Genomic DNA, 144,179 nt, shown 5'->3' with positions numbered 1-144,179 from the left:
AAATGACAATCTATGAAGAGCAAGGAAAGCCATTTTTTCCAGAATCATCAATTTCCATTAAATTAGCTAAATACTTTATTGCAGTTAATTATTTTGCTAATTAATGACCAGTTAATGCCTACCTTGTATCCACCACTGGTGAGGCCTGCGTTTCTCTTCGCCAGCACACATTTCATCCGCAGAAAGAAAGAGCGCTCCACTTCATATTCTTAAGGAGAAAAAACATTTTCAGACTGGGTGATTATAAATAAGACTTTACTAAGAAACTCTGATAGGAGGGAGAAAAAAAAAAAAAATAGGCTGTCACTGTTTGTCTGCGTAATTGAAAACGGAGCCTATGACGCACAGGTTTATTTTAAACATGAATGCATTTTAATATTCATCTGCATCGATAATAGAATAAATGCATTGTCTGTGTTATGGAAAAAATAGATAGATGGAAAAATATAAAGCGAATTGACTGTTTCGAAATGCGTCCTGCAGATGTGGCATCTCTATCCGATGCGCATCGGTGCAGACTATATGCATCTCATCCGTGTGATATTGACACATCCGTTGCATTTATAATAAACCATATGCCTATTCTAGACAGTAACCTGTTATTTAATTGCAAATAGGCGACAGAAAATAAAAGCTGTGGACAGGAAATATATTTTACCTTGGACGAAATGTGAGTGATAGGGCTGATGTGGCGTGAGGACAGCTGTCATCTCGTCATGGTCGGCAGGGTGGACATATTCATAAATACTGTTCCCAGTCAACTCTACCTGTTGAGAATAACTCAGGTAATTAACAGCTTAGGACTGCCCGGTGGGCTTTGTATTCTTATTTGCAAAAAACATAACACGATGTCTCAGTTTAGCCTTAAAGTGGAGACTGCAAGAATAACAGAACGCATCTGTACAAGCGGACCTGAGACAGTCCCAGATGGACTGATGCGGTCTCTGAAATGTACATGATCTTCCCGTCTGGAGCCACAACAAAGATGAATCCGTCCAACGTCTGCAAAGAAACGACACACCGCAGTTACCTCTCAAAATGCTTCACAGTGTCGGGCCATGCATAGGCCATATCTGCGCGTACACACCTCTAATACTTGATCGTGCTGGCAGTAATTATCATAATAATATACCTGCAGCAAATGAGATCCCAGCTCTCGTCCAACATTGTCCAAAGACCTCGTTCGACTTGCATGACCCCAAGCCTCACCCAAACCTGCACAGAGTGAAATAATGCTGTTTGGTTGCTGTGTGGCATTAGAATGAAACGGAGAAGATGTTGGGGTTTTTTTTTATATTAATGACGGAAAATATAATGCATGTAGTTAGTTCTTGTGTAATTATTATTATTATTATTATTATTATTATTATTACAGTTAGCCTACTGAAAAAGGCAGGACTCTCTGTCTGTATGGCTGTCTCTCTCTCCCTTTCTCTCTCTCTCTCACTCTTTCATACACACACACACACACACACACACACACACACACCCTCGAGCCAGAGGCGTGCCTCTTTTAAAAAAAAAGGGCCTATTTAGTGTTAAAGCATTTGCAGCGTCCTTTACTGTCTGTCACATGTTGTGCAGGCTGCAGACATGAACCTCAACAATCTGCTGGTGTTTACAAGCTGCACAGGCACAAAGTGTGCCTCTTAGAACAACTGCAGTACAGACTGCCAGTCTGGAGGGATGGCATAACTTAACTAGCAGGATTGTATTTTAATTCATTAGGATTCTCCAGGAAATTGTATTTATTATTGTTGCTGCTGTTGCAAAAATGCGTAATTTTTAAATGCAACCACAATTATGCCCATCTTTTGATTTTTTTTTTTTTTTTTTTTTTGCTCCAATAAATCCCTCAGTGCGGGCCACTATCTTCAGTGTAAGTGGAACAAAGCAAGTAGCCAGCGCTGCTCATTGAAATTCATTCAGTTTCATCAGAAATCTCATGGAGCTCGGGTATCATCAATAAATTAGGTGTTCGTCTCCCCTGCTGCACGTGAAAATGAAAATAGTTCTCCGCTGTCGGACATGCACCTTAATATCAACCCTACAGATGAGAGGATGCACAAAAATCCTTCTTCACCTGAAGGATGCATAATATTAAAAATTCAACTAAGACAGTTTTTCCTGTATGTGTTCATCATTTAGTCTGACTTGCACACTTTTATGTTACATGTTATCACAGCTAAATCTGCTCCATTCACTGCATAGCAGCAACAACGTGGCCATAGGATGTGATTTCATGGCACATCATTAATAGCATTTTCCCTGCACTGGAGAGGCTGTGTGCGACTGTGTGCGCCTCCTGCTTACATGGCTCTAGGTGATTAGAAGCTGTGCAGGACCCTTTTTGTAATTGGTACGTCTTGTTCTCAGTCACGCAGTCAAAGAAACCTGCGGAGACCTGTATAAAAGATGGTGGCACATCGGCTCCTTTAGACACACTGAATTAAAAACGATCATAATCCATTTGTAAAGACTCCCTGTAGGTGGATGGAAATGGCTGTAATGCTCCTATAATATTTCTGTGTGGCTTAAAGTGAGTCTGTGAGTCCTTCGCGCGGGTATATTCTCTTAAATATATATTCTCTAACTCTTAAATTTCATTTAATATTTTTTTAATCTTCCATAACATCAGTACAGTACCTTGAATAGGACAAAAGGGATTTCTTACATTATTAATAATTATAGTATTTTATTCGCACTAATCAGCAGAGTAAAAAATATTTTGTTCTAGCAGGTTAATATTGTCTTTTGTAATAGTGATTTTTAAATTATCTATCCATCTTTTTAATCCCTCGTAGAGCCCCCTTTTTCCCCTCTAATTTTATATTCATGTGGTTTAAAAAATAAAGTTTGTCTTCTTTTCCTTAGACTTTCTGACCTCAACGCCGCGCAGATGCGTTGATAAAATAAGGGCAGCATTAGTTGATGAGTTAATAATGAAAAAATAAATGAATATCAGTGTATCTGAACTAAAGTGAGGCCCACAGCTTGCAGGAGAAACGTGTCAGCAGAGTTAAAGCGGTGCGTTTAAGTGCGCTAATCGCTCACCCTGAGGGAAAACGATTCTCATCTTCAGGTAACTTGTTGTCAGTCTTATTATGGAGGCTTTGTCCAGCTGCGAGGTGATGGCCGACGGCAAAGGCAACATTTTGGCCAGTTCATAAAATTCACTGTTCTCCTTTTCCCGTCTAGTCCTTGCGGCCGTTTTGGATTTCTCCTTCATGTCGGCGCCTTTTCACTGTATCCTTCCTGCTCTGAGACGGCGGTGATTCACATCAGCACTTCCACTGATTCCTCTCCGCTTGGCCTCCTTTTCATTGCAGGTTATCAACTAAAAGAAGTTGCAGTTGTAATATTAACAGCTGAATCCAAAAAAAAAAAAAAAAAAAAAAAAAAAAGAGGTGTGGATATCCCTGGTACTCCTGATGGCGGTGAGTGATACTTCAGCTGGTTGTCATTAAACCTCCACGGTGCTGCTGCAGGATTTCATCCATGACCTGCAAAACACACAGAGAGAAAAAAAATGACATAAGTCTCAAATTCATTGCATTTAGCTTTACACTAAACGTGACGAAACTGTCCTTTTGTGTTTTGTTATTTTGATGTTTGCCTGATGCAGGCCTGCGCGCAGACACGCTCTGGAAAAACATGCTGCACGTGAATTTACACATTAATCACGAGTGTGATTTACTGAGGAAGAAACACAGCAGGATACTCATCATATAGAAAAAGCAGCAACCATGGCTATAATATATATTTTTTCAAAACCCCAAAATTGAATAGTAAAATCACAACATAACAACACTAATTACAGCAGCAAAAACATCCACTGATAATATAATAAATATAATATTATGTAATATAATATATTTGTAGATCAAACATGCTTTTAGGTGGATTCATTTTCTTTTTTTCTTTTATAAAACAAGCTCACCCTGTTGGCCAAAAGCATTCTCAAAATGTGGTGAAGGGCTCACTGCAAACACATCCATCTGAAGTCATTTTAGCCTCTCAGCCTTTAATGGGTTATTTATCCTAAAACAAGTACAGCCTCCGCCGAGGAGTTGAAATAATTCAGCGTTTTGCATTTCGATCGAATCAGGCTTCACGTTGCTGCTGAACGCTGCAGCTGAATCGAGGAAATGTCATTTGACCCAACACAAGCGCTGAAACGTGCGCAGCAGCACTGGCAAAAAACAGCTGTGACATAATCTTACCTCGCCGGGCGATTTTTATCACTTGTTTTTAAGAAAATTGAAAAATATATACATCCAGTACAAGTTGACAGACTTTTTCAGACAGATAGTTTTGCCGTATTCCTACCCGCGCTGAGATTCACTGTATTTCCCTAAATCTGAATCGATCCTGTGGCCTTACTGGCAGCCTGCTGGGAATTTCACCTGTCCTGATCCGGGTTCACCAGTCGTCCCAGTTAAGTTTGGTCTCAGCTCCTCCTGGATTTCCACCTGGAAAGGCGAACGGGCCGTGCGCTGCATACACCTCTCCAAATTATAAGGACGCGCAACGAGTGGCATTCGTGCCCAACAAGCCTCCTCTCCTCAACTATCTCAATGTCCCTCTCCGGAGCCGCTCGGGACCCGCCCACCGTGCGTCCGCCTCGCTCTGATTGGATGGAAGCGTCGAAAGTCGCTGCGTGATTGGACAGTTAGCGTGGGCGTCAACTTGGTACGGCAAGGTATGCGCGGCACTTGGCCATGCCCGAAGTGAGCTTAGATGTGATCTTGTTGTGTTTTTGTCATTAGCGTGGAGATCACGGATCAAGCTGAAATAAATGAATAAATCCGCATTAAATAGCACAGCAAGGGAATGTTCATGCAGGAGATGGGTTAAAGAAAAGCTGCGAAGACCTTCAGCTGGTGATTACTTTAAGGGAAATACACAGGATAACATTTAATTCCACGAAAAAAGAAAACATTGATTTATTTCCATAAATAAATCACACGATCGCAGAACAATTTTCATCAGTTCACTCACATTTCGTATCATGTAGTTTTCTTTTCACACGGCATCGACCTGCATTAAAAATAATAAGTGTTGGTTCACTCAGTGGAACTGCTCTTATTCCCTCGGAAAAATACTGAATACATCCAGAAATCTTGCAATCATGACAAAAATATTTTTCATTATTATCTGGCTAAAATACAACTCCTCAAATATTCAACAGACGATGTGGTGAGATATGGTTAACAGGTGCAGGTTTGCTGATGTTGATTTAAAAAAAATAAAAAGCAACCGAGGATTAAATAAATAAAAGTGTGTCACTGTTTTGGAAAATAAAAAAAATCTGTTCAAGCTCTACTCATACTGCTGCTGTTAAATCCTCCCCTTCGTCTTTTCAGCACGATGATATATGGGATCTCTTGAATTTTATTTTACTGAACTGTACTGACCAAAACACGGACCCGCTCACCTGCGTCAGTGGATGCAGTGGATTTCTCTTGTTTTCTGGTGCATTTACCCCCTCTGGATTCAGAACCTTTGTGGTTCAGAATTTCTCCGCATTAGAGGGGGTTTATGGTTGTTTTTCTTAAGCATAGAGAAACTGTTGGAACAGAAGGGGGTCTACATCCCCGCGTGGAGCGTGTAGAGGCTTTGTATTTATTCCTAAACTTTAAATTTGAAGTAGAAATCTTAAGGTTGAATTTGTCTTTTTCGCACATGGAAACCACTGAATTCGATTATATTTATACCCTTTCACCAATTGTGCCCTCTCACCAAGATTTTTTAATTTTTTTTCCCCTTTTTTAAAAAAAATATTTTTCTTAAGCCCAAATGCAAAACAGTTTACCCCCGCCTGAGAGAGCAATGCGCCGCGCCCGGAGCTCACGCAATAGTTTGGTGTCCGTCAAACACGTTTATCTGAGGATTAATTTCCGTGGTGTGAATCAGATGAGAGCGCCGCGGCGCATGTAGTTTTTTAATTAGATACCGGGCGCTCAGATGGAGGAGGAGGGGGGTGCTGGTTAGATCAGCGGGCGCGGTGACGGGGGCGCGGACGCATGACGGTGAGCTCATTACGCACATAATTAGCCCTTAAATTGATGCTGCATCCTGCCATAATTGGAGATTCTCCTGCTGCCTGGGAACAGATATCTCCATGTCTCCTTCCGTTTGTGAGTGTATGTGTGTTTGGGTGTGTGTGGACGTGTATTACTCCCGTTGTGGGGACATATCTGTTTACACAGTCACATTGTGGGGACTCGCTGTACTTGTGGGGACAAAATGCAGGTCCCAGTCATGTAAATAATTCAATTTAAGGGTGAAGACTTGGGTTAAGGTTCGGGTTAGTCAAGTGCTGGTTAGGGTTATGTTCTGGTAAATGAATGTAAGTCAATGTAATGTCCTCTGAAGTGATGGAAACATGACTCTGTGTGTGAGAGAGAGGGAGGGAAAAAGAGAGAGATAACTATTTCTATCTAAGTGTCCTCTACTGGGCTCAAAATTAGTCCTGCAAGGCTCTACCTTTCTATTATTTTCTCATTTCTGACAGATAAAAACAACAAATTGGCAATTAGAGGACAGCCCCAGATGCTGACTGGTCTCAGGTTCTCCCTTTAAAGTAAACAACACGTTACTGCATCCACCACATCTGATGCTTCGAAAAGAGCCATTCCTTATCAAGCGTTTGAAGGAACACAAGCTCAGATATTTGAGATTTTTCTCTCCCTTATCACTGGATCCCATTTCCTTCCGATTTTTTGCAGGAGCCACCCGTAGGTCAGAGGTCACCATGGTCTGGTCACTTCACAGGACCTTCTCCATGCAAATAATTTGACCTCCATTCTTGATTTTTCTTTAAAAACAATCAATCTGGTCACATTCGGTGCTCTAAACCTCTATTTCTCATGTGTATGCAAACAAAACATTCAAATAAATCAACCAGTAATCTTTAATGGAGGTTCAGCACCTACAGATCAGGCTTAAGGCAGCGTCCTATCAGCTTCCCCTCTGCGGTGACTGACAGGGATTGGGAAGTTCTCTGAGGGCAGGAGCTCTGAGCTTCTGGTAGGAGATTTACCCTGCCCGGACATCCTGTTAATGCCCCACCACAGGCTGTCACAACAGGGGAGCTCGCTTTGCTGTCCTTGCAAACTCTCCCTCCCCGCCACCGGAGTCTCACCCGTCTTTCCATTTTTATTGTGTTTTCACAAATCACGCTTCTCTGTGGGAAGCCAGGCCTGAAACTCTCCCCAGCATGAAAAAAAAGCGATGGGAGGTGGCAGGTTAGTGAAGGTTATTGAGGGAAAGGTGGGAAGGAGGTCAGAGGATCTACAGTCAATAGTGCTCAATGAGGAACACGGTGCATCATGTCCTCTAATGAGCTCTCATAATGACACTCTGGCTGGACGAGTTTCTGTTTCATGATCTGGTTCCCGGTGCCCTCGAACACTTAAAGGCCTTTAGAAAAAGGATTTTTAGTGACATGTAGTAAAGCAGATAGATTTAGTATTGAGTGCTTGAAACTCATCTTTCAAGAATTATAATTTCGGTGTTGATATGAATTTGCATTGGGGAGGTAAAAGATTCTGGTGTGTTCTGCTAGTTGCAGCTAATGTAGCCTCGGACTGCTAGCCTCAGACACAGATGAGATGATGAGCAGATTTTTTTAATTTTCAAACTCGTAGTCTTCAGACCCCACTGACTCAGGTGACATCACTTGAGGCAATTTATCAGACTTTGCGCGGCTCCCTCTGGAGCCACAAACTGGTTTATACAAGTTTCTTCTCTCCCACAAATGCAGTAGTACTCCCCAACACCCATAAGAAGCCTTTAAAAGATCCCATTTAAAGCCTTCAAATTCTACACCAACACGATGGAAGTACTGAGAATCGATCTGAAAGCGGGTCACCAAAAAGCATTCACGAGTTAAATCAAACCTGGAAGACAAACAATAAGCTAACATGGCCATTGTGAAAAGAATATTTAGTCATTTTTGCATCAAATGTTTGACTGCTGTTCGGTAAGATAAACTTTTGATTGATCTCACACTGGGGAAATTCACTTGTTACAGCAGCTCAAGAGTTAAAAGCGAAGGAAAAAGTGGCTGACTGATAAATAAAAATGACAAAAAAAGACAAAAACCTATTTCAAATAAAAGCGATGTAAGTCTGTCACTTATGCCCATATGAGCCTGTTGGATGATTGCACTCATAACTGTGGTAAACACAAATTCATGCATAATACACTGACTGCCAGGTTTTCCTGCAGCACCTAAACGTGTCAACAAGAATGGTCCCTGCTCCAAAGTACACGACAAAAACACACAAAAATATCATCATGCTAGTTATCTTGCAGTATTGAAAACATTGCATTTATAGAAAGTTGAAAACAAATCAAAAGCATAAGGTGTCAGCAATGTAAAAACATGCAAAATTAAACCGATTCTGCAGGTTTTAAAATTTGACATTTGAGTATTGACCATGCTGCGTCATGTCTTCCATGTGCAGCAGTTTAATTTGTCTGTGGTCTCTGTATTTCTAACCTCTCCTCCACTTCCTCTTTCTCTCATATTTCCTCCTTCATACACTCAAGATAATTTCATCCCGGACTAATACACTGCCACACAGAGTCAAATAACCTGATTAGATGTCAGATCGTATATGCTGCAAGTGAGAATGGCGCCTATAGGTGGAGGAGAAGACACACACGAGACTGAAAATTCAGGAGATATTGCCGAAATGGGAACAAGATGTTAAAAAGATGAAGGAGAGATGAAAGCTGTCGATTCTAAATGTGTTAGCAAAAGATTTCACAGAACGAGTGAAAAAGCAATGAGACGGAGGCACCATGTCGGGTTCCACTCTGCGCTCCGAGATTGAAACGGCTGGGCATATGTAAACAGGCTGCATGTTTGACCAAGATTTGCCAGTTGTGTTTTCTGTAAGCTATTACTGACTCTTTGTGTGCTGCTTTCCCTAAAAGACGGAAATATTATTTAGTGCTCCCCGCCTCCTTTAGCTGTTGGTTTTGAATCGGCCATTTTATTTGGAGAGTGATGGTTGGACATTTTATATTGTGTTCTTTTTCTCCCATTAACAGTGACTCTTTCCCATCAATTCTTGCTGTGTCTCTTTCTGCCAGGCCCTTCACTGAGCCCATCTGCTGTGTGCGAGCGTTAATTAACCACACTGCCATTTCCTCTGTGTGCGCTGCGTTTGAAGGTGCTTAGAGTACACGAGTCAGCCCCGCAAGTTCATCAAAATGCTAATTTGGCCCAAATTAAAGTTGTGATTAACATTACACAGTTTCCTGTGCAGACAAATTGATCCTTCCACGAGCTCTCCCTCTCTCTCTCCCTCTCTCTCTGGGTGATGAGTGTCTGGGGAGAGAGACTTTCCTCTTGGGTGTTCTTGCCATCATTGCCAAAGTGGGAGAAACGCAGATGAAGCAAACGGTGTGTGAGGAAGATTTGTGTCTAAATGCTAACAGTTTTCTTCTATAGCATGCATAAAAGTCACATTCCATTCAATTCCATTATCTTCTCCCGCCGCCTTTCGACACTTCACGTGCACATTAATCCATATTTGTTTGTGTGCATGCACTCTACCTGTGGGTATGCTCCTGCGTTGTCTCAGACTGTGTACATATGTGAGGAACCAATAAGCTGTAGCGCTGATGCCGTGACACAGTCCTGACTGTATTTACCCTGCTCTCCAGCTGCCTCTGCACCTCCCAGACACTGATAGGCATGTGGAAACAAGGCCCCCGAGAGGTTAGGGGAAAAAAATCCCATTAAAATTATAGAATTATTTACGCAAATCAAATTGTTTTCTCCTTTAATTTTGTAACCGCTCCTGTTTGGTTTCTTGATCACCCTGCGTGTGACTTTTATCGCCTTGAGTTTTGCACATTGTCACATCTCTGCTGTCCGGAAGCTGTAAAATGTTAAGCACAAAATATATTTGTAGTGCTGAAAGACAGATTAGGAGCCTCTCTCATAGGTTAGCTGTGCTAATTCGTGAGAGAAAATCAGCAAGCCGCACCCTCCCAGTACAATAGAGGTGGTGCCATATGTTTTCCTTTTTTTCTGAAACAACAGCAGCTTGACATTCCCGATGGGTAAATGAGAGTGGAACGCTTATTTAGGTACATACTGTAGTCTCTCGCTCTCTCTCACTCACTCACACACACACACACACACACACACACGGATAAACTTCTCGTGGTAATGAAAGCCCATGGCGTTCATCACTCTGTCTTAAGCAGTGGTTATTGAGGCATTAAATATGTCTACACAGGGCTCAGTGAAAGGCTGCCAGATCAGTGTTCTCCTCTGAGGGGGGCTCTGTTTGCATACAGACAGGTTGGGGGATTGGGAACGTGCACCGAATGGAGCCTGGGAGTAGTAACTGGGTGCCCACCACTGTGGTGTTAGCACCATTATGGGATGTCACTGTGGGAGAACTGCGGCTCTTCAGCTGGATTACTGAGATTCTTGCTGAAATTGAGCGGAATTGGAAATGTGGCCGACGGATTCTCTCCAGAGTGATGCGTGCACAATGCTGCCACACACACACACACACACACACACACACACACACACACACACACACACACACACACACACACATATGAGCACACACGCACTCGTGTTTCCATCACTTTTGGGGACATTACCCAGACTTGCATTCATTTCCTGCACCATAAACACTGCTTGTCTAACCCTAACCCTTACACCATCCTCAGTCCAAGTCCTCACCCTAAAATCTAGTGATTTACATTATGGGGACTTGGTTTTGTCCTCATAATGAAGGCAAAGTCCCCACAATGTGAGTCTGTCTCTACAACAGGAGAAACACACACACACACACACACACACACACACACACACACACACACACACACACACACACACACACACACACACACACACACACAGCCTTCCATGTTCACACAAATGCAAATGTGCATTTATGGAAACATTTGGCCACAACAGGAAGTCTGATGATGTTGATGGTTGTATGAACGAAGCGTACACACACCGCTGCAGGAGGATTTGTGCAAATGTCAGTTTAACAACTTGTGAAATTTCCCATCCTGATTGTAATGTCTTGTTTTGGCTTGACGACAAATGCAAAACACCACCAGTGCATACCTCCGCAGCCTCTACTGTCTTTGGCACGTGTTTGCATAGCAGAAAATGTGGTGGTTTATTGTGTTTTTTTAAGCCCTGCCTGCAAACCAAATGTCCCATCAGGAACAATACAGATTTGACTTGTATTAAAATGAACTGAAATAAATCTACAATGTTAGAAGAAGCACTGACTGTAATTGTGAATCATCGTCAAACCAGCAGCTATTGTAAAGGGATTTTTGAAGCCTTGAATTGTAGAACTGTTATTTTTGTCCATCAGGATGTTCATGGGAGCATTATTTTTCTATGGCTGAGCAGTCCTGCAACAGCACCGGTGTGACTACATGACCCAAACATAAGAAAGGGCCTTTACTGCTCAGTAGCCTCCTTTCTAATGGGTTAGGGGTTCAGTGTGCTGAGGCCACACTCCCTTCTGAGGTCCCTTCTCCTGTGTCATAAAATAAACATGCTGGGTGCGACCCTAGGGTGAGGGTGAACATTAACACCCCAGCCGCTGGCCCGGGGGTCAGCCAGGGGTCAGCAGCCTGTGGTGGAGGGAAGGACGGAGATTATTCTTCCACGCTGACAGCCGCACCAACATGGCATCAGCGTGTAAGAAACTCACACTCCGGGTGTTATGTAAATTCTGTCTGAAGGATTAATGGCAGCGCACACACTCTTTTAGGTCAAAATGGTGTTTTCGGCCTTCTGTTTACTCGGGCAGGCGGTGGGAGTGAAGATTTAGAGGCCTTAGTTATGGGTTGTTATAGAATTTGATTTAAAGCTCAAAATGACTTTTCCTTTTAAAAGTTCGTCCTTAAAGTTCAGCTGCATTTTTTACTTTTACAATATGAGCTTCTCACAGCGGCAGAATTCAGACTGTATAACATTGATGTTTAGCATCAAATAGCTCGTGCCAAAAGCTGCAACCACATATTTTAGAAAAACAAATAAACTTTATTCCCTCAAAGCTGCATTAACAGATGTTTTGGCCATACTGGGGGAGAGAAAACAAGCTATAAACACAACTCATATTATTACCCTTTAAGTTAAATGGCGAACATGTTAGCAAGAACTTAAGCATTTATTTGAGTATTAGAGTCACATTTCTGGCCACCTAATCAATGTGACTCCAGCATTTACTCCTCTCTTAGCTTTGTTTTGCTCTCCACCAACCACTGAGGGAAATATCTGTCTTTTTATCAGCTAAATGCTACTAACATGCTCAGCTAACTTCATCTGTCTGTCGTTTGGTGGTGAGCAGGCGCATCAGTCAGTGTTTCAAGCAAAGCTGATGAGAGCAGTGAGAGTGAAGCAAAATGGTTAAGTTTGAAGGTTGTAAAAAGACAAAACAATGAGCTGAAAGACGCTAAAATGCTCTGTAAAGCCGAGGGGAAATGCAGAGCTGGGTGATAATTTTTTCTTATGAAACGGGCCGCTGTGATCCATCGCAACTACAAAAAAATCGATCATAGGCGCTTTAAGTAACTACAGCCAGTAGTGTGCATGATTCAGCCTTGAGTACATTTGGAGGTGTTTTCATGAATTGTTTTGTAGCATGTCACAGGTCCAGAAACCAGAAGAGGCAGAGCAGAATGGCGTGTGCCTCCCCCAGCAGTGCTGCCCTGGTGCATTATTCAGCCTGGCATTCACCCTGACTGTGGGGAGCCACAGATGTTAGACATGGCTAACCAGCTATTGTAGAGAGTAGGCACGGACATCAGACCTGCCAAGACTGGTAAGCCTTTATAGTGAACTAGATATCCTCTATTGACATCAAGAAAAAAGGAGAAGGAGAGTGAAAAGAAGTGATTGACAGCCATTCAGATGGAGCTCAAACAGCAGTAAGTACTTCTTCAGGTTTGTGTTGTATTTTGCAAGACATGCTAAATCTAGAGTTTCTTGGCTGACAAAACCACTGCGAAGAATGATTTTCAGAGTGTGTTTGTCCTCATTCTACAGCCAGAAGACACCACGATTACAATCCAGGAAACACAGACAGACAGCGGATTTATAAGCAAAGTACAAGCCACAGGATTTATTTGTCCTTTTAGCCTATCCACAATGTGCTTATAAAACCTCTCCCTGCAACAATTAGGGGGGCATAGATCACATTCTTGCCTTTGCAGAGGCCAAAAAACACCATAAGGCTTTGGGACATCTCATTCTCACTGGGAACGGTCTGGAAGATGCTTTACTAGATGGATTTATATGTGGACTGCGCCACTTCCGAGTGATTGAATGTCTGTGTGCATGTGTTGAGCTGACTCTGTGTGGATCCGTCAGGGGACTCATAAGGCAGGTTTGAATTAGGCATGAGATAGGAGGAGGATGTGTGTGTGTTTGCCTGGGCGTGCATGTGTGACTCGGAGTACTTTATGGTGAAAGAGCGTGTAAATAGTGACCGGAGACAGATGTGGTCTCATCCCTGAAAGGCTGAGGATAAAAAATTATTGAACAAGACCTTAGGATCAGGGCAGAGCAGGACATTTCTCAAGATACCATACTTGCAGCATGTTGTAGTGAAAAGGAGGCAAAAACGGCACAACCACACAGTCTTCTTTCTCTATTTGATGGCATTGCTGGCTGATAATATCCAGTTGCACAAAGTGAAACTGAATCTGTGAAAACTTCACGCAATCTTTTTCATCTGTGCAGCTTGAAGCTTTACCTAAGAGGTTAGCTATAGCCCTAAACACCACAAAAACCTATAAAACATGAGCTGGAGAGTTGTGAGAGACATAAAAGCAGTTCCTTTTAATGTAATATTGATTTACAAACCGCATGTTAAAACACCTCCTGGTCATGGGTCATTACATTCAACCCCTAACGAATTACGCTGGGTGCTGAACTGGAGCCAGTGCACATGAGGCGCTGGACGTTTTCAGATCCACAGGCGCAGGTTTTGGGTGTCCTGGTGTCTAGACAGTAGCAGCCTGGGAGCGAAAGAAAGACATTAGACAGCAGTGAAGTAAAGCAGCAGTATCTTGATAGCAACTTGTGAAGAAGTGCCTTGGAAATACTTAAAATTATAACTGTGCAGTCTCATATAAAGTCATATTTCTTCTTTTTTTGAGCATTGCATTTCTGAGATACGATGACAGGCTGTGGGGAGATTATTGGATTAGCTGTCAAGACCTTGTAGCCCCTGATGTGTGTGTTCACTGATGCCATCCAAGCATTTTTTTACATGCCCATATTGATTAGTGCAATTACAATAATTAGGCAAAATTGCCGTCTGTGTTTTGACCTCACAACACAGTGTTGTGTCAACAGGGACAACAACAGGGAAAATTATACCAATTAATTGGTTTGATTCAGTTAATGTTTTGATGGTGTTAATGACAGACAGCAAAATGTTGTGAGAGACAGCTGACGCATGCTGAGGTTTACTGGCAATAATGCAACATATGGACAAAGACAGAACATATCAGACTTTGTAGAGAATAAAATGATAAAGCTCTGGACTGTCCATCATTGTCCCTGGTGTTTGCACAGTCTAACAACCTTGATCAAGACAGATTTGACATGCAGTGTCTCACATTAATGGAAAATGAGAAGACATAGAAAGAATCTGGAGGAAGAAACCACAGAGAGATTTTGAGAAACCAGAAGGTTAAAAAAAGCATTTCTAAGCAAACATTATCCTAATAAATGGTTTCTAACACACTATAATGTAGAGGTAAGCAGATGTAAGATCATTTTTAAGTGTTTATTAATGTTTAATTCTCAAAAAGTAGAACGTCTCCTGTATAGACACATTTTATATTCTTGCAGCTGTGTTTTACTAAATTGTCATTCATTATTATACACCAGCCTCCACTTATAAGTACCCACAGGAAGAGTTATAGTTCTTGCAAATTACTCAAATAAACACTTTTGTTGCTTACAAGATTATAGTTGGTTGCAAACCGTTTATTAAATGTTTATATACTGTTTATGAATGCTACGTAGAGGGGCTTTAAACGTTGCTAAGCAGGATAAAAGGTACTGAAAATGCAAGTACACTGTAATTTTTATAAAGCAATTATCTTTTTTTTTTTTTGTAAATTGTAAATTCAACTGCAGTGATACAATGTTGTTGTATTTTAAGATGAAACGGTTGCTTTTAAATTACAAGATGTTAGTTTGACACATAAACAGCAGACAGACTATCAGGTCCGATGATGGCAAATCAGTTTTCCTATATTTGCATGTATTTGTAATCAGATATGTTAAATGCCAAAAGTTTATTTTAGAAGATTTCCCAAACTAGTGGCTGTTTTTAAAATATTTTTAAATTACTAACACAGTTGATGACATTGAAGTCCTGCAGGGGGAGTTTATTTTCTATATTTAAACAGCAACAGGTGATTTCAGTAGTTTAAAAACATTTGTAAATTTGACTATTTTGGCAAATTAAAATAAATAAATAAGTATTCAGCATTTATCCACCAGAACTTTTTTCTTGGCTAAATGTGGAGAGCTTTGAACATCATTTTCACCCTGGGAAAGAAAATGAACAGAAATATAACTGAAAAGCTGACAAATAAGCAAAATCCCAAAAAATTAAAAGCCAAAATTGGAGTGGGGCTTTTGATGCTGCGTGAACCAAAGTATTCCTAAAATCCTACCTCCACCCTTGGAAGTATAAAGTAATTGCAATGGCAGGAACGTAATTGATTAAACTTTATTTGCAAAATACCACTAAGAGCGTAATTCTTTTGAAAAACAAATACCCTGAAAACCTTTCATGTGTTCAAACCCTCACCAGAGGGACGGCACATACAGCCTGTGCTCATGCATGCAAGATGCTACAGTAAATATGGCTCCCATTTGCATTTTAATTCACCTCCTGGTAAATGCTTCCACGTGAGACTCCTACTGGAAAGTTGGTCTTCATCGTCGACTATTATTATTTGTTTAGGGGCTTACACAGCGAGCGCAGCACATGTTGTTTTCCAGACATCATTCATAGCCACTAGCTAACCAACAACAGCAATAGCAACAACGACGACACTTTTTCCATATTTCATGCAAATGTTTGCAGTAACACCCCTCCATGCTTTGTTTTCCTGTGGTAAGGTAGCATTTACATTTCATCAGCTCACAAACCTTTTTTTTAAGGTCCCCCAGCATTGACTTGTCACTGGGTTGATTTACTGGACCAGTCATTTCCATGCAGGCCAGTGACTGAATCGCTCTCCCTGCTGCAGATGAATATTTACATGGCAGTTAACAGGTGGCGAGTAGTTTAATGGTGGTAATTGCTCCACGGCACGTGTAGCAGGAGAGGAGGTGCGAGACTTGTGTTGCTTGGGGCTGTCCTACTTCTGTGATGAGGCATCCCAGGGGATAGATCTGCATGCTTGTGTGTGTGTGAGCACCATATTTTATACTTTCAGTGGTGACATATATTCTATTCCAAGAAAAAACAGCGCTGTGATATTATCCAATCACGTGTTTCAGCGTTTTTCTTGACTGATGATGATGGTTAATTTTTCCACCGTTTGACACTCCCTCCAGGAAATACACAACACCTGGTCCTTCTGTCCACCTCTGAACTGTTTGAATACATGGCAACGTACAGAAAAAACATGCATTCGTCTCACACACAAACTTTGGAAACCTAACAATAAATATGCCTCTCTGGCTGCACACAACCAACAGGGAATGAGTGCACTTGAACAAACATAAAACCTTCAAATGGGCAATGCAATATCACCTTTAAAGTCTTAAATTTTAACCATAAAACTCTTCCTACTTCACATGTCCTCGTGGAGGAAATTGCATCAACTAAATAAATCTGTGTACAACATACAACATGAAAGTATTTCTTGCTTAGCGTGAATACAAAACACATCAATACTGTAAATAAATCATGCATGTAAACAAACATATCAAGCAGTGATGTAAGAATATTAATAGTGCGTTGATGTTAAAAGTTTTCAAAGAGCATAAAGACTCAAAAGAAATTAGCACCATACTCCATAATGCACCTCTAACCTCGTGGCTCTTAGCTATAGAGCTAAGTTTCTACATATTCAGATTTATTGTGCAAATTTGCTGAATAAGACACATGCTGTATAAGCAGACGTCTGTTTCAAACGTTTAATAAGATAGAGATATTCCTTTTCTAGATCGGTCACTTCACACTAGCTTCTTTTTTTCCTCTTCGGTGGAGAGAGATTAGGCTTTACTGTCAGTCTGACAGCCATGCAAATGTTAAAGCACTGGAATGTTCCACAAACGGGAGCAGATGGACCCGACAGGCCCCTCCCTTTCACTCTCAAGGAACATGACATCACCACATATGGTCGCGGTGATTGATCTGTCGTTAGAGAGTGATGGCTGGCTGAGTGGAGAGAATGGGGAAAGGATATGCGCGGAGCGGAGGCAAAGTGCTGCCGTAATGTTTTCCATGGCAAAATTCATACAGTCATAAGGATGAATGTGTCAATGGCCACAGTGTTTTTGAATTGATTGTGTGTGTGTGTGTGTGTGTGTTTGTCGTGTGTCTTGAGAAAGAGGAACCCGCAGAATATGGACGGCATACTTATTAAGTTGCATTATTTTCTCCTTTTTTAAAAAATATATAAGGTTTATCCTTCATTGTTATTTATATTCTGCTGCCATTCCAGGTTACATATGCATCTGTGTTTCTCTTCTCCTCACAGAAGACATTGTTCTCACCACCTTAATGTCACTTTGGACAACAGCGTTATAATCAACAATAAGTGTCATAAAAACAGCAGATTCCCCTCAAAGTTTGACTACATAGTGCAGAATTTAAAATAAAGAGCAGCGGCTGTCCGTACATTGATTACACTTATAGAGTTACTGATAATGATGACATATGAAATGCTGTAGTTAGTGCCATCAAGCAAGAGTCATTAGTTATTACACCCTGGTTGGTGCAGTAGCTAAGGTGATTTAACCACTGCAACTCTGTAACCAGACAGTAAAAAAGATGCAAATGCTGAATCAAAGTGAGAGAGAGGGGGAGAAAGAGATGACGTTGGAGAGAAAAGCAGTAGGATGGATATGCAGCTCCAGACACAGAACAGAAGCTGGGAGCTTGTCTTGTCCTGCTGTGTGTCTGGCAGATTGCTATGGAGCCTGTCATTGCAGCCAGCAGGGTGTCCAGCCACTACATGGCATTCAGCAGGGGAGGTGAATAAATCACTGGAACACACACAGTCCAGCTCACAATTTGCCAGACAAAGCCAAGACTGCCCTCTAGTCACACCTACACTTTGTGCGGCTAAAGAAGCAACGTTATTCTGACAGCTGAAGTAGCACTGTTTGATTGATTCTGCACAGACGTAATGCCCAGAAGCAAATAACGTTCATAATGTAACGGTTGTCAGCTTAGACAGTAGAAAGAGTAGATTGTCAATGGAGACAAAAGAGTATTTAGCACGACACTGTCCCTTCAGCATCACATTTATACAGAAAATGCTTATGCATGTGCAGGTTTGGCCCAGTTTTTCCTGAAAAGGGCTGCACTTGGGCTGTAATTTGGGGTCCTTAAGGAACAGTACAATGCGGAGGCCTTTGAATCCAAACTCTGATCCATGTCAATCCATTTTTTTTAATAAATAACGTTCAAGATTTAGCAAAGCAAATCATGCAGAGACAGGCTTGCACATACCTTAAACTCTGGGCTGAACTGTCAACTAATGTTAGGAAGTTTTCTAAGTGATGGTCATTTTTCACTGAACGTTTCTGGTTCAGCTATGAGCAAAACCCTTTGTATTTACTAAGGTTTATTAGTCGAAACCACGATCTGCACCACAACGATTTTTTAATTGTAATGAGAGGAAAAAGCATTTCTGCATTTGTCACAGGATCCATGATTTTGTGCTGCTTTCACAAAAAAAGAGTTGAGACTGTGTGCGATTAACAGTAATTTCCACAAAAATACCTGAAGATTCTCATCTCACCTGCATCCATTTCATTAGATTCCAAATTGCTAAAAGAAAATACTTTTTGAAAAAGATAAATGGACGAATAAACAAATTCAGAGCACTGTAACTATTACTGAAGTACTGCAGAGATAGGCTGCCTGAGACATCAAGATAAAACTCCTTTCAGGCACTTGCTGTTTCACAATAAACCATTAAGAGTAAAAATTAGTTTCAAACACATTTATCTCTCATGTCAGTGAGCAATAATTCCAATTCATGGCATTTCTTCAGGGCTCAGTCTCCATGTTTTCTGGAGAAACTTTGAGCTCTGCTTGCATCTTTGCGGTGTTGCAGACCTTGTATGTGATTCATCCTCCCTTCTTGCCACCACTACATTTGAGCTAAAAATGTATGACAAGGCAACGAGTGTGCACACTAGCAGCAATCTCTAAAGGGATTGTGTTAATCAAAATGTGAGTTTTGGCATTGGTAGTGTTTGACACTTTTAGCGGTGCACATCTCAGCAGATGCTCCCACACTATGTGTAAATGTGGAGTGATAAGTAAGTAACAAACAGACCTGTGATGAACAATTAAGACAGCATATCTCCACATGTTAAACCCAGTATCGCAGTGGATTATTAACTGTGAAACTGAGCCCAACTAACGCCACATCCCATTTAGATGACAGATGTTACGCGTACAAAATAAGTAGTTGGAGGGAGCTGCAGTTGTGTGGTTCCAAGTTCACATGCTTCATTTCATAGACAGACTTAGAGGGCACCGAGATGTCAGCGTCACCTCGTTTTATCTTGGAATGCAACAAGGAAAAGCATGAAAACCTGCAATTGGGCCAGAAAATAATAGCCTGTGCTCCTGGAAAGAGTGGCTCATTGGTTTGGATTGAGGAACAGCCATGATGAGGAAGAAGACAAGCATGTATTTACACGAGACACCCACGCCGGGCTCCATAATCAATCTTCCAATCTCTCAGGGTGCAGACTTAGCCAAGAGTCAGTGTGTGGGATGGAAGTCATGGTAAACAGCATGAATCTTAGCCAGCAGCCTATTTAAAACCTTTATTTATCCACACAACTGCGAATCTTTTCCTGCAGTGTCATACAAAACATAAAAGTTCTGCACATCTTGGCATTTTGGGATTCATCTTTGCCATCTGAACCACAGGCAGATGACAAGATTTCCATTTCTTTTAAAGCTGGCCCCACAGTGGAGGATAACTGGGCAGATTTTAGATTTGAGTCGTCCCTCTGACAATCACGGGGCTGAGGCTGGTGTGAGCAGATCATCTGCCCAAATGATCCTGTAGTGTCAGGGGTTTATGGACATAATCATACGGGCATTATATTTAACACTTCTGCATTAAAATGTCTAAAAATGACTTGATCCTTCCTTTGTGTTGATTTTATATGCAGCGTGTTGCTGTTGCATTTGAGTTTGTGCATTTCAGACTTTGCATCGTTTGTGCATTTGCAGCATGTTTTCTGTTCAGGTACTTGTTTTGGCTTTCTGCGGCACGTTTTTGCATTCGTAGCTGTGGTTGCTGCATTCGTTTTGGTTTTTTGCATGTGTTCGTGAAATGGCATTGTTTCAGAAGCTGCAGCATGTTTCTCCTTATAGAAAGGTTTTGGGCCATTGCCCTCGTTGGCCACTGTAATTTCATGGCCACGCACCATAACTTCTTTATGTTAACCTAGCCGGCGGCTGGCTGTAGCTTCATATTCAACGGACAGATATAAGAGTTTTATCTTAGCAAGTGGGGCAGCATGTAAGCTCGGTGCTCAGCAGTTATTGACCCATAATAATATCAGCAGGAGATGCTTCAATGAACAAAACATACATACTGACAAGAAATAAAATTCTATTACATTCTCTCTTGTCCAGTTTTCTTCCTCTTGCAGACTTGTGGAACAAGGGTGATGATGTTCTGTCATTTCATTAAATGCATGTAATTTGCCTGTGTAGGAGGTGCCACAGATTCACTGACATCGAAGGCATAGTGAGAGATATAACTGGTGGGAATAAACAGCTCATCTCCATATCTCTTAAAGACCAATGTATACATCTCTGTAAATATTACCACCAATGAAGATTAACAAGGTTTTTCATGCTACTGCCAGATGCCCATTAACTAGATGCAGTTTTCAGCGTTTTCCTCCATCGTGCATATTTCACATCTTATGAGGGAGACTGATGTTGAGAACAGCACACAACAAACTCATCACTAGGCAGAGCCCTGGAAGAAAGAGGGATTGAAGAATGGGGGAAGTGTGAGACGTAGTGAAGCTAGTGGTCATTTAAAATGACCAGTCATGAACACTTTAGGGCGAATGAGTTCTCTGGTGTAATTACCGAGCGGATCTTAGTGTGACTCACTGGAGCTTGGCTTTGCTGGTGCAATAATGGGCAACATGAGGGAAAAAGTGAGTGTTTTCCGTTGGTTTAAGTAAGATAGATGGATGAAACAGTGGAATAGGTGGATGGTGTCCCTAATAATTGCTTGTTTCTTGGTGCTCTTCATGACGTCTTATTTTCTCTCAAGCTTAATTTTTCTGCATCTCTGTTGTCGCCTCTTCCTTTTTCTGCTTTTCTCTCCACGTCTTCTTCCTCCTCCTAACCTCAGCCGCTGGCGGCTCAGCAAACCAGAGTGAGTGCATGTTTTTACATAATCTCAAAACCTATAAGCAATAGATTTGCTGGTTGATACGGGGGGTTGCATGCCAAACAGTTCCTCCCAGATTTATGAGTTGGCACAATCAGCATAATACCTGTTGCCAGTACATCCAGCGTCCAAATCCTCCAGTTCCCTTTCACAGTGGGCCAGACAGCATTGATAAATACATTTACAGTTAGCTTTGGCCTGCAGGTGATAGATAGTTGACAGTGGATTTAAATATTCTGCATGGAAGTATGTGAAAGTATGGCTGAAAGATTTGTTGCTGTGATTCTGTAATTGACAACCGCTGGTTTTTCCATTCCAGTTTAAACTGGTCATCAGTGTGGTGGCAAAGTAACCTCTGATTAGAAGATACAATACAACACAGCTGTGTACTTTGACAGGCTAATCTGCCCAAATTGGACCTAGAGCATGTTTGCATGGCAGACCAAGTAATGCAATGATTACTATAAAAGTATTGAGAGCAAAATACCTTTTTCTCATTGCCATCTTGAACAGCACTTTTTAAGGCATAATCATTTTTCAATGTCCTCCGAGGTTGAGTTCGCAATAATAAATATGCAACATCTGGTTAGCAACGACCAGTTAGACTTTCAAAATAAAGTTCTGAAACAGCCGCACTGTGGTTAAGTTCAGGCAATAAAACGATCAAAACAAGAAAACAATCATTTTTTGGCTTAAAATAATTACGGTAGCTATGTATGCATGCTCCTCACATACAGTAGTTATATACACATATTCCTTACATACGTTACATCACCCCCCCGGACACAAACCCCAGTCTCTTTGACAGAAGCCCACTGCTTAATCCATTCAACCACCCCACGTCTTTATACGACATTATTTGATGCGTTGGCAGTGAAAACAGGCTGTCTGTAGAAGCCTATCGGACGACCCTGCACGTTGAAAAATTAAAGGGATTGTGTTACTCAAATACTAAAGTTGTGCCTTTAAAAGCGCCACCAAGGGGTCTTGACCATGTGTTCGTATGGCACGAGGTGGGAGAGAGAATGTGTTGGATTCAGATTTGGATCATTTTAGATTTTTCTTTGGAAAATACCTCATACGGCTGCTTTGTGAGCGGACAAAAATACAAGTTTTGCACATTTTATTAAATAAAAAGGGAGTTTATTTACAAAGTAAGGCATATAACTGTCAAAAGATCCTGCACAGTCAGTCACATGCATCCACAGCCTGGTGTGCTAAAGCTGGAGAACAGTGTATTATTGTTACTCCAAATAAAGCATCAAAAAGTATTGTTTGCTATCCGTACTGAAACTAAATATTGACACTGGTATAAAATTTCAAATGACATCCAGCCCTACTTGGAATTCGGATGTGTTTGCTTGAGCTTAAGAAGTCATCTTGTACTTTTCTCTCTGCGCTTTGGCAGTTTTATGACCATTGCAACCATGCCTCATTTAACATGGTTTACACAAGGACGTGATTATTGCTCACTAGCTGACACAGAGGAGGCCAGCTCATGAATGTAAATAAACTAAAAGTCAGCCCACTTGCTAAAGTTTTCCAACCGTTATAAACATATCTTCTTCCATGTTTTCTGGCAAGGTTTTCTGTTTATGAGTCATTTCAACATTTTGAGATGAGTGTGAGCAATTTGATTGTTCCAAAAAAACATTTGTGCTCCGTTTTTAAGGAGAATTAGCACCATCCACTGCCTGTGTCGCATACATTTTGATGTTGCTTGTACATTGTGCTATCCTACTGGCCACTAAATTGAAAGCTGAATTACTGAATCCAGATTTTTGTCTATCTCCTTAAATTTGCTTATTGCTATATCTCTGGAATTTTATTCAAGTGAAAAATGACGATATTTTCTCAATCTGTGGAAAAAACGATTTCATACGTGTACTTCATTTTTTTTAATCAAACATCAACCCTCCTGTTCTGGTTCCAGATGGAGCGCTGCCAGCCAAGAAAGGTGTTCGCTACAAACCCAGCTGTGTAAATTGTTAATTTTGAATCAGTAAACAAAAACCTGAGTCGTCCGCTGAGGCAAATATGATAATTGTTTGCGGATTATGGAGATCTGGCTGGCAACTCGGCGGAGGCTGTGAGTAAACGGGAAGAAAGCTCAGCTCAAACAAATGCAGTTACTCAGCCAATGGAGCAGTACAAGGCTGATGGCACACACTGGCCTGATCCCTGGGGGAATATCCAGCTCGTGGGCCCAGGAGAGTCTCTGCTGGTGAGGTTGGTTCAATCATTAAGACGCCCATGAACATCTAGAAATAACTGGATTCTGTATGGACCCTTACAGCCAAAAACAATCTTAAACCATGTGGTAAAAATTGATCCATGTCAGGCAGTTTTCCCTCAGACAGGGGTAATCAAAGGCAGACTGAGAAAATTGCCATTGGAGTTTGTAGTTATTTTTATTTAGGAGAAACTCGTAAACAACATAGATATAGATATATGGAAAATGATGCTGTGTGTGCTTGACAATGAGGTTTGGCACACACAGTGTACCGTAGGTGATCTAAGCGTCTGGCATATGACTGACTGATTTTGGATCTTAATGTCCGGGACGATGTCGCTACAGAACTAAAACAGAAAATAATCTGCAAGTTATCATCCAAATGTGTATTTTGAGATCCAATAAAAGTTTGAATGAAAAAGAATAATTCATTTTATGGGACAATCGATCCCACTGTCATGCTTATGCAGTAATTGAGCTACAGCTAGCACCAGGTTAGCTTTAGCTTAGCACAAAGCCTGGAAACAGCCGGCCCTGTCTGTCCACAGGTAATAAATTCCGCCTACGAGCACCTTTGAAGCTGACTAATGCAGTACATCTAGTTTGTTTAATACATACGAAAACAAAAGTGTCAAAGGTTATGGTTTTACCAGGACTAGGAGCTGGCTTTGTTGACTGGGCACAGTTACTTCCTGGTGAAATACTCCAGCACATAGCCCCATTAAACCACAATGTGTTGGATTTTAAATGGATTAAACAAACATGATAAGACATAACGTGTTAAGTAGACTTTAGATGTGCTGCTAGGTGGGTTTTGTTATCTTTGGACAGAGTTAGGCAGCAGTTTTTCAAAGTGTTCCTGAGTCCATGTAGTAATATCCTTTATCCAACCATGTGTTGACAAAGTGGTGAACCTCACTCCATCCTCTTTCATACGCACTCATCATATACAATCACCTGTTACTGATGAACCTGCTCACCTGTGGAACACACAACAACTTTCTCAGTCTTTAGTCGCTCCTGTCCAAACTTGTTTGAATCATGTTGCTGCAGCAAATTCAGAATACGCATATATTTACAGAAATCAATGAATCTGATGAGATAAAACAATGTTTTCGATTGAAAATATGTCAGAGAGAATAAGAAAAATATCACTTTTTGATTTATTTATCAGTTCTTCCACATTTTTTTTTTGGAATCGAGGTTGTATGACAATAGTATCAGTCGTCTCATCAGTTCTTGGCAAGAAAGCTGATGCGCGTATTTCTCATACACAGGAAACACAGGAAACACAGGGAGAGAGAGGGCCGTTAACCTGCAAAGTTTGCCAGCTGGAATTGGAGTTTCAGCCTCATGGTTATGTTGTGCATCTTCAACTAAATCACTTGGACATCTGTACTTTGCTGTCTTAGCTACAGAGTGACCTGAATCCTCTATTGGATTGCACAATATTTGGTACATTTGATGTCAGTTCAGTGTTGGCTGTTCTCATCCAATTTGTTTTCCTCAAGAGCCCAACAGTTTTGTTTGACATTCATTGTGAACAGATCATAGTTGAGAGGTTAGAGGAGACTCGAGCTGGGATGGCAGCTTCCCTTTGACCTCAGGCTGCACAAAAAAGCATGCAATTACATTTAAAAATACAACGAGGAAGATGAAATGAAGTCAGAAAACAACAATGTGTTTGACTGGCTGCATAATGCAAGCTGTCATTTTAAGCATGACTGACATCTTCCAATACAGCATCTATTGACCTTTAAAGTGTGTGTCATGAGTAGCTGCTCTTAAAAGAAAAACTCTCTATCTGATCCTTCTCTTTTCAAGAATGGTGATAATTCTGTTCAGCGGTGAGACAATCTAATCTCTCCACCACTGAGACCACATATCCCAGCAAACCTTCGGATCAAAGCCTGCCAGGGACTCCTCGACATGGTGTCCCTTGATCGCCTTTTCTACCACAAAAACAAAATGCCCCCAAAGAGTGTGTGAACGGCCCACTCTGGGAAAAATAGAAAGGAGAATTTAATGTCTGGAACAACGTAAGTGGAGTTGTTCGACACTCTGGCCATTGATACGCAGCCGTTGTTGCTGTCTCCCCTCCCTGTGTGAGGCAATGGTCTTCAAGGATGGGTGGTCCGTCTGGGGCTGAAATCGGACGTGTGTGTAGGGGTGTGTGAGCTCCCTTTGTGTCAAGGGAGAGGGGCCTTTGTTCTCTTAACCAGGGAGGTGGGCCCAACAGATTAAGCCTTTAGAAGTGCAACCGACCACCATGAGGGCGCGCCACAAGGGACAATGTGTTTGCATGTTGTCGTGTATATGTGTGCGCGTTTATACATCTGTGCATATGCATTGTATGTCGTTGTACACGTGAAAAATATATGTTGTGGAATATGTGTGCAAGTGGTAAGAAAAAAGAGGAAAAGAGATCGAAAGGAGAGAAAAAGTCATTTGTGGGCATTTGTACCAATTTGCATGCGAATTAGCATGTTAGTGAGAATCTGATGCAGGTCAGCAGGTCAATAGTTCTTATCCATCTGTCCTTCTGATGGCATGCCTCCCAGGTCAGTTTGATTCCTCTGTGAGGGAGCTAATCTCACCCCAGTGCTCAGTGAGCCTCTACAGCGTCCTCTGATCTGCTCCTTCAAACCCCTCTGCTCCCCACACACACAACAAAACAGGCCTGAGCTGCAGGGAGGAGGGAGTCGCACAAACACACACAAACAGATGGATCGGTGCCTTAAGACACTGGTTTTTATCCAAATTATTCACACCAAAAGCTTCAGAATGAAATACCTAAATTGAGAGCAAATCTCTTAAATTTGGTGCAGACAATTAGGAGATTTTACTGTTTCTGAAAGAAATGTTTTGGTTTAGGCATACTTCAAGCTCCATGAGGATGATGGCTCAACATAAGGATCCTTAAAAGACTGTTATATAGTTGTCAGTGATTGTGAAGCATCCCTGTTTTTCCTGTGCGGTGCATTTCATCCTTCTGCAGACACCAAGCAGGTTACAACATATGCTTGGAATTATTTTTAAACACTGTTCGACCCATGTCTGCAGAGAGCAAAGCTTTTGGGAATCGGACAAGCGCACCATCTGTGGCGTAGTCCTCCATCAGTCCTCTATCTCATGAAACAGCCCGACCTCCTCCTCCTGCTCCTCCTCCTCCTCCTCCTGCTGTCCAATTCTTGTTCCCTCTCTCGTTCTTCAGATTTCTTCCTTCTCAGTGTTCCTCCGTCTGTCATGGCGGCTGACTGAACAAACAAACACACGAGGGTCCACGGCGAGCCAGACGGCGTGATGTGGGACTGTTTGCTTTGGTTGCTCCCGTGCGGGAGAAAGTTTTCTTAAGAGGCACACAGAGGTCTGGAGCTCAACGGAGAGACCACAAAACAAATATTTACCCTCCTGCCTCCAGCGCCCGGGCCCTTTTCTCTCTTCCTTGGGCGAGGAACACGAGGATGGACCCACTTTAGGTTCTGAGGCGAGGAAGTGACGTGGTCCGCAGATACAGAGAGGCTTGACTTTCAATGTATGGGCTGTGATTGATTTTCTAGATTATTATCTGATACACTTAAAGCTGCACATGGGATAACTGTGCGATCATGCAGCCAATCTTCCCGATTCCTTGAACCTGAAAGACCAAACAACAGGGCTATGTTACTTTTTCAACACTCTCTAACCCCCTTCACCTATGTAATGCCTCTGACAACCTCACCGGTCCTGCCATGCTCTTATTCTCCATTTATAATCCCTACTCTCTCTGTGCCTTCCTGCTCGCTCAAACACAAATCAACAGATATCACTGTCCCTCCAATGCAGCCATTAGGCTCAGCCTCTATCTGAATTTAAAGTGTCTCCCCCGTCGCTCCCCTGCCTGTAAATATGCACATGTTTGACTGTGGGGTCAGCGAGGGAGACAGGAACTGGGCAGAAATGCCTACTTCCTGGAGGAGACGGGCGCAGCGGGGGGGCTCTACCAATCATGCGTCAGCACAGAGACATTCTCGGATGCACGCCGTCACACATCAGAGATGAACAATAAAGCGGAGGGGTGAGTGAGAGGGCGCTCACAGGAAGTGGATGATTTCACTTGTTGAGGTGTGAGGCCTGTGATGGACAGATATGCAGGTGTTAATATCCTGCAGAAAGGAAATAGTTGCACGCTTTGCTGACCTCCATTGAGGCTGCTCTCAGCTTGGGCACAGAATGTCTGGTTCTCCTTCAGACTACAAGACAAAATACTGAAGCTGTGTTCACTAATTTTTGGTGGATATATGAAGAAAAATGTTTTACTCTGTGAACATTTGCCCTCACACAGAAAAGCCAGTGAAAGGCTTCTTTGTTTACAACATGGAGCACATGAGGCTCAGAAAACCAGCAAGATCACTTGTAGGACCATAGCGCCCTCTTGTGTTGTATATGTTTCAGCTTCGTTTCCAGTACCATAATAATGGATTTGAAATGGTGAGCACACTGAAGACTGAGAGACAGGTTTGGGGTGAAATTTGGGTTTGTCTTTGTAAACCAATAATGGAAGATAGCAGCATAAGTGCTGCTGGTGCCCTGGTGTACGGTAAAGTATATCTCCTAATACACAGTATATCCCTCCGTCTATACTCCATCTACATTTCATTGATCTTTGCATCGTTAACTTGTCTCACAACTTCTCATGAATTTCTCACTTCTATATGATTTTTTTAAGGTGATCAGGAACTTTATCAATGATTTTTGTGTTCATGAGATCACTGCGGGAATGCAACATGCACATTTACTCAAGTGTTGTACTCAAGAACATATCTGAGGTACTTGTAATTCACTTGATTTCTGTGTAACTTTATACTTTTACTCCACTACCTTTGTCTGACAGCTTTAGTTACTTCTCAGATTACATTTCTTCATAACCTTCCTGTCCTGAAAAGCATCTTCCAAACATGAAACCCCTCTTGGATTAGCTGGAAAATGCATCGTCACAAAGCTAAAAGCAAGCTGTTTTTCTGAGCTCATTAAAAACATTTTAGAGATACATGTTTCTCACAGGACAGCGATGCTACAAGCACATGATGATTTCATAGAATATGATGCATCGCTGTAGATTAAACTGCATTAAACAGTATGTAAAGTAGTCAAGATTGTCTCAACCTTGAACATCTGCTGCAGTGAAATGCAACATACACATTAATGTGGCAGTAAAATTAATCCAGAAACATCAGATATGAATAACACACTGAACTGGCAGGGAACATTTTACTGCACAATGACTTCTTCCGCTCTTGAATGCAGAACTTTTACTTGCATTAGAGTATTTTCACAGAGTGGTATTAGTACGTTTACTTAAGTAAAGGATCTGAATTCTTCCACCGATGCATGTGATTCAGGTTTCTCTTTGGCCATCAACCATGGAGGACCAACGCTTGTGTAACTGGGTGCTGTGTGCCATTATACTATGCTAAATGTGCAAGATATAATGAAGCAGAAATGCTTCAAGCTGTAGCAGCAGTAACAGAACAGTTAATACATGCTATTACCAGAAATAGCCGTCTCCTTGGGCACCAGGGCTTTTTTTTTCAAGTGGGATTCGTCCTTCAACTGCAGAACCTGGGTTCAAGTCTTTGCGTCGTGGAGCCCTGCTGATTCGTCCTTCAATGAGACGCTGAATCCCTTTATCCCCAGGGAGGCCGTTCTGTAATTAATCCTGACCCCCCGTCACCCTGGAGGATGGCAAAGAAGAGGAGACCTTCCTTACTGGGATCAATAAAGCACCTTAAGGTTAAATAGAATAGTAGTGTACAGTGGCTCGTAACGCTGTCCACCACTAGGTGTCAGCTCAGATTTACTGTAAAACTGCAGCTACACAGGCAGTGAGATTACACACTGCTCTGCATTCAGTGCACCAACAGCAGTTTTTATTAACATAGCACTTTTTCATCTTTCTTTCTTTGCTTCTCTTTGTCTGAAGATACTGCATGTCCACTGGTGGAAGAAGTATTCGAATCCTTTACCGAAGTACTAAGGCCGACCTGAAGTACTCTGTTACAAATAAAGGTCCTGCAGTGATGATGTTACTTAAGTAAATGCATGTAAGTGAATGCAGAAAAAATGTCCCATGCGACTGTTATAAGATGCTATTATATATTAGATCATTAGTTTATTTTTACTGATGCATCAATGTAAAAGCAAGTGGAGCTCACGTTTCGTTAACGGATTCATCTGCTGGTTAATTTCTCCATCAATCAGCTACTTGTTTGTAAAAAAAACGTCTGAAAGGGGTGAGAAATGCCACCACAATTACCCTTCTACCCTTGTTCAATTAAAATATTTAAAAAATTAGACAGAAAAAAACAGCAAATATCCAGATAAAATCAGTGACTCGCTGATTAAACGACCGATAGTTTCAGCTTTACTTGTATTCACAGCATCATGTTTTATAAGCTCTTCGTGTGCTCTGTGTGCAAAAATATGAATTTGTAAAGTAACTAAATACAGCTGCCAGATAAATGGAGTAAAATAAAAAATACAGTAGAAGTAGAAAGTGGCATGAAAAGAAAACCCTCAAGTAAATTTGTGCCTTATTACAGTACTATTTAGTTCCACCAGGTGCATGTCTCATATTACATGTTGGCTCACCAAAATGTGACTTTTTTCCCTCAATCATCATAAAGACCTTCCGAAGTGATGTGACATTAAATTAAACACACTGCAAACAGAATGACGGGATTATTATTATTATGTTTTTTCTCCGAGGGATAGCCTTAATTGTATAAATCAACATGTTTGTATTTAAATAAATGTATTTATGAGATGCAGTAGTCTAAAATTAGAAGTAACGCAGGTAGCAATCAGTGGCTGAACACTTTTGGTTTCTTCTAATCAGTAACCATTTTTATTTAATAGACAGGTAATCAGCACAGACAACAGTTATTATCAGCTGATTAGCAGCGCTGTCTATCAACCAGCAGTTTCACAGTCTCCTCTCGGCATAATTAACATGAATTAGAGAGAAAATGCTGTTGTAAAAATATTACAGAATCAGTATTATGGGTGTGAGGCAGAGAGGCAGGATGAACATGATGATACTGTGTCAAACAGACGTTCCTGTCATCATAGAAACTGACAAATGACACATGATATTGGTTATTCTGCATACTTTTCTTTTTAGCAGAACACCGCATGTCTTCAACTTCCACACATCACATTCTCATTCATAATTAAAGCAGAAACATTCCCCCGTTTATTCCTCGCTTCCTGTTGTCGGGCACAAGATGTCTGGGTGTGCTCTCGCAGACTTCCCCCATGTTCCCAGCATTCAGCGCCCGTCAGACCATTTTTAGGCAAAGGGGCCGCTAAGGAAGGGCTGTCAGCGGATATGGATGCTTCCAGAGCTCATTAAAGGGCTGTCTGCGGCATGCCAAGCTCTGGGAGACAGAGCCGGAGATAGAAAGCAACATCATAAAGGAATTCCATCCATCATGTTCCTCCATGACATTAATATCTGTCACACACCTCTGACAGTGCAATACTGCACCCCTGCAGTGAGACATCTTTCTATCATGTAGTTGCAATGCAAGCCAAGAGGGAGTGAGAGCGTGTGTGTTCATGTTAATGCGCATGTGTCCCTGTGTACTTACATTTGTTTGAAGGAGAGAGGGAGGATTTATGGATGTATTACTTCTGCCTTGTTCCTATTATAAAACATTGACTGTGATATTGCTGCAAGTGCATGTGCTTTTTCCCACCGCAACAGCCTCAGTAGTATTCTGCACAAAGGCAGCGTTTTCAACACACAAACCACTTCAGGCTGTGGAACCAAGTGTGGAATTCGGAGCACTACTGCGGGATGTTTACAATGAAATGATTCATAATGCGCAATATCAGGGTGGAGCAGTCACATTAAGGTGAAAGCGCTGCACTCAGCACATCATGGATTTAAACCTGAGTCCTTGCTCTAGGACGTGGCAACCCCTTGTCTCTGTCTTTTCCCTGAGCTGCATGTGACGTGGAAATGTCCCCAAAATGATCCAGTTAAATCTCTCATTTTCATTTTTTTCACTTGCTTGATTCCCCGAGGAGAGATTCACTTCTGCGTGACCTTCCAACTCTGCCTCTGCCTCTCAGGGGTTCTGTGTCTTGCTCAAGGACACATCAGCAGCTTGGGTGAAGGACTGTTTTGCTGTTTACTTTGCCACCCTGCAGTCAAACTGGAAAAATACGAATTATCCAAAACGTGCATCACAGTTTGGAAAATGTGCATTCTGGTTACATTTCAGCTGCAGTGACAGAAGCATCCACATCCCTCATTCAAGTAAAAGTTGTAAAACCACAGTGTGAAAATACTCAAATAAGACCTGCATTCAAAGTCTCATACTAAAAGTACATCAATATTTTCAGTAAAATATAACATAGAACGTATCAAACAAAAAACTACTCATTATGCAGAGTGTTATGCATCATTAAATGTGATATTATTGGATTATTATTGGAAGTACAAGCTCAGCTCAGTTCAAGTATTTTCATTTGCATAAGAACCACACGATGAACCTCAAAGGTGTACTTCAGTAAATGCACTTAATAACTTTCCACCGCTGCATTTTAGCAAGTAAAAACTGTCACTCTAAGGTTCACCGTGTCAAACAAACTTGATGTTCTATCACGTACTTTAAATCCTAACAATATCAGATTGTTGCATTGTGTTCATTTGGTCATTCGTACGTTAATACTGTGAAAATATGAATTCCAGCCACTTTAAATTAAATGCTTGCATAAATTTACTCCACCAGTTTCCACCACAGCGTTTCAGCATGTTATCAGCTATTGCACTTTAATATTTTAACTAAATCGTCGGCTCTTTTCCGCTCTTTTAATTTGTAAAGCACTTTGAGCTGAGTTTTGTGGATGAAAGCTGCAATCATTTGACTTTTGAATCAAACAGCAGGTCAGTAAATTAAACATTGATGGTTGGTAAACAAATTGCCTGTGATAGCTGTGCAGTTTCTTGGCAGTGGTATCTACTGTGTCTGATCCCAGCCTATTACCCTTTTACTCTTCTGGTAATAGTCCCCTGATTGAAATCAAGCACTGAGGAATATAGTTCACATTCACATTATGGGATTATTAGAGGCGTTATTCCCTCTGTGCCAAACATCAAGTCTCCATTTGAACCTTTGCTCTCTGTCTCTCTCTCTCCCTGGATCATAACCAGACTCAGCAGTTTTGACCTGAATAATCAGCCGTTAAAACTGTAAATCAAGCTGGTGTGGACGGTTTCTCAATTGCACACTGGTTAACCCTGAGCAGATCCATTTTACTGTAGCGATAGCTTTCACTGAGGCCAGAGTGTAGAACACCACGAGTTGTGATCATCACTGAGCATTCTGTAGCTTTTGCTCTTATTGTATTGATGAATTTTGCCTGCTGCAAGGAATTTTAATCCGTTTTCTGCAAATCCTTTTCAGACAAATCTGGACTGCCCGCATCTTGTTAAATAAATTGGAACGGCTGTCTGTTGCAGAGACTGAGCCTATGCATGTCTGAGCTTTTTAAGGATATATTTTCTGAAAATCGTCTGTCTCGTACTCTCCTCTCCCCCCTACATTTCCTCAGATTGCTGCAGCAGCACAGTGCTGACTGGCTCTGACAGGACTCTCCTTGGACCTCTCCTCCAGGCCATTTGTCAGCAGGCAAGCCCCGCGCAACTGAGTACAGATTGGCAGTTGACTGTAACAGCGTTCAATGTGAACGAGCATGGGCACCGAAGGGGCTGTGAATGAGAAATAATACTGAGCCGAGCTGAGTAAACATGAACCTCCGGCGCAATGAATCAGTTCAGAGCACTTCCTTGACAACAGAAGCCTGTCGGGTATAAATGAAAACACATGCATAAATATCCTCCCTGGTTAATATTTTATCAGTTATGCCCGCCCTGTATCCACCTGACACACCACAAAGTGATGAACCAGCATCCATCTGAACGGTGACCATATGTTGTTCCACATTTCTTGTTCGCTGTCTTTCAGATGCACAGCTTGTTTTCCACAAGTCTCGTCTTCCAAGGTGATTAATCATAATTTCATATACAACACAAGTGTAAAAACACCTTAACTCTCCCGAGTGTTGTTTTGTTTGCTGTTCAGCACCCTCGAAACTCCTGCAGCAAAAGGGCTTCATTAAACAGCCATTCTGCAGCAGGATGCTTAAATCACAGCTGGCATAAAAAGCATAGGTGACTAGTGTTTTTGTAGATGAGAAAGGAGATATGTGGTTCTAATTAGACCACTGGCTATCTCAACGGGCCTCCTGTCACTGCGTGCGCCCAAACCCTCTCTTTAATTACTCACAGAGAAAAGAGGATGTCAAGTGAAAATAGCAAGTAGGCTCCCTGGAAGACATGCTGGATGATTTCTGCTGTGGGGCAGCAGAGATTCAGACCACAGCAGTGGGAAGAATTCTTTGGACATGCAATCCATCACAGAGAGCTGAATGCAAAAAATAATTATGGTGGCAGCATGAAAGAGTTTTCTAAAATCCCAAATTTAATTTACTGAATTTAAGCTGCAGTTATTTTTATTCTGCTTAATTTCATATCTTTAATTTTCAGTCATGCTACCAGCATGGCTCTATACAGTGTGGGTCGGTCCACCACTTTTCCTGTGCAGACATTCATGTTTCCCTCCTGATAAATCCTTAGGATTTTGGTGATTCCCTGACTTTTCCTTTAGCGCCACCATGAGATTGACACTTGCAGTTTTGAGTGAAATGTTGCCACAGCTGTTGGATGGATTGCTATGACATTTGGTAGGCGCACAGTCATGTCCTCCTCAGGATACTCTTGCGCCACCATCAGGTCAGAAAATGAAATAGTCCATTACTTTGGTTTATGACCAAACATCTGCAAAACAAATGACTTTCCCATCAACCTCAGCTGTATTTTGTCATGTGTTGGCATGCTAACATGCTTAATTAAGATGGTAAACATTATACCTGCTTAACATCAACATGTTAACATTGTCATTATGAGGATGTTAGCATACCTACATTAGCATTTAGCTGAAAGCACCTCCGCACTACCTTTAAGTATAGCCTTACAGAGCTGCAAGCATGCCTGTATAAACAAACTAACATCAACCATGCCTCCAGACTTCATGATATTCATGAAAAGCATGTGGGCTCTGTCTTGAGCATTTTTACAGAGTTATGATTATACTCCAGTATGCATTTTTCACCACAAGTCAAAAGTAATCAAACGTCATCAGCATGTTGCACGGCTCCCTGTGGATACAGCGCTGCCATCTGCAGTGTTTGCAGCCTCTTTGGAAAGACGACGGTGGAGATCTTGCAAGCTGACAAGTGATGGCAGAAACCTTGTGCTCTGACACACCTGTAGCACAACATGATTACCCACAAACCCCAGAATTGCAAGCTAGAGCGAGAGGTACACACACTCCTCCACAGTGGGAGACGCCAGAAAGGAAGAAATCGGGAGAGGCAGATAAACTAACACAAACTTGATGTTTTTCAGGCAGAGAAACAAAACAACACCGCATTCTTGGGCTTGTTGGTGGGTCGCACACCTCCTCAGTTACCATGGTAACAGCCATCCCCGTGGAGAAGGGTTCCGGCTCAATCCCGGAGGCCACCGTTTGATTGAATGGTTGTCAGGATGTAAGACGAATGATGACGTATTAGAGCCGCGCTGACAGACACACTTCACATGGAGGCACAGTTAAGACCAATAAAGGGTTTGTGTGTGTGTGTGCTCGTGTACGCACAAGTGCAGGCGTGTGTGTAAACAGCTTGTATTAAAGAGCCGGTCACTGGGGGGTCTAGGAGGATTTTACTGCCCTGAGAAAAATATCAATGAGTCCTCACACTCAAGCTCACTCCTCATCCTGGAAATACACACATGCATATTTTATAGCGCAGATTCTCGAGGACATAATGTATGCATCAATAAAATAACCCATCACTGTATGTATGTGTATTAAATCTTTGCTGCAGTCCCAATTATCATGTGCAGCGCACACAGTAATATCTTTTAACAATGATGCGCAAAGGTTCACAAGATACACATTCTACAAATTGAAAAAGCATTGCTGTCATTTATGGTAACAACCTGAATTATTCTCCTGTTTCTTGCCAACTTCTTACATTCGCGCACTAATAAGCAATACCAATAAACGAGCAAGATATCAGTGGATGAACATTTTGTGCAAGCTGAAGATGTACCAGACACTAGGAGCTGCAGTTAAAAGGCACATTATCAAAATCTGTGCTATGTCTTCCTTGCCTTTATGCAATGTGAAGTTAATTCCCAGTGATAATTAAACCCTTACCACATTTTCATCTTCTTACCTCTGCTTTGCATAATTATCTCAGGCCACTTTCTACTGCAAGGAATTTGAACAGCCTGCTGCTGAAGACAAAGCTTTCAAAGGATTTCATGTTTATACAGAGAAAATAGACTTTTTTGTTCATTATCAGTGCCACGTCTGACCGTCTATGGACATTCATTATGGCACTTTAAACTCTCAAGCCACATAATGTGAGTAAAACCTGCAGTTTTTAAACAGAATTCAGCTTTTATTAAGTCATGATGACTCTGGCTAACATCCAGGAACACTGTCACCAACAATTACAAGCAAAACTACTCATGGGAAACAAAACAGTCCAAATCAACAGTTATCACTGCGATCTCAGATGTGGTATGTGTACCGTCAGTAAGTGGCTGGAAGCAGCAATCGAACCAGCTCGATTGCATAAGTGGTTCGCAAATGTGATGGCTAAGTTTATGACCCCGTTAACATCCTGTTTCATTAGAGGTGAGTGTGGGGTATTGAAAGGTCACAGATGTGTTGCACAGACACACAGCAGTTGTGTGCCGCGGTACTCTTAATGCATTGAGAGTGCAGGAACATTTCAGCTGCGAGACATTACAAATGGCCTTCTGCCTTCCCGCTGCCTTTAGCACTGACGCAGCCGAGATACTCCGTAATAAATATATAAATACAAAGGTGTTTGCTTTTAGTTTTACTGGGTCTCAAGAAATGCCTCTTTGAGATTCATGCCTTTGCCTTTGAATGGAATTGACAAATTATATTTAAAGTGTTGATCAGTGTTTCTATATTAACAATGAATTGCAGCACTTCTTCTATGTGAAAGATGTCGCTCATACTGAAGAATTATCACCAGACTCTGCAGCTCTTCAAAACTCTATGGAGCTTCGTAGCAACTTTCAGCTCATTGGTTTGGTTACAAGCTTTGTTTTTAGCAAAAAAAAAAAAAAAAAAAAAAAAAAGCTTTTTATACCGCGTTTGTCTTTTTCTCCTGTCATTATCGCCCCCTGCTGGTATTGCACTTGCACACATGCATGTACTTTTGACCCCTAAGCCAGTTAGCGACTTGCTGGTGAACATAGTTTCTCATTTCGCAGCTAAAGTTGGTGGAGACCAATACTGAGCTAATGTAATTGGCTTTTTTAGGAACAATGCCCCTTAATTCTGGTTAATCCACAAATTTTTCTTTAAATTTCAGTGGAACTACTTTTTAAGGAAAATTGTTCATATGAAGACACTGACTTTGTGCACATGTAGGGTCATTTGGATAAACTAACTAATGCATTTACTCCTTTTTTTCTTCATAATTAAAAGTCACCTCTAAACTATTAAGACATGCATTTGTTTAACTGCTGCATGACAATTTTGTCTGTCTGTCTTCCCCCTCAGTTACTACAATTATCACAGCTATCATGATTAATATGAAGATTGTACACTTGTGCAAATCAGTGTTGACTACTGCAGTGCACACCCATCCTCTACGTGATCTCCTCTTCCTACTGATTACTCTCTTTTATGACCATTGCATTACTTCCTGCATTGATTGGTGCTGAGTGTTACAGATGGACATTCACCATTAATGCAGATTAGTGGCACGTGAACATAATTCGGGCAGTTGCATGATGAATGTGGAGGTCATTAGGTGCATGCCTCTTTGGTGTTCTGAGACGAGTGCAGTCAGTGGGTCAGTGGAAAGCTCCCACAAATATAAATGAACAAGAAAATTCATGTGTTTGAGATGCCACCTAAAAATTGTGTTTTCTCAGAGCTCCAACTGTGTAAATGGGGCTGGTGGTCAACAGAAAGTCTGCAGTCAGCTCCTTCGCCACAGGAGGATGGAGACACCAATGATTTCCATGGAGACCGGGAAAGAGAGAGAGGGGGGCGGGGGGAGGGGGGATAGAGCGAGGTGTGTGTATGTTTGGGGGATGATAAATGAGTCTACACCATGCTGTCATTTGTACTTTGGCATCCAGTCCAAAGCACAATTTAGTGTAAAATATTACACAGGCCCCTTCAGATGACAAAGTTTAATGCTGATGTATGAATAGACAGAGACTATCCCCAGCTGCTATTGAACAGAGGGAGGTAGCTATTCTTCTCAAAGGGCAATTAATTAGCGTACACACAACCACTGCAGAGGATGGACACTGAAAGGGGGCATGTGCAACAACAAAATGCAGACAAGTCAATGTAGTGATCAGTGATGTTAGATGATTAGAAACACTGAGAGGCGGTGGGAACCGAAAGCATCTCCGTCTACATGAAAACACTTTCTTCCTTAGAGGCGTCTTACCTTTCTGACATTGACATAATTAGAGAAATTCACAGGGTGCGTTGAATTCTCTTTCACTTTAAATGTTGCACAATCTTCCGAGAACATGTTTATTATTTATTATCTATTCATTTATTTTCAAGTCACTTGCAAGAGAAATTGCTCATAATGTTTTCAGCAGGATACATTCTTCCCAGTTTGTAAAAAGCACTGCCCTTCAGCTTAATCAGAGAATGCAACGCAGAATGCAGAAAAAATTCAATGTACATTCTTATGTGAAGTATAACAAAAAAAAAGTAAGCTTTGATATTAAAGAAAATGAGTGTTTGCTGCATTTGCAGTAACTGTGACAATAATTTGCGAGTCATTTGCTATTTGTCCTGTGGGAAAAGTAATTTTTTCAAAGATGCTCTCGTCAATATTTTTATAATTGTAATGGATGAAGTTATTGCTTTTAATGTGAAAGGGGCCACTCATAGTGATAAAGACAAGACCTCCCTTTATTAGTCACAAGTCACACAGAGTTACAGGGGGAGGGGGGGACTGCACACGCCATGCATTTGTGAAATTCTTTTCTCCGCATTTAACCCATCCCCTCTGCAGCAGACCAGGAGTGGTGGGCTGCCAGCTGACAGCGGCGCCGGGGGACCCAGTTCTCTTTTCTCACCATTGGTCAGGTGGTAATCTTCTTGCATGTTTTTAATGGGTATTTTTTAAGGAGGAAACCCCAGGTGAACACGGGGAGAACATGCAAACTCCAGGCACTGAAGGCATGGTGGAGGACAAGCCCCCTGCGCCCACTGCGGGAATCGAACCCGAGACCTTCTAGCTGTGAGGCCACAGTCTTACCACCCCTCCACCGTGCCAGAGAATTATCACCTGATTCTTTTTGTACCTTTTAGGGTTAATGTTTTGAGCTTATGGTCAACAGCTTTATTGCTTTGGTTCACCCACACAGTTCTCTCATTACCTGCTCAGCACCAAACCCCAGACAGGCAAAGTTAGCCAGTGGCTGGTGAGCAGCAGCTGCTAAAGAAGCAGATCTATCCCTCACGAACTGTCTCCTTGTTGGACAGACTGGTTGGTAGTTACTCTGGGACTGTGCATGGACAGGTCATTATGAATGTAGAGAAAGTAGAACCCAGGCAGCTCTTCACAAATCTAGTTAAGTTTAACCTCTCAGACAGAATGTACCCAGGTGTCAAGATGTTCTGTTACAAATTATCCATCTTATATAAGCACTACACCCAAAAAGCCTCTAAAATAACTGCCATGCTGGTACGAACTCAGAGTGCAGGTGCTATGCACTAATTCCTATCAGCCACTTGCACCTGAATCATCCTTTCATAATTGCAAACATAGCATGACAGCTGCCTTTAAGTGCAAGAGGCAGCCAAATTTCTGTCTGGATTAGGGCATTCGCTGCAGCTGTGCAGTATCAGCTCTCACCCACTGTTCGGTAAAGGACAAGAAGGTAGCTGCTCCAGTTCATTATCATCATGGTTTCAGTTAAGCAGTCTGAAGACATGTTCAGTCTGAAAAATGTGGGATTTTGCACATTTTAGACCACATCTATCTATCTATCTATCTATCTATCTATCTATCTATCTAGACAGTAATAAAGTATGTAAAATATGGCTCTGTAGGCAGTACTTAGATAGTGGTGGTATGAGCTATATGCTAACATTAGCATGCTGACATGCTCACCATGACATTGGTGACGTGCTGATGCTATGCAGGTGTAATGTTTACCATCGTCTTAGTTTAGTGTGTTAGTGTGTTAGTTTGACACACAAAGCACAGCTGAGGCTGCTGGGAGTTTTGCAGGTTTTTGGTCATAAAGAAAAGTAATGGACAAAGAGTTTGCTTTTGCTTATAGATCCAGAAACATTATCTTTTGTGAGAATGTGGGCCTCCACCTGTTTCTGCTGGTTTGAGGATATGATCTGGTCCACCGCCCAACACATTTTCTTTGTCCTATTGAGCCTCTCAGCTCTCTTTCCAGTAAAGGAGCTGAAATGCAGCAGTCAAAAAACACATGATATCATGTTTTTCAAAAGTCTTTCAAACTTTTGTGTGTCTATATGCATCACCTTATATGTGTATGCTAAATAGGTGTGCAGGGAAATGAAGTTGGCTGTGGCTACAGTAGATTGGTGGAGCCGTACACCTTATCCTGTACACCTCATTTTCTCATTCAACCCTTCTGAACATGAGAAGGATTGTTTGCTAACATATCTTGTTCTTAAATTTCAGTTTCCTGAATGGGGAATTGTTTTCTCTGGGAGTGGTCTGCAACACATAATTCCAGTGAGCGTGACTGTTTACCTGTGTTGGTATCTATATGTCCGTATTTAAGGAGTGCGAGAGGAGAGAGGCGCGTTAAGCCGAGCAGAGGTTCATGCAACGATACTGTTCAACTGAGAGGCTGTGAGGGTGAGTCTCTTTGTTTTTGCAGAGAAACGTAACAATAGCTTCACTTCTGAACGTAATTTTTAAAGATTTCATCCAGTCTCTCATTCACCAACATACTCTAATAAAGAGGCATTTTTAAGAGTATGTTTTAAAATGAAAATGTACTTAAAATTCTGAATATTGTGCATGTACATCTCATCATTTCATGCACTGCTTGACAATTTATTTTGATACTGCACTCAATTATTTGCACTCATGAGCACAAACAACTTCCCTGCAGTTTAAAAGGTCGCTCATCATCTGCAATCATGATCAAATTGGTAATGTATGACTTTTTGTATTAAATTTCCAGTTTTTCAATACAAATATGTTTTTTCTGTATTTTTTTTTTTTTATAGAGATTTATAAGCAGCAGTCATATTCTGTGATTTTCAACCTTTTTAATTTTCTCCAATAGTTAAGTGTTGCCATTGTTGCTGGACTGCTTTTTGGTAGGTTTATTTCTGTAACTGCAATTGTCATGATCATAAGTACAGTTGTGACTATAATTAGAAATAGACACAGTCACAGTATGCAACATTTTTCTGATTACCTTTAGCAGAAAGCAACCAGCAGGTCTCCAAAATAACTGATGGAAAAGGTAAGACTTCTTACCCCACTTGCAGTATCTCGATCAGAGTGGAAAAATAAAGCTCGGTTTGCTCTGCTCTGCAGCTGCAAACCCTGGTGTCTGCAGCACAGCAAGTCTCGTTACACGCAGTTGAGAAAACTGACAGAAAGACTGTCAATTTAATATGGAGTCAAGCTCTGTAACACCTTCAGAGTTGCGTTTTTGGAGTGGCAAGGTTTTTCGTCAGGTTCTTGTAAGGTGTTAGCAAAGTAAGACTTTCAACAAAAAAAAAAAAATCTTTTTCATTTGTCACCCAGGAGCAGGTCTTTCACTCCCCCTCCTTCCATTAAGCTCAGGTTAGAGATTTCTTTCAGATTCCTGACAGTTAAAGTACAATTTAAACCATTCACTGGTCCAGTTTGTATAGAAAAATCTGACACCCATTGTTTTATGTTTCTTTACCTCTATTCAGGATGGCCCTGCTACTTTCCCACCCACATTCGTAAGTACACCATGTCTTTTGTTTTTATAGTCGCATCACATCTTTTTTAAACATTTGAAACTCATCTTGACAAAATCAAAATGAGTGCAAATTCAGAAAGATTTCAAATGTCTTGTTGCTAACATATCTTGATTGAAATGCCTTGGTCCAGAATGCTGGACAGACTGGTTTGACAGAGATGACCCCAGCGGAACTGGAGACTGGGAAACCCTCTACAATCTCCGTAAGGAGAACCCAGGAAAGATCTGCTCTAAACCAGCAGATATTGAGGCTAGGACTCTGTCTGGGCTCAGTGTGGCTGCAGCCGGGGATGTGATTTATAAGTAAGTAGGAATAATTTGAACGGGTTTATGCAATGATTCATCATGCATTCTACCGAATATCTTGCATTAATGTTGTTACTGTATGTGTTTGTGGACCTGCTGAGACCAAACATATTTCTACTGTTTACTATTACACAACGTATATGCACTTAGCAAAAAAATATATCTGAACAACTGTTAAAAGGTGAGGTGGTGGTGCAATATGCACATCAATGAAAGCATGTTAATTGGGCAGAATTATCTTCGTCACAATAATCTATGTATAATACTGAATATGTTTGTAAACAATTAGAATTTATTTTCAAGTATTCATTGCATTTCATATTAACACACTATTAAAGAAAAAGTAGATGCTAGGCTCTGTGAGGCTGTGCTGGCTTGAGCTACATGCTAAGGATAGCATGCTAACATGATCACAGTAACATGCTGGTATTAAACAGATATAATGGTTCCAATGTTCACCATATTAGTTAAGCATGTTAGCATGCTAGCATTGGCTTATTAGCACTGAACATAAAGTGCAGGTGAGGCTGATGGCAATATCACTGAAGTATTGGATGACTTCATTCATCATGTAAGGACCATGAATGCCTGTACCAAACTGCACGTCAACCCATCCAATGTTTTCAGAAATATTTCAGTCTGAACCAAAGTGATGGACTGAAATATGAAATATCAACAGACTGACATCGCTATCCCTAGAGCCGTGCCACAAGCGTAGCCAAAAGGTACTTAGTGGATGCATCCACTAGATTATTCTCACTAAGTGTCACTCTCCTTTTTCAGAAGTGACACAACTGAAGGATTCATCTGCAAAAACGAGGACCAATCCAAGAAGAAGTGTAATGATTATCGTGTTCGCTTCAGCTGCCATCCCCCTTTCTGTGGTGGAGGAGGTACTGCATGATCACATTGTACATGTGTGGTGTTAAGCTGCCAGTGCAAAGTGGATTTCCCTCCCTCTCCTTTATTGTCCCTGTGCATAAGCATTCATTTAGAATGGTGCTTTGGCTCCACAGTTCAGCCATCCCGTCTCTTGTTTATTGCTCGTTGCAGTGTGCTGGACCAAGTGGTATGACAGAGACAATCCCAGTGGAACTGGCGACTGGGAGCTTTTGAGCAACCTGAAGAAAGAAAACCCAGGAGAAATCTGTGACTACCCACTGTACATTGAGGCTGTTACCACTGACACAATTACCCCAGCCATCGACACGGGCGAGACCTTCTCTGTGTAAGTTGCCTCTTAGGGAAACATTTTTTCACTTGTAGTAATTTTATCCCACCAATCAATCAATACTTCTCAACATTAACACTTCTTTTCCAAAGTTTCCACATCATCAAGATGTACTGCCCGGAGCTACTGCTTAAAGAGTGAACGGAAACTTTGCAAATGTACATTTACATTAGATGAGATGAAATTTTAATGAGCCCCATGAGGAAACTGGGTAATAGGCACATAATGTCTGAAAGTTTTAAACCTAGATGAGCCTGACTTTATGCTTGTGCTAACAGCTTCGCCCGAGAAAACATACTGTGGTCTTCGTGTTCTGGAGAGTATGAAGCATGAATAACAATTTATTGATATCTGTTTTCCTTGAACATCTGAGACGCGTAACATTTGAAAAGAAGCCACACATGATGTTATGAAACGACAGTAACAAAATGAGAAAGGATGGGCTGATTTTATTTTTATGGCCTGGCAACAGCAGTTTCACAGATCCCATTTTCAACAATGATTTATGGTTTTAGCAATATGACCTGTTAAAAAGAAGCTTGCTTGTAATACTAATATCATATCAGTGATTAATATCAGATGATATCATACTGATTCATCAACTGCTTGCAATCTTGTTTCAGCTACAATCCAACTGAGGGATTTGTTTGCCGCAAAATAGACCAGAAGTCTGGCGTGTGCCGTGACTACAAAGTTCGCTTTGGATGCCCATGCAGTTATTAAGCCTCAACCAACGCTGAGACGGAGAGACGGCTTACAAATAGCTTACATTTCTGCCTGCTGTTGCTTTTTATATTCTAGTTTTTCCTGTGCCCGATGAAGGGCGAATAATAGTCTGTTTTTAAGCCAGAATTTTTGACCTGCAGGCAAAGCAAAGGTGTTAACAAAGGCTCTGGTCTTCTCAAGTGTCTCAGTAAATCATGCCGATGTGACGGTGAGCCAGCATGTTTGACACCGGGACCCTGACACCTATACAGCTAAATGGAATTCAGCCATAATTCATTTTATCATTTCCACCTGTGCTTTTCCTGCAGTGCCAAGATGTCTTGTGTGAAAAAAAGAAAGCTATTAGGTGCTTTATCAGTCTCGTCTTTTCTGTGATTATGAAATCATTATCTTGTACAACTACTGTAGGAAATAAATCAACAGTTAACGGCAATAAAAACATTGATAAACAGCAAGTCCCTTTTGTCATTAAGCTCCACTCATAGCTCTACCCAGCTAATTAGGACTGTACAAATGGGCTCACAGGCTTTGTGTGAGTAATGCAGACTTACAGTATGTGTTTTGAACAGATGGTGGGAAGTGATATGATATACAGACGGTAGGAGGTGCTGGATAGCAGTGCTGCTCAGCAGCAAATGTGGGAGAGCATAAGCCAGTGAATCTGAATGCACACGTGCATGCATTAACAGGCACAGTTAAGACAGCTGGCTTTGGTTTGTCTCCTTCTTTCTCCCACTCTAGTCACAGAGGCAATAGTTTGTGTTTTGCGTGCAGAATTAGTGTCCTTACAACCTCTTCTCTCTGACCTAAATCAAACCTCTGCCATGTTTACCTGAAAGTCAAACGCTCCTGATGTGAACCTACACCCACACAAACTCCCGTAAAACCCTTGAATGTACACACATCGGCACAAAGTATACACACACGCAGCAAGGCAGGGATATACAAGGTGATTCCTGCTACATCAACGCCGTCAACATTTCCTCAGGAGATAAGCACTTGTGATAGGTGCTGGAAAAAAAACTCTGTAGTGCCGTACAGAATTTAAAATGAAGGGAGAAAACTTTCCCACTGTCTACTGTGGGAAAACCTTGTGTTTCTTGGGTGCTTCCAGAACACTTGCATGTTTGCACTGCATCAATATTTCTGCCCGTACATATATTTTGATGCCATTTACTGTAGCTATGAGTATGCATGCGTGTCCTCCAGCAAGGCTGTGCTGAAGTAGGCGAAATGTGAAAAGACAGCGAAGAGGAGGGAGGAAGGGAGTCAACTGGATGCAATCTTGTGAACTTGCCCCCGCTCCACTTTTTTTTCTTTTTGATAAAACTGAAGAGGAGAAACTGCCATTGGTGGTGAAGTAAAATGAAATCTGCCCCGCTGAAGTGCAGCAGAAGTGTTGAAGCTTTGGAGCATTATGGTGCTCCATTCTCTTCCATTAATCTCCCAATATTCCATGGCTGTGGAGGCCTATTTATAGACCAGGGGATGATTAAGTAGTGAAGCACTGTGCCACTGAGGGAACCAAGCTCATTTTCTTTTTCCCATCCTCTTTCTTCCTTACTCATTCTCTACCTACTTCTCTTTCTTACCCTCCCTCCGCGCCTTTATCGTCCTGCTCATCCTCCTCTTTTTTATAAGCATATACAGTATATGACACGCCAAGCTTCTTCCACATAGTTTAGCTGTCAGTTGAATTATTTCAGACTCAAGGGGGTAAGGATAAGTCCTTCAATTCCATTTCTTTTTCTATTAGACATTTGACAAAAGGGTTTATGGAAGCGTTAATTGTTATGAGGCTACATGAGGAAGAGTGACAGCCTTAACAAGAGAGGATAAACCCCCATCCAGCATGTTTTCATCGCTAAGTCAAGCTGGATCAACACTGAAGGGTGTCCGTTAATGCAGGAGGAAAATATGCGCAGAGGGATCCCTGCTTGTACCTGCGATAGCAAGGTGTCCTTGAGTGGAAGTGGAGCACATGAGAAACAGTTTAGCTCGTTTTCATGTGTACAGACATGATTAATGGGGGAGAGGAGAGGAGGGGAGGAGAGCGGAGGAAAGGAGTGACCTCGCCGAGCTGAAGACCGGCCTCATTTCATCACCTCCAGAACAGCGAGGGCATAAATGAGATCAAACAGTTCTTTATGTTTCCACACTGACGCTGTAGCTGCAGGTCCATGTCCAGATTTCTCCCTGGGTTTTACAGAGGCTTAGGTGGCAGCCTTTTCCTGCAGGGTGGATTTTGTGCAGGGCTTACTGTCAATGCTGAGGACATTTGTAACAAGTATTTGTCTAGAGAAATGGCTCCAAAGATTTGTAATTCAGAAGACATGAGGCTTGAATATGTTGAAATGACCATTTTGTCAGTCAGAAAAGGCAGAAAGGTGCATATAATTGTGAGTGTTTTAGAATTTCATACCGAGGGTTAATGCAGCCATGTATGTCTCATGCAATGAATTTGCTTGCATGAGCAACAGAGATGCTTTTCTGTCAGTGATTCTAAGAGTATGGGTCTGAAAGTAGCTACTTTTGCTGCATTTGAACACATCTCATACGTCCTTAAACCTCTCACAGTTCTTTGCAGCGACCGAACAGCCGGTGCTTGACAAATTTGTCACACTATTTAGTATTTCTGTTTATCTGTCCAATATATTTTTGTACCACTGCAGTCTTGGCAACCCATGAAAACACTCCAGCTGTAGAAGGCACAGTCCATGTACCTTGAGTTATATTTAATAAATCCCTAACCAGGCAATTTCATAATTCTCAAATCCATGCGTCAAATGCTATTTATTCTAAAGACACAAATTTATCTCATTTATGATGCTATAAATTTCATTCATGCTGAATTATGTGTAAATGAATGCGCTCAACCTCCATCACTGCACTCTCTGGGTAGTGAAACAGCAACTTTAAATCCCTCTTACCAAAGCAATATGAGCCTGAAAAGCTATTAGAGCATGACTCTTGAGAGATGAACAAGACAAAAGCGTTATGCCTGTACCTTTCCGGAAGGTGAGAACAATACCAGGCTATTTTCACTCTGACAAGCCATATTAGTCGTGCCAGCTTTTGCCTGCCGGCAACTCCTACGTGATAGCTGTCTGGGACATTTTGTTTCCAGTCACAGTAGCTGATCCCTTGATTGAAAACATTGAATGCTGAGAGGGTGTTATCCCTGTTTGGAGTTTCTGATCCTGGATGTCTGAGGCGACTGCTTGGCCCTCTCATCCCCTGTTGCAACAGCTGATCCCTGGATCTTTGTGGAAACAGTGGATTGCATTACTGAGGTGGAAGCCTAGAACGGTCAGGGATGTGTGCCTGCTGTAACCCCTCACTGAGAAGACTTCAAATGTGTAGGTCACAGTACAAGAGCAAAGCAAGCTGAGGCCTGAATTCAGCAGTCTTTGTAGCGGTTGGACGTGCCTGAAATCTGTGTTTTCCCGCATCACTTCCTATGTGTCGGCACGGATCTCATTATTTGTTGCTGCATCATCAGGTTGACATTCTTTTGTCAATGATCAAGCCTCGACGACTTACTAATAGGTGCCAAGAGAGACCTAAAACAAAGCCCCAGATATGCACAAATCAGCTGCGTGTGGTCTTTATTTACACTTGCATGTCTGGCTTTGGAAGGCCCTTCGCTTACTCTTGGTCATGGACACCACAGATGGAGATATCTTTGCAGAAAAAAAGGTTCATTGGAGGCTTTCCCATGTCAGAATATAAAGTCTTGTGAGTTCCTCTCTTGTCCTCCAGCCTCTCTCTCTCTCTGCAGGCAAACCCCTGGCACCGACTCGTCCAATGGGGAAAGTCAGTCTTTGCAAGCATTGCCAAGATTTCCATTTGATGGCCAAAATACTATGTAGGCAGATGGATGCATCTGTCCACATTCTGTCTATTCCTCATGTTCAAACTTTCTCTCTGTGTCTTTATAAGTCTCTCTCTCTAACAGACACACACACACACACACACACACACACACACACACACACACACACACACACACACACACACACACACACACACACACACACACACACACACACACACACAGGGGGCTGTTTCCTCATCATTCACACTGAGAAATGCCCTGTAAGGACGTCCTTATCCTGCAAACCAGACTCGGCTGGATGCTCTGTAATAACAACTCCAGCCGTCCACCATCCAATCAGCCCGGCTGTCTGCTGTGTATGTATGTGCGTGTGTGTTTTTGAGGGTCTGTGTCTGTGAATATGTATGATTCCTTCCTAAGATCTGAAACCACAAAGCACAAAAAGCATTTATTTTCCAGACAAGACCAAAGACAGAAAAATCTCATAAAAAATAAAGAGGGAAAAGGAAGATATTTATTTTTTTACACTTATTTGTGTCATTATGTGATTACATTGAGAGGTTATTATTAGAAAATCTCAGCATATTACACTTCTCTTATAAATAATGCTGTTGGCATTGGCATAGCTATGCTGGGGACCACAAATAAAATGAAAAAATAAAGTTGAGTTGGTGTATAGAGAGCATACAGGCGGACAGAAGTGGATTATGCTGCAGGAGAAGTTTGAGAAGTTTCTTGGACATTTTTTACACCGAAGTGGGTCAGCTTTGCTATCCAATGCAAATGTTGTCAATCCTAACTGGCTACCCGACTTTTCAGTCCCACCTTTCAATGTGTTCAAAACTCAATCGGTAGGATTCCTTTGTAGTGGCATTGAAAGCAAGGTACACATTTTATAATAATCATTTGTAAATGCTGCATACACAGTCTGTTGGCTTTTATTCTGAACTTTTGTGCAAATGGATATGATGATGCTATCTTTGAGTAAAACTAATTTAAAATTATGGATCCAGAGAGTGAAATCGATTTAATTTAAGATACACAGTGTAAGTAAAATTTGAACGGGGGCCAATTTAAAACCCGTGGTCCATGCACCCACGTAGGTGTTTCCACTTATTCTGCCTGACTGGACCTCTTTTCAGGCTGTGTCCATGTAAAGAGTATTCGACACTCCTGCTTTGGTGGGAGAAGTTGCACCTTTATCGCTTTAAAGTTTGGTGCACTCGTGTAATTCCAGCACAGCATCACCCCTTCCTCAACATGAGCACAGCTCTAATCAGGCAGAATAAGTAGAAACATCCGAGTGGACGAACAGAGGCTTTCAGCGTGAATAGACCCCACAGCAGACGCTTTGACTTGTCAGAGCAGGAAAAGCACAGGTGGAACTAGTCACATTAACAATGGCTCACTTCCATCCAGTAAGCCGGTGAACCAGAATGCACAATGCTGGAGCCCTCGCTGGAGAAGCAGTCGTCATTCACGTTATTGATTTCACCTGTGCTTTTCCTGCTGTGTCATGTCAAAATGTCTGCTGTGGAAAATGTCTAATTTCAGATCTGGGCTACAAGTATCTAAGGGGGGCTGAGTGGTCACAATTGTCAAGGCAATCACCAACAGCAACTCTGGTGATCATGATCCACTGCAATGCAGATGCACTAACATGACCGGACTAAACTGGAATAACTAAAGAATTCACTAAGTATATAACCAATGACTCAAAACATTGCAGTATACGCAGAGAGTATGTCAGACACTCAGTTAAAATACCTCTCTGTTGACCAAAATTACTGCTGTCACTGTTGTCAAATTGTTTGCATGCCCATGTCAGGTGTGACGAATGTCCCGCCTACAAGGAACCTGATTGGACAGGCCCTCAAATAGCCTTGAATAGTACATGTCTTCCTGCTCAGCCTTTTCAAAGCATCTATAGGTAACTAACTTTATGTGATCTTGATGAGGTAATTTAGTGTTTTTACAGAAGCTTGAGTCATAAAACATTAACAGAAAACGTGATGTTGGCATTTACTGTTTGTGCTTTGCACATATCTCTATTTGAATTGAGTAGTTGTGTAAGTAATGTTAGCCATCACATGTAACTGTGTGCTAATGCAGTAGTTTGTAGTTAGTTAGAATTCTGCAATACAGTATAACCCCTGTAGTACTGTGTAATAGTGATAAAGCACTAGCATACTGCCACAGACTCAAACTGATAATTGTAATTTGGTGACCATGGCCATGAAACTGGTACAATTTCCATATTACTGAACCCTCACACCACTGACCGTATTTCCATGCCATTTTTTGAATGCATTTCCATGGTGGATAGAAGTTAGAGATGGCTGTCACAGCAAAGTCAGCCTGCAGCTTCAGAAGTAAGTCTGTCTGACTGCAACTGCTGGAGGGGGGGATTTGCGGGCATCTGTCAGCACTAACTGGAAGTGACAGTGTGCAGAGAGGTCCTAATTACTGTCTCACTTGACTAATTGTCGTCTCTGAAGAATGTATTCCCACTGAGGTCCTGGGGATCTCATTGACAGCACTGCTCAAGACATATAGGCCACTGCTGACTTCAGCATGCTGTTATGTTCAAAGGCAAAGCTGAAGCAAAGCCACAAGTGGGAACTCAAAACCGCCACGATTACAGGCTCGAGCGAGGCGACCGTGGTATTTTAGCGTTTGCAAGGACTAATGCTGTACAGGTTTTGAGTGCTAAAGGAGAGAGTGTGCTTGTTTTTAAAGGGCCCTTCTTCATCTTGCCAAAATGTTAAGACATCCTTGGCTGCAGTCATCCTGACATAATGGGCTGATGAAGTGAGACCATTGTGGGCTTTCTGGAGTCAACCATGTTAAAATAAACTTGTAGCATTCGAAATAATGCAGTAGAGATGAGCCTTTAGTACAGGGAGACTGAGCTGAATGAATGTCTTTTCTTTCAGGGTCTTACCATTCAAAGTGCATCAGCTTCTCGTTTCCATGGTTTCCTTCCCTGTGCCAATGCTATCTTTCCACCAGTCTGACTGCGAGACAGAGCGAGTGAGGGAGGGGGGAGAGAGAGAGAGAGAGAAACAGAGAGAGAGAGAATGACAGAAGGCTTTTAGCAGTGGTTATCTCTCCTTTGCATAAAGTCCCCTTTGCATTACCCGGTGCATGAATGGCGTCTGAATAAACACACCAGCCAGCTCATGTGGAAGCCTCCGTGGGTTACAAGCGAGTGGGTGTGTATAAAGTAATCTAATTTGTGGTCTCCTTCAAAAACGACACGGTTTGATCATGGATGAAAAAAGAGTACATCTCCCAAATGGTATTTTCCTATTAGTCACAACAGAGCTAAAGGAGCAGGAGTCATTTTAACATCATAATGAGACAATTTTCCATTCCCATCCCCTCCTCGTTTCTTGCCCGTTTATCTCACCCTGACTGGCTTATTAAGGGGATGTGAAAAGTTTGTTAAACTAGTGATCAAGATATCAACTAGGGATAGTTACAGGGGAGCATAACTGATTCTTTTGTCCTTAAACGCCCTGTGCTCTGGTGCAGGCATACAACGCTGTTTATGTATATATCAGAAAATTAAGTGGGAATCATTTGTGGCAGCCTCTTAATTCTGTTCTGCAAATTAAATTCTGGGTGCACACAGCGGGGGGGGGGGGGCATTTGAGGACTTATGGTGCAGTGCCTTCGTGTTGAGCCAGAGGGCGCTGTGACTTTAAGAGGAACCCAACGCGCCTGTCAGTTGACGTCTTCTCCCTGAGCTCAATAAGCATTCCTTTCATGCTGTGTGAAGCTCTGCTGACTTCCACGGAAACCCTGCATTTCTCCATAATTATGCTAATGGTCCAGATGGTGGCATGATGAGTGCCTTTCTCTTTGATATTCTCGCACTGCGGAGTGTGCAGACCCACGCAGGCTGACACGCGTTCAAAGTCGGTGTTCACACCACGGCGCTACTTGATCCCGTGTCATTACTTGGTGTTTCTTTTTAGCGAATACAAGCGCCCTCTTCTCTATTAAATGCATTTGCCTTTGTTGGCGAATGGGGATTTGACAGATCCGGTGATGTATAATAGAGTGTCACTCCCAACAAAAGAGCGGGCTGCTGCCAGAATCGTTTCCCTCATACTTGGCGCATTTGTCTAGAATTTCAATAAACTGCGGTTTCATAATGATACAGCACATCAATGGAGCACTTCAGGAACATCTCAGTGACATCAGAGGAAATAAATACACCGTAAAGTACGCCAAGGTCATCCAAAAGCCCTATTTTAAAAACTCTGTACGACCATACAGGAATATTGCAGTGACTTTGGAGTAGTTCTACACACACACACACACACACACACACACACACACACACACACACAGGCCAGCCATTCACACTTGAGTCACACAATGACGGTGTTCATTCAGGCTTTGGACTCTGGTGGCGCCGATCAAAGAGCTCCTTTCACGTCTCCGTGGGGATTAAACAGCCCTCCACCCTCTCGGGACAGCGGCGCACCACTGTGTACCTACAGCTCCAGCTGATGCACTGGCCCGTGAAGAGCTGCTCACTGGGGGCGGCCGCCGATAAGGTGCATGTAGTGTTAGATCAATAGCATGCAGGCCCACGCAAAAGCTGCAGATATCCATCTCCACGATGCAACGCGTCATAGCCTCGTTTGAGCCCGCTAATCAGATAGAAACGTGATAGGCCTGCTCGGCATCTCGAGAGATACCGCGAAATGTAAGCAGCGGTGGGACCTGTGCGCGTGCGCCACTCACACCTTTACATCTATGGCTCACACTCGAGAATAGTCTGTTGCTGGAAGGCTTTCAAGTCTAAAGTGGAGTTATTTGCATAGGTTAAATATTCGTGCCTTTCAGCAGCTCCTGTCGATATTACGGATTTGCTGTTCTGCCAATTTTAATTCCTTTCATCCCACTCCTCCCACATTTCTGGAATGATGCTGGAAATTGTCGAAAGGTTGTGGCTCGAAATCCGGTAAAAGAGGTCTAGAAAGTGAAGTTGTGAATGACAAAAAAAAATGGGTATATATATCCCACTCGTGTGTACGGGATGGAGAAAATAAAACAATGCAATGATACCCTGCAGGCGGGAGATTGTATCGCTGCCGTGCAGGTTGGCCAGTTACTGTGTGCAGTGCAGTGTGTACACAGTTATTTCTTTATGAGCCAAACGCTTAACATCAGCTAAATTATGGCTGGCTGTTTGAACTCTGAGAAAGACAGAGAGAGCAGACTCCCACTGCTTTCTGCTGCCAGCGTTGCTGTGCCTCTGTCCATGGTGCTGAGTAAAGACCCCGCGCTAACAAGCAAAAGAAAAACATGAATATATGGAGTTACACACAGCTTGCATTCGCCCCTTCTCATATGCCACTTCATTCTAAGATCGCCCCAGCTGATCTGTGGTATAATAACTTTATTTTCATGCCTGTGTGCTCTTGCTCGTCACAGATGCTCTGCCGTTGTGAGGTGATCCTATCTGGACGGACAGCAAGTAAGGCTTCACCCTGAAGTTACTGTTGCCGTGCGCGCTTTAGAGGTTGTATTTTTACCGACAATTTTTCAAATGCACGCAAGCTTGAGGGCAAGTTATGGAGGAAACGGAGAAACTACAGCCGAGGAAGGTGGGATGAAATAAAGTTTCCCACCCCTCCCTCCCCTTTATTTTCTCTCTGCCTCTCTTTCCCCTCCATCCATCTCCCGCTCTCTACATTCCTCCCCCCTTTTCATCTCTTTCTATCTGTATATCCATCTCTCTCGCTCTCCCTCTCTCGCTCTCTCTCTGTCTTTCTCTGGTGCGCGTTCACAACACTAACCTTGGCTCGACGTCAGAGCCTGTGCAGCAGTGCAGTATAATGGGAGCGCAAGCAACCCAGAGCGCCTCATAGGGGGCTGCATATCGCTGCTGTATCCTCTGCTTGGCGCTCTCTAGCCCCTCTCCAACCCTCTCCAGTACCTCACCTTATAGCCCATGCTCGGGCTCCCCCCACTCCTCACTGGATCCATACCTTTCGACATGGATGTCCCGTCGTCCCTCGACCCGGAGGATTTTTGTTTCTTGGCGCAGTGAAGGAGGAGAAGGGGAAGGAATCATGTCGGGACTGCTAATGGATTTAGGGAAAGCGCAAGTGACCATGCCGTGATCTTGCGCATCCAGGGCCGCCGTCACCCTGCCTTGCCCAACGACCGTAGAAGAATTACGGGGGAATCGAACCCGCGCACCGGGTGGATTAAACCACTGTGCATTTTTTTAAAAACAACATGAAGATTACCTCCCATCATCTGATGATAACCAGTCTCGTTTTCAGGTCCAACCTCAGGCTGATCCCGCTTCTGCTGCTGTTTCTTGGTTACTCTCGCGGGATGCCACACGTTTTAAGATTTGGTAAGAATCTGTTTGTGATACTATACCATCATGTAACGGCGTCCAAATCACGCGGACTGCCTGTATCATCGTCCACAGCGTGATGACATTCACGGGATGCAAAAGCGGGCTTATGGAGACATTTTGTCTCGCTCTTGCCTTGTTCTCCAATTAGTTGACCGAACAATTACATGAATAGTTTACAGTTGCAGCTTCATAATCTCATAATGTGCCTCAACACTTATTTCGAAGGCTTCACGCTGAGTGCATCACACCATCATTGTTGAACGCTGCTCTCCACGATCCTTGAAAGCAGTGTTACAGTAACTTTGAAAGAAAATCAACTGTAGCTGACCCGTAAAAAGAGTTCTCCTATGCAACAGTTCACGGATATGGGCAGCTGGTGAAACTCTAGAAAACAGCACCCCCAGACTCACTAGTATTCTCACATTCTTGTGTTTCCACGGCCTTTAAACACCCCAACATGTCCTCTGCAGTAAATGTTTACATGTAAACATCACCCCCGGAGTGCGGATCAATCACTGTGATCTGTCACCAGGGCCAGTCGATACGCCGCTTTTCATGTTTAATTCCACTGAACAGCTCTCCAGCGGGAATCCCCCTGCTTTTGCACATTAATGCCGTCATTAGCTTTGATAAAACTGATAGTTCCGGGTCTCGATGACTGGCTGAGTCACGTCGGAAGCCACACAAATGTCACCATCCATACACCAGCCGAACAGCATCTCTCACACTGATAGTGCTCAAGTGCAGCTCATTAGCCTAAAAAGTGATTAGCCACTTCTCTTCAAGAACCATAGAATACCGCCCGACAGGAGAATGTTATAATTAATGCTGATGATTAAAGTACTTCCTCAACAGTTGCCACTCCAGCACATTGTTGCTGATTCATAACTTTAAAACAGTGTCCCTGCTCTGAAATCACTGAAGCACAGTCTCCGGTGGATTCGTCTCTTGCTTAATTAGATCCGTCTCAGGATGGCTGTGCGCGGAGACCATCGCGGGGTGATAGGGGAGCCCCCACCCTCCCCGATAGCGTATGTCATCAAGTGTTGACAACACATCCTTACAATCCCCAGTCCCCCCGAGGGTCCTGTTTAAGAGTCAGGCCGCGTCCGCAAGAACCGCCGCTATGGCAACGGGATGTGCTGCTTGTCTTCCTGCCGCATCCTCAGCCCGATGAGCGATTTCCCGTCTCACACGTTGTCTGACAGACGCCGGGCGTCTGCTCAGTAATCCTTGGGGGGCGGCAAAGTCCCTGCATAATAGTATTTGACACGAAAGTTTCCAAGCCGCCAAATGATGAGCGCATTCCTGTGGAACACAGTCGGGGGATGATGGATAAGATATTTGGGAAGTGTTGTTACACCTCGAGGAGGATTCTGGTTGCTGATCCCGCGGTGTTGTGTAGTTATATTTGTGTGTGTTTGGTGGTGAGAGATGAGAGATTTGCCTGTACCTCGCCACCCAATATGTCGCCTATGCTGACATGCAAGGCACCAGCGGCACGACAGACATCACCAATGCGAGATGAGAGGTGATTTATGACGCTGGGGTGAAGCTGATGCTTGGGTTTGCCTGTGTTCAGGTGGCTGAGACGCGGCTGAACGGCCGGGTCGCTGTCCGTGGTCCTGAACGAGCGTCCGCACAAGCCCACCGACCCGCCTGTTCAGGACCAGGGACAGCGACCCGGCTCACCGGCAGCGCGGCCTGCGCCTGTTGCTGAACATCAGGCACAAACTAAACGCCATCTGTAAAAGCTTTAGTCTCCGGGGGGGTTTTTTGTGCAGCATTATCAGCCTGCTAGCATCCACTTCACGTCTTTCCGTTGAAACATGGCTCCTTTTCGCACAGTGTAATTAATTCTCTTTAGAAAAGATGATATGCTTATCTGTCTGCCTTTGCTCGTAAAGGAGCCGCGTTTCCAAAAGAGAAAGATGGATAGCGATAGAGCTGTGGCTGATTTTATCAAAAGGAGAAAATGTAAGTCAGTGTGTCTAAGTGTGTGTGTGTGTGTGTGTGTGTGAGAGAGAGAGAGAGAGAGAGAGAGAGAGAGAGAGAGAGAGAGAGAGAGAGAGAGAGAGAGGAGAAATACGGCATTTCCTTGAGAGACAGTGGAGCCCACTGGTCCTTTTCCCGTGCATTTCCTGTCCTGCAGGATGTGCTCGCTCAGCAGACAGTCCAGCTGCTCCTGCAGGAGGCCTGCTAAATGAGGAGGTCAGCTCCCCTGGGTCTGTCTGTTCCCTTCCTGCCCCAAGTCCTATTCTGCCCAGGCAGGCGGCTCACATTGTACAACCACTGTTCTCCTGTCAGGCTGAGACCTTTACATGTACACACACACACACACACACACACACACACACACACACACACACACACACACACCAAAGCAAAGTCAGCCCTTTGTATTCACAGCATCGACCTCGCCACGCAGAGCGACAAGTGTCAGAGGAAAAAACAAGAAGCGTTCTGGCCACCAGCTGCAGGCAAATATGCTGAGCTAATTTCCACACAGAATTGAATTATGGCGTTCAGTGTTCCTCGTTTGTAAATCTTACAGGTAATTCATTTACTTTCATACAGGGCTGGACCCCGCGCAGCCCTTACAAGGTGTAATAAAATACGCTTGAGAGAAGATTCACTTTTTATAACTAGTTCAGACTGCTAATGCTGCGAAGGCTCTCAGAAACCCAGAACAAAATGTTTTTTCAATTGGCACCTCTCTGCACCTCCACTTGTGCATTGAAGTCGAAAGCGAAAGCTGTAAAACGTCCACTTTAAACATGAAATGAAATCTAACAGGCTATCTGTGCGGTGCAAAAAATGACACTCGGTGCTGAATTTGCACGCTGGTTGGCCAACATGTTAGCATTTTCCTTACATTTCAGGAGGGCTTGTGGAAACACCTGACCTTCTTTTTAATACAGCGGCGTTTCAACAAGCTATTTTCAAAGTTCAGCTTTGTCACTTGCTAGATTTCAGTGAGGTGGAAATTCAGGGTTGCATTAAAGTCTTTATATATGTCATTATGCGCCAGCTAACTGATAAACTGGTAAAATTGAAGCTCATTTTACACTCTGCCATAGAAAATAGTGCCATATGTACACGATCTAATTTCGCTGTCCCCAAAACAAATGTTCAGTCACACAAACAATGAGTCATCACATCTGCCATTCCATAAAGGCTAATCAAGTTTTACTTAAAGACATGTGCCTAATTCGCAAAACGCCTCAGGAGGAAGTTAAACAGAAGCAAAATCAACAGTCAAATGTTTCAAAATCCTGATGACTACGCTTGGTCTGCGGCTATGAGGTTGAGAGATAACATTATCACCGCCATCTTCAAACAGCATTGGCAGGCGCAGTATGTCCCTGGGCTGTCAACTGCTGCTGAAAGCATTGTTGACTCAGAGATGCTCATTTTGTTTGTTTATTTCCTGCTTATGTTTAGATTTTCCCAGCACAGACATGTCTGGGAATATTTATGACTAAAACACAACATTGTTTTTCATTTTGGAAAGGAAATCAAGCCTTTTTTCCCCTCAGTCCTCTGGCAAAAGCCACAATCCCCGATGGTGCAAGCTATGTTTATCTAACTACTTCCACAATGCGGTGCCAGGATAAAGGTCCTTTATTGCATTTCTAATATTTAACACTCTTTTCATCCTCTCGGCTGTGTTATGGTGGCAAAATTACAAGCTTGTCAAGAACAAGAAAGGGTAGAGGGAACAAATTCAAGGGGAGTTTGGAGTTAATTGACTTTATTTGCTTTTGCTTTCCGCCAGCCTGAATTATCAGCATGCTGGAGTTTAGTTTAGGATTGCAGGAATTACGGATAACACCCTGTGCCCTGGCCCACTGCCAGCGCGTTCACAGCAAACACATTTAAATAGGCACAAAGCTGCTTAAAATATTCATGTGTCACTTGGCCCCGCTATAGCTTATAGAAATATGAAACTATCTCCTCTCTGCTGGCAAATGATTTCCATGGTTTAAAAATACCCACCGTGGGTTTCAAGAACAAAAAGGAGATCTGTCTTACATTAGCATGCAGCACCACACATGGGCTTCAAGCAGGGAGCTATCTAGATGGATTTCTTTAAACATGTTTACATTCCTCAGTCTTTGAAGGTCTTGCTGTCATGCCTCAGTTACAAAAGGCTCAATGGTGATTAATTCAGGGTACAGATTTTTTTTTTTTTTTTTTTTTTTTTTTTGCCATTTTCAAATGGGAAATGTCTGTGAGGTATGAAATTAGTTTTCTTGTTGTGCTATAACCAGCTATATTTGAAAAGATTATTTACACGAAGGAGGCTTTAGATGATTGACCTTCTTCGCAGGGTAATCAGTTCTGGCATAACTGCCTCCTCTGACATATTGTCTATTTTTGAAAATCAAATCAAATGCGTGTGAGTCCTGTATTCCTCCGCTGCCTCGCGCAAGGCGTTCATTATTCACAGCTTCTCACTCGTTGTCATTGTCACTCAAAGATTTCCCTGGGTATCAGAAGGGTTAGGGGTTATATGTGCAATTGTTCTGTGAAACTGTCCCTTGAGAAGAGCCCTGCAGCATGTCTGCCTGCCTGTCTGGCTGAGAGCTGACTGAAGGTCAGAACTGAAAACGCTCACTAGGAATCATGTTTTTTTTGCATCTTTTAACACATGTGGAGCTGTCCTTCTTACAATCCCGCCACGGGAGATGGGAGAACATTTGAAGTCACTGAGAGGTGTAAGAAAAACAAGAGTGATTGTCGGGGGGGGGGGGGGGGTCTGTGTAAAGTGTGAGCGAGAAGAAAAACAGTGAGCGTTGAGGCCAGCAGATACAGAGTAAAGATAGATTAGTTTGCCTCTGAGCAGTCCACTCTCAGCCCACTCTCAGTTGTGGTTTTTTATTACTGTTTTCTGATGGCCTCTGTGAAGAGAGACAAAAAGGACAGGAGGGTGTGCTGTGGAAATATAGCAGCAGACCAGGAGTCATGCACTGCAGCTCTGAATAAATGTCAGCAGTATCGTATTAGCAAGCTGAAAATTTGCCTGGGCTATACAGGCGTGCATGAAATAGCTTTAACAGGCAGAGAAAATAGTTAAAAAAAAAAAATCTAGGTAACACACATATCCTTCAAGGTTCCTCTGGGAACTAAAACCCCAAATCTGTTTTTATTAGGATTTCATGAATTTATCCATATTGTCTCATTACACGTTGGGCTGTCTACACATCCAGTTGACTTCGAAATGGTGGGAATCAATAAGAATCAATATGTTTGTTTTGCTGAGAGGAATAATGTGGAAAAAAAAAAAAAAAGAAAAAGAAACTGGCAGCCTAGCAAGCAACCACTGCCAAATCCCAGCTGGCCCCTCCTGTGTGTATCTATCACAGGTTTCCATCTGTGAGAATGCAAACACGTAAACTAAAAAAAAAGCAGAACAAATGTGTAGTCTGTGAAGGATGTGTGGGTTTGGATTAATAATGTATGTATGAATTCATGATGACTTTAAGCAGCCACAAGCTGCAGGGATGTGTAGGCCCGCATGCTATGGATGCAGTCATTATCACATTTTGTCTTTTTACCCCGGATCTGTCGGACGCGTTCCAAACTCAGTCAGACTGCTTCATTTGCTCTCAGTGTGATATACGTTGTGAGCTGGCTGTGCTTTAAGTAAAGAAGGAAAGAAAATAGACCTTCCACTTGCCGCAGTACGCAGTATGTGGGAGTAACATGTAAGCCCTTTAACTTCATGGGAGCTCAACTGTGGTAATTAACTATTAAGTGATTGCTTAATTGAGGGAAACAAATATGGGCTGTCAATGGCATAACATGGAAACTGGTGATAATGCTAATTGGGAGCCAGAGTAAATGTTGACTGTGTATTTTTCTCTTTGCTTAATACATAGGAGGGTCATTGATTGCCTTTTGTTCGATGCGCTATAGGGCGATTAAAGCTGTCTCTTGACGCATTCTGTAAAATGGAAGCAATTACATGTGAACTTTAAGCACACAGCCGTGTATTTGGGCGTGCGTACGCCGTAAATGAAAGCATCAACGTCCAAACTACGCCGGATTCACAAGTCAAACGATTCCAAGGAGCCGTCCTGTGTTGTATCAGGTTAGAACGTGGTGACTCACCTTCATCTCCAGCCAGCTGAAGAAAGGAGTGAGAGGAGGAGGGCGAGCGGCTGACTGAAAGAGAAAGAAAGCAGAGTTCGGGCTCCCATTGACAGCACAGCCGGTCGGATGTACGAACGTTTCTCAGTGTGAACCAAGGACACAGGGGGAAATGGGCTCTGTGGGAGGACGTATTGAGGCAGGCTTACTTAAAATCATGTTCTCTGAATCAGCGTGACACTCTATTGTCCGCGATCCACCAGGGCTATGCAAAATGTCTCCTCCTGCTAAGATGAATTTCATTTTTCTGGCCTTCTTCTCCTTTTGCTCGTAGGGATTTTTAAGTGTTTGTGTAGCTTCCTCTTGTTTCTGAATGCATTGTTGAAAGGAAAGGTGAGAGGAGAGGATAAACATGCCCAGGCAAGAAAGCGGTTCGTCTGTGCCAGCTTTAGCTCAGTAAATAGACCAGAGAACAGCATGAAAGTGAGTCTTTAGCTGAAGAATTAAAAAACGCTGTAATGCTAAACTAAATTTTTTGGCTGCAGTGGCTTCATTAGGGCTCCGTTGTCTGTCGCTCACTCTGGTAAAGACACACTTTCCCCATTTGTTTGATATGACCCACCATTCCCACCCGCATCCCCGTGCACAAAGCATCACAGCTGATTGGAACAGACTTGGATTGATTTCCCATCTTGCATCTGTTTCAAGATTTTGAGGAGGCGTAATGAAGCCAATCGCATCCGTTTCCCTTGCACAGCTCCCGGTGAGATATACCCACACCCGGCCATTGCTTTCTAAACATGACAAAAGACACCGAATTTCCTACCCAGCAGGGTGTGAATGAATACAAGAAATGCTGAAACAAACAGTCGACGGCAGATCAAAAGAAAGATTAGAATAGGACTCTTGATTTTCCACCGATTTCACCTTTATTTTCTTTCCGCATTTATCCTCAAGATCTTTTTCTTATTTATTGAGAAGAAATGAGGGTGCATATTTGAGGAACTTCATTATTCAGTAATTTCTTTTTTATCGGGGAGCCTCTGGCTGTTTCCCTCTCTAAAGTCAGGTCTCTTTCATTTCTTGCTCTCTCCGCCGCTGTGCGATTGCCTGTGTGTGTTTGCAGAACAAGCAAGACAAATTGACACACCTTTGCCGCAAAGTGTAGCATATTGACTTGTACCTGTAGCTCTGATTATCAGCTTGTGTACAGCAGTGGCTGATGGGATGCTGATGAACCCAAACCAGGAGCTGACATTTTCCTGCCCTGTGGCTGAGAGAGAGGCGGGGGGTGCAGGTGTCCGTTCAGGTCTAATGGGCCATCCATTCAGTCGTTTAATTGAGTGTCTTTTATCTGCCTCCAGTGACCTCTTTTATTCTCCATTTCTCCCTCTTCGTTTCCTTCAGCTCATCCTTTTTTTCTTTTCACGCCCCACCCCTCCTCCCCTTCTCCGTCCCTCCTTCTCCCAACTCCCCTTTTTGGTTGCCTGACAGCACACCCATCTGCCGTCTGCGTACGTCCTACAGGTTACTCTGACTTCAGACAGCACAGCCATCACCTGTTGTTTTCCAAGCACATGACGGGCTGTGAGCAAACAGCGTGGCGTCGTGGTGCACTCCCAGCATCAAATCCACATCCAGAAGCCAGAAAATAGACTTTTGTGCCCATTTTCCCTTCTCTTTTTTTCCTCCTTTCTCCATTTTTTTCCTTCTTTGTCCTTCGCTGTCCTTCTATCCTAGTCTTCTTTGTCTCCGCTTCTCTCCCGGTCCTTCCCCTCCACTTTGTTCTCTCGCACTGTCATCAAGCCTTCCTTTCCCTTTCCCCCTGGTCTCAGTGTCCTTGCACACAAAGGCACGAATATGGCATATACGTTCCACACCTTTATTTCCTTTTGTACCTTTGAATTTCAAACCAAACAATACCCTTTCAGCCTCAGATTTCCACTGAACTTCCACAATTGCGGAGTAGAACACTGCACTGTTACAGCTTACTTTATAATGCGTCTTAACATACACAGGACACGGTGCAGGCCTTTGTGCACAATACCTATTGGTTTCAAGGCTTAAAAGTAGCCCTTATATCATCTCCTCCATAGTGTCTGTAGTCTTTCCGTGAGAGAAATGGAGATGCAGTATAAATACTGTATGGATTTACTGTGATGAAAGAGTTCTTATGCTTTGCAAACCACAATGATTCTCCCAGTGGCTGTAATTAACTCTGTGTGTGTAAGTATATTCTTACCCAATCTACAGCATATATTTAGATTTTGCTTCATATATTTTCAGTATATTAAAGTCAGGGTTTACCAGCTTCGGTGTAATTTCCTATCTGAAATATGATAATCGCCTTCTGCGCAAGGATCTGTAAATTTATGAAGATTAAAAATTACTATAATCAGATTATTGAAATCCTGTAAAATGTCTCTTTTTTTTGCCCACCTCTCCATCGGCTTTCAAAAACCGGGCTGTGGCAATAAAGAGCCGCCTCCTGAATTAATTCTTGACCTTTGGCTCTGACGGGAGATAACATCTGCCCTTCGACAAGAAAGAAAGTCTAATTTTACAGCCATTTTGTTCAAAATGACAATGGGAAGAGTGTAATACAGGGCCATTTTGATGAGCAGGAGAACGGCGAGAATAAGAATGAGTGCGGCGAAGGGAGCAAGGAGGACGATAGAGTCTCACATAATTTGCTGTGACCTAATTGCATCATTATAAATTGAGGTTCCTTTTAGCTCTGCACCGAGGTTGGCAGTGTATGATACATGTTAAATGCATGTTAGGTGTTGTAATTCAAGATTGCCCTCGCCATCGCTGTCTTTTCAAATAAGAGCCGCGGATTCGCGTCTGAAATGTAAATGTTCAGAAATGGCACAGAAGTGTGAGAGTTTCTTGGCAAGCCTGCTGAGAGACAGTTGGAAATCCCACTGTTTAACTTTCAGAGAGTTAGTTTTAAGACTCCAAGATTACTGTTAGTCAAGTTCTCATCTATATTTATTTTGGTGAGCGATACAGCTTGAGGGCGAGAGTGTCTAGGGACGCTTGAGACACCCAGTCCATCCTGCCTGACACGTCTGTGCTGCAATGTCATAAATGGATAATAATGCCCTGACGGGTCTCATCACAATGGGAGAAGTGATTATAAAGCAGAGACACACATTGCACATGCATAGTCACAATGTTCTCCAGGCTGGACTCCTTCCTCTCTTAGCCTGCAGTGGATAATTAGCATCTCTCACACGTGCTTAAGCTTGATTAAAACTCAGTTTACAGTGAGCAGTGCTGTGAGGTCGCCATCTGTCACCTGCCGAGGCCACCATGAGATGTACTCTAGTCAGAGGGAGTGAGGGAGGCGGTGTGTGTGTCCGTGTGTGTGTGTGTGTGTGTGTGTGTGTGTGGCTGTTTGACAAAGGAGAGAAAAAGATGGGGCGCAGAAAGAGAAATGGCAGCGATGGGTGAGGCATGAAGCATTAGGATGCATTCTGTTCAATAACTGGCCCCCGTCACTCCCTTGCCTGTATATTACAGCCAAATCACATATTTTCTGTGTTGGCAGGAAAAGCTCCTGAGTGCAGTTTTGGGATTTGTATTATTTACTTGAACTTATAAGCTTGTGACTGCGGTTTTGGGAATTCTCATGTTTATGCTTGGAAGTCAGATAGGAGGTGTGAGCGCTCTAAGGCTCATAAAACCCACAATGTGTGAAAGCCACTGTATTTTCCCCCTAAAACACAGTGATTTCATGCCACAGCTGCAATGCACTACACATCATAACGTCCTGGTTTATATCTGTTGAATACATTTATAGGCTGTGTGCTACTGTGGCAAGCATGATAACACTTGCAGTTATATGCTAATAGGCATTGTTGCCACATTTACAGAATTTATTTGTGTAAATCCTGTTTCCATGCTAATATCGTGGATATTTCATAATACAACATGGAATATTTGTGCAGGTACATGAACTGTATAAATAGTTGACAAAGCCTCCAGGTCTGAAAAGTGAAGCCTTAAACCTGCATTCTTTCTAATGGCCAGCAGGCTGCAAACAGAGGTCTGATTGCACGTAAGCTTATGGGAAAATGGCCATGCTTCTCACTTGATTTATTACCTCATTAAAGAGTTTCCTAATGAGTTTATCGTCTTAATCACTAGTGTCAAGTCTTCTTTAATACAGCATGATGATTATTTTGTAAATTATGGTCCCCTTCAGAGTAAAACAGACAATAAAGCAGGGTATGCTTTAGGAGAAGTCACTACCATGGGAGTCCTCAGATTCTCCATCAGATCCAATCAGGATAGAGGCAAAGCAATGCACATCCTCCCCAACTCCAAATATGGTCACTTCTTGCGCCAAAAAAAAAAAAAAAAGATGGCGGCGGCCATAATGCCAAGCAAAGGTAGACAGGAGGTTTGCACTTGGGCAGGTGGATACGAGGCATTCACAAATCTACCAGACTCTCAGCTTTGGTATCTGTCAGATGCAGCAGGAAGAAAAAGGATTTCCAAAGTGGCCCACAGTGAAACATAAAGCCAATTAAAAAGTGTTTGCTTGCTAAGAGTGAAAATATTTATTGAAGCTTGACTGCTTCTTCAGGCGGCGCTCAATAAGGCATTGCCACCTCTCTGCATGTTATTTTACAGCCTCCGTCTTCTGCGCGTCTGATTTGTGTGCATCTGAAGCTCTAAAAAACATTTTTCACTCTTTGCAAGCAAGGAGCATACAGGTTTCTTTATGTTGTAACTCTACGCTCGGTTGATAGTCACATAAAGCACGTGATTTGCACTCACAAATAAGAATGATGATGATTTGGTGCAATATTTGTTTTATTCTCAGTTTCCACTGACTGAAACTTTCATACACAAAGAAATGTGTGATTTTTTTGAAAAACTATTTATTGCACTCGACGGCTTTTACTTGCAAAGCAGCTTCCTCTCAGTGTTGAAAACAATTAACAATGACCTTTCGTCTGTTAATCATGTCTCAAATGTCTTTTTATGGGATTAATTATTCAACTGTTGTCTTTCCTAAAACAATTAATCAATCCATTTAAAAAAAATTGCCAGGTGAAGTGACAATAAATAAACATTTTTTCATTGTTCCAGCCAACAGTGAGCCAATGAACAGTGATCATTGTTGCATAAGTTGCAGCCCTAAATAGAATCGACGTCAACTTCAAACCCGTTTTAACTGCATATGCTAACAGTTAGGACGGGAGAAAAATCAGCTGGCTGGCTCCTAATTCCTTAATTCCTTCCTTCATCATCTGGCCTCACTGTGTTTCTGTGTCTGTCTGAGCAGGTAGCCGAGACTCCAGACTGCGTTCATATGTCGACGTGCTCATACCTCAGCTGTTACTGCAGGAGCGACAGATGATAACGTGAAGTGTTTCAGAAAAATTGTTCATTTTAATATAACACATCTTTATAGTAAACTCCAGTTGTGACTTTATGTTTCTTTAAGTAGCCTCTTTAATCTCAGAAACAGGCTGTTATTTCTGCTTGGTGTGTGTGTGTGTGTGTGTGTGTGTGTGTGTGTGTGTGTGTGTGTGTGTGTGTGTGTTTGTGTGTGTTTGATGATACTACAGAACTACCATAGCATTTGACTCTAGCTGCGCTCTTATGTTTCTTTAAGGAGCTCCTCTAATCTCAAGAGCGGGCGCATATTTCTGTGAAATGTGTGCGTCTGTGTGTGTGTGTGTGTGTGTGTGTGTGTGTGTGTGTGTGTGTGTGTGTGTGTGTGTGTGTGTGTGTGTGTGTGTGTGTGTGTGTGTGTGTGTGTGTGTGCGTGTGCGCGCGCAGGCGAGCGTGTGCACTTATACATCTTATTTTCACAGTAGTATTTCTTTTCAGCTGCATTCACGATTCGAGAGCAGTGGAGAGGTTGGAAACTGTGAGCAGACAGACGTCATTTGGGACTTCAGCATTTCAAGGCCTGTGGAAGTGTACTCACAGTTTGGCACAATTAGTACCAAAAGGGGTCCCTGCTTGACAAATTAGCACACAAAATGTCAGCCGGTAGTTTAGCACATCCACAATGAGTGCTTGCAAATTAGCACATATTTTGAGGAGGGAGCTGGCACATTATTATGAATAGAGAGAGCCAGGCAAATTAGCACATCTGTTGCCAGCGCTCAGAATTAATACATGTTATATGATCACTGGTTTCCCACTTGGAGCTGGGTCAGGGACAAGGGTGGTGGCACACATTCCTAATTGAAGACTGTGTGTGCTCATTACAAGAGATTGATGGGACTGAACTTTCAGCGATGGTATAGTTGATCATTACCCTGAGTGTAACTCAACGTAGGCGCCTCTGAATGCTGCAGGCGTGGGCTTTAAATCCTCTCACCGGTCGCATTTTTCCCCTGGACACAGTTGTTTCTTACCTGACAGGTTTGCTTAGGCTCAATCCTTGGAGTGTGCGTGTTTGTGTGTGTTCACACGTGTATGCTCAAGTGTGTGAGTCAGCCTGAGGCTTAGCGTCCAGCAGTGGCAGGTGACGGTCCAGTCTAGTGTCAAGTGGCTTTAGGGTGACAGGAGTGATGCTGTTCTGGAGGAAAAACACACAACAAGCCAAACAAGTCAGATTATGAGAGCGAAACTGTCGTTCGAGTAAGCTGCTTTCCGAATGGCTTTATGTTCACTTTCCAAAACTCTAACAGGATGATTGATTATTATTGATCGATTGCTGACTGGCTGTGTTGGTTGGCTTTTTATTGTGCTTTATTGGGTTTTTATAGCTTAGTCTATCCTCTATTTCTATTCATTACTGCTTTTGCTCTTCGTTCTCTTACTTGATTTACGAGCGAGTTTGGCTCCTTAATAAGTTTACTAGACTTAACCAAGATCTGTATCAGGTATCTTCTTAGAAAATGTGCCTCTATTAACTGAGTTTACTGCTTTTCCTTATCACGCTCTTACAAAACCGAAGCTCTATAAGATATTATCTCTGAGCTACGGCCAGAGAAGCTGTAGCTGGTCAAATAATGCACTGTTATATATCACCTCTGCAGCAGTATTAAAGCAGCGTGAGGCTCTGCCCAAACGTGTAGAACAGAATAGAATAGACTAGGATGTCAGACTTCAGTGAGCAAATAATGCTTAAATGATGTTTTTATGAGAAATAAGGGCACACACCAGGACTTCATTTCCTTTGCAGGCTACACTGATGATAGTTTGTTTGTGTGATATCACTGGTGAGCATCCTGCACAATGGATGCATCCCATGCCCGTGGTCAGGTTTCTGGGGATCTTCAGGGAGAGAGAGAATTGGCCCTTGTGCTGCATAGGAAGGTCAGTCTACCGCAAAGGGAGCTTCAGATTAATGACCAGGGGCGGCGACTCTCCGCAGGCCTTCATGCATCATGTCCCATTCACCGCCAAACATGTCAGGGAGCGCTCCCACTGGGAATTTCGGGGATATTTACGGAGTGTTTCCATCACTTTTGCCTCCTGCTTATTGGCTCCGAGTGCTGACACTCACCAGCTGAAAGACGGAGGGGGGCAGAAGCAGGCCAGGGTGTTGGGGTGTGGTGAGTCGAGGTCTTAAAGCCTACCTCAGTGACTTCATACCTGGGCCACTTGCCCTAGCGACAGGGTTGCTCGCTGGTTGCCATGGCACCCACCCTACAGCCCACCGCCATCCTGCAGCTGCGCCGCTGGTCATTAGTCACAGAGACAGGCTGTATGCACTATCACAACGCCCTTCCTCCACCAATCAGCTGCTCGGATTCCAAAACTGCCGATGCCTCTCAGCCATAGCATAGATGTATGGGTCACCATGGCAACATATCTGAGTCAGTGTACAAAAGCATTCTCGAGTAGAGAGAGCTAATTATATTTTCATTCAGTTTAGTAAGTAAGCCTTTTCTTTCAGTAGCACATACGTTCTCCCTGCTGGTGCTTGCAGAGGACTGGAGTCACGGAAATGTGGTGTTAGTTTTAATCGTTGTTCAGAGCAGCGTGTGAGCAGCAGAGACATTTTGATCACCTGTGCATGAATTTCAAGGTTAATTTCCGTCAGCGAGGAAGCCGATGACGAAGTTACTTTGTAACGTTCAATCCAAAACGCGCTCGATTATCTGTGGAACAAACATTAAAAGGGAGTCAGATTAACATAGAGGAGACGCCCTCCCACACTGCCTTTTCATTTTCACTTTCAGCTCAGGCTCTCTCCCTCTCACACACACACACGCACACACATGCACACACATGCACACACTGAGACACTCAGATCAGCAGGCCTGTTTTCTCGTCAGGGTGATTATCCAGCTCATAACTCACTCAGAGCTTTCATTTGCACTATAATTCACACCAGTCCCAATGATGGCGGCTCTATAAATCACACACACACACACGCACGCACACACACACACTGATTATCTCAGCTGTAACTCAAACACCTGCAATCAGACGGACCACAACGCCAAGTAGTGGGAGGGGGGTGGATGGAGAGATGATACAAGAGTGTTATTAGAAATACATTACACCCAATGCTAATGTGAGCAAGTCTTTCCCAGAATGAAAAAAGTCCAGTTTGGGAGTCAAACGTGAGCCATTTCATTATCTGCGTGCTATCAGCGTAATGTGATGCTTAACGTCTCCTTGGAAAATATTACATCTGTGGACTTAATTTAATGTTTCTGCTCTCTTGTGTACTAGAAGGTAGATGGTTTCTTCTAAACCAGCATCTCCGGGCCGTACAGTGTTGTACGGAAACCTGATGAGCATAACTTGATACCCTTAGGCTCATTTTTATAGTCGCTGAAGAGCCCAGTGGAGCTCAGTCTGCTCCCTCTGGGCAATAGAGTAATAATCATCTATTAGGTCAGACTGACATGATTTCAATCATCTTTAATGGTGATTCACGGGTATTCATTCTTTTGAACATTAATGCATTTCAGTGAAATGAAAAGCTACGAGGAGCAGTGTGCTCACATCATGTCTGGGTTTGTTGGAGAACTAGCACATGAAATATTATAGCTCACTCAATGACAAACACAAAACATGTACTGAAGTGCCTTATATATACACGTCTACGCTGAATTCTCTCGTCACGCTTTTCCTCCATTTCACCTCCTTCAATTCTCTGCTGGACCGTATATAAAAGAGAGTGCCAGGAACCACAACATATGGCTGTACGATGGTGACAGTGATAAAGCTCACTTTCCTAAGTTAATGACATCTTCTTTGCCCTCCCGCACTCCTTTTCTATCACTCCCTGCCACGGCCAGAAGCTATTTATAGCCTGTGTGTCTATTATTGTGCAGCTCTCTCTCTTTCTACACTCTTTTAAAAATGCGTCACTCTGTCTTTCTCACTCAGTCTCACTTTTCCTTCGCTCTCCGTAATTGAATCGATAAACAGGCTTTAAAGTTTTCTCAGTTTTCAGGATTTCATCAAGCCGGCTCCCAGTCCTCCGAGAGGACGGGAGCCGTGGATGGACTACTGAACCCTGCTCTTGACTCCTTCTCTCAGAGCTGCTCTCACAGCCCCCTTTCATCCCCCCCTCCAATCCATTCTCTTTTAAGTTTGATTTCTGTAAAGCTTTCTCACGATTTAGTCCATCCTCAAAGGTGTATGAGCTTTCCTTTTTTTCATTATGTTTATTTTGAGAGTTGAAAGCAGTTGCGTGACTCGACAGCTGTTTCAGCTGTTTGACACAGAAATCTTCTCTGTGAAATCTTTAATATGCTGCATACTCCACCATTGCACCACCTACAACATGACTTACTGTCGTCATTCTCACTGACCCAATTTGCACTCGAAATTAAATATGTCCTGGCTGACTGGCTTGTAGGTTATGGAGTAAAAATTTAGATATTTTGTAAATGCTCCCAAAAAACACCAACAGCAATAGTCCACTCTACTCTGACAAGCAGACCACTAACACTGTTTATGTCTGGATACATTTCCAAAACTAGAAACATGTCAAAATATGGTCGTGTCAAGCTGAAGCCTCATCATCTCTGCCGTGCATTTATTATGTACTCCCAAATTGGAAATATTTCACATACTTATAAATAACATCATGAACATGGCGGCTTGTTAAATACTGAAAAAAAAAAAAAACAGGTGTTGCAAAATAATGTAAGCAGTATGAGCACTTGAAGTTTGGACATTAATACTGATATTCTGGTTGACTGAGTTTATTGGATATAGTATAAGAGTAGAGTTAGTTGCATGATACGTGCGTATTTATGTTTCCATATATACTGGTTTTCCCATGAAACCGCTGTGCCTCAGTGCTCCATAATGACTGCAGTCTGTCTGAAGCTTGAGCAACTACACCCGTAGGCTACCCCTTGGTGCCTCATGGTACTTCATGGTACCCGTGAATGTGGATTATGATATGCACTTCTGAAATCAGCCATGTTTTTGATCATCCACTGGATTTTAAGATGTAGAGCATTTATTCCACCAAGTCCAAATGGCTTATATCGCCATAATTTGTGCATCTGACCAGTGATGCACTCCAAAATTTAATGCGATCTTCTTTGGCCCGTGCTGCACCCTTCCACCAAGTTTCATGAAAATCAGGCCCTTAGTTTTTCTGTAAACCAAACTGAGCTGCAGACATGAGGCAAACACGTAATAAGCATTCATTTTTGGTGGTAGTCAAATGAATGCAGGTAAATTATGTCTTGACATAATTTTGAAGTGAGACACATTTATGGTGGGTTGGCTGGAACGTTGCCTTCCTTTGTTCAGGATTCTGAACCACGTCGCTCGACCATCTGGAGCTTTAATAGTTTTTGTTCAGCTCAAAATAATTGACAAGTCTGAAGGGAGCTGTTCTAAGTTGACAACACCTTACGTGGTGGTGGCAATTATATTGTCTGGCTCGCGTGGTGAAACGCCATGTATTGTTTGTTTTTTTTGTGTTGAGGCTTTTACTTTGTCAATTAATGGCCATCGCGAGGTGTGATTCACATACAATACATCTAAAAGGTAACAAGATTTCTCAGGCAGGCGCAGAATGAAAGTCCCATCAGGACGCTCCTCCATTAAAAACCAACAAAAATAACTGGAATATGATTCAGAAATAATAACTTGATCTTCTGCGTGTAATCTAAAAATTCCCTGATGTTTTATCTCCATTCCTGACTTGATTTTGTCCTTCTTCCTCGCTGCTTCGGTCTTTCTGTTCCTGCATCTCTTTCTGTTAACGCTTTAAACGCTTCTCCGATCGCTCTAATTCTCTCCTCCTCCTTTCCGCCTGCATCTCCTCGCTCCCCGCACTCTTGTTTTTCTTTGCTCCCATTTGAGAATCACTGAAATCAATGGGACAAAATGGGAGAGCGAACCTTTCTGCCAAGGCGGAGCGAGGGAGTTAAAAAAGGGCACCCACCCCTGAACTCACCTCCCTGCAGAACTAATTGCCTATAATTCCACCGACTGCCACAGAATGCAAATCAGATGAGATCCAATCGCCTAATCCGCCCTGTAAATCCTTTTCATGTCGTCATGTGACCGAGCTGTGTGAAGTGAACACAATAGCGTCAACAATATGAGAGTACTAACACTTTTTCTTTCTGTGCCCTCAGGAGGAATATTTGAATCCATTGAGAGCGGCCCCTCGGGAGCAGAGGAACTAGCCTTTAAATTTGCCTTGAACACAATCAACAGGAACCGAACCTTGCTCCCCAACACCACGCTGACCTATGACATCCAGAGAATAAACATCTTCGACAGCTTCGAGGCCTCCAGGAAAGGTGAGTCAGGACATGCTTGTTCATCACTTCTCTATTAAATTGTTTTTTATTGTCTGGATCTGTTTAGTTGCAGCAGCCTGTGTCAGTAATGAAGAACTAAATGGCTTATATGCATTTGAGAAATTTATTCTGCACAGGTTTCCAGGACACAAAAGCAATGAAAATGACTCCGCTTATGAAACATAAACATTCATTCCGAGGAAGAAAAATTCTTCCAAATAAATCCCAAAGTGAATGCATCCAAAACTCAGCTACAACATTTATGCAAATCGTTTTAAATGTTTGCTCTTGACTGTAACAGCTCACAGATTATGCGAATTGAACATTAACTGCCAAAGACTGGAGACAAACACAGAAAGTCAATTTAGACAATCATGGTCTCTGTCTGAAATTAGTTCCTTGTTTTAGTATGCAGTGCACTGCATTTACTGTCGGCCATTTTATTAGAGTGTGAAATGTATGCAGTACTGCACCTTCAGAAATTAGTGGACATGACATGGCCACAACTTTTAAATGCCGTGATGTAATGCATAACATTTGATAGATGCTAAAATTGTAGCAGCGCACAATGGCGATAACTAACAAGCGTATGAAATCTCAATTTGCTGCCACTATAGAGCAAATTATAGTCTGAGAAGAGCAGCGATATCGGACGCAGCCATGAATTCAATTTGACTTAACATCATTTAAACACTGACACACTCCATCCACAAAGGCTGGACATTAAATTATTACAATGGGCTGCTAGTTGACCCACGAGTGAACCAAGAGTTGAGTGAAATGGAAAAACTGCCAACGGCGTCCTTGCCATAGATTGCTATTCACATCAAAGATGCCTTGTGGAGTTTTTTTTGTAAACATTCACTGTTACCAAAACTCATTGCGGGTATCCTTGAGGGAAAAAAAACGCATTTCCTTCCTCATAAAACATTTACGAAGCCTATTTTGTGTGTCCTAACTAACAAAACGGGCCCACTGCTTTCATTTGGGTTGTGATTGTTATCAAGTGCCTAGCAAAAACTGAATGCCAGAAAGCATTTAGAAAGCCCATCACAAACATAAAGCTGACTTGTTTCTTCTCCCACTTCCTTCCTCAACAGCATGTGATCAGCTTTCTCTTGGGGTGGCGGCCATTTTTGGCCCCTCACACAGCTCGTCGGCCAATGCAGTCCAGTCAATCTGCAATGCTCTGGGGGTGCCCCACATCCAGACCAAGTGGAAGCATCAAGTGTCAGACAACAGGGACTCGTATTATGTCAGCCTGTTCCCTGACTTCTCCTCCCTCAGTAGAGCCATCCTCGACCTGGTGCACTTCTTCAAGTGGAGAACGGTCACTGTGGTGTATGACGACAGCACAGGTACAGGTACAGTCGGTGTCTGTCCTCATTTTCCATTGGTGCGCCTGTTTTGCCTGTGACAATGTTTGCAACCTGCAGCCTTGCACCCCAAAATGTCCAGAAGAACAAGAGGGACCAGGTGAAGTACAAAAAGCAGCACTGCTGCTCAGAGTTCAGTGAGTGCTTTGTAACCTGTCAAGTTAATTCAGAAATCAATAGCTTACTGTTCTGCCTCAGTCCTGCAGGTGCTGCCCATGTCAGTCTTCCAGAAGAGTGAGCAGCAGCGTAGAAAAAAAGAGAACCACATTACCCAGAATGACCCAATGTCTCTTCAGATTAATGCAATGCAGAACTGTAGTATGTGGGGGCTGACAACAGCCATTAATAACACACAGAGACACTTGATCTCTGAGGGTAGCTATCAAATGTGTCTGTGAGCCATTTCGTCTATCCTGTGACTTTGTGGAGTTGCTCATAATAAGCATTTTGAAAGACAAGTCGTATTTTAGCGGGAGCGCAGTGATATTTTTTACGAGGCAAAGTGCAATCGCTCCAGAGAAGATAACAATATTCAAATGCTCATTCGCAATTTATGAGCTATTTGGCATGATGTGGCTGACAACTTAATGTAAGTAAATTAGATAAAGTTGAGAGGCGGTTTAAATGTTAGACAGGTTACATAATGAATTTGCTCTCTACTGAGCAAATGAATATCGTCTAACGGCATCCTAAATTTAAAACCTTTTCTGTTGCTTTTAACAACTAACACTGTAATACTTTCACTGCTGTTTTGCTTCCTCCAGCATCTCTACTGTCACATCTGTAGCATACGTATCAGTAAACAAGCCAATCACACTTTAAACTCGGATGATATCCCAGTGATTCGTCCCTCTTCCCACATCATTCTTACTATTCTCCTTGACCTCTCATCACTTCCTGCCTCGGAGCTCGGTACGTTAACACCATCATTCTCTGGCAAACTGCCCCAGTGAGACACCAAAAGGTGACCGCTCGCCTCGCTCACTGTCCAATAGGAGCGGCTTGGGCCTCCACTGTGGAGCATTTCTGCTGTAGCACACCTGACGCCCTGAAAAGTGTGACAGCTGCATATAGCGGCGTTGTTTCCCCCCACCGCTTCCACCTGGTCCCAGGCTGTAATCACACAGCTTCATGCTCCAGGGCCCCGTGCTGCTGATTGGAGCCTATCTGACGGCTGGCAGGAAAAACTATCGGAGGGGATAAAATATTCACACACAGCCGTTAGAAGATCCAAGGGGGAAAGTCTGAAGGCATTAGCCAGAGCACGCAAACATCTACACTGACAGTGTTTCCCAAATGTTGAGCTCCCTTGACAGATTCTTTTTTCTTGCTTAACACCTCCCAAAGTGTCACTGCGAACAAGAACAGGGAGACGCGGATATGCCCCAGAGTAGGGATCTATTGGGATTACCTGCAGAAAGCTCTAGGAGGTTCAGTATTCCTCCCTACAATGGCACTTTTCACAACAAGACCTGCATGTTCCTATTTCACACCAATCTATCTATAGGCTTCAGGGAGACCCAGCCCCATTCACAGTAAGACCATTAAACTGCTCACCCAGCACTTCATTTCAAAATAAAAAATAGGCTGAGCTATCTTAAAGTGGTTCCACGGGGGAAAAAAATCCTATCTCTCTCCAGTTCCCTCTCAAACTATCCTCGCTGCTCCATCCATTTTTATACCCATGACAAGTAATCATCTCTCCCATCAATCCAGCCTCTTTCATCCCTGCACTCTGAAGTTCTTTACTGAGGGAGAAACTCATTGTAATCTCATCACAGTATCTCCCGGAGAGCTTTCTACCTGAGCGTGTGGTCGAGAAATGAAAGGTGAAGATTGTAGCTCAATATGTGACGGCGGCATCGGGCTCCCTAGGGGCAAGTACAAGCTGGGCAAACAGAGGCTCTCTCATCAGAGCACATCTGAAGTGTGTGTGAGGGAGACAGGAGAGGCAGGATTGACCACGGCTTTCCATCAGGGTAAAATTGAACCTATTCCATGCTACTGTATGGTAACATGGAATAGGCGAGCAGATCAACATTTGGGACGCTTCTGTGGGATTGGAAGTGTCTGTAGGCGGGTGAAGATCGAGGCTCTTTCCATTTTGTGCTTTTGGTATAAAGGAGTGCAATGTGCTGGGTTGGTGTTAAATTCTCTTGATAGGTCTGTAGCAGTCTGTTTGCTTGCCAAGCATGAGTAGGAGGATCAATAGACTGTGGATTAGGAAGGCATGCATATGAGCCTTTTTCTGCTGAGAGAACACGAATCCAGTTGGTTTTTGTGGCCTCCTCGGCATCAGAGATACTTCAAAATGGCAGCAGATCAAACGCATTATGTTGCTGCATCTTTAAAATTCCTTTTCACGCTATATGTATCCTCTTTGTCTGCAGGTCTCATTCGACTGCAGGAGCTGATCAAGGCACCGTCACGATACAACATTCGTTTGAAGATCCGACAGCTGCCCACAGAGACCAAGGACGCCAAGCCACTTCTGAAGGAGATGAAGAAGGCAAAAGAGTTTCATGTCATCTTTGATTGTGGACACGAGATGGCTGCCTGGATCCTGAAACAGGTATGAACCCACCCTAATGAGCCATGATGCTCACTGTAAAAATCAAACCTGCAGGTCTATTTATGGCACTCTAAAGTGATTAATATTAAATGTACAGATACATGAATCATTCTGATATTCATAGTCACATGAAGAAATAATGTAAAATGTTTAAATTAAGCAATAATTTGTGAAATAATTTGGGAATTATTAAAAGTCAATTGCTAATTGTGAAAAATAGTTCCTTGTTCTTATTGTAATAATAATGGCTTTATAAGAGTTCAGTCAAAAGTCTGCTTTTATTTCATAATGTCACTTTTCATGACAATGACACCTGACACCTTCCAGCCAATCACATGCCTCCTGCCTGTTACGCTAACAAGCGCAACATCTGCTACCAGATTTAGTCAGTTAGCTCCTGTTAGCTAAAGTAATGACAATGTCAAAGTAAATATGAATCACTTGAATCTAGCTGCTACTGTAAATAAACACGGTACATGAACACAGAAACATCTCTTTTTATCTACCTAGCTTAACAAGGCTGTAAATGCTACCTACATAGCCGACAAGCAAGCTCGGTTTATTAACTGACGGCAGTAGCTAACACTAGCAGCTGCAAGTCAGAGATACCATGCCTGCATTTTGATTCTAAAGTCTTTCAACTCAGTTAAAACTTAAAAGACAGTCTTGATGGTTGTTACACCATTGTAACCATTGTAACCATTGTTACATGGTTGAAACACGAGCTAGCTAAAATTGCTAAAATTTGGCCTTCACTGAGTGATAATCCAAGCTCACAAGACAGCCTGCCTAGTAAGCCAGCTAGGTAGCATTAGCAGGTAAGCTAAGGCTTAAAAGCTAAAGTTGTTTAGTGTGTCAGTGTACTGTGTTCATTTCACAGGAGCTTGTCCTCGGGAGTTATATTATTAAATAAAAATGTGTTGAGAAAAATTGCAATTAAATAAAAGTTGAGATGAAATACAATTTTAATTGGGAAAATTCCAATATGATAAAAACCCAATGTGAGAAAGAGTATTTTGAAATGAAAAATGCTTGATAATGAAATAAAAATGATATCCAGTAAAATAAAATCAATAATGAAATAACATTTCATTTGAAGACTTTCTTCAATTATTTTACACATTGTTGGTTCATTTATATATTTTGCACAATTTATTCATATATTAATTCATTTCGTAATGTATTTAATATTGAACACTGTGAGGTTCTGCACTATTCACCTTTAAGTTCAATATTTGAGCAATGAAAGTCGAAAGTCTGCTACATTTGTGAATATGATGAGTAAATGTATCTTAGCTTCCTGAAATGAAATAAAAACATATATAATTTCCCCTTATACAAACATAGAGTCAGTGCTTTGTAAATAGACTCATAGTTCAATCCTATGTTTTAATCAACAAGCTCATATGTGCTCCTTTATTACTCTTTCTCTCTTTAAGCACTGATGCAAATGATTCCGATACCTACTTTCTGCTCGGTGCATCTTTAATCTCTCTGCTGAATATTAGATCTCTACTAGGGACCTGTCATAATGGATGCTCTCCATTGGACAATAAAGGTTTTTTAATTAGAAAGTCTAATGCTGCTCACAGGCATGTTAAATTCATTTAACAGAGGCACATTATTTATGAGAATGGTGGGGGTTCTTATTGAATTGAAGTCTTCACAGAAGCCTATTGCACTGCTTTGTTTCTCTATACAGCCTTGAGTGTATGGGAAGCAACAAGAATGATTATTTATTGATGCCGAATACTTGGTAGGCACAACGAAACACATACTGTATGTCAACAGCTCAATTCAGTGTCTCTTCCTTCAGTGCTTCCTTGTATTCATTATAGCCACAAAAATACTGTTTTCTTTCCTGTAAGAGCCCTAATAGTGTCCTCACAGAAAATAACAAGGACATTGGAACCTTTTATGTTTTTTTCTTTCTTTCTTTCTTTCTTTCTTTCTTTCTTTTTTTTTTTGCCTCTTCACATCGAGACGTAGCTGTGAAATAAACAAAATCACATCAGTACAAACAACACATGTTGTGTGAAAAATATCTACTTAAAAATCCTTTTTCAAAACAGGCAAAGAAGCTTCGATGTGTCATTTGAGCTCCTGCAAGATGCTGGTCTAGCCTACTCCTTTTATTCTTATTTTAACATAAACGTCTCCTTCAGGGCTTTGTTGGGCTGTTAGGGGCAGTTTACATGATGCCTGTCTCATTTTGTGTTCAATAATAATTTTTATATCTTTCATTGATCACCAGCCCCACGTGGCCATCCAGTTGAAAATGGTGTGGACATGCCCTTGGTCTCTTTTAATGTGAAATTTTTTTTTCCCTCAGCTGCCTTCCTGGGCAGGGAAGAGATGTCAGTGTCAGACTATAAAGGTTCGGTAAAAGCTAAATGAAGAACTGAATGGATAGAGTAAAAGGCACATCAAGCTATTAATCTTTGAGCTATTAATTTTTAGTTACTGTTCATTTCTTCTTGTAGGCTCTGGCCATGGGTATGATGACAGAGTACTACCATTATATTTTTACTACCCTGGTGAGTATGCTGGCATTTCTTTTTTTTTTTTTTGTATGTTGACAAAATGCAATTATTGTACAATGTTGTTTATTACATTTTTTGCACAGCACTATCCACTTGGTGATGCGCATGGTTTGATTGGTTTTTCTTTTCATTGCAGCGCAAACATTCATACATTTTTGCCTGTTGCAAGGCAAAAATACATCCATCTGTCTGAGTGGTCTGATAGCGGTTTTTCTTCTCTGACAATAAAATTAAATGTGACTCAACCAGGAGGCAGTCGAAGAAAAACATGCCATTATTTTCATTTTGTGCAAAGCATTTTGAACATGAGCTACCACCTGAATTTGTGCCTGATAGAAGTAGATGCTCTTGAAAAGCTGACTCGTCACATAGCTGATTATAAATACACTCTTTGAATTTTAAAGCCTCAGTTCTGAAACTTCTTCTGGTTTATTTTCCAAATTCTTCACCAACCTTTTCACCCCACCTGGCGGTCCATAACCTCAGGTGTAGGAAACAAAAGCAGCTGGATATATTTTATTCTGACTCTGGCAGCGATTGAAGTTCTCCAAAGTTCTTTGATCTAGACACTACAAAGATTACTTGCTACGCTGCAGATGAACAGCAGCACATCTTCGCTGAGGCCCGAGAACAAGACTGAGAGCTCGGATAACAGCCCTGAGCAAATGAGACTGTCACCTATTTGGTCCATTATATAACAAACAAATGGCATGCTGAGAAAAGGCTGAAGGGAAGGTTGGAGAAAACCAGACATTTACCAGCGCACAGGACACATAAGTATCCCTTGTGCAGCCACATAAGAACCCGGCTAGATGAAAGGGGAGTGAGTGACAGCAGGTATGTCATTGGGAAAGGAAAGAGAATAGTGATTATAGGCCTGTTTCATCGGCATGCTGCTGCTTGTCGAGGTGGAAACATGCCTACTTTAACATCAGCCAGCGTTTGGCGGGATGGTGGCCACTGCGCTGGCCAAAGCTGCTGTATGCTGGGGCTAAGCCATTCATGCTGCTTTCGGAATAGGACAGCAAACATTGACCGTGGCACCCCTATTCTGCGTCCATCACCTGCTGTTGCTCTATCAACTGTGTTGTTGCATCCCTGAGACATCTGCCTGGTGAGATGCCAGACATGCTGTATGCAGGACAATTGGGTCGTCCTTTCACTTCCACATGATAGATGGCAGTCCACCAAAAGCCTGCCTGTAACCTTGAAAGCCTTTGCCTTAATCAAGGCTACTGCCTCAGCATGAGATAAAACAACCCCTGAAATACCTTCAACTGCTCTTCTTTTGCTAAAGCTGTCATTCAAATGACTACTCTTAATTATTGCGGACGGATGAGGGAAATTGAAAGGTAATTACATACCCAGATTCAGCTAACGCCCTCCATCCCGCCATATTAAAACGATGCAGCACAGGACAACCAGTGTAGAGGGTGTGGCCTCAAAGCGGCGTAGTGTGTGACGCAGGAGGTAAGGTGACACCAAGCAGAGTGACTTACCAAGAGTGTGACAGACTGACCACCGTTCTGTGGAGCTGGAGCAGCCACATGGAGCTAAGAGTCAGTCAGAGCTAACCAGCCAGGAGCAGCTGCAGTCAAACTCTGTGTCCACACTGAAAACACAGAGTCACTAGAAGCACGGTCATGGCCCTTTGTAAAAGTTTCTGCTATGTCTATGTAAACAAACATAGATAAATAAAAATAGCGATCACCCACCTTTGATTTGAAAGCATTCATTTTACTTTATCATATAAATTGTATGGCCCAAATAAGTCCTTAACAGTTTACTCTTAGTCAGCATTAGCCTCGCAAGGTTCATGATTATTTAAAATCAGCCATTTCCAGCCCATGAAATGCAGATTTTTATGAATTTGGTACAAAATATTAGCAGCAGCAGTTATGCGTTTTATCACAGTTTAGTTTGCAGGTCAGAAATCAAATTAATGTGCTGTACCTCTTTAATTATTTCTGCACATAAACACATCTAAACCTATCATCTTTATGCATCCAGGACCTTTTCGCCCTCGACATGGAACCGTATCGTTATAGTGGAGTCAACATGACGGGGTTCCGCATCCTCAACACAGAAAACTCTCAGGTGTCGTCCATCATCGAGAAGTGGTCAATGGAGCGGCTACAAGCCCCACCCAAACCGGACTCAGGCCTGCTGGATGGATTCATGACGGTAGGCATAAATATCTATATGCTGCCTACATAATGCATATGTTATGCTGTGCTTGCAAAGACATGCTTATAACTGCACTTCATCCCTGTACGACCATGACCAAACATGGAAGCCACGTGTAACGGAACGGCACCTTTCAAGGTTTTATGCTGCAGGCACTTGTGTTTATATACAATGATCTTGGTGACTGTAGATTGGGGGGGGGGGATCAATATTTTGATATTCACAATGGTTTTAGATGAGAATGAATGAGCACTAGTTGTCAATCACAGCCTCCATTGTGCAGGGCTCCTGGGGCGGGTGCTGACCGCCCTCTGTGTTGAGCCTTTGGGCTGGTGCTCCTGGGTCTAAATGCTCAGTAATGAGCCGGTGTGAATGGTAATGGCCGTTTATCTGCCCTCCTGCTTCTCACAACTCTCCTCCGGGAGCGTGGCCAAAATATGACAATCTGTCAGTGCTCATGCAGAGAGAGGGAACAAATTGGATGGAAATTATGGCCTTGGTTTTTTAGGATGGCTTCCAAAAAGCATGGGATAAGGTGATTTGAAAGTGAAAAAGGGAATGGACATTCAAGGTCCCTCTTTGGCTTTGTTGTCGTAAACAGACAATTTACTCCACCTCCCTCGCAACACCTTCCTTGCAGACAAACACCCTTTTTTTCCTTCCTTCAGCCAGCCTTTCTTTCTTCTTGGCAGATTTAAGATCGGGTATCAGAAATCGCTGTAATGAAAGAACTGTCTTTACATCAAAGACTTAAGGACAAGCCTTTTGAATTAGACACGGTGCATGGCGCCTATTCATGTATCTGTCACAGCCTTAATCCGCGCTTACATGCGATGCAAAATGGAAACACATAAGCAGTCAAAGAAACCCATGTGTTTCTTCTTAACTTTCCTAAAAAAAGAAGCCTTGGAAATGCACCGCAGCTTACTGTAATGTCTCTCCAGAAATACTGAGCAGACATCGCTGTAAATGTAGAACTATCATTTTTAATTCCCTCAAATGACACCATGGGCATCCATTTCCCCAAGCAAAGCAGCTACGTATGCGAAAAGATTAATGCAACACACAAAGAGGTTAAATCACTTGTGTGTTTTTTTTCCTCCACCGGAAATTAATGGATATTAGTGGAGAATGTTGAATTGATTAATTACATTGCATGAATCATTTTGTCAGATCCTATAGTACATATTGACATATCTCACTGGACTAGAACCTCCTTTAAATAATAAATAATACGCTCATACAAGCTTGATAAAGTACTTCATTAGAGCGCTCTATTTATGAATCCCGGCTCTGATGTGTTTTATTCTTCATAGTGTTCCACCCTAAGAGGATTCCTTATAGTGAGAGAATGAGGGAACAGCAGCATGGATATACTGTGAAAACATTGTCATTCTAATGCCATAATAAAGGCTTAATGGAGCAACAGTTTTAAAAAATGGTCTGTCCCTATATAAGAAATGCATGGGTTGAAATTATACCAGCGTTCTCTTTATTTCAAATGTGTTTAATTAATTTGGAGACTTGCCTGACATTTATGCTCTTGGCTGAGAAGCCACCTTGAAGGGTGTCGTTAAATTAATGCGAGGGAGGGCTGCGGCAGCCAGTGTTTGACCTTCCACCCCCGACCCTCCCTGCAGCCTTTTATTCCCTCTCGCTCGTACCCTCTTCTCATTCTCTCTGCAGCGCTGAAGCCTTGCCGGGCTCTGGGCTTGTTTGTGCTCGGTGGCCAGGCAACAGTTGTGTAGCGGTGGTTACCAGGACAACGCCGTCTGTGTCACCTTGTGAATTCATGAAGGATTGATTGACTGAGATGAGAGAGGGGGGAGGGCGAGGGGGGTGGGGTGGGAAGGTGAGATGGTGGGGAGTTGATGAGGACGAGGGAGATGGACAGCGCAGATGAGGGTGGGGGATGTTTCGAGCGTTAAGAGGTGCATGCGGTGTTTTCTCACACCACTAGGCTCGCATTAATGCGGGGTGGTGTGTAATCACAGTGACACTCTGTGCCTTGGGTGAGGCCGAGTGTTGTCTCAGGGAAGGGTGCATAATTAGAGGTCCCTCCTTGGCCCGGGCAGGCTCACAGCCACAAACACACTCTGTCCCTGCCTCTTACTCTGTTTGTCAGCGGTATGTCTGACGTGAAGGGACGCATAATAAGAGCAGGGATGCTAATTAGTCCAGTTCATTTGTGCGGGGACGTGCAAGTGTGGGGGATCTCGTCTGTTTGTGTCGACTCTTTTACCATATCCCTGGAGTGATCTGAAGCTCAGACTGTCGTAACCTCCTCTCTTTGTGTGGATTAACAGCAGATAGATAGATAGATAGATAGATAGATAGATAGATAGATAGATAGATAGATAGATAGATAGATAGATAGATAGATAGATAGATAGATAGATAGATAGATAGATAGATAGATAGATAGATAGATAGATAGATAGATAGATAGATAGATATGCCTCATCTCTAATTATTATTTTGTCCCGTCTGTGTATAATTATTGCCTGCGGCTAATGAGATATTTGGTTTTAATGCTTCGTTGTAATTTGAATTCTTTTAAATCCCCATTCACAGAGCTAAGTATATGCTTGGATTTAATTGAGAAAAAAAAACAGTTCCCCAGTTGTATACCTCACTGAGGCTTTAGGGCCAGATATTTTCTACATCTGCATCCTTTGATTTATGCCACATTTCAGTGAGTTATAATTACCACAACAGAGGGCTGGATGTTCTCCAGTGTCATCAGCGCATTTGGTGTAATAGCTAATGACTCGCTTATTGTTAGAAAGCAGTTGTTTGGGTAATATGTATGACATGAAGAGGCTAGTTCACATGGGACACAGTGAGAAGCATGTTAGTGTAACACAGGCTAAATGCGCTGGAAACACACTAAACACATGAGGACATTTAAGATACTTCTAAGCTAGTTAGGAAAATCTAATGTGAGCAAATGCGGCTATTTTTTTCCCTTTCCATCAGCAGCTACTGCTAAGATATCCCTGAGCAAGACACTTAACTTTAAATCAGCACAAGAACATGCACGCTCAGCAAACTTCCCCTGGATACTGCAAATAATTGCTAATGACAATGATTTAAAAAAAAAACAACAGCACAGCATTTGTCCCTGACACAGAACTGTAAATTGCCCTTTTTCTTTGCCCCTGAAAAACTATACTATCATTAAACACTGACTGGTCGTATTACACAATTAAAGCTAGTTTTAGTAGCATACAGATGATGAAAGAGGGTAACAGTGAGACATGGAGATGCAATACAGTATTCATTTTATTGATATTCTGCAACTGCCTCCTCATGCGTGCACGTAGCGGGTCCCATCTCACAAATTCTGCACCATTTTGACACTAAAAGCAAAGCAAACTGTACCTGCGACCCGTGCCTAAGCACTGCCACCGTTTCCATCCTGCACGTAAGCGGCGTTTGCAAATCGCTTTTGTCAAACTGGCCCCTGGGTGTTATTCTTGAGATAAAAGCCGTAGCAAGCATGCGTTTTACATAATGCAAAAGACAGCGTTCGACCATGAGTTCAGTGGGTTTCTTCATTGAACTTCTATGTTAAAACAATGACGCTGACATTTGGATGATCTGTAAACACATACACTGGCTGCTCGCCACTTAAGGTGTGTTTACTGTCCCCATTAGCAGACACATTTAATTTTGAACTGAGCTCTGGGACCTGTATGATTAAAACACGCTTGCTGTTATCACCAGATCAACAAAGACTAATTCCATCAACACGTTTCACTCTAATGTTTTTTTTAGTGGCGGATGATTTGTTAATATTGGCATTGTGCCTTTTAAAAGTATACTTGTACGCACATATGCTTTCGCAGTATAGTTTTGCTTCATGTCTCAAATTAGGACCACTGTGTACAGCCTGCGGTGTTGCAGGGAAATGTCCAGGGGGAAAGAGAGACAGGGAGAGAACAGACACCTTGCTGAATTAACAAGAACTGGGAATAGAGGAGGATCCACCCACTCAATAACAACAGAAGAGAGGAGCATGTTAGGTGGCAGCGACACTCTGCTTAGAAAGCTTATCCGTGCATGTTTACATGCAAGAATGTGTTTGTACCGTCCTGTAGGTGAGTGTGAAGCACACTGAGCACAAGAGACATTAGATGTCTGACTCCTCCAGAGGGGAGGACTTGGCTCGTGTTTAGCCTCTGTGGCAGGTTTGTTGTTGGGTAGCACATGGCTGCCTGGAATGTGACAATAGAGGAGGAATGGAAGAGAATATCGACACATGAATCCCCTCTCCCACCGAGCTTCAGTCGTACAACATTTCAACCAAACGAGGGCCCTCCTCTGCATGGGCGTCGAGCCAATTTTGGTGTTGCCCAGTCAATATGGTATTGAATAGAGGACACACACTGTAATTTTGCCTGATATGAATCACTGCACGAATAAGCTTTACTGGAAATTAGATTTAGTATTTAGGGATTCATTTTATTTGTTCAAAACTGGCTTCAGTTTTCACCCTGCAGCTTAATTAAGTTCTACAGTAGTTTGGAAGTGCTCACATTAAATATCCACATGGTAGTATTGTGCAGCAGATTCTATTTGGCTCAGCGCCCAATCGATTCATCAGCGTGACTGATATAATCGGCCTATTTTAGCTTATCGCGCATGTATTAGTATCGATATATATGTCAGCTAATTAGTAAGCTGGGTTTTGTTTTTTTGAAAAATATCCTACAGTATATACAAAGCTCGCAGTTCATTAATCCATCTGACATAAATATATGTTTATCTCTGTCTATCTATATAAACATACTATATGTCAGGCTTTAATTAGGTGCTCCTGCCACCTGCCCTCCAGCGTTTTGATAACACACCTACTTTTTGCAGCTCCATAGAATAGCACGATGCTTTGATGTTGCATTCGATATAGAACGGACAGAGCGAACAGACTGAGCTCCGCGCAGGTTCACAGGTTGGTTGCTTCCATTACAGCGCTGTGATCTCCCTCGCTCTGATCCCAGTTGGCAGAGGAGAGAGCCTTTTAAAGACAGCAACTGTGGAGAGCAGACACTCGATGCCCTGTGCCGGGCACCACCAGCTGGGCTTGGCACAGCATCAACATTATTAGCACCAATGCTCCCTTGGTCCATAGAAGTCTTTTGTGAGCGAAAACAGGCAGTGGGGAGAGAGATGGCGAGGGGGAATTTAAAAACAGAAACGTATTATCTTTTTTCCATTTGGTTTTGCTACCTCGAATACATTATACTTTAATGTCTCACTTATTTGTCATGTAAACATGTTAACACACTAATATGAAAGAGGGAAAGGGAGAATTCAGTACAGTACAAATGGGTTAAAACAGCAAAACACTGCAAAACAGATTCCCTAACAGCATTCTCATACAGTAGCACCCCCCAACGAACATAAGCACCAGACATTCCTCAACAGTAATGCAAGCAGGCGCCTGCTGGTGTTATATAGGACAATAAAAGCATGTGCAATCAGGGGCTACAACCATCATCAGATCATTATCATGCAGTTCAGCCCTGGAGGCAGGTGCAGGCAGCAGGAGCTATGTGTGTCATGGTCACACCTGTGCTCAGGGATATTGGCTGGCCTCAGGATTTCTCTGCAAGTTATCATCCTTTGAGACCCCGGCCCACCCACCTACACATGCACACAAACAAACACACAAGCATGCACTACACTTTATCACTGTAATGTAACAGTATATAGCATGAATCATTGAAATGGAAATATGCTTGCACAAGAATACAGTCCACACTGTTTCAGACACGGAGGCAGATATACAATAAAACATCAGTGGTGGCGAAAATTAATTCAGCACATTTACTTAAGCACAGTACTGTCTGTATGTACAATTCTAAATATTTCCTGTTTTCACTACTTTATAATTGTACTCCGCTACATTTCAGAGGGAAATTTGTACTTTTTACTCAACTACAGTTCTTAGACAGTTACAGTTAATAGCTTTTGTGCAGATTAAGATTTTAAACCTATAATGACCAAATAAAAAATGACACCTTTGTTATAAAGTATCGACCAGCTGCAACATTTAAATGTTGAAATGTTTGTGTATGAACACGCACACAAACAAGATGACAAATGCAACTGCAGAGAAATAGAAGAAAGCGTCTCTTCTGTAAGTACAAATGGAGAACAAGTAGGAGCACATGCTGGGTTTTTTAGTGCAGCAAATTTCATATGAATGCGTATTCTCAGCTAACACAGTATCAGCATGCAAAAAAAACAAAAGATGTTAGAAGTGCCCATTTTTGAAATTGATAGCATCGTCCTACCCAGCTATCCTGAGGAGACTCCTGCAACATACCCACTGTTTAGCAGCCACCCAGATGTAATTAACACCGCCTGTGTTGTTTACACTATGAATCAAGTGCTGACTCCCTCTGTACTGCCTGCATCCTCTCTCTCCCTCTCTCTGGCCACAGAGTCCAGATGGTGGTGAAATGCACAGGACTGTTTAGCTCTCCAGCAAAGCCTCCTCCCTTCCTCCACTCAGTCCAGCTCTAACTTGTGGTTGTCACTGATGAAACCTAGTTTTTTAAGTGACCCACCATTAAATCACACCCCATATCTTGGCTTAAGTGGTTTCAATCATAAAAGCTTTATTACTCTGGAAATTTTGAAAAGTGTTGCTGATGATCTAAGGGGAGGAAAAACCTGTGGAGTGGATACCTACTAGCCTCTTTAGCTAAACCTAGCTGGAGGCTGATTAAATATGAGGAAAGGCCATCATGTTAAACAGCCACTTAATCAGATAGGCAGCGTGGTGCTAATTAGGGTGGACTCTGAAGTGGACAGTGCTGCCAACAGCATGCTGTTGCCTGAAGGGTCTGGTGGGACACGACTGCTCAGAGCATTCACAACCTCTTTTGTCAGATTAAATGGAAGAGTTAGGCACGTATCATGTTTCTTGTGCACAGTTAAAACAACAATCTGAGGCATTTTTTAGCAATGCTAGCAGCGTTGCTTAAGGGGAGGCAATGGAGGTCTGGCAATCGGTTTGTGCACCACTTTGTTCTAGACTGAAATATTTCCACAGCTATTTCCCGTGAAATGTCCCCTAGCTCTTCTCCGCACCACCATGAGGTTGACATTCGTGATTTTGAGTAAATCAAATGCATTGTCATGATGAATTACAATAGTTTTGGCAATCCCTTCACGAAAAATTAATTAAGGTGGAGGTCGAAATTGGAATTTGTCCTATATTTTGGTTTATGACCAAACAAAACTATTGGCACTCCCATCAGCCTCAGCTGCACTTTGTGCTAAGCACTAATAAGCAAATCTCAGTGTGCTAACAAGCTAAACTAAGATGGTGAACATGGTAAACATTACCTGCTAAATTTCAGCATGTTAGCAGTGTCGCTGTGATAAGTTTGCATGCTGACATTAGCATTTAGCTCAAAGCACAGCTGTTCCTAAATGCGGATCAGCAAGTGTGGCTATAGACTATTAATCTTGTTGTGTATTAAATGAATACTTTCCGCTGGATGCTTTTGCCTTCCCCCAAAATTAGACAAATTCAGCTGTGCAAGAAAGTGTTTTTGACAGCAGCACCAGAGGTTTATTTGGAACAATCAGACGAGGGACTTGGTGGTTAGCATGAGCAGTCGGTGCATGTTTGAACCGCTTCTCCCATTTAGCTATGTCAACAAATAGTTTGAACTCTCTCACCTTCTGATTTTTTTTTCCCAAGTTCAAATGTTCTATGAGGTTACAATGCTGAGACAGATAATTCAAACAAGGAGACATCACTCAGGCATTGATGAAAGTATAAGGTCAGAGTGGGTTTTTTCAGCATGCAAGCATCTGTCAGTATCTGATAAGACAGAGGTGCTTTAATAATGCTGCATCAATACTCAATCAATGTATATAGACATGCATCAAACAGAGCTCTGCTCGCTCTCTCACGACTCCCACAGGACCCTTTCTTTTAAACCAAAAACTCTGCAATGTAGTCCTTTATCCCCCTTTCAAGTGCACTTAAATCAACAATAAAACCATGAATGTGCTTTCACATAAATCCAGCACCATCAGTGGATCTGTTACCCAGGGGTCCTTGTCGGAAAAAGCTGGTCTTACTTCCCTGTGACAAAAAAATAAAAAATCATTTTGAAAAGATGTAGCAACCCTGCTCTGTTGCCTCAGCATGTGGAAATGCAATGTGAGAAAGGGATTAAACCTCCAACGCACAAAAGAAAAAGAGGAAAAATGACAGTGACTGCACTGGCAAAGCCCCGCATATACCCACAATCTGGGCAACACTCACGCACAGCTCAGTGAAATACTGTAGAGAGCAAGGCAGAGGAAAGACACTGGAAGAAAGACAACAGGGATAAAAGGGATGAAGAGATGGAAGTGAAGGGAGGAGGGACTGGGGCAGAACATAGGCGGTCAGAAAGCAAGCATCGAAGAGAGACAGAGTGGAAAAGTTGGGGACAGGGAGAAAGATGGCACTAGGCTGAGCTGCAGTCACCCGAGGGTTTTTTGCTCACCAGAATGATAAGACACTGCCTGCACTCCCTCCTCTGCTAGGAGGCCTGAAACAACCATAATATACCCCATCAATCATATGTCACATTTCAGGGTTTTTCAGCCGTTGTCTTTTCATCCTTGTGCTGGAAGTGACGGTTTGCACAATTCTCAGTGCACTGACTGAGTTTGCATCACCCGGGAAATGCATGGTTACATCTTACATTACGATTGAATTACTACAGCTGTACTAAAAGGAGCAAAAACATAACACTGACATGATTTTGAGGCGTGAGTAATGCTACTAGAAGTTTTACAAAATAGTTCAATATTTTTGGGAAATGTGTAGATTTGCTTTCTTACTGAGAGCTCAATAAGACCATTGATATCATACTCATAGCTGTCTGTTCAATATGTAGCTGGATTTAAGAGATGCTAGCTTAGTAGCTTAGCATAAAGATGAAAACAGTAGGAAACAGCAAACAAAATCTGCCTCACCAGCACCTTTAAAACTCACTGATTAACATGTTATGTTTAATCGAGACAAAAACAGACATATAACAGCTGTTATGCTAAGCTAAGCTAAGCTAAGCTAAGCTAACTGTCTGCTGGCTCCAGATTTATGTTGATTGGACAGAAATGAGAGTGGTATTAATCTTCTCTTCTAATTCTCTTGTTATGCCCTGAGCTCACCTTCCAGCTAAAATTCATCACTAATTAGCTGCAGACATTCCCATCAGTGTCCATTACTCTTCATGGGTATTTTATCTTTACAGATAAAACAAATAGATAACACAGTGTCGCACTCAGTGGGAGGGTGAGTGAGATTGGGTATCTCGATTAAAGTAGAAATTCTAAATCATGGCACATTGTTTACAGAAAAGCCTACTTGACTAGTGAAGATTTAATTGCTAAAAAAAAAAAAAATCACAAAGTTTAGAAATGCAGTCATTTATCTGACAGCAGAAATTATGACTCAAATACTCGCACCGACTGTGCAGTGAAGCAGCACAAATACATATAAACTATGGAATGAAATGAATAATTACCTCCTTCTTCTATCAAATCATCAAACCCCATGGGTCCGTCTGTGATCTGAGGGCAGAGTGACTTCAGCTTCAAGAAAACAATGAGCTTCTCTCTCTCCCGCTGACACTGTGACTCCAATGCTGATGGCAATGCTGCCGGTGTGTGTTTGCGTGTGTGTCCCAGTGTGTGTATGTGTGCGCGTGCGTCTCAGTATATGTGTGTAAATGTGTGTGTGTTGTTGCTCTGTGCCTGGCAGCTGCAGCCCAGCGATGCATGGTGAATAACAGGTCAGTGCTAATCTCATTAGGGCTAATCAGATGTATATGATATGTATAAACAGTAGAGTTCCACTGTACACAAGCAGCCGCAGTACACGTCCATCACCAGGCGGGTAGCAGTGTGTGTGTCTGCGTGTGTTTGTGAGCGTGTTTAGAGGAATTCTGGGAGGAGGATGAGTGATTGTGAAGAGGTGAAAGGAGAGATGTCGTCTTTCAGAGTGCAACATTATAAGAGGAATTATGGAATTATGCACAGGTGGAGAGATGGTGTGAATACTGATGCAGGAAAAGGAATATATTTGTTTAAACACACACACGCGCGCACACACGCAGACATACACTCAGCAGGCAGCTCAGTGGAGTTTGCAGTTCACCTGTTCTAAATGAGGAAACTACATGCAACTATGACAAATGAGGCATGCCTCTGGGAAGTTTGCAAGTTGAGGTTTGTCACTATGTCTGACTGTGTTCCTGTTTGTCTGTGTGGCGTACACACATCTTGCTAATTGGATCCTGCGTGTGTGTTAAGGTTTGTATGTTCCTCACGTATCATGCTTATGAGAGAGGGAAAAGGCACAGGTGAAGCAAGACATCAAGGGCCAGAAAGGAAGGTGTAAGATGTGAAAAAATGTGAGTCATTAAATGAGGGAAAAGGGGATCTGGACTTGTACTTTAATTGAAACAGAAGAGGAGCGTGTGATTTCAGATGCTTATGTGGGTGTTTGAGTGCGACAGAGAGAGTCAGAGAGCGGTGAGAAAGACAAGGCAGCAAGAGTTTTGGACATTTTGTTTGAAACCCTTTCCCCTCTCTGTCTGAGTGCCCCAGGGGTTCCAGATTGGTTTCACTTAAAGCACTTAAAAAAACCCCAAAGGGATCCGGTCTTGGCTGTGAAATAAATATCAAGATCGCTCTTGGATTGTTCTTAAATTGAATGCAATCTGCCAGAGCTGTGAGCCATCATTTCACGTTTTTCTCCCCCCTTGATCTCTCCGTCTTCCACTTGATGCCAGCCTCTTTTTGTTTCCATCACAAAGGGATTTTCAGGAATTGTTCTGCTCCAAAGGCAAGTTGGAGAAAGATCCTTGCCATGTAAATCACTTGAGCCAGACAATATTTGATGTATCACAGCCAACAAAAGTTAAAAGATGGAGGAAATATTTCCAGGAATGGTTGTTAAGTCAGAGGAGAAGCTAATAGAATGACATAAATCATTCAAACAAAGAGGCTGATGGGGAATTCGGCGGAGTAGTTTGTTGTCAGAGTGCTAACACAGCACAACTGTGTTTATACTGTAAAACATCTAATAAACTCCTGTTCTCAAATAATCTTGAAGCCAAATTGATCTTTATGTTGCAATAAAAAAAATTGCCGTCTCTAATGTTACCCACATAAAAAGCTCTTTACACTGCTGCTGATGAAGCACGCACAGTATATATTGTTACTGCCTCGCTCTATGAAATTGGCATTGTAGCATGTTTTAAGGCTTTTTCCACGTGAAACAGGAGACTGCACACATATATAAATCATCGGAAAGTAGTCTGTCATTTGCAAATTCTCAAATTCTCAGGGGTGTGCTAAAATATCCATTCATTAACTACAGTGTGCCCAGTTATCCTTTTGAGGGTCATTGGGGGGCTGGAGCCGATCCCAGCTGACAGCGAGCAAGAGGAGGGGTACAGACCGGGCAGGCTGTGCTAAAATATCCCAGCTGGATTTTATAATCAAGCGGAATTCAGCATGAAGACTAAAATAGCACAACCTTCAAACGGTATCTGTTTTTATTGAACGTACTGTTGGAGGTTTTTAGCAAACAAGTTGTCAGATTTTTCTTTATCTCAGAAGTGTTTTTCACAGAATAGATTAATACACGCAGTGTCTCACTGGAAGAGGCCATGAATGTTGTAGTTTGACCCAGATGAATAAAGAGTTCGAAGAATAGGAATGTGATATTGATTGATTCAAAGGGGAAAAGGCAAGGTTGTTGGAGGAGAGTTAAAAGGTCAAAAGCAAAACCGAGAATTAAAAAAAAAGGTTAGCAGCAGGCAGATTTTATTTGCATTGCATGAATCCCAACATATCAAACTTTAATCGTTTCCAAAGCGAATTTGTTGAATAAATGAATTTAAATGTGTGATGTACTTCTGAAGTGGAATGAAACTGAATGTGATTATTGTAACTTTTCTAAAAAATCAGACTGAGCTGCAAACACATCTCCAAAAACAGTTCAAATAGAGCTGCATTCATTCCGACTGCGTGTCTTTGCATGGAGCTGCTAACAGAATAATTGGATGATAGGACGTGATGAACTCTCCCTTCAGTGGAGAAAATAGTGTTTGGACTGTGAGTAGAACTCCTCCCTACTATTCATGAAATAGATTAGCAGACTCTTTTCCTAATCAGCTTTGCCATGAACACCACAACACTAGGACACACACACATATCCACCCACTGCATGCACTGGGAGAGCAGATATGGCACTAGCTGTTCCCTTTCTCGGGGAAGCAGAGGGGATGAAAGAGTGCAGAGATGGGTTTCCCATCCTCTGATCTGTTGCTGCCTTTGACATTAGCAGTCACCAACTCCAAAAGTGCAGGAGAACTGGGGGGGGGGGGGGGGGGGGCAAGTTAAAAACTGACAATCTGCCCACAGCCACGACCACGCACACACACTCCCTCCCCTCCACTCTATCTTGAATTTTCTCTTCTTGCTGTCGGAAGTTCGATTCATTTTTGTAATTGACCTGCCATCATAAATATGGGTTGGATAAATTGTTCATGTAGCATAAATTTCTGCCCCTCCCAGACCGTTCCTGCTTCCCTTTTCTCCCACGTAGATGGCATGGATGCTCCGGTGCACCTATAGAGACAACATAGGGAGCTGATACGAACTGAACAGCAGCTCAGTGGTCTCCTACTGTGTGCCTAGTTGCGCCGAAGCCAAACTCATTCTCTCTGACAGCCCAGCACATCCACAAAGACCCTATAGCTGCAGATACTTTGTGGTCTCAAAGTCATTTTTCATACTCCCTCGCAGGCTGGTCACCCGGGACTTGTCAAATATGATCACCACAGCGTATTTCAGCCTGTGTGGGACCATGGAAAGAGGATCTGAGCTGAGCTGTAATGTGTTGACCTGAGTAAATGTGGAGTGTCTCAAAGTGTGAGGACAGACAGCGTGAAAGGAATTCATGTGTGCCAGGCAGAGCGGGAAAGATAAATCTCAGCATGTCAGGGTGAGGAATTCACTCCCTTTGATGACTTATTACTGGGGTTATAAGGATGGCTATCGTGCAGACTTTTCCATGCACTATGAATCCCAGCTATCCGCTCTGTGCTGTGTGCTTAGCATGTTACACCAAGTCTGCCAGTCAGAGTTGTCCCATCTGCGCTGGCGCCTCTTTTGCGTTCTCTCTCTGGAGAACAGGCACACCCATCAGGAACCATTAGTCTTCACCGTGACAGGCTGGCCTTCCACTGAAAGACTCTCCCTGGCGGAGCTTTCTCATTGCCTCAGACAGTGGTCGGGTATTTTTACTAACAGGCTGAGACACTGTGCCATTTGTGCAGGGCATTTACTGCTGGCATTACTCCTAATTTATGTTCTCTTGTCCTGACTAAAGAGTAAAGCAAGTCACCCGAGACTTCACACACTTTCTTATGTTCCTCCGCAGGTGAACAAATGGGCCGATTAAAAGGTCATGTGGACAGATGTATTGGCAGGTGTTGTAAAAATGTCTTATGATATTGCCCTCCTGTTTGCAGACGGATGCGGCGCTGATGTACGACGCCGTGCACGTGGTGGCGGTGGCAGTGCAGCAGTCGCAGCAGATCACCGTCAGCTCTCTGCAGTGCAATCGCCACAAGCCGTGGCGCTTCGGGGGGCGTTTCATCAGCCTCATCAAAGAGGTACAAGGCCGCCAGTGCGATCAGCGTGCACCCTGCCTCGACCTCTGATCTGTGAAATCTGCACAACACTGCAGTTGCATGCTATATTGATTAGTGCAATCACACATTTGCAAGCGTTTAACTGTAAATCATTTCGTGTCTTTGTCTTTTTCTTGTGATCATCAAGATAAAACTCACACAAACATCCCTCCATATAACAACTTTTTGTTCTTAATCTTAACAGTCACTAATCTTCATGCTAATGCGCAGTAAATAGCCGCTGCATTATCCACATTAGCTCCGTGTTTTCTGTGAGGTTTCATTCCCTTTCTCTCACTTTTTCTGGGTGCATATCTCCACCAGTGTTTATATCAAAGCGGCTGCGTGTCTCCTTAACTCTAGTCAGGGTCAGCCATTTGCTTTGTTCTACAAAGCTCTTTCATTCTGTGGATGGTATCATTGCAGGTAATTTTCAGAATGAGCCATTGTAGTAGCTGGCGCTTCTTCCCCCTCCTGTGTTTGCTATCGCTCTCCATGCCCGTCTGTTCCTCCAATGGCTTTGAAGTGAAACTTCAAGCACAATGAACCACATGCATAATGAACTCATACCTGTCAAACCTGATTCTATTCTCGCCGCTTTATTGTTTCTTGTTATGTTGTTGAGATAGACAGTGAGGGGAGAGCCAGACGGAATTCATAATTGAGACAGAAAAAGTTTTATGGTTAGCGCTTGGATTGATATTGTTGAGAAAGACGATACCTTAAGGTTAATGGAATGACTGTGTGGAGAGCCGAGGATCTCAGTTTATTATGCTGTGCGCCTCCGTCTGTAGGCTCACTGGGATGGTTTGACCGGACGTGTTCTCTTCAACAAGACCAATGGGCTGAGGACAGATTTCGACCTGGACGTCATCAGTCTGAAGGAGGAGGGGCTGGAAAAGGTTGGTGTGGCTGATGCTAGCTTCTGAGTCTCAAAGGAGAAACAGAGGAAGCGTGAGTCTGGATGTTCGTTTTTCCTTTCGCTTGACAAGACAAGGTGATCTAAACCTGACACTGAATTGTTTCAACAGATTGGAACATGGGATCCTCCCAGCGGTCTGAATATGACAGAGACTCACAAAAGCAAGACATCCAACATCACAGACTCACTGGCTAACAAATCCCTGCGTGTATCCACCATACTGGTAGACACAAAACACACACAGAAATACACACAGAAAAAATAAAAACAGCTCAATATCTAATACCAAACTGGCAGACGTGCTTGTACACCAGTTTGCTTTCCCTGTACAGGAGGAGCCATATGTGATGTTTAAGAAGTCAGATAAGCCTCTTTATGGGAATGACCGCTTCGAGGGCTACTGTATCGACCTGCTGAGGGAGCTCTCCAGCATCCTGGGCTTCCGCTATGAAGTGCGATTAGTGGAAGATGGCAGGTACGGAGCGCTGGATGAGGGCACGGGCCAATGGAACGGCATGGTGCGGGAGCTCATGGACCACGTGAGTCAACTGTCGCCAGGGTCGCACATAGTGAGATGCAGAAAATGCACCAGAAAACGTGCAGATGTTATCATAAATTTCAAGCAGAAGTCCTTAAAATAAACAAAAATGGCGGAGACATCTAGGCACTTAATGCCTTCAATTCATTTTCATTTTGCTACTCTTCATTGCTAGTTCATTCATATCAATGAGAGCTAAACATGCATTGAGTTGACGTAACTGTTAAAACGTGTTAAAAAGACTCCATTGCTCTATTTAAAATACTAATTCAGGGAGGTTAAGGCCTTACTTGGTCTGACATGACCAGTAGCATATGGTGGCTAATGTTAGCAGATATTACTACTAGTAACTGATATTGCTGACTTTATTACTGTTCTCTACTCGTGCTAGTGTTACACTGGGTTTTAGTATTCAGTATTTAGCCATAATTGTCACTTGTGACCAAACTGGATGATGTTTCGCAAAGTTAGGACTCATTTCATCATAATAAGGTTTTCAGGATTCATATGTATTTGATAAAATGTAGATTTCAAATCTTAAGCACATAGAAAATTAAACATTTTACCACACGAATGGTAGTTTGTTAGTTTAGCATGAGCAGCGGTAAAAACAAAAGGGCACCATCAGCAGAATCTCAAACACCTGAAGCAGAAAATCAACCGAAAAGTCTCCGTTCAGCTGTGTCTGTTCAATGAATAACATTTCTTGGAGGCGTTATGCAAAAATAACTCTGAGGAAGTGCTTAGCATCAGAGAGGGCTAATCTTAAATTGAGAGGGGACACAGGGTGCATTTGTGGCAGATAATCCCAAAATGGTTGCCTTGGTGACTCACCTTTGACACTGCATAAGAAGGATTTGACATATAACCTGTAATTTCCAGAAAATCTCCGCCTCCCACCTGCTAATCTATCTGAACTAATGACCCCAGCTATTTTCTCTCCTCTTGTTATGGCTCCTGTACATATTGACCAGACCTGCCGTTGACAGAAATCAGATGTTAATTCGATTGGTTGTCTTTTATTGGTGGACTCAAACACCTAACCCCCCCCACTCCACTCCTGTTATCTCATTACAGAAAGCAGACCTGGCGGTGGCTCCACTGGCCATCACCTACGTCAGAGAGAAGGTCATCGACTTCTCGAAGCCCTTTATGACACTGGGGATAAGTATCCTGTACCGCAAGCCCAACGGCACCAACCCCGGGGTCTTCTCCTTCCTCAACCCCCTCTCACCCGATATCTGGATGTATATTCTGCTGGCTTGCTTGGGTGTCAGTTGTGTGCTGTTTGTCATAGCCAGGTAACATGTCCACCCTCCCTTTCGCTTCCCTCCTGCCTCCTTCCCTCCTTCCTTCCTCCACTTCCTTCTTCCCCACCTATTTGCCTGCTATCACTAACACACAGGAGTTGCTCCCTCTGGACCTGAAGAGGGGAATTCATTCACTGATCAGTGAAAATCATCAAGCTGTGACTGGTGGAAAAAGCACTCCTGCAACGGGCAGCCCACATCTGCTTATTTTTAGATGACTTCAGTGATGTAGCTCTACAACACAATCTAAAAACATTACTTTAAAGGACCATGCTGGTGTTTTTACATGCTTTCTTATACTCTATATATTTTATTTTTATTATTCAGACTGTTTTTAGAAAGGGGCAGTCAACAGTCAGCTGCCCAACAACAAATCTCAAATTTCAGAGCCTCCCATCAGCTCTTGAACTCATCACCCAGAGATTAAAAAAAATAATTGTTTAAGCTTCATTATCATTCATTGATGAATTAGTTCCAATGAAAGGAATGAAAAGGGTAATAAAAAGGAATGAATGGCCACTGTGATTTCATTACCTTACCGTAAATGAGCTAAAACAAATAAAAAACACTGGTATGGTCTTTAAAATCGGCTGATTCTTCACACTATTTCAGGCCTATTTGCACAAGCATCAGCAACTGTAAAACCAGCTATCCGTTATATATCTCTTAATCAGCTGCAAGAAATGTACAAGTACAATGCTGACACTGTACAAGTACAATTCTTACACATATCTTGATGAACCCACCCCCTAAAAACCCCTCGATGCATGACCAATGTAGAAAGTTGTGTGTTAACCCCAGGGCTCCTCTTTCTCTGCTTTCATCCTGAGAGGTTTGGGTTTAATGCACATCTCGCTAAATGTTACCGGCAAAATGATCACACGAGAGGAAAAGCAGCAACTGTCACCTAAGTTAGTTCAGAATATGCAAATTATACCCGTAGCCCTTTTGTTTCCATGGCTGGTCAGGGTAAGTGATTAGCATGCAATTATACTGATATTCTTCTGCTTGTAATGAAATGGCCTCAGTACTTTTTTAAATTGCAATGCTCTTGTCTGTGCATGCACTGTGCCTTTTTTCTGCACACCGTGGCAATAAATAGCGTTTTGCCTTGACGCTGTGTGGCCAAAAATATCGAGCAAAGTTTCTGAAGTACAGTGTTTTTTACAGTTCACTGAGCCGGTTCTCTCATAATTGTAGTATTGATTGCACGGTCGCCGATTGATTGGTCAATCCCCCAAATGCAGAGTATATTATTTTCTTTAATCCCCTGCAAATAGACTGAATGGAGGGAGCTTATGAAGTCCTGGTTTTGCACAATAAAACACTAAACACCTCAATCTCACCAGGGGATTCACGTCTTTGAACTGCTTCCCACACACATACGCGCTTTTTTTTCTGACAAAATAAGCTATCTCATTTCAAGCTCGAGAGAAATACATTTCACTCAGTGGTTCCTTCCAGCACTTTTCGTGGTTGAATTGATTCCTCTCTTTATTAACAAAACAAATGTTATTCTCTCAGATCATAAAACCTTTCCCCGTGTGAAAAATGTCCACCTGCCCCAAAGAACGGATGATTTGAATTGTATTATAACGTGTTTACATGTAATTACAGGCTGTTGCAGTTTTGCAGTCCAAGTCCTGGACGCCTGTGATTTTAACACCCCCAGCACAGCCTCTTCACTTGGCCTGAGAGAAGAAAGACAGCAGATCTATAATGCCAGCCAGAGTAATCGAATCCAACAGACAGTTAATGGAGGGACTGTGTTGCGTTATTGTGGCCGGGGACGGACGAAGGAGGCGAGGAACAGGAGAGATCTTTTTAAAATTCTGTGCACATTTCGACGTGTCCCTCGTGCTGGGTGTGAGGAGGTGACCTTAAGTCCACATGTTCCACATTGCCTTCTTCCTGGTGATCAGTGTGCAGAACACGGCCCGCAGGAATACGGGCCGATTCCAGGCAAAGGTCAGACAGAGAAGCCATTGGGCCGGGTGCATACAGAAGACACGTGTAGACACTGAGGGAGACAAACGCAATCCAATCAGTGTGTGTGTTGTATAGATTTACCCAGATTTACACTACCTGACCCACGGCGCATATCGAATATCATCCACAATTGGCCTCAGGCTGCAGCTCAGCATCATATATAACATCTAACAACATAAATAAATCATATTTGTCTATGAGATGGATCTGATTGAGCCAATGCAAATGCACAGTTGCTACTACAGACAAGTGCACACCCACACAGCTATAAAGTCACATGCACACATCATGCACCCGAGGCTTGATATACACAGTCATAAAACCATACACACATACGAACACATGCTAGTGCACACGCTGCATCCTGCACAGCTCCACAAGGCCATTGTACCGTTTCAGTTGCCTGTGGTTTCAAGGAGACCGAGCTCATTGACATTCCAGCAAATCAGGCATCCTGATGGGGTTGACAGGAAGAATTATAGCGTGTCATCACAACCACATCCGCGGAGATGAATCTCATGTGGGACGGCATAGGAAATATATGACAATATGACAAAAGTGTTGCCACATTCACGATGCTTGTGCAGTAAGATTGTTAATTAGACTGTTGCCGCAACAAAGAAAGATCAAATGACATATCTGTATGTAGATCTGCAGCAGTCTCTGTGGCAAATAGCACTGCCACACAACAGCCATCACATAACATTTGGTTTGGTAATGTGAAATGCTGCTGCTGCTCTGTGTCTTGTAAACACAGAGTGTATATATATATATAGAAATATATATATATATACACACACACATATTATGTCCCTGCGTGTCTCCAAAAGTGTAGCTGACAAATTGCATCACATTTCTACACAGTCTGAGCCCTTAAGATTGAGCACATAGGCTTATTAGCATGCAGCATGTCGGGGGGAAAAGCTCCGAAGCCGAGTCACCTGACGGGCCCCTTTACTCTGCGTAAGCATTGTTCCCTTTATCACCCACTTCAGCATAAACTCAATCAGATCCTGATGCTGAGCGCTAACCCAATCACCCTGCGCTAATGCCATGCCACTTTTGCTTAGGGTAATAAATGAGAAACGTCCACAGTTGACCTGAAGACAATCAGCTAAAGCAGGAAGCAGGAGGTGAAAGGGGGACGTTCATAAGGGAAGCGAGGCAATCTGGGTGGGGGAAATGAGGTGTAGGTAGTTGGGTTGGGAATGGGGAAAAGAAATGAAGGTGAGAAGAGAGTGTGAGGAAAGAAGCAAATGAGCTAGGGAGTTGGAGAACAGAGATGGCTGTTGGGAAAGCAGAAGAAAAAAGAGAAGCATTCCCGTGTTGGGGGTGCGAGGAGGATGTGGCATCAGCAGAGTAACTGTGATTGCAGTTGCTGGGGGAATCACATAAAGGCTCCTGAGTCAGTGAATCCAAATGAGCTCCAGAGATCATCACGCTCCAGGACATTATCACCAGTGACAGTGTTATTCCAGCCTATTGATCTGTTCTCACAATAAACTGATGGCATTTGAATATGCCAATAAGTTGATCTCAGTGAAAGCCAGAATGATTTGCTTTGGTCTCTGCGCAAGCTCTGACCCTGAGGCCACAACACAGGATTCCCACACATTTACATTCCCTTTGTTCCTGCTCACAATGTTTTCAAAATTTATGTTTTATGTGCCGTTTAATCTGCACCAGGGAACACACTCTGTTCTTTGCTTTGTGCTGACATGTCTCTCTGTGTGCTCTCTCCTTTTATAGGTTTAGCCCTTATGAGTGGTACAACCCGCACCCATGCAACCCGGACTCCGATGTAGTGGAAAACAATTTTACGCTGCTCAATAGTTTCTGGTTTGGAGTTGGGGCTCTCATGCAGCAAGGTAGTTGCCTCAGCCTGTGGCTGCTGTTGCTCTGTGGAGCTGGAGCTCTCTACATCCCACTGTCTCTGAGGGTTGGGTTGTTTGATCCAAGCCAGCGGCAACAGAGAGAGACCTCTGAGGGTTCCCCGGATAGAGAGAAATGACTTGGTGTAAATGTGCATGTGATGGGTTTTGTTTTTTTTTTATTTAATTAACTTGGCTCATGGGAACATAGAATAAATCTATATATGTGAAGAGATATATGACAGGGATAGATTTGATCTAATTACCCTTGTTTTAAAAGCCTGAGTTAGACATGAGAATGTGAAGAAGTGTATATCAATGTTTTTATTAGCAGCAGCTCAAACTGCCTGACTGCTAAGATTTATTCAGATAATATACAGTCAATTAAATGTGCTTTTCATCATAGTTATGATAGCACTATAATACCCAGTGTCCTCTCCTCTTGCCCTTGGCCCATCAGCACCTAGAGGTCAGTGGGGTGTGGAGTCAGGATGTGAGGTTACCTTGGGTACATGACTCTCTGGCCCAAACAGCCTGTCGCTTCTCCACACAGTTCTGAGCGATCGATACTGAATGTGTTTGATTTGATATAATTGATTTATGCAAACGGCTTGTTCTCATTAGACGTTTTGAACGGCGTATTTCTGAGTCTCCTGCATTATTTCAAGCTCTCACTTGACTGAGACAAGATAATTTCACTTGTTTGAAATCCGACAGTCATCTTGTTTTGAGAGCTCTCTCAAGAGATTTCTTTTCGACGCGAGTGGCGCATCTGCCTGAGCAGCAGAAAAGACAGTTCTTGAAACAAGCTCGACTGTTTTTAAAGGAACTCATTTCATCTTGTTTTTTCCATGTTAAAAATAAACTTTACAGTTGAATGCAAGATGAGAATCGTAATGAGGACTTGCTGAGATTAATACATTTTGCAGCGTACCATTAACTCCTGCCACCTCCCTCACACCAGGATCAGAGCTCATGCCCAAGGCCCTGTCGACTCGAATAGTGGGAGGCATCTGGTGGTTCTTCACCCTCATCATCATTTCCTCATATACAGCCAACTTGGCTGCCTTCCTCACTGTGGAGAGGATGGAGTCGCCCATAGACTCAGCCGATGACCTGGCCAAGCAAACTAAAATCCTGTACGGGGTGGTGGAGGATGGTGCCACCATGACCTTCTTCAAGGTAGCTGTGTCTGCCAGGGTGTTTTATTGGGTGGTTTTATGGGGAATCTTCCTTTCTCACTAATTGAAGTTATAATGTGGAAGGTTTCGGTTCTGGTTGAATTGGCGACACCTGTGGCCACTGGTGGTAACGGCAAGTGTCGTTACTCATACTTAAGAGAACGCTCTTTAAGCTACTTTGCCATATATGCAACACAAGAGACAAGTGGTGTATCGGTTTACTGTGTTTTATAAAGAAGTCAGTCAGTGATGCAACCACAGCCGAGTAGCAGAGCACAGCACAGGAGTTGGTTACCTCGCCGCAGAGATGGAGGTGCAGCCTGTCGTCTGCAGCTCTTCATCTAACAGCTCACCTTGGCAGCTCCTTGTTCCATTACTCCCTGCAATATTTAAAAATGATCCTCTGTCAAAAACCACAGAAAATGACCATGTCCTGTTTTGTGGATGCATTTATGATGGACGATCGCAGTTAGCGCCGACCTTGGTGACTAATACGTTGCACTTTGTGTAGTGGGAAATGTTCAGTTTGCATTAGAAGTATTTTAATACAGCTGCTGTTTACACGACCTCTATCAAATTCAGAATATTGTCATATTTGGAATAATCAATGAGATAAAATTAAAGACATAATTGCTGGATTATTGCCCTGCATCGCTTCCTGTGATTCACTCATGGCAGACTCCACCATGACAACTATTGTATATAAACATATTTACATAATTGAATTGCTATTTCTGAAACAGTGCAGATCATGAGCAACATCTAAATGAAAATCATCAGGATTATTATAACTGTCTTCCTTTTTTTGGATGGACATTTGAGTGTATCATCATATCAGTGTTTTTCCTAACAATCTCACTCCGCTTCCATTCTGCGGTATCTTGTAGAAAACAAAGATCTCCACCTACGATAAGATGTGGGAGTTCATGAACAGCAGGAGGCAATCAGTGATGGTGAAGAACGTGGAGGAGGGCATCCAGCGCGTCCTGACCTCGGACTATGCCTTCCTCATGGAGTCCACCACCATCGAGTTTGTCACCCAGCGCAACTGCAACCTCACGCAGATCGGAGGCCTCATCGACTCCAAAGCCTACGGAGTGGGAACACCAATGGGTAACGACCTCGAACCTCCACGCTGCCTGCTGTGTTATAAAAGACGTATGAAAAGCCTTAGACCAGAGAGAGACACTACAGATGCTATGTGACAGATAAAGGCATATAGTGTGGATGATGGATACGCTCTGAGAATGGAAAGGTTGACCTTTATTGATGGCGTTGCGGTTATAATGGTTCAACAGCGTGAGGTGTAAAAGGTTTAGCTTAATGAAAAGCGAATGGTTGAATTTATGGATAAGGTTAAAAAGTGCCCGGGGCTCAAGAAACAGGCTGCATTCGGGCTCTGCCGTACCAAGTGTGGTTCTTTTTCCAGCCGTAACGATTTTCTCACAGGATTATTTACAGAGTGGAGCAGCAAACCTGGGTTAAACAACGTTCAGAGCTACTTTTAATGGTGTGTTTTAGCCTACTTTGGAGTGCCAGGCAGTGAAAATAAATCACAGAAAACAACCCAAAAGTCAATTTAGTACAATTCCGTGTGACTTACTTGACACTGTCTGAACCGTATGTGAGCATTAAACCACAAAAACAAAGCACTTCAAAGAGCGTAAAAAGAACTCTAAGAACATTTCTTCAGCTTCTTATTTGACCCAGCTCCTGTCAAAAATTATTAATCTGGCATTTTAAGGCACCATTATCTTATCGTGAGGCAGAGGAGCAAAAACCATCAAAAGCAATGTTTTCTTCAAGCAAATTATATCATAAATTTGAAACTCTCTGCTTCCCATTTGATGATAACAGTTTTGCTGCATATAAAGCAGTTTTTTGTCAGGGTTAATAAACATGCAGCTTACAGCCCCGTTCCTCCAGGGGGACCTCGCGGAAAAGCTGGCGATGGCTCCAATCCCAGTGTCACAGAGGTTAGAGTGGTCATGACGAGGCCACCGAGAGCACTGCAACCAGCTGTAATAGCCACATCTATCATCAGTGATATGAAGGCTATCAAAATGTGGAGGATTCATCCTGCCCATCCACATCTGGACCCAGCTCCTGCTGATGAGTATGGGGCAGTTATGGATCTGCAGGGATGCCATGATTGCCGTGGCCGTAACAAAGCTGAAGTGATGCTGTGAAATATAGTCCCGCTGTGGCTCCATAACTGCATAAGTGCTTAGTGTGATGCCCTTGAGATGGACACACAGACCAAGGACGTGGATCAGTTGTGTGTTCGTTTATGTGTTAATCGAGTGTGTGAAATATACGACTTCAAAACACGTCCCAAATCACTTTAACACAGCGATAAGTGGTTTAGCATTTTAATGCTTAAAAAATAATGATTAACAACATCCCCTCTCAGAGTTATTACTGCCCGCTAACTCATTTTAGTCTCTAATCCTGATTTCATTGCTCAATATTTCAGAAATAAAGCTGATCATAGCCTCTAAAATGTTTCTTCTGTGACAGAGGAGGTCTTGAGACAGTTAATGGCTTCATTCAAAGTGAGCTCTGTTTTCATGCCAGCAGTCGGCTCAGAAGAATAGGAATATTTCAATTTCATCAAGACGAGTTCTTCTTGTTTCCATGTCCCAAACACTATGAGGAGGGGTGCTGGGATTTATAGCCCTCATTCCAAAACAGTTGGGACGCTGCGTAAAAGAACTGTGTTTACTGACAGCAGTTTTACAAAGTGTTCCTGAGCTCATGTAGTAATCTCCTTTATACAATCATGTGTTCACGAAGCGGTGAACCTCGCTCCCTCCTCACTGAACGACTGATACTATCACCTGTTATCAATGAACGTGTTTACCTGTGGACAAAACATATGAGGTGCCTATAAAATATGATTAAAAAGCTGAGCAACCAACAGTACAGACAAGTAGATTGGAAATATTTGGTTGACTAAGTGATTAGTCGACCTAAAATTCATTTTTCATGCACACATGCTATCCGTTTCATGGTGCCAGCTTCTGAAATGTTTTAATTTTATATCATTGCTTGTAAAAAACCAGCAATGCAGATGTGTCACTTTGAGCTCTGCGTAATTGTAATGGCATTTCTGGATTTTTATAAGCCAAACAATCAACGGATTAATTGAGAAAATTATCAGCCGATTAATCCATAATGAATTTATTTCATAATGAAAATATCCATTAGTTGCTTCCTCAACCACCTACAACAGTAAAATCCTGTTTACACATTGACACATGCATACTATTACTTTTAATACTTTACTTTTAATTACTTTAATACTTTGATCCAATAAGATTTTAAATGCAGGACATTTACTTGTGCCAGAGTATTTTTACCGTTTGGTATTAGTGCTTTTACTTAGTACAGGCTCTGCATACTTCTTCCACCACTGATGAAGACTTCAGCCTTCATGTCACCCTCCTGCCCATAACTTTCGCCCTGCTCAACACTGTTTAGCAGCTCATTCCCCGCAGGGCTGTTACGGCAATAAACCAGAGCAAACCGTACAATAAGTCTGAACCTCTTAGTGCTTGTCGGTTTTCACACGTCTTGTTCTCAAAACGGAAATGCGTCATCTAAAGCTATCGACTTAAACTGTGATCACATTAATACTTGAGGCCAGACAGCGTGGGAGTGATGGATGTCCTCTGGTGCTGAACATCTGTCAGGTAGTTGTGTATGCACAGTGTGTCAAGCGCAGCGCTTTTCCATTCGCCCGGGCCCATATCCTCCTCTCTAAGGACCCATCCTATTAGCATTTATCCAAGGCCTGCTTTGTTAGGCTATCATTAATCATTTGAAATATGAGTGGAGCCAGAATCAGGGGACTCAGATACTTGATAGATGTCTCATCTTCAAATGAAGCAAGCATATGTTTTTCTCATGCACGTGCACATGCATATATAGAACCGCACGTGCGGAGCAATGCATGTCTACTGCATATGCATATGAATAGATGCGGGTGTGTACGTCGCAAAAAAAAAAAAAAAAAGCTCTCCACAGCGCACCACAAGGTACACTCACTAAAATATACAAGACTATTTATGATCAAAGGAGCCGCAAACACTGGTACACTGTTCAGAAATCAGCAGCACTTTGTGTAATTTTCCATTTTTGTATTAATGTCCCCTCTGTCAGTCTAAATACACAGAGACATCCAGATGAAAGGATGATGGATGGCAATAGATAAATGATAGATGAGACAGAGAGGGAATCAACTAAAGAGGCTGACAGGAAAAACTGCATGAGAGCATCAGACAAAGTGGTGCTACCTGGGGCCATATTGAGTTCATTTTCCCTGTAGTTTCAGCACAAAATGTTCCCACATGTTCGCGAAACGATTTCTACTGTGTCAGCATTATATAAATGGTACATTTTACCAATGTTTCATCTCGCCTAAGTCACTCTGAATAAGCAGCCCAAAATGGAAATATACAACCAGACGTCATCCTGCATGCGCTCTATAATCATATAAATGCACTAACAAGCTTTTAAAGCAGTTTATAAATGAAACATGAACACTCACAGTAAGTATTAATCTTCCTTGGCCTGGTTGGGGCAAAGTGTGTGCGCTGCGCCTCGATCAGTCGTGTGTTGTGTCACACACGCTGTGGATGGGAGAGGAACGCGACCCCACTCGGGTACTCGGCGACGATTACTCCTCCTTTGATCACGGCAGCACCCACTGCGCCTTAATGCCTTGTCGCTAATTCTGCCGCCTTCCCACTGTCTGCGGATTTGGTTTCTTTTACTCATCATGACATTAAAATGCATAAAAACACACTGATAGAGCAACCCTATCTCAGATACGCACATATAATCCCAAACACACATGCACCAATGTAATGTACACCCCACTGCGCTTCTCTTGTTTTTCCTGCTTATATGTGCCATTTATGGCACATGAAAGCGTGCGCAAATAGCAGCTAATTCGTCAAAATCAACAGCAGCTCTGCTCCACAAAGCCAAGTCTTTGTTGCCAGCTCCCTGTGCATTATAATTCACACACTGCAGAGAGGAGTGAGAATTTTGGAATCACTCTGTGAATATAGGGATTAGTGGGATTTGAAGAAGGACTTACAAAAAACTCCCTCTAAGCAGCCAACAATAACATGACAGGTTATATGATCACATGCAAACCACAGCGTGTTTCATACACCCGCCAACACTTATATATACCTACTCAACAATGACTTTATTTCTTTTCATATCTGGCTATTATCCATAGTTTCATGTGGTGCTTTTGTCCTCGCAGGCTCTCCATACAGAGACAAGATCACGATAGCCATTCTGCAGCTGCAAGAGGAAGGCAAGCTGCACATGATGAAGGAGAAGTGGTGGAGAGGGAACGGCTGTCCCGAGGAGGAGAGCAAAGAGGCCAGCGCTCTGGGGGTGCAGAACATCGGTGGGATCTTCATCGTGCTGGCTGCAGGACTGGTGCTGTCAGTGTTTGTGGCTGTGGGGGAGGTCCTTTATAAGTCTAAACAGAACGCCCAGCTGGAGAAGGTACTGGAGCCTTTTCTCGTGCTTAAAAATGAAAGCTTTTACCACTTTTTGTGGAATTTATTTTGGGTTTGACGTCTCGCATTCATCATTCATCCCTGAATTTAAGACATGAAACCCACACATACTGTATTGTACGCTTGTGGTGTGTTTTTAGTTTGCATGTTTGTTCCTTTTTGCAGGTTCGGGAATGAGTTAGGGAGGAATTCACATGTTTTTCAAGCCTTTCTAAGGATGCACTCGACCTGCTTGATTCGGTCAAAATGAATCCTGGTGCAAAGTTCATGCAACTCCTTTAGGCTGGTGTGAAAGTTGTCAATTGAACTCTATATCCAAAAACAACCAGGCCGTGACTCATATGAGGAGGTGGTCTCAGTCCCGTCCCAAACAAACTCTGGAGAGGTTTGTTTGTGGTGGGAACGTGATATAACCTCAATTTGATCCAACTACTAGGTGAACTGTGCTTTGCATAGCGGGATGCAGATGAGCAAAGAAGAATCAAGATCGGACCAGGCAGTACCTTCAGAGACCTTCTTCCAGTATTAATGTCCTTTCTCACATCCCAGACCACCTCTGACTCTGGTTTGTAGGGCAGCATTTTGGTTCATTTGGATTTTCCTCTGTGTGAAAAGCAACCAAAACAAGAGGAAAACACACCAAATTCGCCAACTCATCAACCGATTCAGTGTGTGAAATTGGCCTGAAAATACATGTGTTGCTGGTAGTTGTAACTCCTGTCCATACTGGCTGAGAAGAGATCCCTTGAGCTGAAGCTAATATGGCATTTCAGCTGCCTGAGTTACCCAAATCGAGCGTATTTAAGTTAGTATGTTTAGTACAACATTCCTTCTCGTGTTTCCGTGCTGAGCTGCAGTGGAGGGATAATAATGAAGTGGCATAATTTTCTACTGAAGAGGCTGTAATTTTGGTCAATAGTGTATCCACTTGAATTGTGTAACTCTTCATTTTAGCCTCTGATTTAGATGATGCATTTTAGGAGGATCCCTTAATTTGAAAACACATAAGGATGGGATCTCCTCACAGCCAGTATGGACGAGAGGGATGAATACAGCAGCCAAAATCTCTCGCAGTTTACATATAGAAATGTGACAGAGTGGAAAAAATGTGAACTTATCTTTTAATCTGGAGATGCGTACAGGGCGCCATATTTGCAGCTTTTTTCTGCCCCCTCCGGTTATGTTTCTTTCTAGCAAGAGACTGAATATATTTCAGACTGTTCTATCTGTGCTCTATTTTAGTCCTGAGCGCACATGATTCATCACACAGTGTGGAGTATGTATTTTGGTGCACTTAAACTTGCGCAGTGATGTTTCCAGATAATTGTGAAAGTCCGTTTGGTGGCGTGTTTTAATTATTTACCTTTACAGAATTAGCACAGCGCAGCGGCGTCTTACTTCATTGCAAAAGCAATTAGTTTCAGGCTTTTCTTTACAGTCTGCATGTGTTTCAGAGCTCATCTTAGCTGTCATTAATCAAGAGCCGCAAGACTGGGTCACAATATTCAGATAATTTGCAAATGCCACACTCTCTAGGCTGCCAAGGTGCTAGTAATTTACATGCTGACAACAAGCCTCTCCTTCTCTATTTTCTTTCCCTGCCAGCATCCTCCTCCCTAACCTCACCAGTGTTTTTACCCCCCTCATCCTCCATCTTTTCTCCATCACTCTAATTCATATCCCTCCTTGTTGTTTCCCACCTCTTTTTCTCTCACCCCTTCCTGCCCCTCTCTATGTCTGCAATCACTCCTCCTCCCGAGTATGCATAATATCTCATTCATACACCAGACACACACATATGTAAATATGGAAGAAAAAACAAAGATATCTGGTGCATAAGCCACCTACAGATATCCATCTCACACTCCTACGCTCATACACAAACGGAAGAATAATAGCCTCGTACTTTACTGCTCTCTCTCCTCTTTTATTTCTTCTCTCCTCCTACACTCTCTAAGATTTTGAATTAGATTTAGCATAATCACAAAGTGAATGTATGGGAATTTCTCTTGGCAACGCTGGTGCACAAGCATATTGATATTTTATAGGATTTCACACCACGTACGTAACGCCGGGACAACAGAGGCCCATATTACAGCGGTTACATAACAAGTGTCACTCTGCAAGGGGGTGATTGATTGGTTTTAAAAGAAAGCACCAATATTTTTGGATTTAATCTGCTGAAGTGGATATTTTGTCCTTTGTTCAGTACCTTTACATTTTCCGCTGGCAAGCCAACATTAACAATGTTTCTCTCAGTTCTTGGCAGGCTGCAAAAGGCTCTGAAGCAGCGTCCAGGCCTTTGTGTGACAGTACAGCTGAAAGGAGGAGAATCTGGGACACATCAGACCTTTAAATGACGTCCCGCTTTTCTAAAAAAAATGTTGCTCAGGAATCAAATAAAGAGATTTGGTCTCTCCAGCCTTTACATATTAACTTATTATCAGCTTGTTGGTGGTACTGCTCAATAGCTTGATCGGCTTTTATAGGAAAGACGACATTAAAGGGACACATCACAGATTTTATACATGCATACATGACGTGCAAAATGGCCTGTTAATTGGCTCTGGGGGAGCTTTCAGATCCAACAGCACAACGACGGAGAAATACAGCTGGACACGTTGATTACAATGGATGTTTTTCACCTTTTTATTTTACTGCGGTATATTTCCCCATCAAAGTTCCTCATCTGAACCGTGGGTCTAAAGACAGAGGCTATTATATGCTGTAAAACCCTTATGAAGAAGACTGACTGGACATGATATAACTCTCTGAACAAACTACACATTAAAACAATAGAATCAGCACAGTAAAGTATTAACGTCATGTTACCAATGAGTACATGCTGCATGTAGGAAAATACATTTTCATCAGTTGTGTGGACGATAATCTCTGTCATACATATCAATACACGCTGCCAATGTCCAGCCAGTATTCAGCATTTTCAAAGATCTAGTCCAGACATGGTTTAAGATGTGTATAAAGTAGTCTGCTTTGAAAAATAACTTGTGTCTGATGTGGCTTTCTGGCAGAAAAAAACTTCGGTTATCTTGTTAAAATCCTTAAAATCACATCTACTCTTCCCTCATTTAGGATTCCAGAATCTATGAATACGTAATTATTTTTCATTTCCGAAGTTTAGCTGTTGGACTTGAACTGAAAAGTCAGCCTATGTGCACCGCAGGCTTCCAGTTTGCATATTGTACTTGTGTAAGTTGAATATTAGACGAGGATCGGCTTCCAAGCTGGTTAAAGGCCCTCTCCTTAAAATCTGATTTTCAATGAGCTCGGACAAACTTTCCACTTTCAGCAGACGGATGTGAAAACAGCCTTCCAGTCTCAAACTCTGCACATGCATCATTCTGCACACTGAAGCTCGAACATTCAGCTGTAGAACAAGACATATTGGCTACTGGTTATATTTTAAGCAGTAGAGTTGCACAGTTTTGAGTCGTGTGGCAGACATTACGGCACCAGCTGTAACTTTTCCCTCTTTCCTGTTTTCTTCTGCAGCGATCCTTCTGCAGTGCCATGATGGATGAGCTGCGCGTGTCTCTGAAGTGCCAACGCCGTCTCAAACAGAAGCCTCAGCCGCCCGTCATCGTTAAGACAGAGGAGGTCATTAACATGCACACGTTCAACGACAGGAGACTCCCAGGAAAGGAAACCATGGCGTGAACACTGAGCATACCCCCGAACACACCCTTCAGTTAAAACCACAGAGGGGTGACGGGGGGGTCAAATTAATGCTGACTTAACCACAGACTGAGGTTAGCAGTCAAAACAGGATTCTTTTGAACCCACTTGCTTATGTAGACAGATGTTTCCTGTGGAAATATAGATACCTGCGCAGTGTCACCTCACTGTGACGTTCACTTTTTGAAGGGAGCTGGGAAGGAAGGACTCTAAAGTGTGTAAATTGAAAAAGGATCCGAGCAGGTTTGGGACAAAATTTAAGTCTGGTCCACACTAGAAGTGGACTTACACACACCAATACACGTAACACATATAGGCGCACATGCACACACACACACACACACACACACACACACACACACACACACAGACACACACACAGACACACACACACACTCTTATCTGACACCTGTGCAGAAAGGAAAACTCTATTGTGACAGTAACACCAGATGTAGTTTTTCTGTTGATGTCAATGCCTTTTTGTCTTACCTCCCATGTGTGTGTGACCCCCATCGGCCCCTCCCTTCAGTGGCTTGAGTTTTCTTTCAAATGATTTGAACAAACACTAATCTCACACCAACAAAGGGAACGGTCGTCAGTGCCAAATGGTTTAGTATGACCTGATGTATAGAAGTGATATTTAGTTTGGGATCATCTCTGCTGACCTTGTCGAATACTCATCGTTTTCTTCTGTAACGCCTTTCTTGTGCCAAAGTTCTGCCACTGTAAAGAACTTTCTGCCATGCCTATTATGTTCAAAGCCTCTACACGCAATGTATACTGTCAAAGTCCTTATTCATGTCCGTCCTTACATGCGGTTGCAGTTTTCACTCTGTATCAGTTGTTGTTTAAAAATGCAGGATTTCTACAAAAATGTTTGTTTTTGTACAAGAACAAGAGGTTTTGTAGTACTTTGTATCATGGTAGCCCCTCCTGTGGACAAAATATGTAGCAGATACCAACTCAGCCCTCAATCTCTATCAGCTGTTGGCTATGGGGCTTCAAACTCTGCTGTGTAGGGTTCATTTCTCTCATCAATCAGAGATTCAGTCTTTTGTCTGTCAGTGTCGTGGGGCCAGCTGTACTGCACATGCCATCTGGGGACAACGTGGCGGTTTTGGGCGGGTAAGAATAATGAAAATTAAGTGGCGCTCAAAGTAGGAAAGGTGGTGACTCATTCTAGAAATTGGAGCAGTGCATCTGTCAGCAAAGTCCTACTGACAACAAGTGTGGTTGACTATTAGTAGCTATGATGAGTCACCATGAAGACATAGTAAAACATGCAAATTGCTTGTTGATTGTGCTAAACATAACTGTCGTTTCTAGGCTGTTGCAGACCCGTGCTAGTAAAAAAAGACTAGCGTCAAGTCCTAAAAGTCTTACTTAAGACAAAATGATGCAAACTGCTGCACTTGAGGAAGAAAAACATCACTTGATTTAAAAAAAAATGATTAAAACTAGTTGTTTGGGTTGTGGGGAAAATAATCCTGAAACACTGACAGATTCTGAAAGACTCAGGACTCAATAACAGACAACAATGCAGCTTTTTGCATTGAGGTCAGGCAGCGAAAATGCATAATCAGCTACGATGAAAACAATCTCAACACAAGGTCCATTCAGTAGCTGTGCTGTACCTTTCGATCATAACACCTGATTTTCATCCACACATGAAATATGTTCGGTTGTCAGCTCTTAAGCCAACAACGGGTGAACGTGCTCATTAAAAAGAAAAAGGACAAATTAAACATGCACTTTTCCAACAAGCCGCGGCTCTACCTGCTGAGGAAGGTCATGTGATATGATTGAAAGCTACACAACAGCAATTGGGTGCCACGACACCTCCAAGGTCATCTGAGCCTTGGTGAGGGGCGACTTGTCAACGCATGTAACAGTGCAGCTGATGGTGGAGTAATCAGCAGCGTCGAGGCGCTCACTGCGCGTCTCACCTTGTCTCGTGCGTTCCTCCACAGCGGACGGAGCAGACCATCCGTCCGCTCGTTGTCTCCAGATGTGTTTTGTGACACGTGTGGCCCCGCGACACTTCCTGTCTGTTGACTCTGTTCCGTGTTGTGAAATGACAAGCATACTTGGTAGGTCACTTCTTCACTGCCCCTGTCTTCCCACACTACCCAGTTAACCATTCCACCGGTTATTCCAGGGATTTCAGAGACGAAAAAGGCACCCAGATGCTAGTGATGACAACTCTGCTGTACATGAGTGGATATAGGATATATTTAATAATGACTTATTTAAAACCACCACATATACGCATTGTGAAAATTGACAGGGAGGAGATAATCCTGAAACTCATTGGCATCCTACCAGTGTTGCTTGTCATTTTCCACTCAGCCGAATCTAGCGGTGCGAGCTGCAGTGATTGAAAACCTGGAAAACATTTATTAGAAGCAACTCCAAAGGCTTGGCTGTCCTGTCGAAAAACAAATATGAGCTCATGGAATTTGACATTGATGCAAGGTTTTACAAATAATGTCATTAAAAATGTCATAATTGTAGTCCTGCCTTATGTCATTCACACAGCTCTTTCATATTCTTTTGGGTAACAATTGAGCAGAGGACAGGGTATGTTTTGCTAACTCATTTTAGAGTGCATCAACTGATGCTATGAAGCATAATGATGAGCATTATGCAACGCAATATTCTGAAATGTCAGGCTCTTCTAATTGATTAAGTGCCCAAAGACGTGATTTGTATTATCCAAAGGAATGCATTAGGTAATTGCTAAATTGTTAATCAAATCAAGATTGTAAGCATGTTGAGCAGCTATTTTTCCATCCGGCCCCCTGGTCCGTCTATCCACCTGGCTGCGTGCCAGGCTGTGTATCACTTCCTCTGGCCACAGGCTTTCTAAAATCACCCCTCTGAGATCACAGGAATCCAGATGACTGTTGGTATACAGACTTCACAATGATACACAGGAGACGGCACAGCCTGTCAGAAAGGGCTGGAGAACGTTCCACGCCTTCTGACTCTCTGATTTTTCAGTGTTTATTGTTATTTCCCTCCCACAGGCTGCGGTCAGACAGCTCTAGGTTTCTGACAAGGTTTCGGGAGTAATGATGAAACTGCTTCTGCAGCCCGAGCCCTGCCGCCACAAACACAAATGGCCACCCTGTCTGCCCTCCAGATTGACAGGGAAGGTCAGAGTATGCGTCAGTGCGTTCAGCAGGGACCGTTTAGTCTGTCACACTTATTTCCATCATATTAAGTCCTCTTCCTCCTTTTCCTAAGTGGTCATTGGAAAGGTATCCTTGGATAACATCTTGTTCATTAGGCAATTAATGGCCGAGATTGCGTTGTGGACAGAAAATTGCTTTCTGAATGTGACTTTGGTTTGTCATACAGATATTATGAGCTAATAGCACCTGCCAGGGAAGGTTTTGGGAAAGAGGAAATGTATTCTGCTCATTTCCCATTGGCTTTAATAATTCAGGAACCCATGTATTCTAGTAGCAGTAGCAGTACATGTATTTGTAAAGTCATTACATACAGTAGGTATTGGTGATAAAACAACATGCAGTATAGCATGATCAGTTATCAGTGTGTCCATCAGAGATTTTGCCATTCAGTTTATACTGTGGTATCTTTTCCCTTAATATCGCTTGATGTATCAGACAGCTGTGGGAAAAGCACAAATCAATGAGAAGGACTGGCTTAAGACAAAATAGATTTTTAGATTATTTTTGCACCAATTAATTAGATCTTGTGATCATAAAACAGACAAACCAGCTGGTGATTGTCATGAACTTTTGTACCCACATTCATGGTCCCAGTAGGATGAATCTTGATGACTTTCATGATGTCCTGACTTCCTCTAGTGCCACCATGAGGTTGACATTTGAGCAAAATAAGTTGCACAGATTGCCTTGATACCTGCTACAGACATTCATGCCCCCCTCAGGATGAATTGTAACTTTGTAGCTTTTTTTTACTAAAATCATCATCATCTTAAGTTGATGACCGAATATCTGCAAAACCAATCGCATTCCCACGAGCCAAAGCTTTTACATTCAGTGCTAATCAGCACATTTTAGCATACTACACTGCAGCAATCATTCTGCTAAACATCAGTGTTAGCATTGCCATTATAAGCATGTTAGCATGCTGATGTTAGCATTTACCTCAAAGCACTGCTGTGCCAGTGCAACGCGGCTTTAGACTCTCTTTGTGTTGTGCACTTGATATTCAGAAAAGGTCCAGTATCGCAGTATCTATAGACATGATCATATGAAATTACAGTTACAGAAACAGATTACTGTGTCCATATCGTTCACCCCTGACATGACGTATCACACCAAGAACAACTGCAGACTGCAGGTAAGTTGAACATCCAAATCACCACAACTTACATGCAGAATAATGCTTGGAAGTATCACTCTTCTGAAAATGTACAACTGATTGCAAAATGTGAGCAAACTGTGTGAAAACTGGCTTAACATTTTAATGGCTAAATGAGGCTATTTACATATTGTGTAAATATGAACAACAAATTAGCATGAGCGTGTAAGTGCCCGCTAAATAGAGTTTTCCGGGAAAAGCAAATGAACGTGCCGACTAGAAAAGCACCTGTTGCTTCAAACAAAAAGGCAAAAAATCAATAATTCAACATTTTATTCACCCTCCTTAAAGCAGATCACTGATTCCTGGCACGGTCTGTGTGAGTAATTGATTTGTTACCATGTGGCCAGCTCATATCAACAAAGCTCGGAGCACTTTCTGGTGCAATATTCAGCCTGCGGTAGATGATTCCCCTTCTGCAACTATTTCGGGTCTAGATATGAGCTTTGACTCCTTTCTGTGGAGTTCAGCATGTATAATATGAAATCCTGGGGAAATGCAATAAAAGGGGAATTGCAGTAACTGGCTGAGCCGAGCTGCGTTGTTGCTTGAAAAGTGATGATTTGGTACGCGTTAGGACCCTGCCCAGCAGAGGCATATGTCTGCCCAGAGATAGCACAGGGGGGCGTACTGGAAGAACCATTGGCCCCACGTGAAGAAATCTAATGGTCTTACTGGGGCTATGTTCAGTTTCTGTGTGCGAGCGCGCGCGTTTGTATGCACAGCCTCCCCCATTTGCCACCTGTATGTGGGTTTCTACAGTCATACACGCGTGCCCAGGGGGGCCAAACCCCCGTTTCGGCTGCAAATGAATTTCAATTTGAAGAAGTGATCTTTTGTGTCATGTAGCAATTTGTTTGGATGTGGTTTTCTATCTGAGTGTTTTTTTTCCCAGTGGCAGATGTGTTGTGGTGGGTGGCAGCTGCAGAATGGAGGAGCACAGCTTGCTAAGTGATTCACCCTGCTCCTGGCGTCTCCGTTACCCCATGAGTCTTTTCACTGACAATGTTTTCATTTCTATTTGCTTTATGTGTAACTAGGATGGTGGGCTCGATGCTTTGACAGCTCTGTCAGAAAAATGACAGTGCCGGTCGTCTCTTGGAGTAGGGGTGAGAGAGACTAATAGGACGTTTGGAGGATATTTCATTTTCATGGCCTTTTCTACACTTGTCCTAAGAAAAACAAGGTTGTGCTGAATATGGCGCCACATGGCATTATGAGATAGGCGTCTCGCTGGTGTTCGGTGTGATAAAATCCCCAGACTGATACTGCAAATGAGCTCACTATCTGATGAAATCTAACGCTTTTTTTTTTTTTTTATGCACACATCGGAAATAGCAGCACTGAGCATTGAACCAGTCACATCTCCTGACAGGGGAATCACTGTTTTCTTCACTGTTGTCAAATAGCACTCCCGTTCTTCAAAAAAAAAATGTTTCTCTCAAAAAAATGTCCTCTTCCTGCGCCCCTCCCTCCGCCTTTGAGTCATTCATACTGTTGATTCCACCTCTGGAGGAATACATCAGCCATAACGTCTTTTTCTTTCATCAAGGCAGCAGCTTTAAAGTAATTTTCCTCCTCTCATAGGGAGCCAAATGGAGAAGAGAAGATGTCGATTCTCTCATCTCTTTGTCTGTCCCCTTTGATCTCTTTCAACATGAATTCCCAATGCATAGAAAGTAAATGGGTTTTTTTCTCTCTTTCTCTGGAGCATGGTTGATCATACAAAATTGACCAGAAATGACTCCTAATGACCCCTGTGTTTTACTCAAAAAAAAAAAAAAAAGAAGTACACACTCCTGGCTAAAATTACTCATAGTGCATTTTAATGAGGGATGCATAATTCAGGGTGCACTTGTGGATATAGTAGCCGAGTGCTCTGATGCTGTGGACATCTTTATGGAGACATGGCCATCTGCCTGCATGAATGCACGCGTGTGTCTGTGTGTTTGGTGGATGAGGAGGGTCCTGCGAGAAAGGACAAAGATTTCAACAGTGCCTGCATGCCGGTGTATGTTGCTGTCTGTCGCATTAACAGACAGCAGTTGTGATTTATCTTGTATTCCCAGTGCAGGGGCCCCCTCTATCTCTCCGGAAAGGTTAAAGCATACAGCCTGGAGGCGGTACTACAAAGGTCAACATGCAGTTTAGGAATGAGGAATAGGACGATAGAGAGGAAGACGGCGAAGATATGTACTCCTCTCCTCTCTCTGGCCCGCGTGCTGCCTTGAAAACACACACTGCACTGTTTGCGGTAAAGGCCCCAGCAGGATTTATCCTTCAGTTCGTTCTGTCCTTTCTCCCGTCTTCTTCTTATCGCCGCCTCCCTGCGATACCTCCAATATCGTATGCCATAAAAATAGCTGACCTTGGCAAAGCCATCTCCAGAGATTGTATATTAAAAGAAGGGAGCTGTATAGGAAAATGATGGTCGGTAACAAAGGGGAACTGCAAACAAAGAGCGTTAATTTAATGGAGCCCCTCAAGCCTGGATGTGTTTAGCGGGGAGGCAGTGAGAGAGACAGCTGGTTATAAAAAGCAAGGCGCTGGGCCATTAAAGAGGAGCAGGAGAAGAAGAAACACCAGCGTCTTTGGTGAGTCAGATGTGTTGAGGTGATTAATCTGCTTTGGCTGTGTCCTTCACAGGCCTGAGGGGGAAACTATGATACAGCGGCACTAGGTTGCCCCCTAGCAGAGAAGAAGGGGAACTGACAGAATAAAGAAATCCATTTTGAATTCTCTGTCATCACTTACTTTGGGTTTCAGTGACAGATCGGTGCTATGATTGATGCTCTCGCTGTTTCTATCGTCAGACAACTGAACATCCATAAAGAAGCGGCTTTATTCAAGGTCGAAAAAATGCAAAGAGGACAGGAACTGAATGAGCTGAACTGGCATCAAAAAGTTCTTAAAAGAAAAACAAGCGGAACAGCAGCTCCGTTCGAGTTAAGTGATAATCGCATTTTGCTATGGGATTAATTACTTTCCTTACAAATTATTCTGTTGAACATTTTGCTAGTTAATCAGTTGCTTCATTTATAAGATGTAAATATGGAAAATGGCCCCTCATATTTTCTCAGAGGTCAAGGAGACATCTTCAAATGTCTTGTTTTGGGGGCAACACAGTGACCTTGAGGTAGAAGATGCATGCTTGCTTGCTTGTTCTCCAAATTTAAGTCAGCTGCAAGGGAGCACTTAGATCAGCTATATATAAGGTGAAAATCAGCCTGCTAACCGGGCTAGCTGTTATGTTGCTGTTTAAACATCATTTTTACCAATTGTTTCGTTAATATCAGGTTGAAAAATACCAGAATTTGCTCTTAAAATATAAAGGAGGGGGCAGAGGAGTCCTGATTTTTAGTACTTAAATGGGTCAAGCTTGAAAAAAGCCAGATCCTACAGTTCCCATAATGCAGCTGCAACTTGGCAGCAACTTTCATAAAACCAAGCTTTGTTATAAATTTGTAGTGTCAAAGCTCAGGCGCCATTATTTTCTTAGACCTGACAATCTCCTCCAGAGCTACAGAACTACTGTATATTCACACTTTGAGCACGACTTCTCATGATTAGTAAACTGATGTTGATGAGTAAAATTAGTGGAATTCTCCTTTAATGGTGAAACATACTTTAGGTAACAAAAAAAGTAGAGCAAGTGTGTGTGTGCAAATGTGTGTGAGGGTGAATTTTACAATCTGAATTACACAGAAACGAATATCCACACAAGCACTGAACCACTTCAATGTCTAGTAGGAAATTATACATACTTTAATGCCAATATAATATGTTTATTTTCCAATCAAGTAAAACATTTCAGACATATTTAAAAATCCAATCCAAGATTCACAGAAATAAAAAAAAAAGGCAGTACACTTATATTGGGGCTAAAATAATGAGTGATATGCACATAGAAGAACATTTTTCCCCATTCAAAAGCAATCAGTGCTTGGCTCTAGAAATACTCCAGAGAAAGAGAGCACAGAAGACTCCCTCTGGCCACGATGTAGAGAGTAAAAACATAAATGAACATGAGAAATGTGAGGTTATCAATCAATACAAGGAGGTATCTGCACTTTTGACTGCCTTGGTTGGATTTATAGGTCCTTTGGAGGTCCGATGTTCCAGTATGATTTCATGTACATAAACACAGTATGAATCTAACATGATACAGTTCAGTTAAAAAAATAAACATCATAAATGATCATCCCCTAGAATACATTGTTTCTCCAGTCAAGGCAAAGCACAGAGCAGCTGACAAAGGCAGCATGAGGTATGTGAACTTCAGTCGGTTTGCAGTTATCTCCCAAACAACCACAAGAGGGAGCAGTGAGACAGACTGCTGAGGTTTAACTGTCTGTGATCATGGCATAGTACATCCTGTCTGTCTTCTGAGGCTTTCGGTACATTGAGGATAATTCAGGTTTTTGTCTTCGTTATATCGGCCTGTTTCTCTCTGTCTTTAGCGCCTGCTGAGACACTTTTCCTTTAGTTGTATTGTTACATAACAGTAATCTCATTGAATTCAGAATAGGTCAGTCCAATAAAGACCACATTTTGTGAACTTTTCAAATAAACTGAATGTTCAAATGCGCGTTTCATGTTTGAGAAAATGCTTATAAAATATTTGAAATAGTATCAAAAGTACAGTGACACAAAGCTAAACTCAAAACATTTGCATTTTGGCAAATGTGCTTAGCCTATATGATATGCCAGCAAACAGTTAGCTTAGCACAACGACGGGTGACACGGTGAGATGTGTCGCCTGGCTCTGTCCAGAGCTAACAAAATCCGCCTATTGAAATCAGATATAACTTGCCACTTATATTCATTGTTTTTTTAGAGCTTCGGTGGCGCTGGTGGGGCTGATGCCATTTACCTTTGGACAAAGACAGGGCCAAATAGGCTGCGTGTCCCTGCCTCCACTCTTTGTGCTAAGCTAAGATAAGCTAACCGGATGTCATCTGTAATATCCTGTAGCCCATCGTGTCACCAGAAAGCAGTTAAGCGCATTTCCCAAACTGATTAAGTATTAATCTAAAACAGCGCTGTTTTAGTTAACATTTTGAGGCGTGTGATTTTCACTGGATAGCGACAAAAACCAGTCAGTCAAATTTTACATTTAATATTTAAGTTTCACATTAAACTTTTTCTCGTTCAGAGACCAAGGGTGAAACCGGAACTTCCGGGTTCTGTTCCAGAAGTCAGGAAACCCCATTTAAAATCTCATTGACCCTTGTAAATACGCTAATAACTGTAACTACAGCCTTGAAACAGAGCTTATATCAGCCATGTGGCGTGTGGCTTGCTTCGTATGTTTACAAAAGGACGGTAGTTTTATGAAAAACGACCTAACAACGTTGTTAATTCACTATTTACGTCTGCGGCCTTTTAACAAACATTTCCCAGAAGCCCCCGACGTGCGCGAGATAAACGTCATGGCTAGATGGAGGAAGCGAGTCGAGGCTTGCTTGCGACTTGCTCAAACATGTCTGCAATAACAACAGGACAGAGGAGCTTTTACACTGCAGAGATAACAATTAGAAAGTTGAAAGTGACTCAAGAAGAGAGCGTTATCGAGTTTTACGGACATGGGCGACGTCACGGTGTGATGACGTAAGTACCCGCGCTTTTACCAAATGGGAGTTTTTTTCTATTCACACAAAGTAATAGTTGTTTTGCGTTGTTAAAATCACAAAGGTGTCGTGTTTTAATATCAACTATTGCAGTGGATGTCAATTTGTCAGGAATATGGGCATAAAACCTCAGGAATACGTTGAACAAATGACTGCATATTGAGTTACAATAGCGAATGGAGGCATATCCGGATGTGACGTTTTTACTTCGGGTCTCTATTCTGAGGCAAGACAACGAAAGACCAGAAAGCCTGAATTATCCTTTCAAATCCCACAACTTCACACAAATGCATTTAATGAAATAAAGGAGTAAAACAAAGTTTTTCAAAAGTTGTATCTGACTTATCCCAGTTTTTCAATAAATATCATTATCTTTCTTGGCATGGTGTCGTATGAGCCATATAATCTGCTCTACAGTGCCTTTTAACACTGTACAACGGCACAGTTCAGGTGTATCCCTCTTCAGCTTGTGTTTAATTTCTCCATTACCAGCACTGCGGGACAGAAATGCACCAGTGTCAACTCTCAGGTTGGTGTGAATTTCAAATAAAGAAGCCACAACATAGTAATTTGGACTGGGGTCCCAAAAAATTGTACTCTGTGGCAGCAAATTACACTTGAGAATACGATGTTCCCTTTTCAAGGCCTCAGACTCAAAGTGAGCCTTCTGCTGAGATACAACTGGTACATTCAGGTTCACAAATGTTTGGTCTTGAGTAAAAGCCTCTGCAACATGTTTGATGATTGCATGAACGAGACTCTTTGCTTGTGCCGTCTCATGTTTGCATGATTCAGAACTTAAGACAAGTGGGAAAATATTAATAAGACAATTCTACCAATTTGTTATCCTACGTGCAGCCTCATCAAACCTCTACAATAACCATTTGATTATTACTACCTTACGGGAATTATTCTCCTGTATGAGAGGGTTTCTTGGCTGCGTCAAATACTGAACAGGACAATAAACAAGAGATCAATCAGTAGTTACATTGATTGGAAGAAAATATAAAGCTACTAACAACAATAATATTACTATTTTTTTCCACGGTCATGTATTTTGTTCATAACTGGCATAAACAAGTGTTCAGTTTCATATGTAGGCCCAATGCAACATAGCGAATCTCTCAGCTGAGTGTGAATCGTAAAACTACGGTCATATGCAAAAATCATCTTTGATCTCGTAAGTTAGTTTTAAAAGAGTACTGATAACAATATTCATCTTCATAAACTTTTTTTTTTTTTTTTTAGAATGACGTCTATGCAATGTCACCATTAGTACAAAATCTACTGATTTCATGTTAACTGTTAACAATGCCGCTCTAAACTACAAATGTAGTTTGCAACAAGAAGGGGCATCGTCTCCAAAACCACACAACTTCTGATTATCTGAGGCTGTAAAAATGGCTGACAAAGGCCATTACCATGGAGCCCAAAGAGAGGAAAATATCTATTTGGTAACAGGGTCAGACAAACACAACATAAAGATAGGCACTCCTTGTGCGAAGTACAATCCTATTCTTCTCCACCTTAAGCCCATCGTATCAAGTGGTTACAAAAACGGCTATGATAAAATACTTAAACTAAAAACAACAGTCAATGTCTTCTCAAAATGTGTTCACACGGAAATGTAAAATATTTCATATTTAACATGTCTATAGCTAGCCCAACAAACTGAGGTAAACTCACTGGCTGTCTGCAGCTAAGTGGTGAGTGTATACTGACTGACAGTATCACACTGAGCTGGCAGAAAAACTTCACCCTGGATGTGTGAGACAAACACGCCCGTTCTGAAAACTTGTGTAAAACCTTCAAAAAGAGCTTTGATTGTAAGACATATTTGGAGTCACAAGTGACGAGCCGTTTCAGGGCTGATTCGTTGAAAATGCTGTGTGACTCTAGTGCGACAAGTGGCAATTTCATTAACAAACAACTGCATGGAGGAGGTAGAGGGAGCTGGGAGGAGGTAAGGAGTTTGTGGAGGAACAGCGTGTATGAGGTAGGCTTTTGCTGTAAACAAAAAAAAAAAAAAAAAAGAGGTTTGCAGTAAAAGAAAAAGAGTAACTCATCAAATCTGGGAAGGAAGACCAGGGAGTCTGTGGCAACACTAGGGAACTTCTCACACCTCAGTACAATAGAGACCTACAGTTAATCATACAAGCTCATCAAAAAATATACAAAACAAAAAGAAATGCACAACTATGTATAACTCAAGAGGTAGTTGCTAATATCAGTACATGAATCAGTTACATATGTCTCTTCACCGTTGCTTTACAGAGTTTGTTGAGTCAGTCAGTGGATGATTCCCAAAAGAATAAAATACACTTTTTTTGGTTAATTCCCTGAGAACAGTTCATCATCCTGAGCGGAATTGTGTGTAAAACTGTAAAAATACATCATACAAAAAGATGTTGTTTCCATAAAGAGTTGAGCATGGGCTGTGCTCCTCATGTGGTTTGGTCATTCACTTTTTTTTTTTCTGTCATGCTGCATTGTTGAGAATTGATTTTAAACGCACGCACACATTCAAAAAGCTGTACATAAAAAAAAATAAAAAAAACTGCAGTGTTGCACTTTCAGCGATAAGTCCCCCTTATTCTGAAAGAGCGAGGATAGCAAGCACTTCAGCAAGTCGTAACTTTAAATGCCTTCAAAAAAATAAAGCCAAACTCTTTGGTATAGAAATATACCAAAAAAAGTTGGTTGTCTACTATAGAGCTTTTAAAAACACACAAGCTAGTTTGATATCATCATACAAAGTTATTTGATTTGTCAGAACATTAAGATACAACTCCAAAGCGACCCGACGTGAACTTCTGTGAGGCGTCGACTTCAGATAAGCTCTTTTCACATTCAATATGGTCAGAGAAGAGTTGTTAGGTCACAAATAAGTGCCACTAAAGCCATGCTTGGGATTCAAGTTATACCAAAAGCAGCACTCTTTATCTCTCTCTCTCTCTCTCTCTCTCTCTCTCTCTCTCTCTCTCTCTCTTCTCTCTCCTCTCTCTCTCTCTCTCTCTCTCTCTCTCTTCAGTGAGTCTGAAGCAGCAGCAGCAGCAGCAGCAGTGACGGCGTCTCATCCCAAAGAGGAGCGAGCATTGCCTGGCTGGTGCTAACTAACAACTGGTAGGCACAGATGGAAGAGGAAACGGGTGGTTCGATCTTAACTGTAACACAGCTGGGAGAGCAAACGTACATTTCCGAGAGGAAGAATCGGTGAGGTATTAAGTAAGTAGAGCAGCTGTGATGATACTGTAATGGTCTGACACTACGCCTGCAATACGAGGTGAGTCTTTGTGCTGGGTCAGAGCTGATTGCTGACTATTTGAACTTTGAAGAAGGCGGCGTGGAGTAAAAACTTTTGAGGCAAAACATAAAAAAAAAAATGTCTGTCTGATTTGGATGAAAACGGTTAAATAGAGAGAGAGCTACAAGTTTTTCACACAACAAAGTATCCCATGCAATATACAGGGCTATTCACCTATGTCAGAGCTAATTCCTTATATATGCATTACTTAAAGTTAATAGAATTTCAATTATATCTCGTGACTTTACATATATATTAATGACTTATACTATGATTTATAAACTGTAATGTTATTTTCAACTAATTATACAACAACCAAAATGGAAGTCTAATGATCAATTCATTACCTTGAATCTAAAACTATGATCTAGCGGGATTACATGATGTCTTCTCTACGATGTGTCTATCTCTAATAATAGGAAACTGAAGGTTAATAGTGTTGACTCGCGCTCCAGTCTGACAGTTTTGCTTCCTTTCGGAGCATGCACGACACACATATACGAACACGCACTCTCTCCGTCTCAGCCTTGCACACGCACTCACACACACACATACATACATACATACACATACACACACACACACACACACACACACACACACACACACACACACGCTCACTCTTTGACAATCAGTTGGTCCAGTCTGTAAGAGAGAGGTATGTCGTGAGTGTTTCAAGATTATAGAGAATGTGTTTAGCAGCCCACTGTCTTTTTTAAAAAATTCCCTCTGGAATCCATAAAGTTTCCCTAAAGATCTTTATAAGCCACGCTAACAATCCCACTGGTCTGGATTATCGCTTAGAGGGTCTCCAGCTTTTAAAAGTCGTCTTCTAATCCTTCTTATAATGAGCTACCGTGTGTGCTAAAAGGATGCATTGTGATTTTCGGAATGATTGGGCCTACAGGATAGAAATCTGTGGCTTTAAATCGACAACAACTGTGAGGAAAACACATTCAGAATGGCCAACACTTAGGTCCAAGAGGAAAATAATAAAAACAAATCATCACACCAAGACTCATACCATGTTGTTTCACTCTTGAGCTGCACTGATTTTAAACAAGAAAAACAGTCATTCCCTGCAGTCACCGTTTTAGCGGTGGTGGCCATAACTGCACCAGATGACTGCAAGTCAGTCACACACATTCACGCACGTCCGTACCCCGGTGATCGTTGCCATAGCTGCGCTGGTTAGAAAAATAAAAAAACAAAAGTAAAGAAATCAAGACCTCCCATTTTTTCACAGGTGTGAGGTAGATGAGGGGGGGCTTCAGGTATCCTTGATTGAAGGGGAGACATGAGGGTCAGGGGTTAGCGGTGAAAGGTTCACCTCTATGGGCTGTTTTCAGGATTTCCTCCACCTCTGGGTCCTGGGGCCGCGTGTGTGGGGCTCCTCGGGGGAGGAGGAGGAACCCTCCAGGGGAGACGAGCCGGAGCGCTCCTCCTCCTCTGGGGGGCAGAGGTAGGGCCCGGTCCCTGGGCTGAAGGCCGAGGTAGACGCATGTTGGTCCTGAGAGCCTGTGGCGGGCGCCAGCGCCTTGTGGGGACACTGAGCCACCATGTGCGTGATGCTCTGGCAGTAGTGGCATTTCTTTGGCTGGGGGGGCAGGCCACACTCCTTGGCATGGTGATCCAGACCTCCACAGTTATAACAGCTGCAGAGGGTGGAGGAGGGGGCGAGGAGGAAAGACAGAAATGATGAGATGATGACATAACATATCCAAGACAGAACAGAAAGTAGAAGCCCTTTTCACATTATTCCTCTGCTTCAAGAAGCAGAACACACAGTTTATAGTTTTAAATATGATAACAGATTGGAGTTTTTTAACAAATAAACACACATTGTATCTTCCTAAAGGAACACTGTGGAGTGAAGTGCCTGCTCTCACATGGCTTCACCACTAGATGGTAGTATGACACAAGATATTACTCTGGCAACATGAGCGGCACCCTGCGCCATGCCAAAAACACACTGTTTAATTAAATTTGACAGGAAGCAATTGGGTGCTGAAAGAGTTTGGGGGGAAAAAGTGCCACCAACTGTTTCGTGACTACATGAAATCAACACAATTTTGGCTGTTTTAGGTGTCAGATGCTCTTATTTAAAGTCTGTTGTACGATTATCAGTCACTTTTCAGCCTTTTTATTGCTACTGTGCCGTGACATGCCCGTCAAATACCCGTCAATCTAGAGCAGGTGACACATCCACGGTTTTGAAATTGTTCCGGCGTAACTGTGTTTCATGGTGATTTTAATTTAAAGGTTACGGACAAACGAAGTCTTTGCGTAGAAGCTGAAAGCAGCAGCAGCACATGATCATGAACCCCAGCTTCACTGTGTGGGAATAAACACAAGCAACATGGACACACTAAACCAGCACGTTAGCACACTGCAGTCACTTAATAAGAAAAGAAATTATGCCTTTGTTTTAAAAGAACTCTGTTTCAGTCTTCATTGGTTTTAAACAGGCTGAATTATCTCCAGAGAACATTTAACATTCGTCCTTTAGAGTCTGAATTAAACGGAGACATAAAAGGAGCTGCATGTTTATTACATATTAAGGATATTTTTCTTTGATGTGTTTTTGCAATGCCTCTTAATTGCAGTTCACTTGTTGGTAACAGTATTAGCTGGAGAATATAAATAGAATATAATAAGTAAGAGCTGGAGACAGGTTTGAAGATGCCATTAGCAAGTGTCCTCGCAAACATTGACAGCCATAATCATAAGACAGTGACACATCAAATCCAGTAGTATTAACAATTCTGTATCAGTCTGTTGTAGGATTTCAGTTATACTTTGACATGTTTATGATGGTAAAAATGAATTCAAAATCTTAAAATTCATTCCTCTTACATCTCAGACTAGGCAGTGTGATCCCAGCTGAGCGAATTCAAAAGCATTTAACCACAGAAATTTCAACATTTACAGAAAACAATGCAGTGTCAGAAATTACATTTTTTCTCGCAATAAGACGGTAAACAATCACCAACACAGAGGCGCTGCTCTTTAGCACAATAAGTTGTCATCTCAGAAGCTTTTTTTTAATCAGTTAAGATTAAATATTGGATTCTGGGAAGAGGTTACAATCTTGGATTTAACATATTTAAGGAGAATTAAAACCACAAGACTAATAGCTGACCTGAACTACATATAAAAAAAAAATAGAATCCAGAAATGAAGACACGAGCGTTGAAAACATGTAGGGAATAACGCTTCTGTTAGAGTACGTCATGGAGACGTTCTCTTCAGCAGAGAGTGCTTCAAGGGTCTGCTGCTTTCAGAATTGATGTATTTAGTCATTTCCACAAAAGCTGAATATTTCATCACAGTGCTTACATCAGACACCTTACAAGAGCCGCGGACTACAGGGCAGCGGCGTAAAGAATGGACAACACAATAGTGGGTTGCGTAACAGAGTGACCAGCAGGGGTCAGAGCAGCTTAACTGCCACAGGAGCCACACTGAGCACGCTCACAAAGACAGGATGACATCACAGACATCTACCTGCCATCTCTGAATCCAATACTGCCATGCTACCACCTTAGCAGAAGGCAGAGACACTTGACCTAACACTGGATCAATTATCCCAAATAAACTGAATTATTCAGCTGTGTAAAACAATCAGGGAGCCGTCTCTCCCAGATACTGTTTCCTCCTTTCTAACAAAAGCTTTTCTTTTCACACCTTTCTAACTGGACGTCACGGGGTTGTACGGTGGTGAGGCGGCGGCAAGCAGCATAAAGAGTGGCAGAGCTGCACTTTCTAATGTAAATGTAGCCTTGCAGTCGTGTGATGTCTTCCTACAGCACATATACTCGCCTCTGTGTGGTGGGGTTCGCTGTACGTCATTCTCTGTCAGGGAGGACGGGAAACACAGCCTCCCTTTGCTTAAACCACCAGGCGTTTTCAAGGAGCTCCATATGGCTCCCTCTGACAGATTTTAGTAAAGCACCCTTCAGGATTTTACTGAGGACAAAACAATTGATTGAGCTACTGCCGCATTGAGATGCATATAAGCCCAATCCATCCCTGTGCTAATGCCGTCTCTAATGTAAAAGCTGGCAAATTGATTTAAAATAGCGGCAATGGCAAGCAAAGTGCTCTATTCAATTCCTTATTATGGCGCACAATAACCATAGCAACAGGCATGTACTCAGGCAGATTGAATAGATTTAATCTATAATCTCAGCCCACTCAGAAATGGCTCGGTGCGGTGAGATGTACATGTAACATATGTCTCCTTCTTCCATAGGCGGCACAGCTTTCTGAATGCAAGCTACCGCGTTCACGTACAATCAGGTTTTGTTCGACGAAGCCGAGGCTGGCGAGTTGTGCACGCATGCATATCAATCATTACACTGCCGCTGACATAGGAAAATCATTCCTTTTGTCCGTTTTCATCTCTTAATTATATCATCCTCACCGGTCTCCCTTTGGTTTGCGTTTCTGGAGTGGGACCTTCCCTTTGGGTCTCCTCTCGCTGCCTGCACAGGGTCCCCCACCAGGTCCGGTCACCCGCAGGGACTCCAGGCCCTTAGAGGACTTCTTATAGGTGAATTCCACCTGCTCACCCTCCTTTAAGCTGCGGAAGCCCTCCATCACCAGTTTGCTCTGTTGGGAGAAAGAAAGCAATTATCCATTTAACAGTGGCAGATGCTTATAGCTCAGTGAAGTCTTAAGAAAAATAATTTCTGCAATACACAAGGGTCTGTATTTAAATCAGGGGATGTTCAGTTTGTTGCAGGATAAAAGGATGATAGAAGCTGACTTTAAAGTGCCCTAATTTCATTATGAAAGCATAAAGTTGCCCCTGTTTTCTGTGCGGCTGATTGATGAGAAGATGTGATCTGACATAATAAATACTCTGATGGGATACTTGCAGTATATGTAAGACCACAACTCAGTGTAACACAGCAGGAGGGTGGATATCTATTATCCACGATATTTAAATTATTTTAGATGTCCACATGTCCTTGAATACCGTTTAATCATTTGAGAGCCCATTAAAGGCAATTCCAGTATCTCCAATGTGTCATTTTTAAAGGCTTGAAATCCACAATGATATAGAAATGTATTTTCCCTTGCCTGGTTCTGCTTAGTATTGTATAACCTTGAATGATGATGTAAACTGACAAAGACCACACACTTTATCTTCAGCAGGCAATTGAAAGGTACAGAGAGCCTCTGTCTCGAGCAATACGGGTCATTTTTCCATGAAAAGACTCAATTTAATGCCTTAGCTCTGACGCTCTGTCCGCACAGCATGAAGCTCAGCATTAATAAGTCCACACCCATCAGAGCTAATTTAACACTTACATATTGAGCAGTTGCCCGAGAGCAAGACGAAACAACTCCCCAATCAACACTTTTCATCTCCGAGTAATTGTCACAGAAGAAGCAACACTTATTAAACCTGGGAAGTTTTTGCTGTGGGCGCTTGTGCGCTTTGCTGCATGCGGCAAACTCAACATCCAGTCAGCGCATTGTACACAGGAGGACGTCACTTCGAACATGGCAGATTATGTGGTTTGCACCAACTGCCATGACAGTCTGTGCACAGGGACTTATCTCAGCGTCCTTGCTGTTCTCCCTTTATCTACTTTTCGCAGAGGCACCACTTCCTAGTCCTTCTGCAGAGAGAAAAGACGAGCACGTCGCGCCCATGCCGTCATTTTCTCCCCACACGTCCACCATCCGTCTTCATCATCTATGTGATCGGAATTATTTAGTTACTACGTCACCCCCGGACAGTGATTTATGTCTTGTTGATCGCACAGAACCGACGGCTGATGTGCACCGTATCCATGACCTTCATGAATCGCAGCGAGCCCTGCAGATCTCTGCATAGGTAAACACACACCCACACGGGCATGCAGTGCGCAGAGCAAACCTACTATACATTGAGGCCTAAAAATAACACACGGGCTATCTGTAAATTCAGCGCTTGCTGGAGAGACAGATGTGTAGGAGACAGGAAGAGAAGGGAACAAATGAGCAGAGGGAATCAAATGTAAAACCACAGAGGGGGGAGAGAAAATGTGTTCAGCAGCATTTTTTCCTTTAATGTCAATGACTGCAGTTACAGGAAGGTAAAAGGTGCTCTATAGGTGGTCTATTCATAGATATGCATGAATATGTAAGAGAGTAAAAAATGTACAAAGCAGCAAGAAGAGGAAAAGTGACAAAAGAAGTGTGAATTAATTCAAAACCGAGAATAGTCTTTGAACTCACTGCACTGACGGCAGCTATCAGACTACCACTGTTCAGTGACATGGAGGTGAAAGTGTAAGGCTGCGGTAAATTACTACATAAGAGTGGAAAATAACATTAAAAGTAGTTTCTGTTTCATCTTATGCTTCTAAAAAAAATTAACAAAAAATTTTTCAAAACTTTTTCCATCACAAATATTTATTTTTTCAAACATAATTGATAATGAAAGATTTAGAGTAACGCAGTACAATCCAAAGAAAAGAATAGTCTTTGTGTCAGTTAATGCAGCTTTCAAAATTCAGAATGCAGATGGCTTGAACAGCATCTCACTGCAAAATGTGCTGCTGCTGCTTTGTTTGTCTGTAACCTTCGAATTAAAATCACCTTGAAACACAGGTACACCAGACAAACTTCAAACTTCTATCTATTCTAATGACGTGTGTAATAATATGGAATAGTCAAGGACTTGCACATAATGCACTAAAAGCTTTTCAGAACGCAACAATTTAATCTCACAAGTTTTTATTAAATAAACCAGTTTTAGTTCATCTGAAAGGATTTTTTCATGTAATTCCATTTTAAAAACATTCTTTTTGACAATTTGGATTACTTAAATTAGTTGCTTTTCTCTATTAGCTTTACACCTGACTGTCTAAAAAGTTTTGAATGAAAGACAAACTTAATATATTAAAAGCAAAAAATAATAATAATTAAAAAGAAAATAATAGGTAACACAAATTCTACAAGATTAAGTGCTTATAAAGGGCCATGAAATAAACAGCATCCTCTCATAGAATTTAAAAATTCCTTTTTCTGACAAAAAAAACATGTATTTTTCTTATTTTCATTCGGTTCATTTTTCTCTTTTTCTCCATTTTTTTTAACAACATAACCATCTACAGTAAATCTTAATATGAGTAGCTACAAATTGTGTTTAAATCAAACGGCGATCCACAGAATCAAACCAAATTGTGCTTCAAATTAGAAACATTTTAAACATGCAGAATTTTTTTTTTTTTGAGTGGATTCCTGACAAAAACTCAGAACAACTGAACCTTGACATCAAACTTCTTTGAGGCTATTCTTCCTCCTTATTTACACACTTTCCACATTTCCACAATTAATGAGAAGGAAAATTGCTGCTCTTCAACACAGGTAATTTGCCAAAAATCTATTAATTCCATCCTCTCTCAGATGTCCTTTCTGTTTCTCTCCCTGCTGTTGGTGAGCTACAGACAGGGTGACATTGATCCTAGTCGATTACCGATGGCGAACTCGTCCGTTTTGGCCGTTCAGTTATTGGATTTGGCTTTGAGAAAAGCAGGAGGATCAGAAAATGGAAATGAGCGAAAGCTAAGATTTTGCAGAACAGACGTAAGCGATGGAATTAAACAGTGAGCTTGTGGCTTTAAGCTACCAATGAAGTCGCTGCGCTGCAAACACAATGAATTCAAGATTCAACAGTCAATAATTTATTAATGTATCAACCAAAACTGCTACAACTTGCATGCCTAAAAAAACCCGCCTTTCTATTTTTTCTGAACAACAAACCGATGAACCTCAGGCAGCCTGAACCCTGTTTTCAAATTAAAATGGCAATTGATTTCATGATTACCATCATTACACCATCCACATGACTGAAAGGCAGTTCCTGCAGCACAAATCAGAAGAAAGCCAATAAAAAATTGTGCCCATCCCCCACAAAACAACGTGCATTCTGAATAATGATGAATAATCATCGACTGCTCTCGATAGACTGTGTGGCGCATGAGCCCTTCCTGTTCCTCTCCTGTCTTCACTTCACAAGCAGCATGGCTCTCCAGGTCAAAGTTGAGTGGTTTGTCTCAGTACCCTACCCCCTCTCCAACCCCGTCAATGCCCACAATGCACCAGTGAGGAAACCACACAACCCCTTTTGTTCTGCAGAAATGCAGGAAAACACACACATGCACACACATGCACACACACACACACACACACACACGTTTCCTACATATAAGAGGAGGTATCACACTCATGCCTTCATGCCTCAGATGAGTTTAATTTCTGAAGCATGAGCTTGCAACAGCTCAGTCGCTCCACAATTACGTAATAAAACGCAGCATGTGGATTTATGTGTGTGTGAGTGTGTGTGTGTGTGCCTCCGTGCTGGTGAATACGTGTGTCAATGTATGCGAAGAAGAAAAAAAACTTCACAAATCAGAACCTGTAACCCGAGTCGCCTCCTCTCGAGTGATCTGGCGGGTGTCCTGACCCGTTTCAGTTTACGCACAGAGGTCAGGAAAGGGCACGGCCGGGGAGAGGGAACGAGAGAACGTCAGAGAGAGAGAGAGGGAGAGAGAGAGAGAGGGGGAGAGAACACAAAATGGAGGAGTGGCCTGGAGCAGGGGGGTGGTGGATGAGGGAGGGAGTTTGGAGGAGGAGGAGGTGGGGTTCATGGAAATGCCTCCAGCGCATTCTGTTCAGCTCCAATGGAGGAGCAACTCCTGATCAGTGGCTGGACCTGGGGGGAGCCCAGGAACAAAACCCCCATTTGATCAGGAGCCCCACAGGTCACCAGCAGAAATCCGGGGGTCAGTGGTATACCCATCCGAGCACCACCCCCTGCCCGACTGGCGGACCATACCAGCTCTCAGCGCTTTAACTCCACCAGCAGCTCCTGTCATCCTAAAAACTGAAGAAACTGAGCCAACAAAATGGACACCGACGTTCTCTAAAATGGCTTGATTATGCTTACGAGCTTCCTTATATGTAATAAATATCTTCCTATGGGTCCACGTGTGTGTGTGTGTGTACGTGTGTGTGTGTGTGTGTGTGTGTAGGAAGGAGCCAGCGATCGATACAGCATCCTGGATAGAAATAGCCCTCCTTTTCATCAGCCTGGCCCTCGTCATCACCAGGCCCAGCAATCAATACAGGAAGCTGTAATGTGAGGGGATGGGGAAGCGGAGAGAGGACACCCACCATCCTCCACCAGCCTCTCTCCGTGGCGACCACCGGCTATGGAATGGCTAATTATGGGATGCTTTAAATCAGAGGTGGCCCACGCAGAGCCGCTTGCTGGATCGTGCTTGTGTTAAGAGGAAAGGGTGTGTGTGTGTGTGTGTGTGTGTGTGTGTGTGTGTGTGTGTGTGTGTGTGTGTGTGTGTGTGTGTAGGGGTGAGCGTGACGGAGATGGCGGTCACCATGTGGCGTGGTGCCATTAAGTAGCTTTTTACACACAGGAAATGCTAAGTGGACAAAGCTGGGCCAGATCAGCTCAGATGGACATAACCCAACAGGACGCATATAAACCAAAGAAGAAAGAGGAGAGAGAAAGCTGGATGAAGGAGGTTTAAAAAAAAAAAAAAAAAAAAAAGCACACACAAACACGCCAAAGAAAACCACCAACAGAGCCGCTCTTATGACGCTGACACCCAAGCCCTCCTCAACACGTTGTCATTAGTAGCCCTGACCCTTGAACCCTGCCCAACCCCCATCAAACACTTAAAAGCCTTCATGTTTCCCCTGCCTCAAATTAACAACATCCAACACCCCCCGATTATGACTGGGGCAAATATTTGATCTGGGGGAGGAAGCACTAGATCATCCTGCTACGTTTATCAGCATGAGGGGGGAAATGAACCTCGCTGAGGTGACTGGTGATAAAACACACAGCCTGCTAATAACTGGACCCGCTCAGAACAGAAGCGAAGCATATCTGCTTTTTCACGCAGATGCCTGCGCTCTTTGGACAATTCGATATGAGCCATTTGAGGGGGTGATGCCACCTCACAGGCAATTATTGATGACAAATTGTATATATGAATATAATACACTATACACACTGGTTGACAAATAAAAGGTTCTTAGTTGATTTTTTAAACAAAGGATCTAAGTTATGGAATTCACTTCCTCCCCACTTTGTTAAACTTTCTTATGAATCATTTAAAAAAAATCAGTGAAAAATTTCTCGCTGTATCAGTAATACCCACCTGATCAGTGTATGTATGCGAGTGTGCGTGAGCGCGCGCTCGTGTGTGAGCTTCCGAGTGATTTTATACCTTCATGCCTATGACAATATCCAATTTAATGTTTTTCTAGGGAGGTCCTCTTGTCAAGCCCCTTGAGGGTTTTTTTAGGACCTGCTTGCATGTTTCCCTTTGTTTTGTTTTTTTTTTTCTTTTTAAAAAAGAAGTTCTTATATCAGTGATTGTCAATTTTTCTATGGTAATTGTAATGTTGACTTTTTAACATGTGCTAAATTAAATAAACTTTTTTTTTTTTTTACACTAAACTTTCACCGTAATGGAGAGCATTTTAACATTACCTGCATTTGTCTTTCAGTTGTTTAAGAAACACTATTATTGCACATGGTTTAAATTAAAATCATTGATTTTGCTGTAGCTGACCACATTTGAAAAATCAAAATCCAGCAGCATGTGTTGTCTTCTTTATACTCCCAATGCAGCCTACATGCACCAACATGATGTCAAACACAACAAAGTGGGATGATGGTTATTAGATGACTAGCTTGCTTATGATGTCGATATTAAGAGATTAACATCAGCAAAATAGGATCAAAAGCAAGTCCATGTATCTGTGGTAGATCTAATTTTTACACATTGTCCTCTTATCGTTTGAGTGTTACTGACGACCATTATTTTCACATTGGAAAAGTTATTTTAGCTTCCTCTGCCTTTTTAAATAAAATCTGTGTGTGACATTGAATATCTCAATGTCAAACCCATTACTGGTGCATTTCAAACTGGTTCGAGTCAAAAGGATCTCTCCAAAAGGAAATTCAAAACATTTTTTTACACATTTGCATTGCCATTTCTTCAACAGCTGCAGTATGTATATATAGAATATTTTTTAGTTTATGATTTCCTTTATCTTGTCAAGATGATTAGCCAATCAATTGGGTGCAGAAAACTAATCTGCAGCTGTTTTGATAATGGATTGTTTTCATTTTTCAAGCAAAAACGCCAAACATTCTGCATTTCCAGCTTCTTTTACGGCAGGGTTTGATTTTCTTTTTCATATGAAATAGTAAACTCAATATCTTTGGCTCTTGGAAAAAAAAGAAATTTGAATATGTCATCTCTTGCTCTTTTAAGTTAACAGTCGGCATTTTCACAATTTTCTCTCATTCTGAAGAAAAGGCAAGGAATCAAGAAAATAATCTGCATCTTAATCGGCAATGAAAATAATGGCTAGTTGCTACCTTTGATCCTTTTTTCCCCGCACACGTCTGTTAAAAGCGCTTGAGGAAATGCAACAGCCACAGAAAAGACACATTTACTGAAAGTCTCCGTTAGCTTTTATTAATGTTTTACGGCTGAGCGTTTCCGTCGGCTTAGATTTTTTTGAAATGAAATTAAAGAAGTGTCAGGAGGCGCAAACGTACCGACACTCTCTTTGTGTTCCAGGTGAACTGCGGCGTGTTTTTAGCCCTGCTCGGCTTTCTACTCCGCCACCTTTCCAATTACCAATCATATCCGCTCTATGTGGCCAGCTCCTCAAGAGGAAGTCACATGACTACTCTTTCTTCTTCTTTTGCATTTTTTGATGTGCAGAAGAGAAGGGTGGGTTTTGGTGGAGGAGGTGTGGGGTGGGGGGTGTGGGGTGGGGGGTGTGGGGTGGGAGTGGGGGGGGGGGGGGGGGTAGTGTTGCTGCAGGAGAGACAAAGCCTGATACTGGCTATCTGGAGGCAGAGATGGGTGGGGCCTGCATGCCAAACGGTGACACGGACCAGAGGTTAATCTCACTAGGGGCCCACTTTAACCTCGCTACACAAAACACACACACACACACACACTCTGCGCGCGCACACACACACACTCAAAACCGAAAACATCTTACAGCCGTTCACATGTAGACATCAACAACCTGGTGGTTAAGAGCGTAACGTAAGAACCACACACACACACACACACACACTCACACAGAGGCTCCATAAATTGAACACACACTCTGGAGGTTTCAGGAGAATAGCAGCGGCAGCAGCAAACTGTTCAACATTTCAAACTGATTACTGACAAAGGGCAAGCAGCCCCCCACCACACCGCCACACACACACCCCCTCACCCCACCCAACCCTCCTGCCTTTTTGTCTTTAAAGAAATTCCTCTTTTTAAAGAATGCCTGAGGAGAGAGCACCCCCCATGTCCCAGCAGGAACTCTCTCTCTCACTCTCTCACACACACACGCACACACACTCTCACACACACACAGAAAAACACTCAGTCCAGGTAGAGAAGGGGTTGACAAATAGAGATAATGAAACGGCTTTGTGTGGGGAATCACTAAGCAGAGAGGTAAAGCGGGTGAAGAAGTTTAATTACTGTCTCTAACTCACACACACACATACCCACACACACACACACACACACACACTCTCTCTCTCTCCCTCACACACACACTCACACACACCTTCCAAATAGGAAGTGATCAGATAGGAGCCCTGATGAAGAGGCCTCCCAGGAAGAGAACTCGTGGTCGGGCGGGGACCCTCTCGCTGACTCACACACCCTCCCTCTCTTACCTCCTGCTCCTCCACTCACTCGTCTTTTTCCAACCTCTCGCTCATGTTTTCCTCCTCGACTACTACTAGCACCCACCCCACCCCCGCCCGCGTGCGCCACCACCACCACCCCTCGCCAACACTTATTTTTCCCACATCCCTCCTCTTTCCCTCTCTGAGGAACTCTCTCTCTCTCTCTCTCTCTCTCTCTCTCTCTGTCGTCCTCATGCTCCCTCTTCCCCTCCCCATCGCTCTTACCTCTCTGGTAAGTACAGGATAAACGTTGTGCAGGAATAAATTTGCAATCTTTCCTCAGTTGTTTTTTTTTTTTTGCATACAGTAATTGACAGCTAACCTTGCATCATACATGCAGAGATGACCTTTGCGTCAAGCCAAACTCTCTCTTCTTTATGCTGCCCTCCTTGTTTGCGCGTCACTGTTCTGAGACATTTGTAACCTAACAGAAATATTCTCCATTATAAAACATGCAGCTCAGATGCTATAGCAACACATAAGATAAACTGCAGGATTTTAAATCAGTGTGCCCAAATCTCAACATTTCCTTGAAACAGCATCCATATGTCCAAATGGATGCAGGCTGACAGCAGAGACACAGAGTGTAAAGATGAATGCAAATACTGGCAAAAGAGTGGGGTGTTTTGCATTCAGTATGACAACGTGCTTATGAATGCATATTGTCTGCTCTTTGTGCGAAATGACAGCCGCATTGTTGTAAACACGTAGCTGGAAACACTGGGGGGAAATGCACTTGTGTAAACATGTGATTGATTGTTTGCAAATTAATTCATCTGTTAGGGTTTTTGTGGAGCAATTTGCGTTTTCTAAACCTGTAAAAATGCAGCGCACGATTTAAGAAAATCATTATCCAGAGCAGAAACACAGTTATTTATTGCAACTATTTTCATCTGCTTTATTATCAAATACTGAGTCAAGACTGAGCCTCTCAAACCACCACATGCGTTTGAAACACAGCCCCACAGACGCCTATATGGCAGCAGCCTGCTCTGTTCTGTAGGTTACAAACTGCTGACTTCTGCTCACCTCTTCAGCTCTGAATCCCCATCTCCTCTACAGCATCTCTGGCCAGCAGGGAAATTAGGAGCCAGAAGTATGTAGATACATGCAGGCGATGGAGCCACAATATGAAAGTATCAATCAAAAGCAGGTAAGTCAAAGCTGCAGCGTGCTCTCTCCTGAGCCTCCTTGATTTCAGGTATCCACAGCAGCGATCACAGAGCAACTGCTACCCACACACAAGTAAAGGCTGACGAAACAAAAATTAAACATGCATTGTTTCGCATATGATGATGCATGCCACAACTATGGAGACAAGTGGAGCAAAGGTCACCACGCTGCTTCAACGTTAGTCACTCAAAACAGGAATTCTGTTGTCACCAACTTCCCTGCAGAATTTAAATTATTTTAGATCTAACTGCTAAATCTCGATATTTTTATGAGTCAGTTTTAATGATAAAATGACTTTAGAATTGTTAAGGTTAATGGTGCATTTATGATGAAGGGCAATGACCATTTAAAATATATAAAAAACGACAAAATAAAGGAAGGTGAATGCAGCTAAAATCATAAAGGAATGTATTAAAACATGTCATTTCATCACTGCAAGCTGCCCCACTGGTGTAAAACCAAAACAAATACCTCTTCTTCCCCCAAAGTAAACCATGCCCCACTCAGAGCCCCCACTTTGTATTTCAGACTGCAATACAACTTAGAAAAATGTTAAAAAAATATTATCAAAGTTATTCAAGTCCCACAACAATGAGCTGATTTGTGAAACCAGAATTTCTCAACACTCCCAGTTTGACCAGTTTGTGAGTGGACCCATGTTTTTTTTTATTCTCCTCTACATCACTGATGACATCTGACCCCTGATATGCCCCCCCACCCCCCACCAGTTCAGCACAACATCCCGCGACTCCACAATAAAGACACCTTCAGAGGAGGGTGTCAAATGAAACGGTGAAAATGCCTCCTCATCCTCACGCGCTCCTCCCGGAGTATTTTAAAGCCACTTTTATAGGACCGTAAAAAGGAGAGCGATTAAAAGGAGGGAAAGAGGAGCTGAAAGAAGGGAGGACTCCACTCCTCTTTGTTTGCTGCAGAATAAGTCGAAAACAAGGCCTCACACATGAACTCCGCGCACAATAAATCAAACAGGAGCCTGCACGCGGTGGAAAGCGGGCCAGGCTTCACGTCTCATGCGTAAGCGCGAGGGGATGTGGTAGTGAAATAAGGGGGATGTTCGGTTTCAAACACAGCAAAGGCAGCAAGGAGCAGGACGCAGCCTCTCGAGGAACACACTCTGCATACCCCACACCTCCCCCTTCTTCTTTTTAAACATGCTTTTCCGACATGTTGGCTGGCTGGATATCAAGCGAGCCCTGCTGTCCATTAGGGCCAAGTGTGAAACTAACCGTGTCACAGCCACACGACATGTCTTCCCTTCCCATTACAGTGCAGAGGGGAGCGAGGGAGGGGAGAGCTGGACGCATGTGGCTCAAAGAGGAAACTTGGCGTGTTTTTTTTGTTTTTTTTTTCAGGGCCATGGACAACATGTGATTACACTGTAACGTGTTGGGTAATGCAAAACATCCGGATGATACAACGTTAACTGGCGCTCAGAGGAGAAATAAAGGGGCCTGCGGGGATCAGGGTGGGATCTGAAGTGACAGTGAAATTGTGGGAGAAGGAAATAAAGCTATATCAACCACCGGACGCTTCTCCACGTTTTTAGAAAAGCGAATCCGGATGAGGCCGTTGCGCACCGCATCAGCGCCACAAAGCAGATGTTTATTCCTCGGTGGTTTGTGTGTTTTCGACGTCAACTTACTTGGTGGACGAAAACATCCAGAGGGGGGTCGACGGGGCTCCCTTCGCTGCTGGTCATTGAGATAAATCCGAAGCCCATCCGGACGTTGAACCATTTGCAGAAGCCCGATCCCGACAGGATCTGAGGTCGAGTCCGGTCCTCCTGCTCGGTGGACTTGGCGGGGTCTTCTCCGCCACCTTTACCCGGCCCTCCTGAAACAAGGGAGGGGGTTGGGAGGGGGGTGCACAAGAAACAAGTTAGAACATTTTTACAGGCTCAGATACTACACCACAGGATGGCTATCCCCCTGTGCGCATAGCCTACCGGTTTATATAAGTTTAATGGGCTCTGTTGCGTAAAAACTTCTTGAAGAAGCGTGGGGGGAATCCCCTCCACTTGCAAACACGGGCTATGTGAAGTTCAGGGCCGGTAGAAATTTCCTACACTACTATTTTCGACACCACACAAGCGGCCGGGGGCGCGTGGTGCTGTGATCCGGCGTGCATCCACGCCAATCGTTCCCACAAAAAAAAAGTTGTTCGCCAGCGACCTGGTGACAGATGACCGCCTCCGATCCGCGCACGGGCACGGAACTTGTGGAGGATCCGTCTCGTGCATCTACAGCCCGCTGTGGAGTTGTAGGCTACGGGGTCCAAAAGGCAGGTGTACACATGGTTCCTCGAGCTTCACCAGCGTGCAGAAGAAGCACACGCGCGCTAACAATGCATATACCTTAATGCAGCGAAAACATGGTTAGATATGGTGCTCGGCAGGGGCGGTTCAGGTCGGTTTTTTTTTTTTTTTTTTTTTTTTTCTTTAAAGGTTTGGAACAACAATCACGTTGCACCTTGCCACCCCTCCTCCCACCCTCCCTCCCTCTTTTCCTCTCTCCTACCTCGCGCGAGCAGATAGGGAGGAAAAACTAAGAGCAGAAAATAGAAAATAATTGCAGAATAACCTTCGGCCATGTTTCCCCGCGGACCCTCTGCGCCCAAGTTGCAATAGAGAAGCTTCCTCTGCGAAAACGGGCTGCGGTAGTCACCATTAATCCGACATCCTCGATCCCATCGGTCACCAATTGAGCTCGCATGGTACGGCGTGCTTTCTGCCTTTTGATATTTTTGTCATGTCTCTCTTTCTTCCCTTCAATCCCTTCCTCACTCACACCACCTCTGTACTGCTCTCCCTCTCTCTCTGCCTCCCTCTGCCTCTCTCTCTCTCTCTCTCTCCCTCTCCTTCGCTCTCATTCGCTCTCGAGCTGGCTGTGCCCGTTCCCGTAGTGAGAACACGTGACTTTGTCAATTACATGCCTTCTTGCTGCTAATTTCTGCCCTGCCGTTCCAGGGAAGAGGGGAATCGCACTCGCAACCGCTTGCAGCATTAACCTCAGTTGTGTGCATGTGGAGAAAAAAAAAGGCTGTGTTTGACTGGACTGTTTATGTTGTGTTTCCGTAGAGTGATAAAACCGCATCATAAGGGGCTGGTGTTGCTGCATAAGGCTATTAGGCCACGCTGAGATTAGATTAGGTGGGATTCAATTACATTTTAATGATTCCTTTGGGGGTAATTGGTGTAGTCATAGCAGCAGGGGAAGCAAAAGAAAACGTGGAAAACAAACATGGAAAAATGAGACAAGAAATTAGAAGAAAAGTAAATGATGAAGTTAAGGCACAGGCGCATGAGCACTGGTGGATCCAGGCTACAAGTTTGTAGATTTCCCCATGATCACATGAACACGCCGCAGTGTGTCTGCATACTGGATTTTGTGCTTTGCAGAACTGAAACCAGCAATAGATTTTTAAAGTGTGCAGTTGAACGTGCATGCAAGTATGCATTATTAGCTTTGCAAGTTTGCAGCTTTCATCATTATCTGGTGTTAAAATGCGTGCACGAACATGCACCAGTGCGTCTGGAGTGTTAGGTTTTGTAGAACTAGAACTGACGTGTGAATAGATTTTAAAAATAAGGATATTAACTTGTATGTGAGTGAGACACCATACATACCACTGCAGAGGTGAAACGTGTGGGACATGAAACATTACAATGCAAACAAAGAACTTCTGTTCAAAGCTCGACATATTAAATCTGCCACAAAAAAAGGTTCCCTTCATAAAACTCACCTCAGTTTTTATTAAATAATTGTTTGTCCATAGATGTCCTCAGGTACGTATTATAAACCAAAATTACCAAAAGTAAATGATTTGATAGATAACTCCCTACATCAGATACAAAGTAAACTCATAATAGTGATAAAACATGGAGACACAGAGCACATTTCTCTGTGTCTTTGTCTTATTTCACGCCAAACTAACACCTAACTCCAAACATATAAAGAAGCCTGGTTTTTGAATACAGAAGATTATTATCTCAGCTCAATAAACTCCTGTCTTTGTTACAGAATTAACAACCAAACATGCAGACAGACCTAAATTCCCTTTACCTGAGTGCAAAATGCAAACAGAATAAAGTCTACCGGTCATTTTTTATGCTTTCCATGCATGCACATGTTGTTTTTGAGCTCCTAGCATACGACCAGTTACCTCCCAGCATCATAGTGGGCACCAGAGGAGAGCTGAACTCACAGCTTTGGAATGTGACTGGAAAACCCAGAAAAACAAACCTGAAAACTGATGTGTCCAGTCCTGTGATCTGCAGTTGTCAGGAGAAAGTCAATCCACGGGCAACAGACTCTTTGCAGGAGATTTTCAGAAATACTTTAAGTGACGTGCACAGTGCTAATTAAACGCTGGCTAAGTTTGGAGCCTGCACGCTGAGGAAGGCATCAGCCGAATCGTTTGTGCTTGTTTCTCTGCAGCAGAATACAGACAAAGCAAATGAGAGCTTGTGAAGACAATTTTTTTTATAGTTCAAGTAAAAGTTTGACTTCAGCAAATGGTCAGTTTCATAGTTATCTTTTATCTTCACATGTGTCAGAAAACATTTTACAAACCTGTTTCTCAAAAGTCAAAGTAGGATAAAGTTTGCTCACGTTTAAACTTCATTTTCAGGTTCTACTCTATGTCCACAATGTGGGACAAACCCTCCGCAGAGACGAGAACAGGTCTAACCATAAGCTGCGGTTACTCAAGGCCACACAGCAGTGATAACAACAAGGCTGAAAAATTGTGCGTTCATTGAGAAACTTCCCATCTTATCTCACATCTACTCCGGTGGGATGTTTCTCAAGGGGTTATTCCCGGGTATGAGGAAAGAGGAAAAACACGTTGGAGGAATGAAACAACAACAAGCCCATCTCCACCCACCAGAGCTAAAGAGCCCACCCTCCGGAATTCACGAGCTTTACCCCTACCCCCAATCCATCCATCCCAGCCCCCTCGCACAAAAAAAAGGCCTGTTTTTGAAGATGCTTGTAGAGGAGGCCTCCGCAGTGGCCATAGAATTACTGTTTGGGTCACAGGGTTGGATACCAGTGTCAGATGTTATCCACTCACTCACATCCTGACAGGACCTTTCTGATGAGCACACGTCGGTGGAAAT

The 144,179-nt window shown here is 42.6% G+C and overlaps 4 protein-coding genes across 5 annotated transcripts in view; 2 read left to right on the top strand and 2 right to left on the bottom strand.

The window, feature by feature from the left end:
• LOC139347816 (single-minded homolog 1-like) overlaps positions 1-3,229 on the bottom strand; it is an 8,618-nt gene extending 5,389 nt beyond the window's left edge. Inside the window, exons 1-5 of the mRNA XM_070987621.1 lie at positions 3,055-3,229; positions 1,133-1,215; positions 913-1,002; positions 659-767; positions 123-208 (exon numbers count right to left, since the gene is read on the bottom strand). Of these exons, the coding sequence (XP_070843722.1) occupies positions 123-208; positions 659-767; positions 913-1,002; positions 1,133-1,215; positions 3,055-3,229 (543 nt within the window). The remainder of the gene's footprint in view (positions 1-122; positions 209-658; positions 768-912; positions 1,003-1,132; positions 1,216-3,054) is intronic.
• Positions 3,230-40,900: 37,671 nt separating this feature from the next.
• Positions 40,901-44,316, top strand: LOC139348132 (uncharacterized). Its single transcript, XM_070988081.1, has 9 exons — positions 40,901-40,945; positions 41,205-41,244; positions 41,382-41,415; positions 41,523-41,588; positions 41,953-42,036; positions 42,188-42,359; positions 43,146-43,255; positions 43,416-43,590; positions 44,217-44,316. Exons 2-9 carry the CDS (start codon positions 41,233-41,235, stop codon positions 44,314-44,316), a joined length of 753 nt encoding a protein of 250 aa, XP_070844182.1. The 5' UTR covers positions 40,901-40,945; positions 41,205-41,232.
• Positions 44,317-53,973: 9,657 nt separating this feature from the next.
• On the top strand, positions 53,974-114,338 carry LOC139347356 (glutamate receptor ionotropic, kainate 2-like). Of its 2 annotated transcripts, none has more exons than XM_070986894.1 (16): positions 53,974-54,545; positions 72,197-72,364; positions 73,465-73,722; positions 76,131-76,312; positions 78,796-78,849; positions 80,866-81,039; positions 94,611-94,754; positions 95,567-95,674; positions 95,804-95,917; positions 96,027-96,233; positions 97,310-97,533; positions 101,281-101,399; positions 102,367-102,584; positions 103,471-103,696; positions 107,865-108,115; positions 111,643-114,338. In XM_070986894.1, exons 1-16 carry the CDS (start codon positions 54,422-54,424, stop codon positions 111,805-111,807), a joined length of 2,736 nt encoding a protein of 911 aa, XP_070842995.1. In that variant the 5' UTR covers positions 53,974-54,421; the 3' UTR covers positions 111,808-114,338. The 2 variants fall into 2 exon arrangements, with proteins under 2 accessions (XP_070842995.1, XP_070842994.1); XM_070986893.1 differs by having other exon boundaries at positions 54,045-54,545; positions 73,465-73,728.
• A 12,122-nt stretch (positions 114,339-126,460) lies between these two features.
• lin28b (lin-28 homolog B (C. elegans)) lies at positions 126,461-143,234 on the bottom strand. The gene is made up of 4 exons (XM_070988080.1): positions 143,222-143,234; positions 140,703-140,893; positions 129,542-129,729; positions 126,461-126,770 (listed from the first exon to the last, which is right to left on the bottom strand). Exons 1-4 carry the CDS (start codon positions 143,232-143,234, stop codon positions 126,461-126,463), a joined length of 702 nt encoding a protein of 233 aa, XP_070844181.1.
• Positions 143,235-144,179: the final 945 nt, after the last annotated feature.

Source organism: Chaetodon trifascialis, chromosome 19 (assembly GCF_039877785.1).
Source record: "Chaetodon trifascialis isolate fChaTrf1 chromosome 19, fChaTrf1.hap1, whole genome shotgun sequence".
Classification (NCBI taxonomy): domain Eukaryota; kingdom Metazoa; phylum Chordata; class Actinopteri; order Chaetodontiformes; family Chaetodontidae; genus Chaetodon; species Chaetodon trifascialis.
The sequence above is the reverse complement of the archived record's forward strand: the minus strand, read 5'-3'. Positions and strand labels throughout refer to the sequence as shown.

Excerpts from the sequence above, each read along its gene's own strand:
- LOC139347356 (XM_070986893.1), top strand. The coding sequence starts at position 54,422 with ATGAAGATTACCTCCCATCATCTGATGATAACCAGTCTCGTTTTCAGG. Across the intron at positions 73,729-76,130 it reads TGACGACAGCACAGGTACAG|GTCTCATTCGACTGCAGGAG; the intron begins GTACAGTCGGTG and ends CTTTGTCTGCAG. Across the intron at positions 78,850-80,865 it reads ATTATATTTTTACTACCCTG|GACCTTTTCGCCCTCGACAT; the intron begins GTGAGTATGCTG and ends TTATGCATCCAG.
- LOC139348132 (XM_070988081.1), top strand. Across the intron at positions 41,589-41,952 it reads GACTTCTTACCCCACTTGCA|TTTGTATAGAAAAATCTGAC; the intron begins GTATCTCGATCA and ends TCACTGGTCCAG. Across the intron at positions 42,037-42,187 it reads CTACTTTCCCACCCACATTC|AATGCTGGACAGACTGGTTT; the intron begins GTAAGTACACCA and ends GCCTTGGTCCAG.
- lin28b (XM_070988080.1), bottom strand. Across the intron at positions 129,730-140,702 it reads TGGATGTTTTCGTCCACCAA|AGCAAACTGGTGATGGAGGG; the intron begins GTAAGTTGACGT and ends TTCTCCCAACAG. Across the intron at positions 126,771-129,541 it reads CGCAAACCAAAGGGAGACCG|CTGTTATAACTGTGGAGGTC; the intron begins GTGAGGATGATA and ends CACCCTCTGCAG.